The following is a 111,683-nucleotide window of genomic DNA, read 5'->3' on the forward strand; positions in this document are numbered from 1 at the left end:
GCTACACTGACAAAACGTAGTTTGGCATTTTCTTGCTGAAATAAGCAAGATACTTCCCTGTTCTTCTTCATGCATGCCTTCCTCGGTCCACAGATGGTACCCATGCATTGTACATTAATAAATTATGGGCTCTGGATTTTGATCTATACCGTGGTACAACCTTTCAGTCCTCTTTATCTCCTAATTTCCACAAAAGTATTTCAAAAAGTTTTATTTGTAAGACCATAGGGTGGTTTTATATATATGTCTAATAGACTCCAGTTTCTCTATGTGAATGGGGAGTTACTTAAGGAGTTCCACAGGGTTCTGTGCTAGTACCAGTTTTATTTACATCATACATGCTTATACAGGCACGGAAAACATGTTTATTGCTATGTGACATGATACTGAACTTTATCTATCTGTGAAGCCACATGAGACAGACCAATTAGTCAGACTACAAGTGTCACGGGTTGCCGGGGCAAGCCGTGTGTATTATTAAAGGACCCAAGATGCAGGTGGCTTCTGAAGTGAGCAAGCTTTATTGCGACAGTGATATACCAAACAAAGGAAAGGGTGGCAAGAAACAGAACTGAAAACACTCTAAACTGGGAAAACTAAAACTTAAAAAACAAAAAAAGAACATAAATGAGGGTACCTTGCAGGGAGAACAACGTGGGGAGAATGCACAGGAAGATGGAGGAAGATACACAGACGAACCAGCAAAGAAGACGAGGGAACTCGTCTGGGAAATCAGGGAATGGGAAACAGGAGGGAGGCACAGCTGGGAATAATTGGACATAACGAGACAGGGGGAGTGAAACTAGAATCACTGACGAGAGACACGAACCTTCAAAATAAAACAGGAAACACCAACTGAACACACCACACACAAGAAAAAAGGAGAGTACAAAAACCCAGAATAAACAAAACCACAGAATAATAATAAACTAAAACATAAACACGGAGTCACAGACAATGCATATAAGATAATGCATATAAGATGTTTCAGCTGGTGTAAATGAATACGCATATTTCAAATAAATATAGGCTCATTGAATTCTGGTTTTATTTAAATAAAACCTTTTTTGTTTCCTGTGTTTCTTTATTTGTTTTGCAACAAGATTTTTGCTGTAAATGGTTTAATCAAGAAAAACAGAAACAAAAAACACACAAGATACAGCAAGCATGCTTAGGTAAAGAAAGGGAGAAAAGACCACACACTTCTATACACTGACAGGTTTTATCTCATTAGCCCACCAGTTGACATAAATAGATGCTGCAGTTTTTGAAACTGATGGCATCTTCTCAGCAAATTCCAAAACACCGCCACAGACATTAAAAATATTACATAAGAAAAATATTACAGGGGTATACCAGCCGTTATAACCATTTGAATCCACTTACTGGGAACTAGCTCTGTCTGATAAACTTCCATTTGGTCATAACCCACATAAAGAGCCCTTATGTAAAAATACCTGAGGTAACCACTGATCGCTGTGAGACAGAGCAGCATGATGGACATTCACAAAGACAGGAAGAAACCTGTTCAACCATTTCAGCCTTTATGCCTCTGATTGCTACATGGTGTGCGGAGAGCTGTGTTGAAAGGAAGAAGAGTGCTTTTAAGGTTGTTAGCGCTCTGAGACAATCCAAGATTAGAATAAAGAAAGCTGTTTGAAATGTTTCTTGCCTGGCTGTTTTCTGTCACTTTGATCTGTATAACTGCCAGCATCAATGTATTTGATGTTTGTCAATCTTGAAAGGAGACGTGACTTTTTATTTTTTTTGAGAAATTCCTGCCACTGATCACACTTTATAGCAGCATAACGATTAGACAAAATTAATGAATTATAGATGATTCGCAGCTTAGCCATGAGGGTGCACAGCGAAGACAGCATCAGCATATATGTTCAGATTAAGTGGCCCCAAAGAGACAATTATGGTCAAAGTGTATTATCAAAGAGAAAACTGGGTTACAATTTTGCTAGAATGGCTTTGGCCTAGATTTCTCCAGAGACAGTTTTTTTCCTTTCTTTTTTTTATCACACTCTAGGATTGGAGATTTGCTGTCTCATGCCTTTGAGTGAAATGTTAGAACAGTATGTCACGTATCACTGAAATAAAGTTTCACTAATAATAACTTGAAATCATGCACAGAAGCAGAACATTTAGTATTTCCTGAAACGGAGACAGGCCCCTAAATATGTCTCATTTCACAGGATAAATCTGAGAAAACTGACTGAGCCAACATATTCAGTTCACATAATGTGACTGCTGGACAAATGACAGGAAATTACCAGTCAAATCAAAGTTTAGCAAAGAATGATGCGTCAACATCTCTGCAAGCATTGTACTAACCCATATGACATGTCTGTGAAAACATTTACAAAGCTGGACCCCCTTCAGAGCTGCTTCATGCTGTAGATTCAACAAGGTGCTGGAAACATTTCTCTGGGATTTTGGTCCACATTGACACACAGCATCACGCAGTTTCTGTGCATTTGTTAGCTGCACATCCATGATGTAACTCTCCCATTCCACCACATTCCAAAGTGCTATGTTGGATTGAGATCGGTGACTGTGTGGTTGTAATCAGTAAGTTACTGTTGCCTTCCTAGCAGCTTTGAAGCAGTCTGGTCATTCTCCTCTGACATCGGCAGGACATTTTCACCCAGAGAAGTGCTGCCCGCTGGATCTTTTCTCTTTTTCAAGTCATTCTCTGTAAACCCTAGAGATGATTGTGTGGGAAAATCCCAGTGGATCAGCAGTTTGTGAAATACTCGGACCAACAACAGCCATGTCACATTCACTTAAATCATCTTTCTATGCCATTCTGATGCTCATTTTGAACTTCAGCTGGTTGTCTTGACCCTGTCTACATGCCCGAATGTAATGATTTGCTACCATGTGACTGTATATAAAAAATATAATTTACAAACCTCCTCCTTGGTCGGCAGTCATATTTAACTGGTTTGTCACACTGAAAGTGACAGTATAGTATGTAGTGTCCAGATTAGAAGATAATCTGGATTGTAATCTACTGTACAGTCTCATCTTTTCCTACGTATAAACAATACAAAAGAATTAATGTTACTAATAAGCCTTAGGATTCTATAGGGCTCTTATTTAAAATGCGTGACCCTCGTGCTCACTATTGCACTGGTTTACACACTCCCTCCTCCTCTTTTACTGTTATTTGAGTGACCTTTGCTGAAAACCTTAGACCTCAGCTGTTCCAGGGAATCACTTAAAAAGAATAATGAAACTACGTATCAGTGACATCTTTAAATATTTTATACCTTTATGGGAGCAAACAGGGTCTCGTGGCAAAAGGCAATGGCAGCCAGCCAGGTGCACAGCTGATTTTGGTGTTTTTATGTGATTTATACAACAAAAAAAAGGCTTCAAACTCTCCAATCGATCCTTTTAATTACAGGTATTAAATATTGTCTATTTAATTTTTAATCAAAATATAAAATTAGCTTTTTAGACGAGCTCTGTGACAAACTGGCGAACTCACTTCTCGATCTATGACAGTGAGAATAAATGGACTAATGGATGGAGGCTTTTTAGATTAAAGAACTTAGTATAGTTTATGTCTTTCTTAACAAACAGAAAAGAGATTCTAAACTTAAAAAAGACTCAGTATCTTTACGATATCAGGACAGAGTAAGAACAAAGCTGGCAGAATTATCTCTTAAAATGACTATAAGCACAGAATATGAACTCAAACTTTTGGTTTCCCAAAAAGTAATCTGCAGGTATTCTGTAGTTACAAAAACACATACTGTAATTACCAATTTGTTACTTGCTTATTCAACTTAAACACTGGAGCTATTCTGGGCTCTGTTATGAGTTCCAGTATCATCCTTACAGGCATTATTTCCCTTTCACAACGTTTGTGTGACAAGACTGGCAACCACTATGTGAACGAGTAAAAGTGAAGCTTCTGGCCTGCACGTGCTAGATCGTTACAGACAGATGGCCCTCGGGGGGCTTCGCTGCATTACAGAGAACTTTGCGTCACACATTCTCATACGGGTTACCGTACACGGTCTTAGGAAGAGCCAGAGAAAGCCAGCCGTGTCACATTTAATTTTTCAAGATGTGATGACATTGAAACCTTCAAAAGATTGCTTTGTGTCAAATCCTGAAACATTCATCAAAACAGTTCTTTTCAAAAGCAGCTGGGGTTCACTGAAGAACACTTTAACATTAAGCCACCCTGTGGGGATACTGGCAGATCTCCTCTTGCATAGCAAATTAAACTTCTTAGCCTTAAATAGCCATGGTTGAAGCGTATATGTTTAACAATATAACTAGTTGGCTGATTGTATGAAAGCTTTGAGTAGTTTTGTGGTCAACTGTAAAACAAGAAATGCCATTTCTGTAAAATTGTCCATGTCTTTTTTCTTTGTAAAATGAAAGGCCAGGCTCTCACTTCTATTAGAGGTGTTTTTATAACAGGTTATATCACTGCACTATAAACCAGAAGGACACCTCAGCAACAAGACTGAGGTCAGGTGGTAGTCTAGCCCTGGGCTCTGCAGTCCCAGCGATCGCACTCACTTAAGCAGCGAGAGTGACTTTGATTATTAAAATTTTGTTTGTGAAAGTCAAGCATGCATTAGGAAAAACACGCTTCTATCCACTGGAGAAAGCTGTCCAATTATTCACAAAGGGAAAGTTCACCGAGAAGCACCGGAAAGGCAAATGATCAAATAATGAATCTGCTGCAGAGGAGAATTTGCTCTTCTGACAGTGATTCTGTAAAATACTTTTTCTTTGGCAATTTGCAGTTTGTGTGCTGTGGAAATCCAATTTCATCTATTCATTTTGAGTGTCTCACCAAAAGATGCCAGCGGGAAAGGTGGCAACATTCCAGTTTTCCAGGACAAATCATTTGGGTTTTATCTAATGTAATCATCTAAAAGACTCGCTCTAATTGAGCAAAGAGAGAGATAATAATTTAAGCCCAAGTCTTTTCCGGGGTTGCATCACAGAAGAGGATTTCTCTCCCAGTGATCTGTCCAGGGACGGTGATTTGAAAATGAGGTGATGTGAATTGACCACGAGCAGTCCCTCTCTCATGGCGGTGTTTTCTATTTGTGTCAGCCAACATGTGTTTCTCATGATGGGACCTGACACGTCCCTTTGAGCGGTAACGGAGCATGAAAAGTGACAAAGTCGAGAGGCTAGGGGAAACAAGGTTTTTGCATATTATCCTCTAATCCACTAAAACCAATATAGGTAATGCATGAATCTTGGAAGACAGGACTTTCTTTCTGAAGAAAAACCATCCTGCACTTCATGACTACATTTACACAATCAAATGTTCCCCCTCTGCTCTCTCTTCCTTTCTCTTTCCAGAGTGGTTGATTTTACTTGAGTGCACACTACCTGTTAGGTCACTTTGACCTCTACATATGTTTGAATCGTACTCTTTCCCGGTCTGAATATCTGAATGAAATGGATTTACTGTTAAGGATTAAATGGAAGGGTTGCCTTACAATTCATTCTAATTTTAGTTGCAAGTATGAAAGAGCCATCTTTTTATCAACATATTTTGCCATATGGGAATCCACATCCTCTGTCTCTGTCTTTGTGGAAGAATTAGTGCTCATTTAATGACAATGCAAACTAAAAGGCCTCTCTACCAATGCCAGTGTCCTAGCTCATCATTTAAAAGAAGGCCATCTGGATCCAACCAAAGTATAATAGCCAACTTTCCACCAAGTTTCATGAATTTCAGCCAGGTTGTTTTTACTTAAACTTGCTTACAGACAAACTAATAAACAAATGGAACTGAAAAGAAATCATCTGCCATTGTGGAGGAATTGCTTGTTTTAAGGTATTGCGCAAATGTTTGGGTAAATGTAAAGCAGGTAAAGCAGACAGAAACACAAAGTTAAAGATTTGAGCTTTTTAACATTCTAATCGCTTTTCTAATACTCGGATAAGCGCTTCATCTTGCAAGTGTGGCTTGGCGGTGGGCCCCTCTGGAGCAAGGTGGCCAAGGCACCGATTGGAAGAGGTGGTGACGTATATATGTGCAGCAGCAATGAATCACTGGGAGACAATACCTCTCTCTCTCTCCCAGCCTGATGTGTTTGCAAATGCACTTTCACTGAATGCAACACAGGGCAGATGGAAAACTGCTTTGGAATACTTGTGGTGTAAAATGCAGAGACAAAGTGAGTCCTGAAGATTGCACCAAAATGTCATACCTGAAACTACCGCACTTCCACAGTGTTACATAACTTTTGCAATTTTGTAGGCAATAGCAGTCACTGTATGGTGTCCTCAGATGAGGAAGGTTTTTTTTCCCTTTGTCTTTTATAAGACACATGATGAAAATGAGCAGTGACTGATAAGAAGAAAAAACATAGTTCCAGACTTATCTCGTCTAAATATTACTTTTTAACTTCTGATTATTTGCCACATGGAGTCCAAAACCCTTGGAATTATTTTTCAACTAACAAACTCAAGTGAAAATGCCGGCAGGTGTGTCACCTATAGGCCTATTCTGAAAGCGCCGAGGTAGACGCTCGTGCACGTGCGCGCGCACTCACATATGACTCATCTCATCTAAACTAAAGCACTTTGTCAGAGGCGTCCATTCACGTTACACCCATGCAAGAACGCGCAGACTCAATCTCAGCTTGGAGCGCGACACTTATAGTGAGGGTGGCTATATAAGTCCATTCAGCATCTATCCTTTAAGTAACTATATACTTGATTCCTCAAAGTGAAGTGAAGGAGGGCGGCATCTCGCCAACTACCTGGCAACCTACACGGCTGTAGCGGACCACCTCTAAAGCCTGAAGGTAAGAAAAGTTTCATTAATTTTACCCACATTTTGAATTCGTATTTTTCCCTCTTTTAGCATTTTAGTTATTCTTTTCCCAAGCACAGCTCAATGCGACTTTGCTTAATTAAAGACTTCTTTGTGCTTCACAGCAAACATTTAAAAACTGTATTTGTAGATGATAAAGTGGATTTGTAGATGATAAAGTGGATTTTTGGCTTTGCTGATACCTTTCTATTCTCATTTCTGATTTCATTTTTGGGGATGGACTAAGTATAATGATAGAAGACAATAATTCCTCATTCTAATCTTCGAGCTTCCTTTACGCGTAAATATTCCACATCGCTGATCAGTTGTACAATATATAGTCTCCTTACTAATAACAGGTGGCAACAGATCGCAAAATATCTTACAATAATAAAAATAAACTGCGGCAGCAATAGTTATAATTTGCCCGTTACATTATTGCAACGTCTCTTTTACGTGCGTAATTGCCTTTTTACGCGGCACATCTCGCGCCACAGCAAAAAAAAACGAGCGTGCCAAAATTAAATAACCCAATGTATTTCTTTTTCTTCCCAGATTCCTGTTGAAATCCTGACATGAAGCTCAATTTATTCGGTACCGCCGTGATTCTGCTAGTTGCCTTCTTACCGCGCTACGAATGTCGGGCTATTGAGAGCCCTGGCAGTACTCTGCGCGTCCCAGCTCTACAAACCCAAAACTCCCAGCAGCTGCAATCCGGCCCGATTCTGGAGAGGCTTGGGGAGGAGTATTTCATCCGACTGGGCAACGGGGACTCGAACTCTTTCCCATCAACGTCCATGTATCCCGGCGGATCACCTTCCATCTTCAACAGAGCTTTGCAACTCCAGCTGACGCGGCGTCTTTTACAGGGTAAAGTTGGGAACATCAGGGCGCTCATAAGCGGCTTCGGAGACCGCGGGGACGACTCGATGGAGAGGGGAAGAAGGTCCGAGGACCCGCCAATATCCCTGGATCTGACCTTCCATCTGCTCCGGGAGATGATGGAGATGTCCAGGGCGGAACAGCTGGCTCAGCAAGCGCAGAATAACAGAAGAATGATGGAGCTCTTCGGGAAATGATTTCCCAGCCCGCCAAAGATCTCCCTTCCCTTTCTTTTTCTTTTACTCCTTCTGTTGTGCATTTTTGCCATCAGCACAAAACATGCTCTGTACAATATAGTGCTGCTTTATCACTTTATTGTTTATAGCTTTAACCTCAAACTATGGAGCATAAACGGGCTTGACTTATAATGAGCCGATTGTACCTTGCCATTTCAATGTTGGTGTCAGATCTGTAGAGATATGTCGTTCTTCATATTTGAGATGAAATACTTTCGTCTAAGACATGAATTGCATTCACAAAATTGGCATTTTGTTTTAGATTATGAATCACTGTATTTATGAAATTTATGTTTGTTAATAAACTTATGTGCAACCAGTCATTTTCTGTTGTGCAACAGAACGTCTTATATCTATATTTTTAATAAAAAAAAAATAAAAGCAATGCTTACATTTCTCTGTGGATATCCTTACATATTAGTTAACACTAACGCCAATAAAAATAAATAAATAATCCCATTAACTTTGACTAGTAATCTGATTAAAACGCACTTTTCTAATGACTTTTAACACATGGATTTGTAGTCCCACATTAAAGAAACTTTGAAAAAAAAAGTAAATAACAACTTTAAGAGTGCACAAATGGCCACAGAATCTCGAGTCTTGCCTATAAATGCTGACTGGTAAAGGTTTGCCTAACTCAGTGCAAACAATTGCATAGGTCTAACCATGGCATTGCTCTGGAGCCAGTTCATGCCTTCTGTCTAACACAGACGCACACAAAAAAAGCTCTAACTGCAGTACTTTGCCAAAAATCTGAACAACCCTTCAGCGCAGTGAACATTCATACAGCGTTCTTCTTCCAAACCCTTAATCCTCAAGAGGCAATTCTCATTATACCAGCAAGAGGCAACCACGCTTAGCTCAAAGATGCACCACTGATAGCTAATTAGTGTCGAAGACACTGTGTGTGTGTGTGTGTGTGTGTGTTTATGTGTGAGCGTGTGTATGTGAACGCTGATTCTTGACCCCCAGTGTCAGGCTACGCTAAACAAGAGCCGTGGGTGTGAGTCATCCTATTCTTTTTGGCCCGCGAAGCATCTTGAGGCTTAGTGTGGGATTGAGCCCGTTTGTAAAGGATCCAACTCACCGAGACACGGTGTAAAATAACAGATGGTCGTTGAATGGTGGACTACCTGAGCGGTGGAGTTACAGCAACGTGAGGCCATCGCAGGGCAGCAAATTATTTGCTTTGGTCTAAAAATATGGGAGCACTCATATTTGCTCACTGTGGTCTCATATGTATATGCAGGAGTGTTATCCTGATCATGCAGTGGAGAAGGATGTTAAAAATGTCTGAACAAGCCAAAAAAAGGCACTCACGCATTGAGCTGGATTTCCTTCCACGGAAATATGCCAATAGGAGTGTGGAAAGACGAAGAGGGAGGGAGAGAGAAGGCATTACGAAGAAACAAAACTGTTTTTTTACATCTAGTGTCAAATAGCGATGTGAAAAAGTATGCTGATGGTATTTAGTCAAATCATTTTTAATGTATATAATATGCATGTATCATATATATCATCATGGGAAATAATACCTGTGCCACATTACAATGAAGAATATTAAACATAACGCAAGCAGCCCGATGTAGGAAATACTGAAATGTCACAGTGCTCATTTTATCACTCTGCTACATTACTCACAGAGTTATATCAGTCATCAAGAAGTATACAACAGGGAGGAGAACCAGCGGCTCTCCTATTATGTTTTTTTAATGATGGAGTTTAAGGAGCAAGTCTCAAAAGGTCAACCACATAAAAAAAATATTTGAGTACATCTGAATTCTGCAAAGAGCTGAATGACAGTCAAAGTCCCTCTGTCATTAAGCATGTTCAAAATGAAAAGGAGGAACTAAAGCATGTTTTTTTAATAAGAGAAAAAGAGATTAAATCAGTCCGAATGCTGTGATAGACCAATCACAACAAAAGAGGCAGAAGTAAAACATCTCTGCCTTCCTTAAGATCTACATACACAGATTAGGTTCCCCTCGTGGCTAAAAATGTATCACAGCTGACCTGAGGTCAACATTTAGGAGCAACAATCAATCCTGCTTCTGGTTTAGGTGTTGTCAGGGCCGATGGCTGACAGCTAAGTTGAGGGAGTGCTCGTGGGTGCGCTGGGGGAGGAGCTCATCTGCTGTGGGGGTGCAGAAGGCTGGGCAGAGGTGGCTGAAACAGCACCTCCAGGAACAGTTTGTGATCCTTCTCCTTCCTCAGCACCGGCTCCTGCAGCCTCATCTTCTTCATCCTCATCTTTGTCATCTGTGTGAGAATTAAGGCAAAAAAGGATGAAGGTTAGAGAACTACAACACTGAGGGGTGTGAAGCAAATTAAAGCCGCGATCTCTGTTCCTTTACCTTGGATGAAGTCGATGCTCCGCAGGGCCTTGCCCTCTTTCTTGAAGTCGACTTTGTAGTGATCCATACTCTCGTAGCCAAGCTCTACTTTATCCAGGTGCGCTGCACTGGATGCCTCTTCAATCCTGAGCACATAAGTCTCATTTAGGATATTCACAGGACTAAATGTTGCCTCACAAAGTCATGGTAACACGTCTTAAATATATTCAATCTGTGATGTTTAGCACGTTCGGCAAGTTATTTCAGGATGCCACAGCAGAAGATAGTGATTTGCAACATTTCACAGGATTATTTTCCACAGCTACCAGAGGGGAGGTGTGACCTTGCTCTATTAGAGTTCTGGTTTTATGTGTAAGTGCAGATGTACTCATTCATGAGAATGATTAAAAAACATTAGCTAGAAAGGATTTTGACTTTTACACTGGCGGTGTAGTCTCTCTCTTTTTTGCAAAACCCCTTCATCCTCTTACCAGTGCAATTATTATTATTGAAAAACAAACAGCATACTTACTTTTTGAGGAGAGGCTTTGTGTTCTGAAAGACACAAGGGAGAGTTCAACTGAACATGCACATAAAATACTGATAAACTTTTATGAATTGGCTAAAATTATGTCAAATTTAAACCCCATGTGGTAGCAGCTCTGACCTGCAGGAATAAAGCCATTTCTGGCTCATCCATAGTCTGGATCCCCATCTCCAAGATTTTACAGCTCTCCTCCAGATGGTCTCCATATTTCCTTGTCAGGCCCCGGATATAGTTTACCTTCTCTTCCTGTTCGCCTGTCACCTTCTGACTCATCTCCCTCTTTTTCTCCTCCAGGATAGAGTACAGGTGGTCAAACTTTTCACAAACCAGAGTCTTCTGTCTCCGACTGTTCTCCTGTACGTGCGTGAACAAGTGAAGAAAGCACACACCCACAGGGAAAGATTGTAAATTCTGCAGGTCCATTCTTTATTAATGAGTTCTGGGTGGGAAATGTAGGCAATTCAGTTTCGAAGTACATTAGAATTTCAAAATGAGAGAAAATGCGGTAACTAGTTGTTGTTTTCATTCTTCGGATGTCTAAACACTGCAAAATTCCTTCCGTTCAGTTGGTGCCATGTGCATGACGCCACAGCAGTGACACACAGGGGACTGGAGTCACTCCAGCTTCCTCTCTACTACATCCAACTGTGGCACGTGAACCATAAGAAAGCTGCCTGTTCTCGCCCTATCAATTACACTGCTCGTTTTATTGTCCGTGGAAGTGGGTCGAAGGCAGAATAGGGTGCTCTAACTAGTGTATGTGCACCCAGCGTAGGAGAAAATATGAAAAGGGGAGATTAAAGCAGTCCGTGGAACCAAAACATTTATTTTCCTCTTACTGCCTCTCTGTCTAAATCTCGCAGATGGATAAAAGCAGAAAGAGTGGCCGTGACAAGGACACATTACATCAGTTTGGTTGTCTGTGCAGGTGCATTAGTGTGTGCACGGAGTGAGGCTTGCTGCGTGAGTGAGCGGCCAGGCACTGCAGCAGTCGGACACTGACCTCTATGGCACGACAGGCTTCCTCTAGCTGACTAATGATGCCCTGCATCCTGTCGTTGTTACCAACCACCATGGCAATCCCGTCACTCAGCTCCGTCTAGGGGGCAAGGACACGACAGCATGACTACAGACTCAAATCTGGGGCAAATCTATGATTATACTACGACATACTTCATGATGAAACTGTAAAAAACACATCACCATGGCTGACAGTATTCGTAGCCTTTGTAAGCATCTCGGGCCTCACCTTCTTCGTCTGGTAGATGCTGCTGAGAGGAGCCACCTCGCACTCTTTGTGGGCTCCAAAGACCTTGCACATGGAGCATATGGGCACACCGTGGGTCACGCAGTAAATGTTGATCTTTTCGTCCTCGTGAATATCACACATGGGCGTTTCTTCCTTTTTCTCTGGTGCTGGTTTGCTGCTGTTGAGGTGCGATGAAAACAGCAGTAGTGTCCTGTGATGCTGCACATTTGACTGCATACTGATGTGACATGCAGTGTCAGTTTGATAATGTCACTGTTACACATCTCGGCATCTCAACAGCTTATCGATGACCCATCAGGTGTGCCCTGCCATTCACATGCACTGCCAGCACTGTAATCAATAGGTCATCATCATTGCTGAGTAGTGTGGGAGCAAGCATACATGATTCATGTTTATATAGCTTAAAAGTTTTCCCCCCTTCCTTATTTCTTAAGTTTATACGTCACACCATCAGACAAAGATAAAAAATGCAGTTTTTAAATAATGATTTCATTTTTTAAGTGAAAAGTTTATCCAAATGCACCTGCCCTGTGTGAAAAAGTAATCGTAAAGCTTTTGGCGATATCTGACAATGAGTCTTTCACATCACCGTAGAGGAATTTTGGCCTGCTCTTCTTTGCAGAATTGCTTTAATTCAAACACATTTAAAAGGGTTTTTTGAGCACGAACAACCTGTTTAAGGTCCTGACTTTGAGTAGGTGGTTCCAAAACCTTACATTTGCTTGTTTTTAAGGATAAAGGTAACTCTTTGGGGGATGCGAATGTTTACATTTTAGACCGAGGAGATGGTTTAAAAGACGATGACGGATCATTAACTACACCAACTGTCAACCACCTACAATGCAGTCTCGAGATCCGTTTCCCACGCGGCTCAACATCCACTCACACGTTGCATCGGGTGAACTCAACGGGTCACATAATGTGGTCTCACGCAAGATCTCACAGTGATTTCATCTGAAGCCTCAGGTGGTAACGACCCACTGCTTTCTTCCCAGTTTGGCTCGTGTGATGATGGACATGACTACTAGTCAGGCAACGATCTCCTCTTAAGGGGAAATCCCCATTAGGGTTTAAATACCTGGCACTCTCTACGTTTTGGTTTCAGAACTGAAGAAGCATCTCGGTCATCCTATAAACTCTACTCAGGATAATTGTAATGAAATAATGTCACAACAGCAAGAAGTGTTGTGGATATCATGTCATACAAGCCTTTCAGTCATCTGCTGGATAAAAAAATCTGTGTGGATGACTACTGCAAGTAGAAATGCCCTCTCACCCACTGCAGATCTCTGACTCAGAAGCCAGTGTTTCACTTCCTGCTATTATACTTTACTGCAGTTTCACAAATGAAAACATCCTCCTGTCAGACATGAAGAATTCTTTTCATTTTCTGTTATTTTGACAAATGTCTGATCTGTCTCACCTGCTGGATTCTTGTTTGAACATGTCAATGATATTCTCAACCAACAGGTTCCTCTGCAGGCCGTAAACACCATGCCTGTCCAGAATCACCTCGTGTCTGCAGGACGGGCATCGGAAACGGCCACCAGAGGTCAACGAGCCGCTTCTTGTTGGAAGGTACGGGTTTGAAGCCTGTAAACAACAAGTGAAGCTCTGAATAATTACATTGTTTCACTCGGCAGTTAGGAAATATTAATCCAGGGGATTAACAGTCCATAACACAAACTTCAAACCACCATCATTAACATTCAGTCCACATGCTTGTAAACAGAGCCTATGGGTGTTAAATTTATGTCACTATTTGGGTCTTTGATATGTGAAAATTCAGACCAACTTTATAAATAATTACCAATTTGAGCCATTCAATAGCTTACCTGGAAAACATCATTGGCACATTTTCTGCACAGGTTGTGCTGGCAGGGTAGGATGACCACAGGCTTTGTAAACATTTCCAGGCATATTGGACAAATCAGCTGTTTCTCCAAGTTGTCCATGGTGTCAACGATTTCAAACACAACTAAACAACTTAAAAAGTCTGAAAAGTTTAGTATGAAGTCCTTTCTAAAAGCAGTCTATCATAGGCCCAGCTTCAGGCTAAGTAGTAGGCCTGTTAGGAGTCTACACCCTCTAGGACAAACATATCTCCTCTGTGTCAGTTCTGTTTTTAGCAGCTACTGCTGTCACGTCTAAGGTTGCCATTTTTGCCTTGTCCATATTTGAAACTAAGTAGGGCAGTGCTGAACAGCAGCCCATCCCCAGCCTCTTCTACGCTGGGTGCAATGTAGCTATGCGTTTCATAGGGTGGGGGCGAGTGATTTAGCAAGAGATGCAATCATATGACCCATGTGACTTTTAGATCTAAAATTATTGATAGCATCTGAAAATCTCTACTGAAAACACGTAGTTCTCGACACCTTTTTACCATGTTGCCAATCAAGTGCCAGCTTTGCATTAATGTTAACTTAGCAGCAGGAAGCTATCGAATGTGACTTCCGTCAAAGTTTGGAACAGACCATTACGTTAGAGGGAAGATAACAGCGCACAGGAGAGGTTTGTTACAATAATAGGTTCGCTGGCTAAGTTCCTAATTAAAGGAGTGATCGTGATTATACCTAGCATTAAACAAACTATGGCATGTGTTAAGCGTTTTTTGCACATGGGTATTTACACTTAGAGAACAGCATAAGGACGACAACCATAACATTGGGTGTATTCACCGCATCCTTAAATGTAGGTGATAACTGCTACTATTTTAAAAAACAGAAAAGAACAATTCAGTTAAAACATTTTGGTGTTTGTTAGCATGTTAAAGGCCTTACATTGAATGAAAATGTTATTGGAGAATGCGGGCATCGATCCCGCTACCTCTCGCATGCTAAGCGAGCGCTCTACCATTTGAGCTAATTCCCCGGTACGGAAGTCACTCGTTGTTTGTGTATTTATTGCTCGTGAGATACGTAGTCGGTCCAATCTTGCGGTGTAGTGTTTGATATATTTCGCATATCATGCCGAAATACAGTGCGGTAAGGTAGCATTATTAAGCTGTCTAGGTTAGCTCTAACGAATATGAATAATAACAGGGTTTAATAGCTGCTAAGTTATTGAAAGGCTTGCAATGTTAAAGTTCCTTTGGGGGACACCAAGTTACTTGAGATATGTGGGGAAACTCTTACACACAACCATTTAGCTCAAGTGGAAAACAGTAGCGAATGCAAATTTCCCGAAAACACGTTAACCGAACAGGGCGTCCGCCATATTTGTGACTTTACGCAGAAGCAGAGCATAAAGCGTTTTACGAGCCGATCTTATAAATACCCATGGGTTAGCTGTAGTCGTCAGCTCCCTTCGATAGCTCAGTTGGTAGAGCGGAGGACTGTAGTGGTTTCCCAGACATCCTTAGGTCGCTGGTTCGACTCCGGCTCGAAGGAGAGAGTATTTTTTTCCCCTCCACCTGAAATTCTGAGCGCTTTTACAAATTTGCTAAGAATTGCTGTTCTATGAAGCTTCTCTAATCATTTCTTTTAATGAAAATGCATATTTCAGATGTTGAAAAAAATGGCTAGTATTGGCAGTTAATGTATTTTTCTAAAAATAAATGCTAATCCATAAAAACAGATTTGATGATTTTCTTAAACTTTCCCACAGAATCGAGTAGATTTTTTGGGTGGATGAAAGATAGAAGTGAGCTTGAAAATGTTTGGCACTGCACTGCCTGCAGTGATGGTCTAGTCAGCACAAATACACAGCATATCCTGCAAATCTGCTGTGCATGTTAAATAAGAAATGATCACACCTGCAAGCACTCTGTTCAAAAAGGGAATTTAAAAGTGATTGTTTAGTGTTTGATTATCTCTCCACTCATGATGAAAACAGACTTTATCACTTTGTTTGACTGTGAAATGACTTATAAAGGTGCTGCGAACACATTCAGATGGATGACTCAGAGACCGTAATTAACAGTTGTGTGGAGGACTGTGGCAAGCGATTGTTATTCCTCCGTCCACTGATTCTCATTATTTCAATTACAAATTAAAACCCCTGTCCTCTGCTAATGGAGTGCTCATCTTCATGAATCTGTATGAGTTCCTCACTTTATTTCCAAATATTTGTCACGTCTAAATGTCCCACGCAAACGAAGCAATTAAAGATGCACTTTTTCAAAACATTTGACCTATACAAAAAATATTTACATACTCTTTAATTAGAAACTCAATGTCAAAGCGAACGTAGCAGGATCCTCATAGTGGAAGCTTCTGACCCATTTAAGCATACCTCATCTTTTTCTTTTTTCTTTTCATCTGACTCATACAATATGACATCTGCCTTCCTCGCACCTCTTTTCCTTTTATATAAAGCCACATAGATGTGCACACAGTGCTTTTCATGCAGAATCAATGAGTCATATTTAAACATTTTAGACAGATGTCAATACTGAAAATGAATGAATGTCTCTCTCACACTCTCTAATTTGTCTCTTTGTTTCATTTAGTGTCCACTCCGGGGTTTGCAGGTTAGGAATCAACTTTAAGAAATGAGAAAAAAGGTGAAAAAAATAATAATAAAATGGGGGGAAAAGGATGAGAAATATACACATTCAAATAGTAAAGTTCCCATCTCTTGTGATTTGCAAGTCTATGTAAATGTAAAACACCGCTCTTACTAATTTTTGTCATTTAGCTTTTCATGTGTGTCTCACCCAGTTTTCCTTTCTGTTGATGTGTTTTTTCTCTGTGATGTACTACAACTGAAGTTTTTTGTCATTTTGTGATGCTGTGGGCACACCACTTTATTCAGTTTTAATCAGTAACCTCTAAAAAGGCTGAACTAGCATGATTACATATTCATTAGCGACAAGCACAGGCTGCTCAGATGCTCACCATTTAGATAAAAGTGAATTCAAATGAGATCAATTAAGAAGATGTTCTGGGTTATGTCTTTGTGATTGAAGTGAATTCATAATTTTTCAGCCATTACTATCTGACTCATAATATTGCAGCGCCTGTTAGTAAAAATCCAACAAAGATTGACAAATTAAGAGCAGTGTGGAGATTACTTGGAGATGAAAGGCCAATATGAATGCCAGACAGTGCTGCCTTTGAGGCTAAAAGCTGCCAATTTAAAGAGCACAGTGTGAAACTCCTGTTCCCCTCTTTCGCTCGGCGTTGGTAAGCGGTGCTTTGCGTGAATCGTGAAAAAGGTCTGCATGCACTGCCAAGGCCATGAAATACACCTGCGCTCACACATAACCCCACACATAAGATGTCTACAAACTCATAAGCAAGATGAAAGTGTATAAGGAACCAGAAAAGGGAGCAGAGCAAAGGGTGCCATCTGTTCACTTGTATGAATATTTCAGTTAGGTGGAAGTCATATTGTATTCACGCAGATGGCAAGCAGTCAGTGCCTGTGATTTAAAAACTCTCTGCGAGCAATTCCAGATAATGTCCATTTCTTCTTCATCTCCATATCTGTCCTAAATCATCCACTGAGCTGAGAGTCTTTGGGTCAGAAAAAGTATGATCATACCCTAGAATGAATAGTAATTTTAAAGGTAGCAGTAATTCACCGCGGATTCGCTTGGGATGAAGAAATATTAACGTCGAACAGTAATTAGCAAGACTTAAAAGGTATTCCATCTGAAATGAACACAGACACCATCAGCTAGGCTTCACATTATTTTTAAATGCCAAGGATGTAGTTAAATAAAAAAAAAGCAAGGTCAGATCTTTATCCATTTATGCAACTTCTGGATAGTTCAGGTCTGAACTAGTGATACTCTGGGCAGTTTCGAGGATTTGCCGTCACTGTGTTAATGTTGCAAAAGAACAAAATGATAACGCAGGCCTGTTTATGATACTGTGATACTATGAGCAGTACTGCTGAGGTCATACTGGGGTTACATACAAAGAGATACAGCAGCTGTACACCAAATATTTATAGTTGATTTAGCAGCAGCATTCACATTTATTTTCTCCAAGAAATAGAAGATCCAGTGCTCGGTGATTACCCTGATTACATTTTTAGTGAGTCCTCTTAGTTATCCCAGCTAATAGATCTTTTCTCTGGCGTTTCCAGATGCACAGTGATGATAAGTTATAAAAGAAAACTACATGTGGTCCTGTGTACTGTTACAGCCAAGAGTCTGGATAATATAAGAGGTACTTCATTGTAAAAGTAAGCAATCCCCTATCATATGAATAAATGAGCAGGAACCTTCAACATGCAGTGACCTTTAAGGTTAGCAGTGAGGAGGCGTGCCTCTACTTTTTGGTATTTTTTTTAAAGAATGCATGTCAGATTATCCTCTAAAATGCTTCCAGGTTCACCTGTGCCTGTCGGACTTTAATAGCTTCTGGTCTGCAGATCAAGAGCGCAGTACAGTACCTTATTCTGTTTCTTTTAAATGAACAATATCATGAAAATCTAATTGGGCATAATGGAATATTGTCACACTTTGTAGATATAGCTTACTTGTTTTAATCGTAATAAATAGAAACGTTTTCTAGTACTTCATTGCTGTGTATATATTTAGAAGTTATTTTTGACCATACCTTCAAAACACAAGTAGTAGTGTGTAAATGAATACAGATCATTTAAGCTATGAAAATGTTTTAATATTTCTCTATATTTTTTGTTTGTTAGAGGGATTAATGGAAAAATTACAGACTGGGATCCATGACAATATAAGTAAAGGTCAGGCTTGACTCAACTTAGACGCGATCTCATTATGTTGAGATCACGTCATTTGTGTCATTTGTGATCAAGACACAAACTCACCGAGTCACTTTCCAGCCATGATAAATTACTTAAAAATACTCAAAACAACCCACAAAACTCAAAGAGTGACTCTGAAAAAAAGGCTCAGTCAGCATTTTTCCAGTAGCCACATTATCTTTGGCTTTAGAGTCCGTCCCCTATACAGGCCACTAACATCTGTGTTAAGATCTCATTTAAAATGCACCTTTCATGCTGTTGTATAATATGGCTCAAAATTGCACAACTTGGCTCAGTTGTGTAACAAAACATGTCAACCTACAATGTTTTAGAGCGGAAAAATCCCAATCTTGTCATCCACAAATTGATTGAGCTGGACCGGGTGATCCTGAATCCTTCCTTAGTTATGCTTAGTGTTTGTTCTTCACACTCTTTGTGTCCTCACACACACACGCACCACTCCTCATTTTACTACTTATTATTACTCCCCTGCTCTCTTCCACAGTGTGTCTTTTGTCCCGTCTTCTTCTGCTCACACCCAACGCGTGGCAGATAGCTGGCCCTCCCTGAGCCTGGTACTGCTGGAGGTTTCTTCCTGTTAAAAGGGAGTTTTTTCTTTCCACTATTGCCAAGTGTTTGCTCTAAAGGAGTGTTTGATTGTTGGGATTTTAACTCTGTTATTCTACATTACAATATAAAGCTTCTTGAAGCGACTGCTGTTGTGATCAGTTCAATAAAACTGAACTGAACTAAATGAAAATGAAAATGGAGTTAGAGTAAAAGTGTGCCACACTCTTTCTGGGAGATGGATAAACAGATGAACGAGATGCGATAACTCTCACTCACATATAAATGTCTAACATCCTATTCGATAAAGTCACTTGATTAGAGGAAAGATGAAATCAATCAGCCTGATTTTCACTCCTAACTTTATGTAACATCCTCTGCCGTGCGGTGACGTAAAAGAGACGTCAGCCTGTTTTAACAAGCACCGCTGCACCGCATGGTCATGGGAAACTGAAATGCACTCAGCATTCAAGTGCTTGTCTCAGCCTGGTTTAAACCTCACAGCCTGTAAACCATGAACAGTGCAGTCCTTTAAAGCTTTGTTTCATAGGATAGTGAAGCAGGGTGATTTTAACAGCTGGTAGCTGATTGTTCAAATATCAGGAGGTATCTGGTTTAGACGAAGGGTAAAGCATGAACACAGTATAGTGGGATTATTGTGAATATTCATTCTGTCATTGAGGTAATTATTCATGCATCGTTACAGGAGCTTGATCAATAAACTGTTTCTTAACTTCTGTGCTGAGATCTTAATGAGGGGGAAACAGAGGTGCAAGGTGCAAAGATCATTTTGTAGTTTTTAATGCAGAGGCAGACACAGTATTAAAGTATTTGAGACTACCCACTCGCCAGTTAACAAATCAAGTTTTTGTTATGCAAAATACCAGCCTTATGGCCAAATAACTTACGAGGTAATTTCTTAGATAGCACAGTTACAGAGGGGAGAAGCAGAGAACCTTGCAGTTGTTGGCTAATATTTTATCTCCACCTGTGCCAGACAATGAATGTCAGTGTTACATCTAATCTGTTAATTGTTGAGTTTTGATCCAATTGCTTAATAACATTTGTATAATAAATCAGTTTTTACACATTTAAATAAATAAACAATTCAACTCTTAATGGTTACCAAAAAAGGATAATACTGTATCGTACTGTACTTGTACTACGGAGCTGTCACTGTAACTTGTGCAGGCCTTCAACACAATAAAAGGGTGCTATCTAGTGGCAGAAAGAAAACAGGGTATGTCCAGCATGTTTCACAGCTGCATATTGACATCATTGCAGACGTCAGCACAGCACAGACACTGCAGTCACAATTATGCTGTTACACCTTGTGATTCACACTCTTTTTTTAATTAGATATATTGTGCACAGCGTAGATGGAAACGAGAGATGAGGCGATTGGGAAACATTCGGGCCTCGGTTTAAAACAATTGAAATGATCGTTTTATGTAGTTTGTAGTATTTATCTCGACATATTCTTTTCCACATAAAGCATAAATGTTTAATTAGGTGAGCTATGTTTGTGTGATCTTTGTATTAGCTTGTCATACTGAAAGATTTTGCGGTATTTGTAGAAGATATGCAACATTCAGAAAGCTGGTAGCAGTAACCAGATATTCTATTTTATATTTTTATATTATGTTTGAGATGCTCTTTCGTTTAAATGAACATCATTTTTATTTTTTTGTTTTAAATCTAAAAGCACACTGTCATTGTAATGGCCCTTTTTTACCACAAGATGGCTCCAGATACATACAGTGATACATTTTCAAAAGCATGCTGTTCATTTCTTCAGTTTTAACCTGATCATAAATACAATCCAGAGGATGAGCATTAAAATTACATATGAGCATCATAAGCATCTATCAGAAATCCGCAGTTTCTTTATGTTTTTGTGTTTGTGTGTGCACATAATGAACCTGCTTTTCAAAGAGACCTATAGAGGAAAGAAAAACTGCCAGTAAAGGAAAATAAAATAACTCCAGTGATTCTTGCAGTGTAGTAGAAGATTATTAATTAGGGATACCGTGGTACATTGTCCTCAGGGAGTGGAGTGTTGGGGGTTCTCAGAAGCAGACACTGCACTTGTGGCACCGAAGGGAATTTGCAGGTTTGCACCTTACCTGTTTTATTAAAACTCCTGAGACTGATGCTCAGTGCTAGTATATAACACCATGCATGGTGTGTGGTAGTTTTTGTGTGAGTGTGGCAAAAAAAAAGATGGCTGAGGAGCGAATTAATGAATGAAAAAGCTTTCCAAGATGTATATTTAAAGCAGTAGGGGTAAAGCGTGTGCCGTCGTGTGCTTGCATGTGTGATGTGCCACTGACACCGTCACATGCTAGATTAAGCAGTTTCAGAAACGTGCACTTAAAAACAGTACAGCCTATTTGTGGCTGGCCATCTCTGTAGTGTTTGCAGCGGCGGGTATTTTTTTTAAAAAGCAAGGAGTGTTATTTTAGACATTTACACGTGAAACGTCACATTAAAAACTTTTGTGAATGTATTCTCAGCCACGAGGTGTTCCATGAACTCTTCACAATATTACTTTGTTAATCATCTGCCTGGGTTTGCAAAGGCCAAATTTGCTTTGAAAACAAAAGCCCAGAATATTTAAATAGAAATTTCACTTATTTTCTTATTCCTCCAAACAAATCCTCTGAAAACAAGCACATTTGTGTTTCCTACCTTTTTTGTGTTATTTCCCAGAGGTACCTGCACTATCAGATCAGCTCCAGTACCACCATGAATACTAGCGGTATGGGGATACTGCAGTATCCATCCGATACTAAGTAAATATTGTATTGCCAGTATTGCCAATAGCAATACCGATACTGATGCTTTTAACATATAAAGGCAGTGTATGTAGGGGTGAGCAGTGTATCGAGATTTATGGCATGAGTCAGCATAAGTTTGCAAATTCTAAACACATTTTAATGATCCCTGCGATTCTACAATAATCATTTAATAGAATAAAAACACACCTTTCAGCTTTTGATGGGTTTTGAAACTGGGTTTTTGGAGACCTGGAATTTAAATGTGCCTGCCTCTAGAGCACAACTTCTGTTGTTTAAATGAGCTATAAACTATAAATAAATAGGCTCAAGTCCACCCACTGAACTGGATACGCAGCTAATAAGATGGATGTCTTTTTCAACTTTTTAAAATCCATTTCCATATTTATATTAAAAAAGATATCCCCTTGCTTTTATCATTTAGCCAACAAGTAGCTACAGATATTTTACCATTTAATTGAATGCTGAATATCTGATACTTTTAGGCCAGCCTTTCACTATAGTGAGTCTTTTCTAATCTTGACATATCCCCTGGAAAACACAAATGTACCCTGGTGTATGATGACTCTTTTAGATGAACATATATAAAATTTAAGAGTAACTCTTATTGTGTATTGCTACTGAGCCCTATAGTTTCCTTTAGTAGTGTTAAACACAAAGGAAATGATCTGAAAATAAAACCCCAACCCTTAGATAATGGGATAGCTGTGCTTGAGTTAGGTATTCTGGTACTCCGTCGTCTCCTGCTACTGTCTATGACACATTTGTTGTTGTGTTTTTGCAGTGTTGCCTTAGTTGCCTGGAAAAGATGCCAGGACCTCTCTTTGTGGGGGGTACGGCTGTGGGGAACTGCATTCAGACCATTCAGGAGCGTGAAAATGGGGGATGGAGGGGATTATACATACACTGGCACTGGGCCTGGCTGTTACCATGGCACACCCATTGTCCCCGAGCACACGGGCATGGCGGAGAAACCTCGAGTGAAAATGTGAATGTAGTAATTTTTCACTTAGGGGTTGATTTGAGTAATTGCAGCTACACTGTATAGTGAAAGATAATGAATTGCCAAGTGTGTTAGAGATATCTGGGGTAGACGGAAGGTCCAAACAATGCACGCGGACAGTAAAACACTCAACTCAAAGTCATCCTTTTGTACTGAATTTCCTTTTGTCTCGCAGTCAACACATGCACTCATATATGGCCACTCTTTAACAAAAGATGAAGGTTTTGCAGCTGTTCTTAGGCTGCATTTTAAACTCCCGGTAAGTCTCAGCTCCAGAGTAGTATGACTCATGAGAGGAAGGTAATCACAGGCAATGATGTCGACCGCTGCAGGGCAAGCCCCGTTGTGGAGGAATACCCTTGAGAAAGTCCACGCCGTCTGCAAACGACTGCTCATATAGGTCTTGGGATTGCCCTGGCCTCACAGCTAATCATAGCTGTCCTTCTATACCGTCTAAGCGTCACTGTCCAATCGACGTGTAGCTTGGAGCAGCTGCTTTCACACCATTGGTCGAGCTAAAACAAGGGCGGTTTTTTTCCCCTCTGCTCGCTCCAACAGCACCATCTCTGGCAGGTGGTGTGCGCTCTTAAAGCGTAAAGTAGGCTAATGTGTAGGACGATAGGTAGGTAGTCGTAGTGAAAAAAAAAAACGCCGCGTAGGGTATTAATTTTTTTTGTTTTTTATTATTATTATTTTTTGAGAGGGTTGCCAGATTTGCAGTGCGCGTCGCTACGTTTCCTTTACACCCAGCGGAGTCGCAGTGAGTGAAATGAGCATCGGGGTTCCCCTCTCTGAGCCAGACACTTAGTGCTTTACGGTCAGCGGCGAATTTAGACAATTGCTCCTTCATCATGCAGCTCCAGATAAAAAGACGGAGAAGCCCTACGTGTTGATAAAATCTCGCCGGCGGTATAAAGTGTGAATGAGAGAAAGCCTCCCCCCCTTCCTCCTTCTCCTCCACCTCCTCCTCGTCCTCCGGGCCAACGACCGACGAGCTCTCACATCCTGGAGCTGCCTCACTTCGTCCGCCGGCGTAGCATACAACATGATATGTTGATGACATTTTTTGGAAGTGGTCGTGCCTTTTGTTTACACGCCGGGATACGTGATATGCGGATCTGCGAGCGCCACGAAAGCCGAGCGAGCGGGCGGTTTTTTCTGCTTTGAAAATGAGGAAGCAATTTCATAAAGACCCAGAAAATGGCAAGAAGGTCTCGTCGTCCGTGGGCCCGGATTTGAGTAAAATGAGAAGGAAAGAGGCAAATGCAACAGCAGCATGATTTATTACTGTTATCATTATTTTTTAAATCTGACAGAATGACACCAAAGGGGGTAAAACTGGAGGTAGATGAGACACAGCATCAATGAAGGCGATCTGCACAAGTTTTAAGTCGCTCATGATGAACAGAAATACTTTGCAGCTCGATATCAGATCGTTTCCACAATAGTGAAAGATTTTTTTTTCTTTTTCTTTTATTTCTTGCCCCGGCAGATTTTCTAGTTAATCACTCATCTGCTTTTTTCCGCATTGCATCTGCTGTCTTTTTTCCCATTAAATATTTCATTTTTTTTCCTATATTTTTGATCCGGATTCAGCCCTGACTATTCAATGGAAGTATGTTATCAGCTGCCGGTTTTGCCTCTAGACAGGCCGGTTCCCAAGCATGTCCTCAGCCGAAGGGGAGCCATTAGTTTCAGCTCCAGCTCTTCTCTCTTCGGGGCTCCTGATCCAAGACAGCTGTCACAGGTAAAACACGTATCATTTCCTATCATCTGATCACAGTGGGCTCGATTATTTTATTTTACTTTTATTTATTTTTTGGGGGAGGGGGGGGCACATGCGTCTTAAAACCCACATCATTTTCAGAAACCATATAAATAATCCACAGGAATCTTGCAGGTGGTTGCTGGATATTTAGGCCCCATTTCTCTCACACACACACACACACACACACACACACACACACACACACACACACACACACACACACACACACACTGCGAGAGCTCTCCACCAGAGGCATACTGTATATTCTTATCTTCAAGAGCCTAAGACACACACCAAGTCATCACCCAAAGCCAACTTTACATTTGTGTATGTTTCCCCCTGATAAAGGCCTCTTCAGCTTAAACTTTGTAGCCTTCCTCAGAACCATGATGCTGAGGTGTACCAGCTCACTCCTGGGAGTCAGAGGGAACGTGCCACACAGTTATTTATGTTAACATGCTGGGAGGAGAGCTTAAATCATTGAGTCATGCTTGAACTTCCTACTTTCTCAGAGTGTTGAATTCTTGAAAATGTCCCTCTGGTGAGCCTACCTTTGTTTATTCCTCTTGCTTCTCAAAACAGCCTGTGTGTGTGTGTGTGTGTGTGTGTGTGTGTGTGTGTGTGTGTGTGTGTGTGTGTGTGGGGCAGCAGGGGTCATGTTCTGCTTGACTGCCATGTACACACAGACACTGGCAGGCAGCACAGTGCATTTTGAATACATTAGCCAATCGCTGAACCACATTTGAGCACGTGTCTGAGGTAATGGTACCATCTCTTTGGCCTTTGTCCAGCGCACTAGTTTAATCAAGGCATGTGCCTGCGATGCCAGCTCACAACACCAGTCAATGAAGTCCCTTCTCCACGGTGTCGCTCCTTTTAAAAAGGGAAGCATCGTTACTATTGATTCAGTGTTTCTTGACAAAAGTAGCAGCGGGGTGTATTCTCGTGCCGTTGGGGTCACATCCTGCTAGTTGCTTGTGAACAGAAACTCCCACGGTGTTGCACGGCACCTCTCAGCCCATTAACTGAGCATTAAGCAACTGTCTATGACTACGTGAGCGTCCTCTTCAATGGGCCATCCATTAGTTCTTTGTACAGGACCCTGCTCCACATATCCACCCATGTGTGTCTCTGCTTTGAGCCTACATCCATCCTCACAGGCAGCCCCTTCAAAGACCGATTCATAGGCCTGTTGTCAGCACTCTTTTTCTTTTTTTTTCTCACTGGGTCATTAGTGTTTGTCCTTTGGTGACCAGTATCATGCAATCTTGGATAAGTTGGCTGGACCATGTGGTCACTCAATAACACTCTCTGAACACACTGTGCAAACATCTCTCTCTGAGTCAGTCAGGAGGCTTTTCATAAAACCAATTCAACATCCTCAAACTGTCCTTGCACAATGGTGGTTTCTGGACCATAGTCCAAAGGAGGATTCCTTGGGGGAAATCCTAAATCCTTATAAGGAAATCAATATAAGTATAATGCTGCATTGTTCCTTTTATGTACAAACAGAATCCGTGAAGCCGTTCTGTCTCCTGCTCACGTTGATCTCTCAGTTCGGCCGGTCTGCCTTCACAGCCTTTGCTTCTTTGTCATAAAAAGTGCACTGTTTAGTGTTAAAATCATTTCCCATGAAACTGGACTGGAGAAGGCTTACAAACACTGCAGACAACATTGAGACCAGCCTACGTTGTAGTCATTTGTCTTTATCCCTTGTGAACATCGGCAGAATTGGTGAACCTGCTTGCATACGGCAGTGTCACTCAGCCTTTGTCACCAAGCAATTACACTTCTACAAATATTGTTTTTTGGGCCCTATTTATGACCATAAGGGTGCATTTGTCCTTGGTGGCTGCTGTGTTTTTGTGTGTGGTTCCACAGGCCTGTTGTTTGTGGAAGCGGGGCTGGACTACCATTGCAGAAAGAGGCAGTTAGGCATGGGCCTCAGCTCTGTGGGCAGTGGTTTGGCTTGCTGCCAGGCTCACAGATGGTCGAAGTCTCAGTCCCTTTTCTTTTCTCTGGCTATCTTGTTCCGCTCGCTCACAAGCTCCCTCTTTTTCTTTCTCCGATGCACCCCTCCCCTTCCCTCGCCGATGAAGACATTTCCTCTCGTAAACAGTGGACGAAAGAGTAGGGTCGGAGTCTCTGAAGAATATGTCACTCTGTGACTGTGGAATTGTTATGATTGGGTGTAAATATGCCGTTGAAGAGGCGTTGAAAACAGCAACGGCATTAAATAAACGGGGCCCATTTATCCATTACAATGCCTCCATTGTCTTTAGCACAATGGGTGTTGTAAGTTGATCAAATCCCAAAAGTGGGGTGAAAGATGAATTAGAATTTTCCTGGAATATGGCGTCGCATTGGCTTCTCTTGGAAAAAGAGAGAACCAAAGACACGAATAAGTCAGATTAGGTTGATGCAAAATGAAAGGACCAAGAGGAGGACGCTGCAAAGAGTCATGTGGTTCTCATCTAAACTACAAAGCACAAATGCATTTGCACACAGCTTGACAGTATGTTACTTGTGTTATTACATACATCTCATATTAAGAGATGATGCACAGGGTGGGAACGAGAGTTTCTCATCTTTTTGTTTGGCTGTCGTGAGCTGCTGCCAGTAACGCACGGTCACACGGTTGCGATAAGGCTTTAAACTTTCAGAAAGAAAGATCCTGCAGAGATAAAAGGGGGTCAATAAACAAATACGGAGTATTGATGAAGCCTGAGCAGTGCGATGATTTTTGGTGATAAAGGGAGGAACGCAGCTTTAGACTGGGAGAACTGATCTGCTATCAGTTCGTCATATCACAGTGAGAGATATCATCAGTGCTGTAGTGGCTGCTGACCCGAGATTGGCTCCTCATTTGAGATGTTTACGCACAAGAGGAGATGATGATGATGATGATGAGAAGCCCGTGCATAAGGGTGGAGGCTGGCACTGCTTGTTTCATTGCTGCTGTGGGTGTTTCTGTGGAGAGGTCGATAAGGGAATACAGTGCCGTGCTTTTTTTTTTTTTTTTTTTTTTTTTTTTTTTTTTTTGTGGGAGTTACTTTGTTGATTTTAACTGAACCGATAAGGTTTTTTTTGTTTTTTTTTTTTTTTTCCTCCTGTGCAGTGCCATCAGATTGACGTCGTTTCAGGATGTGGTAAGAATGCTGAAGGAGCCGTTCAGACTCTGAGCCTGGTGTTTCACAACCTTTCACAAAAACATTTAACCCCTGCGCCGCCAAAACTTTTCACGCTGAATTCACACAGTTGAGCTGGAATGCACTGTGCTGCTTGCCGATAAGAAGGCGGGGGATTGCGGGTGTTTATTAACCCGCTGATTAATAAAGAGGAGCCAAATATTGCACCCTGTCTTCATTCAACCATACACGCTCCTCACCCTTTCTGTTTGCCTCCCTGTCTCTGCAAGGGGCCCCCTCTTATCACGTGACTGATCTGTTTTTGTGCTGCAGCGTCGAGTGCTGTCGGCCACGAGAGTGTGGCTACGCACTTCGACAGCCACAACATCAGCGCTGCTTGATTTTTATTCTTATTTACTGTGGCTTTATTGACGTATGAGCCTATACAGGAAGGGAGTCTATTTCTCAGTGCTACTGGTTTCAAACCTCAGACAGATCGCGCTGGTTGGTGACCTGGGTTTCGTTTGTTTTCCTCAGAAGGCTCTAAGGAGGGACGGGGCATGAAGTTGGCCCCGAGAGGCAATTAGAGCCTGGGGATGATGTTTGAGATGAATGAAATTCCTGTGCAGCGTAGACTTACAGTATGTGTGTATATAAGGCCCTTTTAAGCACTCGGTGTAAAAAAAAAAAAAAGAATTTATGACACACTTGGCGACTAGTTAAAAGTTAAATAACAATAAAAAATCACTGATTGTGGATATATGACTGCTTGACAGGCAGGCCGCCTTGTAACACTGCTCACTGCTACACTCGTCATCATTTGCTGGCCAAGATATCAGTCCAATTCACCCCAGGCCTCTCCTCCAAAGCAGCGGGCGTCTCGCAAAAACTAACTGCAGCTGCAAAAACTAACAGTGGACACAGTACTCATAAAACACTCTTCCAGCAGGTAGACTCTATCCAGGGTTTTAGTGTATGTAGTGGCTAAAATATATATTATACGCACATGCGCACACACACTCCAGATCTGCTTTTGTTTATAGGTTAGCACTCAGTTTCTGGAATTTGGCGTCCCACACAGCAGAGCGCTGCAAGAGGCCATAAGTCAGAAGGAAGCTTTTGGTTTATGAAAAACCCGTCCACCTGCTTTTTATCTCGAGCATTTACATATATGTGTGTGTGTGTGTGTGTGTGTGTGTGTGTGTGTGTGTAGGGTTTATGTGTGCACTGCTTTGTTTTTTGATATGTCAGTTTATTGGAATACTGCTGGCTTCCTCATTTGCTTGGCCCCAGCTGACTTGCTTACTGGAATAGGCAGGTCCTCAGTTTAAGTCAAATTCTAAGATCTTTATAACCTAGTAAAAGCCAGTTTTAGGCCTGTGTTTCAAATCAGGAAGTGTGAGAATATTTCATTCGATTGTGCCATTGAAAGGGCATCAGGCATCTGTATCTGCTCTTTCACGGTGCTCTGGTGAAAGTGCTTTTTGAGCAATGATTTTGAATTTCTGAGTGTTTTGAAATGAGTGTTTTTGGGTTAATTCTGCATGCATTAATCATACTGCATGTTTTCTGATATTTGTTTGTGTCTGTTTAACTATACGGGTGAGAAAATGACAAACAACGAAGCCCTGGGGGTCAGCCACATAGTGAGGAGTTTTCACATTAGGTCCTGACCTCAGAAACCTGAGTGTTGTGCCCCAAGGCAGTGGCGCTAAGCCGAGATAAGAAACAGAGCTGTATGTAAACGAGCTTAGATGGAATTGCAGGGAGAACAATGGTTGCGCTGTTAGGCCTAGTGGTTAAAACGCCAAACAGAACTAAAGCTAGCTTGTTGTCAGACTGCTACAATCAAAAACCAACAGACTGCAACTCATTTAAAGGCACTGAAAGCAATAGAAGTTTTGTTAAATTTTTAAAGCTATGTTGAAGTAAATTGAAAAAACCTTCAGAATGAGTCATTGTTACTCATTTAAGTTTTAATAAAGTGTATAATTCAGAAGATTTGGTGCAAATTAAAGGGAAAAACCAACATGCGTGTTAGTAAGATGTTAGGCTCACATGTGCCTCAAGAACAGCTTTGGTGCATCTTTGCTACGATGTCCCAAGTCTCTTTAGTCACTGGAGGGATGACTCTTCCGAAAAATATTCCCTCAGCTAGTGTTTTGATGGAATGGAGTGGAGATACCGATCCCTTTGGTATAAAAATTGATAAATTGACCTAAAAGTTACCGAAAATATTTCTGCAAAAGGCATTGTAGAGTTTGTTTTTCCTTTATTTTCTCTTTTGTTTTGCTTAGTTTTTTAACTGGTAAATATCTCTATATATACTCATCTGACACTTTATTAGTTACATCTTGCTAGTACTGGGCTAGACCCTTTTTGCCTTTAAAGCTGGCTCGACACATTGATACAGCGAGGCGCTGTGGTGGAATGTCCCATTCCACCACATGCCAAAGGTGCTCTATCTGATTGAGATCAGGTGACAGTGGAGGCTGTTGTGAACCTGTTGTCATGTTCGAGAACACTACGCTGTGGTCATAACAGGATGGACATGATCAGCAAAAACAATTCTCAGTTGAGGCCCAACATGTGCTAAGAAAATATCCCCACACCGTTATAGAGCATCACCACCAGCTTGGACCATTGACGTCAGCTGGGACGCATCCATGCTTACATGTTGTTTACACCAAATTCCCAGTAATTCAGCAGTTTATGAAAAAATAAAAAAAGCCTAGTTCAAAGTCACTCACATCACCCTTTACCCCATTCTGATTCTCAGTTTGAACTACACCAGGTCATCTTAACCATGTCTGCATTCCTGATTGCACTGTGTAGCTGCCATGTGATTGGCTAAAGAGATACTTATGTTACTGAGTAGTTGAGCAAGTGAACCTAACGAAGTGACCAGTGATCGAAGTGATATGTACTTCTGTAACAACCAGCCACGTTGATACCAAATACTGATACTAGCTGATGAAATCTACCTTTTGACATGCAGACTTGCGTAACTTTCCATGTTCTCATTCCTCAGTGTTTTTGGGCAAGAGTAGCCTGGGGACCTGAGCAACTGTCATTACTTACAGGTTCTTTAACAGCAAGTGGGAACTGGGTAGAAGGGGGTTCATTTTTTGCTGTTAAAATATAATGATTTGTTTTGTTTCATAGGGGCTCTGTGATTGACATGTGCCAGCTAGTCTTTAAACTAGATGTCTATATACCGAAGATGTGGCCAGCCCTGTTGTTTGTGTGGTGATTTGTTAACGTAAATGTTTGCTCACTCACATGCCATCTGGACTTGTAACTGTCCTCATTTTGCCTCCTTATGCAAAGCTAACAACTTCACACTGTGTTTACTCACTCCATTTGCAGTTATTACAAGTTATTAGAAAATCTAGATGGCAAGATTAGCATATCCTGTACACACGTATCTCTGGTTTTTGGTAGCTATAATGCTCGGGGTGATCAGGAGAGAGTACAAAAGTGTTGTGTAAAACTATCTTGAACACACCAGAAATGGCTGGATGGTGACTTCATGGCTTTCCAGCCCAGTGAGTCACGTTTCACCCATCACACCCCTGTTTTGCTTTAACCTAATGTTTAAAGAAAATGCTAAAGAGGAACAGAAACTTGCAAGAAATTTTAATCTGGGCTCTGCCTTGTTTCATCCCTGAGGCTGTTGGTCAAATGCAAACTGGCACTGCTCCAGAGTGAAGTCAGAGTTTGTAAAGCTGCAGTTTCTTGGAGGACAGCTCGAAGCAGCTTGGAGTAACTTTAACTGTATTAAAGTCATTGGGAAACAAATCAAGCAAGTTTTGGTCATGACATGAAAAAGGGCATTCACTAGTATCTACCTGCCACTCTAAGGCTTGTATTGTTACGTGCAAGAAAATCAAGACCTCTTGTTTTTCTTGTGTGCACCATATACAGTGGGGCAAAAAAGTATTTAGTCAGCCACCGATTGTGCAAGTTCCCCCACCTAAAATGATGTCAGAGGTCAGTAATTTGCACCAGAGGTACACTTCAACTGTGAGAGACAGAATGTGAAAAAAAAAATCCATGAATCCACATGGTAGGATTTGTAAAGAATTTATTCGTAAATCAGGGTGGAAAATAAGTATTTGGTCAATAACAAAAATACAACTCAATACTTTGTAACATAACCTTTGTTGGCAATAACAGAGGTCAAACGTTTACCATAGGTCTTTACCAGGTTTGCACACACAGTAGCTGGTATTTTGGCCCATTCCTCCATGCAGATCTTCTCGAGAGCAGTGATGTTTTGGGGCTGTCGCCGAGCAACACGGACTTTCAACTCCCGCCACAGATTTTCTATGGGGTTGAGGTCTGGAGACTGGCTAGGCCACTCCAGGACTTTCAAATGCTTCTTACGGAGCCACTCCTTTGTTGCCCGGGCGGTGTGTTTTGGATCATTGTCATGTTGGAAGACCCAGCCTCGTTTCATCTTCAAAGTTCTCACTGATGGAAGGAGGTTTTGGCTCAAAATCTCACGATACATGGCCCCATTCATTCTGTCCTTAACACGGATCAGTCGTCCTGTCCCCTTGGCAGAAAAACAGCCCCATAGCATGATGTTTCCACCCCCATGCTTCACAGTAGGTATGGTGTTCTTGGGATGCAACTCAGTATTCTTCTTCCTCCAAACACGACGAGTTGAGTTTATACCAAAAAGTTCTACTTTGGTTTCATCTGACCACATGACATTCTCCCAATCCTCTGCTGTGTCATCCATGTGCTCTCTGGCAAACTTCAGACGGACCTGGACATGCACTGGCTTCAGCAGCGGAACACGTCTGGCACTGCGGGATTTGATTCCCTGCCGTTGTAGTGTGTTACTGATGGTGACCTTTGTTACTTTGGTCCCAGCTCTCTGCAGGTCATTCACCAGGTCCCCCCGTGTGGTTCTGGGATCTTTGCTCACCGTTCTCATGATCATTTTGACCCCACGGGATGAGATCTTGCGTGGAGCCCCAGATCGAGGGAGATTATCAGTGGTCTTGTATGTCTTCCATTTTCTGATGATTGCTCCCACAGTTGATTTTTTTCACACCAAGCTGCTTGCCTATTGTAGATTCACTCTTCCCAGTCTGATGCAGGTCTACAATACTTTTCCTGGTGTCCTTCGAAAGCTCTTTGGTCTTGGCCATGGCGGAGTTTGGAGTCTGACTGTTTGAGGCTGTGGACAGGTGTCTTTTATACAGATGATGAGTTCAAACAGGTGCCATTCATACAGGTAACGAGTGGGGGACAGAAAAGCTTCTTACAGAAGACGTTACAGGTCTGTGAGAGCCAGAGATTTTCCTTGTTTGAGGTGACCAAATACTTATTTTCCACCCTAATTTACGAATAAATTCTTTACAAATCCTACCATGTGAATTCATGGATTTTTTTTTCACATTCTGTCTCTCACAGTTGAAGTGTACCTCTGGTGCAAATTACTGACCTCTGTCATCATTTTAAGTGGGGGAACTTGCACAATCGGTGGCTGACTAAATACTTTTTTGCCCCACTGTAGTTTGCATAATGTGCACTAATGCTTTTTCAGTCTCTAAAGCCCTAAAAAACCCTCAAACTACCGTAAGAAATAAAACAAAACTTTAATTACCAATTAAAAAAAAAAAAAGAAGCTCAGTGCTGGATGTCTTTTTATATGTTGTAATTTCAATTTTGTAGTTAATTAAAGTGAATAAACACTGTTCTTTAAACTTTAATAAATCTGTGTAGGTTCTCAGTCATCCAGGTCATAGTAATCTAATAGTAGTTTAATAAATTAAGTGTGCATGTGACATTTAGCTCAAGTTCTTCAGTTGATATCTTGCATCTGTCTTCGTATCTCAGTCACAGCTGTGAAGCATAAATGCCAGAAGCGCAAAGCTTAAAAAAGTGACTTAACTTCTTGTTGGACCATGACAGGCCCATGGTTGTCTGGCTTTGTGTGTTGGTGCAGCAAGGCGTGTCAAGGGTATGTGAGGGTGTGTGTGTCTCTGTGTGTGGGTGTGTTGTGGGCTGGCCATTTCAAGGGTAAAATTTGACTTTCCCTTCTGTTCACAGTGAGAATGTGATATACACAAAGTGCAGCTCTTGCCAACTTGTTGTACAAGGGAGGTCATGGCAGTAAGTGCCAACTGGCTGCTGGACGTGTGTGTGTGTGTGTGTGTGTGTGTGTGTGTGTGTGTGTGTGTGTGTGTGTGTGTGTGTGGTCAGGCAAAAGGTTTTGTTGGTGCTAGCTGTGTTAGCAGGGCTGGTCACTCTTCATACCCACTCTTAGCCAGCATTATACAGTTCCCACACGTGTTGCAGCCTATTCCAACCCCCATCTTACACACACACACACACACACACACACACACACACACACACACACACACAAGCTCCGTGGATAACATACCCACAATCTATAATGCTCACACTAAACACTGCACCATGTGTAAACACAGAGGCCTGTTGACACTAAAATACAGCTTTGCACATTACCCACCCTGAGTCAAGCTGTTTGCTAGGCAGTAAAATATTAGCTTTGGATTGGTGGCTGTCATGAGCTTAGAGTACAGACATTGTTAGGTGTATATCTGTGTGTGTGAAAGATTCACAGTAATCCTAATTATATGAGGTAATGAGTGTACAAGCCAGAGCATTTGTGTTTTTGCATGCGTTTGTGTTTGGTGTGACCTGCCGGCTGTCGTTAAATGGCCACAGATTAGACATATTTATCAAGCCCATTGCTGTACTCTGTAGTTGTGGACCATAATACAGAGCTTCCTAGTTTTGCCTTTTTAAATCTATTTTTACTATAACTTTCCTTTATATAAAAATATGCTCTCTTTTCATTAGAGTGCTTTGAGTGAAGGGTGCCCTGTGTTAACCTGGAGGGTTAAGGATCCAGTAAGGCCCTTTTGTTCTTTAGAGTTGTATACAGTGAACAGGTTGGTTGTCAGTGGACCAAAACATCTTCCTTTTAAAAACAGTTTGTCCTAGTAGAGAGCTGTAAGTCTGGCACCGAGTCAATCAGTGATGTAATCTTCCAGTTATGCAGGATCTCTGTGAAAGGGGTAACTCTAGACAAGGGTAGCCCCATTAGGGTGAGTGAAGAGTTGACCTGGAGGGGGGCCAGGATGTGTAAAGTGCACAGAGAGGTGAGCCAGCACCTTACTGTAGCCTTGGGCAGCTGTCTGTCAACAGAGCAAATATGTAGTTACGGCAGTCGTGCCTGCTACAGCTACTGCTGTGCAAGTAACACTATTGTCGCAGCTGCCTTCATGCACTGGAATACTAGTTAGGACTGGATTTTGTTTTTTGTGCAGAGAATAAAAGTAAAAATTTTATCCTCTAATGGATTGTTATCCCAGCCCAGAGTGTACCCTGGGATAGACTGCTGACCTCCTGCAACCCTAAGTTGTATAAGCAATTAAGATGAATGGATGGATGCATGGATAAAGAAGTAAACAGGGTTTGCTGGAACATTTTTCAATGTTTCTTCAACTCATTTGCTTCCTCTCTCGAAACCTGAATAACCTAAATGGTTTATTTCCTGGTTTATTCTTCTTTTCTTTTTTCCCCAATGCATTAAAAATGTATCTGCAGCCCGCGTACCAAAGCCGTTTGCTGCACTGCTGACGAATATTGAGGAAGTATTTACATATTTTAAAACATGATGCGTCAAGTGCATTACTTTACAGGAAATGGTATTGTGATTTGTTTGGATGTGATGCTGAACCCAGTGTTGACTGAGAGAAGTATTTCAGGAAGTTACAGCATTTACGTGGTATTTCATGTTCGTGGGTTACAGTAAGCAGTAAAAGTGATATTCCAGAAGAGTTTTGTGCAGTGAAGTTAATTTTGCTTTTGAAATTGCTACTAAATTGCATTTCAGTAAATTTCATGAAACTCTTTCTCTGTCTCTGTGTGCAAGGAACAATAATATGAATAAAGTTCCCTGATGTGCTTTTTATTTTATGGGGAGGGGTATCTGTGTTTGTGTGGGATCTCCCCCGAGTCCTCCTGCTTCCTCCCACAGTCCTAAGATACTCACGTTTGGTTAACTGGGGATTCTGAACTGGCTGTAGGTGTGAATGTGGGTGCGATTGGTTGTTTGCCTCTTGTGATGGACTGGCAACCTGTTCAGGGTGTATCACAATGCTTGCTCGTTGACAGCTGGGATAGGCTCCATCCTGAACTGAATGACGGTTAAGTAAACGAATGGGCGTCGTTCAATGCACGTTAAAGATTTATTCATCATAGTGCAAGTCTGGTTGTGGCCTGTCTTAGTCCACTGCTTTAAAGTGTGCTTTTTGGATTATGGAAGGCATAGACCGAATCCTAACACAGGGGTACTATTTAGAAAGGACTGAGTGTTGTTTAATGTTATTTACGCATAATGCTCCCTCTGCTTTTGTCTTGCATTGAAAAGGTTTTTCATCATTTTATTTTTCCTTGGCACACTCTGACATGGAATAAAAAGTCTAAATTAAATGTCCAAATCTAGATTTAGCTCAGACTTTATTGAATAAACAGTTAGCAGATGGCCACTAAACACTTCCTGTAACTGCTTTTAAGAAGACAAAGCAAAAAAAGTCTTTTATGAAGCAGCTGCCAGAAGCTCTGAGTTTAGACTCTTAAGCTGATAAGTTGACTTGTTGCAAGCTGGTCCGTCACATCTGTACAAGCTGTCAATTCCACCATAGTCACTTTTACTAAATCAAAGTGCATTCACGTGCTGACATCAGAATAAATAACTTTAGAAAATATATCTATACTTTTAATACTTCTGCATTTTCAAACTATGCTTTGAGGCAAATCTTTAAGTTGCATAAGAACCTCACACATCAAAAAAATACTATTGGTGTCTGTGTGTGCGTGTGTCCCCAAATAGCACATGTGTTTCTCACATGCCTGATAGCAGTGCCGAATCAGGCTGATGACACGGTGCTAGAGCATGTTTATCAGTATAACACCAGAGTATACAGAGTACACACTGGAGATTAGAACCTGCAGCAGAAGCATTACACCACCCTCCTCTTATCAAGTCCTGCATATGCATTAAAATGTAAAAAAAAATAAAAATAATAAGGCACATGTTTCAGAAGAAGTGTTTTGGGGTGCGCCTGTTGTTGCACTGTGATTGTTATAGTAAGAAAACAGCTGCAGGGCTCAGGTTTACAATTATTTATTGAACCAATAAAAAGAAGTGATGTTTCGAGCACCACTGGTCTTTATTGGTGATCAGGGACTGTTATATTTCACACATGGTTTTGGACAGGCGGGACCTCTTTGTTGTTCGGCAGTATTTGTAATTGCGTTGCACTGTATCGGTTGAACAATAGCTGATGTTTTCTTTTCGTTTCTTCTGTTTTTTTTTCTCCTGCTCAGAGACGAGGGGCCATCTCCTACGACAGCTCTGACCAGACAGCGCTGTATATTCGTATGCTAGGTAAGTGTTAACCTGCTCTTTCTACATACACACAGTAGAGACACAGTCACACTACTTCGAGACCTCGGAAGGTTTACCTTCTCTGTGATCGTCTAAAATAAAAGCACTGAGATGCGCATTTAAGGGCATGTCCAGAATCCTTTCAATCCCTGGCCTTTTTTAATCTTTTAAGTCACGATAGGGTTCAGGGTGTGTGTGTGTGTGTGTGCGTGCATGCATGTGTATCGGTAGTCTTCAGTCTTAAAAGTTCAATCTGATATGTGATGAGCATACGGTTTTTATTTTAACTGTAAATAAACTAAAGCATCTTTGGCTGAGGTTATTTTTTTGTGTACATATGCGTGCATTCGTGCATGTCCATTCGCACTCAGTGATAAGCAGCTTAGAAAATGGATGTGAGGATGAAGGTTCATAGCTCTGCCAGGCAGATGGAGTCAAATGCATCTAGGAAGCAGCCAGTTCAGCTCCGTAATCAATAAGGTTACTGGGGATAATGGTGCGATTAGAGGCTGGTTATACCCCTGAGGTATGTGTACTAAACAAGGATGCTGTTTTGCATGGAACTTTTGGCACCTCATATCATACTTGTTGGCTGGGAGGTAGCAGCAAAGAAGAAGAGTAGAATTGCTTGAAGTGTTATCCTGTCTGTATTCTTCTTGGATATTTTAGATTGCTGCTATGAAATGTAGTGAGCGGGCAGGGAGCTATCAGTATTAGACGCAGTTCAGCGTGAAAAAAAAAATGTGAAAAAAACCAAAAACAACATATTATTGTCATACTTTGTTTCTTTCCAGCACGATCATGAGTCGACTGCTGCCTAGTCTAGTCATAATAACAGCATTTCATTGAGCTGAGTGAAGGAGCTTTAGCTTTTTAATCATTTTACTTAGCTAAGTATGATGGCAGTCTCATATGTCACAGGCATAAAGCATCTGTGTGTGTAGATTTTCAGATTAAATTAAGTGTAAGGAGAGGCACGCTAATGCAGACGGGTGCTGGCCTGGTCCTGGGTTCAGTCTGCCAAGTTAATGCTGATGTGCTTTCAAATAGCAGGACTCAGAGCTTTTGCCTCATCAGTTATAATGACATGACCTACATTCACCCCAGAGCTCCAGCACTAATGCACCATAGGGAGACGTGGACCCTTTGACACTCAAAACGCACTAATCACGCAAACTCGCGCAGACAGACGCGCTCTGGGCCCGAGCACGTGTGTTTGCATCTGCAGATGTGACAGATGTGCATACATATGGGCATATGACGACTGCCTAAAAGTGCATGAATTGTGGTGTTTTTTTGTTTATTTTTGCAGAATTCATATTGTGCAATCGAAACTAAACATTCATGAATAGCTTTTCAAAGTAATGTTTAGCGCCGCTATGCCGTGAATAGTAATTCTTAGTTTTTGGTATTTTGATAGGAACTTGTGTAGTATTCAAACAGCTGTTTGCAAGTAAGTAACAAGGTGGTTGTGGGAACACACTGGTGTGACTGCTTTTTTTTTTTTGTTGTTGTTGTTGTTGATAAACTGATGCACACGTGACACAATTTAAGTGCTATGCTGGAAGCATACCATCTCACCTTTAATCAGTATACTGCAGTATAGAGTCTTGCTGTACATACAGTGTTGCCTGGAACAACACACTAGCATTTGCTGCATCAGTCATAGCACCATCCTGTCACCTCACTGTGCTCTCACTGCTCTCGACTGCAGCCTACAAGCAAGCAAGCAAGCAGGCCGGCCGCCGTCTGTTAGGTCTGAGTTTGGAGCCTGTCTCTGTTTCTCTGCCTGACTACTAAAACCAGTCACAGATCGGCTATAGATCCTTCTCAGTGGCTCGGAGTACTAATAGTAGAGCAGACATGGCATTGCATGCTCAGCTGTTTGACTTGTCTGTCCGTTGAGTTTCCTCTTCTGGAACATGGGAGTGTGTGCTTGTGTGTGACTGTGCCCGCACATGGATAGTCCACACTGGGTCTTGGTCAAATAGTATTTTCCACAATCTCTTGCTTGTTTTAGCTTGCTGGGGAGTACAGAGATGATGGGTTTTACCACAGCGTCCTGTCACACGTCATGATTTAGTTCCAAAGCTTCACATAAGAAGGATTATTTCCTTGTTTAGAAAAGCTGAGACATGATTGGGGAGGGGGTGGGGTAGGTTTTCTGTCAACACTCTGAGGTATAATAAATGGTTTTCTGTAGGTTTTCTAGAAAAAAGCAAATTTGAAAGATTTTGTTGATTATTTTGTTAGGATTCAGTGCTATGAGGCTATGACAGTGAAGTAAAAGTGTTTGACATTAAAGCAATTTAAGCACAAGCTACTAAAAAGGGCAGGTAGCAAGAAACACGGGGAGAAATAACAGTTTATAATAACAGAAATCGCAAAAATAGCAACTAGTAAGATATAAATATTTGCTCTGTCTTTGGATGTTGCCAGAAAACCAGAGTAAGTTTCAGCTTCTTAAAAATCCAAATGAAAGAAGATTTACTACATTGTCATGTGGTAAAGCCCATCTTTGTGTCACTAAAGCAAGATAAACTCCAGGATATAGCGCCAAAAGATTACTAATTGGATGCACTTCTGGACTTCTTTTCACGCTGTATGAATCTTGAGGAAATAAGTGTTGATTTCTTCTAGGAGATGTGAGAGTGAGAAGTCAGGTTGGATTTGAACCGGAACGTAGAAGCTCCCACCCGTACCTGTGCATCGACTTCCGAACGCTTCACAGTGAGTACAGCCTGAGCATCTTGACTAAAAAAACCAGCCTCCCCGGTAGGAGTCACAGACTAGTCCTGTCCTGCGTGACTGAAAGACGCCTGTGTTCTTGTCTCTGAGGTGTGCCTTACTATAAACCTTGTTTGAGGCTTACAGGTGCACGATAAAGCACCACTTTCATTTTTCAATGAAAACGTTTGAGTGTACTTGTTGACATTTTTGACCCAAGATTAATCCTACCTCACGCTGACGTGTTTCTGGATTGCAGCGACAGTTTACTCAGACACAGTGCCTTTTGTGGGGTGTGTGCGTGTGTGAGAGAGAGGGAGGGAGAGAGACCACTGACAAAGCATGTCTGCTGTGTGATCCCAGACGAAAGGCTTATGAGTGGGCGGCTGTGTCAGCAGCAACTGTTTGTGTATTGCTGTGTTGGTGTCAGATCCCCACCAAGCTTGTCCGAGCCAAGTAATTCTCCGGGCCTAACGAGGTTTAGAAATGAACATGCCCCAACGTTGTCGTCTGTTTTAGATGTTGTATCCTTTGTAAAATATCGTGTGCGTCTGTGTGTTTGTGTGCGCAGCACGGCTGGGCTGCGGCTCCACGTCGGCCAGCTATGATCCTGAAAGGCGGGTCCACAGGCTGCTCAGCTTCCAGAGATACCTGCATTCATCCCGTCTGCTGCGAGGAGTCCCCCAGCAGATACCCCTCCACATCCTCGATGAAGATTACACTGGACAGGCTAGAGTATGGGACTATTTGTAATATTTGGCACCACAATAAAACAGAAGTGCACATTTTCTTTTTATAATTTATTTTTTCCAAACCTCACGTAAAACTCTCTCTTTTCTCTATCGTAGTGCATGCTGGAAAAAGTCGGGAATTGGAATTTTGACATTTTCCTCTTCGATAGGTTGACAAATGGTAGGTAAAATATAATCTGTAGGACTTCTGAGACGTTGTTCTAAATGCCATGATGCCTTAACTGACATCAATCAGCCACAACGTTAAAACCACAGTTCCTACCTTGTGACCCAAAAACAGCCATCAGGGAACGGACACAAGACGTGCAAAGTGAAGATTTTACTCTGTTGTGGACACAGACGGCACAATGTCGCGCGTGCGCTGTTGTTGCAATGTAATGGCCACTCTACATCCACATGGAGCCTCACGCTTGCAGTCTGATTACAAAATTTGCGTGACTTTAGATGCCAAGAACTAGAGTGAAGGTGGATGACAAAAAGACAGGAGACCGAGCAGGAGGTGGCAGAGCTGAAAATGCTTCTGTTGGGAATGAGGCAGATTTCAGATCAGATTGAGCAGTTTGGATACAAAGTTAGAGAGGGAAGTCTGAGATTGTTTGGACATGCAAATAGAAGGGATGATGGATATACTGAAAAAGGATTTTGTGACAGTCGGACGAAAAAGAAGCAACCTGGCAGGAGGAAAAGACTGAGACCACAGATGCAGTGAAGGAGGACCTGCAGAGGTTTGGTGTGACACATGAGGATAGATATGGATAGAGTAAGATGGAGGCAGATGATCCTCAGTGGCTATCCTTAAAGGGACCAAGTAAAAAGAAGAAAAGGTGTGCGTGTTCTGACTCTGAAACAATGTTTCACGAGTGGCATTTATCAAAGTAACACCCGCATGAATGAGAGCACTAAAGGTGTTGTAACAAAATGATCAATATTCACTCCACCTGTCGGCGGTTTTAATGTTGTGGCTGATTGTCGTGCACACTGACTGGTGAATCCTGACCTCTGGTTGAGATTTAAAGTGTTGGCGCTGGTGCCATCTATCTGATACCTGGCACAGTTTTAGGATTAGCTCTGCAGCTATGTCACTGTTTTACTTTAAATATACATCAGCTGTTTTATGTCTAAGCAAAGCCCAGGCTTGACAGAAAATGAATATACAGTGCTGTATTATTTAGATTTGTATTAAACTAAACTCAAATTATTTTAAGTGTATTGGTGTGGAGGCCCTATATTTATTTATCTGTGTAATAGGATAGAAGTGCATACTCTTCTGAATTAGCCCCTCCTCCTTTCTGTGTGTACTCCTGTAACCTCTAAAATCCTCAAGAATATTTTTCCATAAGCTGTTTTCACACATGCACTGTAGCCCTAAATTTCTCTAAACCTCACAGACTGGTGCGCTGTCCATACTCCAGCACTCGGCAGTGGTGCGTGGGAGAAATGTCAGTCATTTCTCCATTAGCAGGTCTTTTCATCTGCGTGCTGCATAGTACAGTGTCCATGTGATGTCTGATTGCACCAGTGTGCAAATAGCGCAGCTAATACTCTGGCGTATTGTGCGCTGCCTCCTCCCCTCTGCGTCCAGTAAGATCCCTCGCTCAAACCACCAGGAGTACTTCCTGTAGTGAGAGCATGTCTGAAGCAGACAATTTCCTGCTGTGTACGACATGCGAGAAAGGATAACGGGGGAAAATATTCCAACTCTCTTAAGCTGACGTGTGAAAGGAGCCTCAGAGATTGTGCTTTGTATTTTCATCATACTCCTTTTTTTTGGGGGGGGGGGCAGCTGGTCTGTGTGAAAGCCAGACTGCAGCAGTGGAGTTCAGGAAGTCAGTGGTAAACAAAAGTAATTCGTTTTTTCTACATTCTCTTATTTTTGAACCACTAAGTGCGACTCTCGTAATGAGGATGAAAAGGAATCTTATCATGTATATAATTGCACATCCTGCACTGTATAATTGAGGTAACCTCAATCCAATCATCAAAACAGCTTTAAGACATGTTCTTGACCCGTCTCTGACTTGACCCGAGTTAAACTTCAAAAGCAGGAGTTAAGGATTGCAGTGGTGAGAATCACAACTATTAAAAATTAGACCGAGAAGGAGGAGGTGGTGTAGTGGAGGCAGAATTAGGAAAGATGGATGCATCCATAAAAAAAGACTGGCAATAGAAGTGATTATTGTTGAGTTCAGCAGCATTCAGTTGCAGCTTTTATAGGTGAACTTAAGGGATGAATGCAGAGTGATCATTCTGATTTGATTTCTTGCTCAGGAAACAGCCTGATCACCCTGACTTTCCACCTGCTGAACCAGTATGGGCTGGTGGAGCTCTTCCAGCTGGACATGGTCAAACTCTGGAGGTTTTTGGTCATGGTTCAGGAGGACTACCACAGTGACAACCCGTACCACAACGCTGTCCATGCTGCAGATGTCACACAGGCCATGTACTGCTACCTGCGAGAGCCCATGGTGAGACAAAACACTTGAGCTCTTTTGGGTTTAAGTAGCTAACTCTCACCCAGTCCTTTGCTAGCCACAACAAGGTCTTCTTAAAAAAAAATCTTGCATAGCCAAGGTTTCTTGCTTCAACAGTATTCAACTCACAGTACAGGCTTTCCTCATCAGCTTCTTTCAGTCTAACCAGTGAATGCTACCATTAAGATGTGCGTTTGATAATGCATCCAAATAAGTGCTCTTACAGACAGATTTTGAATAAAAGTATGCTATTTGCAGAGCTGAGAGTTCTTCGGAGAAGGCATTCTTGTATTTTAAACCCTTCTTGCATTATTTTTTGTGCAGCTTGCCAAGTCTCTGACCTCCAAAGACATCTTACTGGGACTCTTAGCAGCTGCCACCCATGACCTGGACCATCCTGGGGTCAACCAGCCTTTCCTCATCAAGACTGACCACTATCTTGCCACACTCTATAGAGTAAGGCAACAAAGCAGTCACTCTTTAGCCTGCCTAACTTATTAGAAGACTTCAGTGAAGGATGTTGTACGATGTATTAAATTAACGTGCACACACAATTTCTCACCTAGAATACCTCAGTTCTGGAAAACCACCACTGGAAGTCAGCAGTGGGTCTGCTCAGAGAGACTGGGCTGTTCTCCCATTTGCCTGCTGAGGACAGGTCAGTCTGACACTGAGAAACACAAAGAGAACTCAAACTGTGCCACTTACAAGGCTGTGCAGAAACGGAGTTCTTTCATAAGACTGCTCTTTGCTTTAAAATGTGTTTTCTTAAACAAACATGCTTTGTAATACCTCAGGCTGAACATGGAGAGGGATTTGGGTTCCTTAATCTTGGCCACGGACATCAGCAGGCAGAATGACTACCTGTCCAGGTTTCGCTTGCACCTGGACCAGGAGAACCTGTGCATGAGCACCGCCAGCCATCGTCATTTCGTCCTGCAGGTCAGTGTTGGTTTAAAAAAAAGCTCCTGCATCTCAGCAAACAGCAGGTTCATATTTATCTTTGCTTTTCCAATGCAGATGGCCCTGAAGTGTGCAGATATCTGTAACCCCTGCAGACCATGGGAGCTGAGCAAACAGTGGAGTGAGAAAGTGACAGAGGAGTTCTTCCAACAAGGTTATCTGTCCATATTTTTCCCTTATTTGTTTTGCTCTTTCTTCTCCAGATTGGAGGTCCTTTCTTTCTTCTTGTTTATTAAAGTCTTTGTTACACTCTTGCAGGAGACATTGAGAAGAAGCACAAACTTGAAGTCAGCCCACTTTGCGACAGAGAGATGAACACAGTCGGCAACATTCAAATAGGCAAGGATTTTGGCTCTGTTTTTATTCCCCCGTTATCAATGGCTTGCGTGTAATGCAAATACTCGTCCTAATCAGCACCTGCCGCCCTTTCTCCTCCCTCAGGCTTTATGACATATGTGGCTGAGCCGCTGTTTGCAGAGTGGGCCCGTTTCTGTGACACACGTCTGTCCCAGACCATGCTGGGTCACATGGGGCTAAACAAAGCCAGCTGGGGAGGCTTACAGCAGGAGCCGGCTCCGGTCTCCGAGGAGGCAGAGCCCAGCACGGCCTGCGCAGACACAGGAGACGCTGCCACCGCGCCGAGTGACGGCAGCACAGCTACGACCGCAGGAGGAACCAGCTCCAAAGAAATACCTCAGGGAAGCAGAGAATCCTGACACACTCCTTCTGTGCCATTTCACCTCAACCTCGTGACCCCTGGGGGCCTCAGGGCCTCACAATACACTGAGGGGGTCGGGTGGGGCACCCAGCGGTTTGCGGCCACGCCGCTGCCCCACCCGTTCCGAACACCTAGTTTATGTTTTGTTGCTTTGGCCTCCCATCTTGATAAACCACTGATTTTACTTAATTTATTTAATTTTAATTCCTCTTTTTTTTGGCATAGAGCAATACATAGATACCTCATTTGGCTACTGCTGTATTTTTTCTTTTTATTTGCTTTATTTATTTGTCCTCTGTAGTTTTGGCATTACTGACTGAACGCACCACCTTTTTTTTTTTTTTTTTTTTTTTGAAGTTTGTGAACTTTAAGGGGAAAGCAGTATAAGAACTGAAGAAGACCTTTTTTCTGGTATTTTTTTTAAGTGCCATTTGAAAACAAAGATTTGAAGAATGATCTGAACTGTATTGACTGAGACAACTGGAGTGTTCAGACCTTTCAAAGACTTTGGAGTAATGCCGTTGTTGCATTGGTATTGAAGATTCTTCCTCATGTAAAAAAAAAAACAACAGAAAAAAAAAAATGTGACAAGCCCAGTCCTTTTGCTGCCTCTACGAAGACTGTTTACGCGTCTTGTTTGTTTTGTATCTTTCCGTCGAACTGAAACGAATCACGTCGGCCCCACATTTGCCTTCAAAGCACAGATGTGAAGAAACCACTCATTTTGAACTGTTACCCCCACCCCCCACCCCCTGTCAAAGCCATGAGCAGAACCTTATTCAGACACACCAGATGCCATAAATGACTCCACCTGTTCTACCATGTGTTCCTGCACTCCCGAATAACAGCGGCGTTCGATGAGCAGCTTTGTTTCCAAGACATCCTGTGAAGGTATTATAGGAAATAGTCTCTTTCTGATGTTTCCACATCATCCAGTCCTGGTTAAACTTGGGGCAGTGGGGTGAGGGTGGGTGGGAACCTTCCCTGCCAGACTGGAGGGTGGTTAGTCACCGCACATGCATCTCACCTGGAAGTCAACTCCACGCAACTCGACTTGCTCAGGGTTTGCAGACGTTTTTTTGGTTTTTTTTGTTTTAAAAATTTATTTCTTTTTTGTAAAAGGGGAGGAGGATAATGCAAGTTTTTATTATTATTATTATTGGGTGGTTAGGATCTAACTAAGGAGTCTCCCTCTCCTCAGAATGTCTCACAGCCACATGAAACCTAAAGGACTGCTCGACTGATGCCTTACAACTATGCACAAACTATGCTAAGTGACCAAACCAACTCCTGTTCCCATCAACTGCATGGCGTGCTTGTCTTTTGATGCACTGTCCGATCCCTTTGCCTTTTTGTTGCGAGGAACAACTCCAGCTATCTTTTCTTTTCTTCTTCTTTTGTGCGGAAACAAAATTGTCGAGTGAATTTGAACATTCCATTTCTTCGTGTTTGGTTTGTCTACTTTGATTCTGTATAGTGCCACAAGTTGTGTTTGTGTTTATACATTTTGAAAGATAACAGGTGCTTTTTTTCTTACTTTAGCTGATTTGTATTTTGCTGTTAAGTGCTGTAAGACTGTTGACAAAAACTGTTTACAATTTGTTGCGACAGCCATTTTTTGGGAAGACTTCAGTGTCAAGCCAGATTTTGTAAAGGCTTTGCTGTATTGACCTTTTTGATACATGCCTGTTGCAGTTACAATTTGAATAATAAAACCCGTTGTTGACAAATGCTTGAGTTTTACACCAGTTAATAATCACGTCGATACTGGCAAACTGTGAAACCAGTAGGCCCACTCGAGCTCTTTTTAGAGGTACAACTTGCTGCTACTGGGTTACGACCCCTTTTTGCCTTCATATTCTTCATAGCATATATTCAACAAGGTACTGGAAAGATTCCTCAGACATTTTGGTCCACGTTGACCTCATGTCGTCACACTGTAGCTGTGAATCTGCTGCTTCACTATCCCAAAGCTGCTCTGTTGCATTGAGATCTAGTGACTATGGGAGCGATTCGAGGACAGTAAACTCATTGTCATGTTCAAGAAGGCAGTTTATGATATGAGCTTTGTACATGGTGTGTTATCCTGCTGGAAGCCAACACAAGACGATGGGTACACTGTGGTCGTAGAGGGACGTGGTCAGCAATGATACTTGGGTAGGATGTGCTGTTTAAACAATGCTCAGAAAGTGTACCAAGAAATTATCCCCCACATCATTACACCACTAGCAGCAGCCTGGACCTTTGATACAAGGCATGGTGGATCCACGCTTTCATGTTGTTTAAACCCAGTTCTGACCCCTGAATGCATCACAAAGACCAGGCAACATTTTCCCAATCTTCTACTGACCAATTTTTTTTACACAAATTTATCCTTAGTTTCCTGTTCCGACAGGAGTGAAACCCGGTGTGGTCTTCTGCCGCTGTAGCCCATGTGCTTCAAGGGTCAACAAGTCGAATATTCAGAGACGCTTTTCTGCATACCTTGGTTGTGCCGAGTGGCTACTTGAGTTACTGTTGCCTTCGTATCAGCTTGCAGCAGTCTGCACATTCTCCTCTGACAACTGCTGATAGATATTTCCTTATTTTCTAACCATTCATTCTAAACCCTAGAGATGGCTTTGTGAGAAAATCCCAGTGGATCAGCAGTTTCAGTCGTGCCATATTACAAATAATTTATATCATCTTTCTTCCTCATTCTGAACTTCAGCAGGTCATCTCGCCTATCTCTACGAGTGCACTAAATTTTTGGCAGGTGTTTGGCTTTTCTGTAGATTTGCATTAGCAAGAAGTTGAACAGGTTTTTCTACTGAAGCGGTTAGTGAGTGCGCAATATCAGTTAAATATGTAAAATGCATGTAAAAATTACCTATAAGTTACATCAAAAACAGTTTGAATGGAAGCTGATATTTATAGAAGGGCAGGCTGTTTAAGGGTACACTGCATGCAGAGATGCAAGTTTTAGAGGAAGTAAATGGGATTTTGTGGTTTCGTCCATGTGAACAGCTGATTAGATATTTGTTAAGCAGCTGAACAATAATAGGTTTATAAAATGTTCAGTCGGTTTCCAGGTTGACTGTTTGTTTTAAGTCTATTATTTAATCTGAAATCACACAATGATGGATTTTCAGATAAAAACCTCAAAATGACCAAAACATCATATAATTTCTTCAACTCACAACTTCAGCAAAAATGACAACAAAACAGGTCAGGATAGACATTTTATTTATTAGTTTGATAAATTAACTTTTATGTAAGACAACTTCAACAAAAACAATTACTACTGACGTATCCACTCCACTTTCCCCATGAAAGACAATCCAGCTGATGTTCAGCAGCAATTACATGGCATACATAATAGTCACAAATAGTAACAATGTGCATTCCTTAATTAAACAAAACACTTCCTAAAAACCTCGAATGCCTCTGAATCCAATCCAGACTTGGAAATGTGATGAACCTCTACATGAAAGCAGGATTTATGCAATACTAATGACTTTGGGTACATTTGTTAAAACATGCTGTCAATACAGAGCTTCGCAGTATCGTGTCAGCGTAGTGTTTCTTTAGTGTTGTTGCTGAACTTTGAATCTACGAGAGTGTTTCCTAGCAGAGGTAGAAACAAAACGCTGCATGTGTCCCAGTACCTTTAAGTATCCAGCAGCAGTTAATTTCAAAAAGACAAAAAAAAAGGGACATGAAATGCAAAATTTGGTATTGAAAGGCGAAATCCTGAAGGGCTTCAGTGAAATATCTTTGGTTCTTAAAGGCGAATCACACAGAAAAACATATGCATAATTGTGAACCAGCTAAAAGCAAAACTGGCAACTTGGGAAGAAGATGAAATATTATCCAGCGTCACTGAAACCTGACTGATAACACATTAATTTACACTGAGACGAATCTAAGCCATAATTAAGTGTTAAAAACTAAATTATTCACTTAAACCAAAATATAAACAGATCCTAATCATAAAGTAGTCTAAACGTCAGGCAACAAAGTGCACAAGTCATAAAATCTTCCTTTTCTATGAACTCTTCAGCTTTTATGCAGCCTTAAAAGATAGGAAGCTGATCAGCCCTGCTGAGGCGCAGGTTTAACAAAACCCAAAGTTTCAATAATAAAATCAACTTTCACTCGAGACAGACTGAACACAAAAATTAAGACCTTCAGTTCAACGACAACAAATTACAATAAAACGTCTTTAAAAGAAAGAGGTTAATATAAGTTAGAAAAGTGCAAAATCAGTCAGGATGACTGGTGAGACTTGAGGTCGTATTCCGGCAAAAATCCCTTGTCCTTCCAAAGAAACAGATTAGATAAAAAGGAATTTCAATGCATCTACAGAACATCTGGACCTTAGGCTTACATTGTCTGTTCAGACCAACTTTCTTTTTCCAGTTGCTTTCAACATGTGCTGCCCAAACTGTGGAAAAACAGAACACAGCAGAATTAAGTGCATGAGAAATCTGCAGAGCACTTAAACAACTGCATGACAAAAGAATGAATTAAGATCCTGAAATGCTTCTTAAAAATTATATCTGTGCCATCTGAACTGACATCTACAAACACGGAGTTTTAAATATTTTACTCATCTTTTTTGTAAACCGCTAAGTTTTTTTTTGCCCTTTTATAAAAATCAGCTTGTGGTTCTGCTTCAAATTGTTCACTTGTAGCTGAACCAATTAGTGTTGACCGATCAGCATCCTTTAGAGAAACATCAGGTCAGTATGGTTGAAGTTAAAGGATGTTTCAGGTTTGATGAAACTTTTTTTTTCCATTCATACTTATAAAAACAGCAGGAGTGGTTTTCCAACACGCTAACTACACAGGCTGGTAAACATTATCATAGTTAACTGAAAGTAAACTAAAGACTAAAACTGAATATAATTTTTATTTTTTTTTAAATTGCAATTTACTAAAATAAAAATGAGAAAAATTCTAAACAAATAAAAAAAAAAAATGATGTGATTTTGTCAACTTGGAAAACATAGTTGCCAAATACAGTAACATTTCAAAAGACTAACAGTGAAAATAACAAGCAAACCCACTGTGGACACAACTGAACTCATTTAAAAACAAAAAGTTAAAAGCTAATTCCAAAATACAAAACTTTGAGAACTCCACAGCGAGTTACACGTTTTCTGAGATTTGTTTTCTCCTCACCACTCTGTTCTGTAATTTACAGATTTGATTTACTGACGTCAGCCTGTGATAGATGGTTCATCCAAACACCTGCCAAATATTCTCTGACAAGGCAGGCCTTTTACAAACTGTTCTGAAGAACAACTTCATGCATGGTTCTGAGTAACAGACCATCTGGGGTGTTGAGTTCACTTATTCTCGATAATAAAAGTTGTTTTTTTGTTTGTTTTGTTTTTTTCAATTAATATAAGCCTCCTTATAATACATCAACATTTCTCACCGGAATGGTTTCTTTTTGAGGCTTCGCTTCTATGACAGGAATTTTGAATTCTTCCGTGTCATCTCGTTCACTGTCGTTTCGATGACGATGAGCAAACTTGCGCTTCAAGGCTTCGGCGATGAGAGATGCAGCATCTGCCGGCTCCTTGGACTTTGTTTTGGCATCATCTTCTACCAGACGACTGTAAACACACACAGGTGATGGGGCATTTACCAATGTTACTGTAACGCACCAAATCACTGAGTGTTTGATTCTTTCTCTGTGAACTCCTCCAAAAATTATCAACAAGCAAACCTGGCAGACAGGTACGCCATCATACATTTTATTGTGCCATATCGTTCTCATCTGACATTCCACTCTGCTCTACAGTGGGACATTCCACTCTGCTCTACAGTGGGACATTCCACTCTGCTCTACAGTGGGACATTCCGTTCGGTCCTCAACTGAACTCTCAAATGCACAAATATGTACGACTGTGGGATTTGTATAAAATATTTGTGTACGTCACACAGGTGCTCTAGGCAATGTTTATGCAAAACCTCATCAAGATTAGTCCACTGATCTAGGATGAAATAGGGAACATATAAACATGGGCGCTACTATCACTATAGTACAATGAGAACGTCATCACGTTGCCTAGCAACATGCTAAGAGGATCTTAACATTTACGGCCCTACAACACCTTGCATTATTTTCATGATAACATCATCTAATTTGATTGAATTAGTTGAATTATGCTTTCTGTATTATGAAGCCTGGAAACCGCCTAGCAACAGTGACGTGTTTTTAGCCTTTATGCACCTAAAAACACCTGAGGAAAGCATCCCATTGTTTTAATTTCACTACAATAGCCTAGCCACTACATGCCTAGCAACCACCTAGCAACGGGCAAAAATGACCCATTTTTTGGCAAACAACATCTACCACCCCTATTTTTTTTTTCTTTTTTAACTTTTCTCAATGTGATTACACATATCAGTTTTCCAACAGCCTGACCAAAGCACACAATACTGTAATATGGGCATGCAGTAGCTCTGGCACTACATAGGAATGTAGCGTGATAAAAAAAATCTTGAGTAGCAGCGGCTTAATAAAACAGAAGACGACACTATGTGTCTGATAACATGAAGTTGAATTTGAAGTAATGCATGAAGTCAATGACTTAATGGAGATTCATCTTGAATTAGCTTATACTTAGCAAGGAGGTGTCAGATTCAGATGAATGTCTTTGTGTCAGACTCTAAAAGCCGTTACACACTGAGCGCAATGCATAAAAATGACAGGAAATTCCAAATTTTATGGATCCGAACTTCACGTGTCTCACACACACACACACACACACACACACACACACACACACACACACACACACACACACACACAGACACCGTTTTTTGCAGAAAATTTGTCCTCAGAAAACAACTGTAAAAACAAACAAAATAAATAAATCAAGTTTTCTAAATGAGAAAAGTGAAATTATATTGCCGGTGTGAACTGTTGCATTAACAAAAGGTGAATCCGAACAATATTTTTAATGCACAAAAGATACGCCTGGATTTTGTGCGTCTGGTGTGAAAGGCCCTTAGCACTTGCATTCACTAATGAGATTTCAAACACCTCAGAAACACTTCACTGGCCACTTTTCATCACTTCCAAATGTATCTCATTCATGTCTTAAGCAGAGGCCTACCTTTTCACTGATCGCAGCTTGACTTTGTTCATGTCCTTTAGGACATCGAGCATGCTGGGGATTTCGGCAGGTCTTGACTCCAAAACTGTCTGGCCGCATGTCTTCTTCCCTCTACGCTCTTTTATTAGTTCAATGGCCGAAAATGTCCGCTGCAGACTTGCGGGTGGGGGTGGAAGAGGGGGAGGTGGTGGAGGAGGTGGCAGGTTGCCACAGGGTAGAGGGGGAGGAGGTGCCCCTGTGGTAGTAGCAAATGTAACACAAAAGAAAGAGGAAAAAAGAAAGAAAATAGAGTATACGCCATGTGACACTCTGCTGCCATCTAGAGGGACATTTCCATTATTACAGTTAAATATGAAGAGAAAAATAAGAGACTATACAGTCATTTAGTATGTTGCAAAAAATTTAAATACAATTTAAAAAAAATTTGTAACAGAATTGTTAAGCAGTACCTGGCTGTGCACTCTTTTCTTGAGCCAGAACAATTTGTGCAATTTGAGCCCTGAGTTTTGCAAGCTCAGTCTCCAGCGCACTGATCTTCTGAATGGCTTCGTTGTTGGCAGCAGCTGACGCCTGTGAATCCAAAGCTCCATGATGCATACTGGGTAGAGAGTTCTGGCGGTTTAGGCGACTTCTGCGAGGGTGAGGCCGCTGGGCTCGAAACATGAGTCCTGGTGGGATCCCCGACCTGTTTCCATTGCAGATTTGAAATAAAACTGTCTGCTTCTAGTAACTCTTTACAAGCGCTTAAGTCTTCAGCCTGATTCAGAGATATCTTTCTACAGACTATAGTCTTACCTCGGCCTGCTAAAGTAGTCGTCTTCATCATCCTCATCCCTGTCGATCCATGCAACATCAGCCAGAGTGGCCACCAGGCAGTTCTGCCTCCTGCTGCCAATCAAGACACCAGCTTCATCATGGTATGGATAAAGCTATCAGAGGAGGAGGATTTAAAAAAAATGCTTAGAGGGGAAAAAAAAAAAAAAAAAAAAAAGCCTGATGATAGCACACCAAGCACACATACAACAACTAATGTTAGAAAATCATTCAGTAAAAATAAGGTTAGTTTAGAGGAAAAGCATCTACACATTGTTAATCAAAGGTTCAGGTAGCTCAGTAGGAATTAGTCAGCTCAAGGTTGTTGAAGGTTGCTGAACCAACTGACCTACAGCAGACATACTGCATTCCTCATAGCTACGGAGGGTAGCTGGAGACAGAAGAAAAGAAGAGAAAAGCACAGAGTTGAAGGAAAGTGAAGAACAGCGAGCCAGTTTTTAACATTTTTAAAATGGTAATCAAATTCTTAAAGGTTAAAGTCAGTGTTCGAGCGGTAATCAAATATCCCTTCACCCAAACTGTTTATGGTTCTAAAATGAAAACAGTCAGATGAGCAGAGGTAAACAAAAGTTGAAGAGGACATGTGATTTTGTCACATGGCAGTGACTCCAGCAGGTAGGAGAGACGTGCGTGAAAACAGATGAAGAGAAAGGAATGACTCATAAGAGAGACAACATGTCATTGTCTTAAAAGAAAAAGAAAAAAAACTTTCAATTCTAATTTGCCTTAAATAAGACAAAACTAAAAAGCTCTAATGAGAGTAACTTGGCCTCACCTGAAAATTTACCCTGGGACAGGGTTTAATCGGGAGACTTGTACCAATTCTCCTCACAATACTTCTCGAGGACCCATAAGGCTTCACTGATCCAAAAGCCTGAAACAGAAAAAGCAATAATAATTCAATTCAAAGCAATTGAATAATAACTTAACTGGGTACAGCCAAGTTATTATTCAACTAAATACAGCTCAGTCAATGTGGAACCGTCACCTGACTAACAACAAATATCTGTGTTTAATCTAATTTTTCACATACCAGGTCCATTTCCATCCTTGCATACTCTTTGCTCATTCTTGTCGGTGCGTTTCAAGGGTACACTGGCACACGTGCCAACATCAACATCATCATCACCAACCAGTCATCTAGAAGAAATACAAAACAAGAGTGAGAAAGTCAGTTTCAACCAGCATCAAACACAACACTTTAAACCAACAACCGCACTGGAAGAACTTTGTGGATCTACAGTATAACAGCGTTAAGATGCTCTGGAACAAAAATTAAATAAATCTCTGCTATGTTAAAAATTAGAAACGATCTTCTTTTTTTCCCTAAAATTTACAATGTGTTTTTTCTTTTTGCAATTTGGCTGCTCTTACATTGTAAATCCTCACTGATATGAATATTTATATGTTTCCCTTTCTATATAACATTAATAAGCCACAAATTTTCCTTCTCTTATTACCGAAACAGGATAAGCGTGGGAACAAGCGCTCTGAGCTTAACACAGACCAACGTTTTTATAGAGTGTATGATTAAGCTAAATGAGTGAGTCTCAACTTTAGCGGGCATTTATGCTAACCGGCTAATGATAGCAGCTGGCTAGCTAATACAATCCGATGAATTTTATAAGGATTTGACCTAGAAACACACATTTATAATAATTTATAACTTACCCGAGACAGTTATCACCACGTGTTTTATATTGTATTCACATCCAAAGATCAGTATGTGCCTTACTTCCATTCCAACTTACCGGACTTGCGCTTGTAGAATAACTTTCTCAATTTTTCCACCTTGTCAACACGACGGACATGGACAGCAGATAGTGGCTAACATAGTAGGACCTATGGAATGCATTTTGAGCCAATTGAAAAAAACGATTACGTAGATTAACCTCACGATTGGTTATTATAATTGATTGGCAAAGAAAGTCACCAATTAGCATTGAACTCTAAAACATATCTGTCTCGTGATTTGCTATCACGACAGTCCATTCTACCAGACCATCCAACCACATGCTAGCAAATATGTGGACGTTCGTTATAGTTCCCTACATTTCCCGACGGAGCTATGTCACAGTTAAACTGTTGGGATCCTGGTGGAAAAATGGGATGTCCTTTATGAAGAAACAGCTGTACCCCATTTGCTCGCCACAAAACACAAACACAGTGCAGTGCACAGCTGCTAGCTAAACAGGCAAAGGGGAGATAGAGGCGCAGGCCTGGCGTTACTGAAATAATTTCGTTTCTCTTGTTTTGGGGTTAGCTGTTTGTAACGTAGGATTTTTGTGGTTGCGCAGTCTTTGAATCCGTCGTAGCCGAAGTCACGGGGAATTGTCTCTTGGTTTCCACGAAAACTGACAGGAAGGTATGCTCCAATTGTCAAGTAATGCCTGCTAGCCTAGCTAGCATAGCCCGGACCGTCTCACAGGGCGTGATTTGAGGTGAGGTTAGGGGTCGTAGAAAGTGTCTTTTCACTGAAAGGAGCATCTGTATTTGGGTTAGCGCAAATTAAAGTACTGGTTCAAGTGCCTCATACAACGCTAAACTACTCGATCTTCAGATAGTATGACAACTATCATACATGTCTAGCTGTGTAGTTATAATCCACTTCTCAGTCAGATTGCACTGTACGTTTTACACATATTATTGCTGATATAGTGTTTAGTAGTTAGAACTTGCCGCCAACGCATAACATTATTAGAAATTGTACCATTAACATAGGTTTGCAGCAAGTTAGTTTAAACGTTGTAAGATTTACAATCAACCCAACTTTGTTTTCTAAAGACATCAAGTTATAAATATTTACAAGTGACTTGGATGCAAAAAAATAAAGCTGTATAGACTTTTATACACTTTAAAATAAAAACGTGAACGAAGAGATCAACGAAATATGACATGTGATTCTTCTGTTGTCCAGACTTACCTGTGTAATATAGATGTTTTTAGCTGTAAGTCTGGAAAGAGCATCACCAAATGTTTTTTGTTGTTCTCTGTGCAACAACAGAAGAATCACATGATCTAAGGTCCCTCCCTAGTTAATGGGCAAGAAATTATTCAGAGAGTTAGTCTAGTGCAAGGCCACACTGTCAACAACATTCACTGCTTTGAGCTTGGCTTTAAATGATCCCAAACCGAATATCTTTGAGCATGTTACCAAATTGTAAAAGATGTGAAAATTAGATTTCAATTAGAAAAGGTCTTTTAAAAACTAAAATTAGCTGCTTCTCTGAGTTGTTCAACATACGCTTTCTAAAATATTCTATCGTTTTATTTTAGGAAGAGACTGTTTTAATGTGTGTGGCATCGAGACAAGAAGCACCATGAGTGCAGAGATGGATGCACTGACTGTGGTGAACCAGTTGCGGGATCTTGCCGCAGACCCCTTGAACCGAAGAGCCATAGTAGAAGACCAAGGCTGTCTGCCAGGTCTTATCCTCTTTTTGGACCATCCAAATCCACAGGTTGTCTACTCTGCACTATTGGTAAGTATGTGGTCACATAAAACACAAAGCACTTGGTTTGTAAGGGAAAACCTCCCCTGCTGTCCTGCAGTGTCAGAACAGGTTTCAGTGACAGTTTAAAGGGCATGTTTTCCACCTGTGTGTAACATTCAGTCACAAGCTTGCACATGGCGCAATATCAAAGAAAAAAAGAAAAAAGGTCCATATTTGGAAACACTGCACAATAGGGACATCTGCTGTTTGATGTGGTGTAAACACTATGCTTTACATAGCCACCCTTCACGACTTCCTCTATAGCCATTCGTTCACATTGTGTGCACACATTTGAAGTGGCTTTATATAACTACTTTTTTCGGTTACCCGGTAAACACAAAGGCAGTACATTTGTATTTATATCGGTTATGTAACATTTAATGTTTGCACATGCATGCCCCTTTTAAAGTCGTGCCTTTTTTTCTTTTTCTTTCTTTTAATATCACAAAGCGTCTTTCAGCTTTTATGGCCAAATAGATAACAGCTGCCCTTGTCCTTGCAGGCCGTGCGCTACCTGGCAGAATGTCGAGCCAACAGAGAGAAGATGAAGGGCGAACTGGGCATGATGCTGAGTTTGCAGAATGTCATGCAGAAGCAAGTCCATGTTCCCATCACACACACACACACACACACACACACATGCAAACACACACACAGAGCACGGACACACATGCTCACAGTGCATTTTCTTTACATGAAACCTTTAACATGTTTTTTTTGTTTTTTTTTTATTGTTTTGCATGGACAGTGTTTGCCACGCTGCAGAATTTTCCAGGCAGGCTGATGTCCTTCTGTTTGCCATGTCAGGATGAATGTGTGATGAAAGTTGAACTAGAATAGGGTGACAAAGGCTTAAAATGCAGTTTTGCACGTTACAGATTTAAATCCATTTTGTCGTCTCTGAAAGTTCTCTTTGTGCATGTGCTAATTGATGTAGGCGTATATTAGCACTTGTTTTGTTTTGCAGTAAGTAGAATATCTTGCAGACATGGTAATTTTAATTTTTTGTGTTGACTGTCCTTTAAAAGCTTTAGAAGAACATTGCATATAATGAGATCTGCTTTTAAAAACATGATCATAAACATGTCATTTTTAAGAGAGACAACTGCTTTTATCTGATTGAGTGTCTAGAAGCACCTGTGGCAATAGCTCATGCTAACCGTAAAGTAAGCCAGTCACTCCAGCTTGTAGGTGTTGGCATGAACAGTAGCCCTGCAGGAACAGCAGCAAGGTTCTGAGCTTACAGCCCAGTCATGCTGACTTTGAGTGGAGGTCGATCGTAGCTGGACAGAGTGGGAACACATGGCTAAAGGGAAGTGTCTAGCATTGTTGTACAAAACGGGTGTGAATGTGATTTTTAAACCCTTAAGTCATTAAGCTCTCAGGTAGCCTCATTTTCTTCAGTGATTATTATTAAGTATTAAGTATATTTAATGAATTTACTCATAAGAGTGTTTTGTTTGCTGGAAGGCTTCTGCAGAGCTGCGTTAGGAATGTGTGGCACAGCTCTGTGGACCGTCAGGCTCCCAGAGGGTGGCAGTGCCAGACAGCTAATGTCATATGCGGTTAATATGGAAGGAGTGATGACTTGGTGACACATGAAGCAATATAGCCTGCGGGAGTAACCCAGGATCCCTCATAAAATATAAATTCTGGCACAACAATGGCTCCTGACCTCACATGAATTTCTTGCAAAAAGCTGCTGCCCGTGAAATATTATGCTTTGCTGTGAGATTTTTGCAAAATGGACAGTAGCAAATCTGACGGCAGTGCAGAATAGGCATAATTAACTTGTGTTTCAGTTGTTGTGTCTATAATGGCAACATTGTCTTTAGTTACACTAAATAGCTGCACAAACAATTTTGGAATAGAGCGATGCAAAGAGGAGTTACCTTTAAAGGCTTCCTGTGAATGTGGGTGCCTGTTAATTTCCAGAATCAGGACAATGGGGATGCTTACAAAGCTTAGAATTAAACCTGCGTAACATAGTTTTGGCATTACCAAAAAAAAAAAAACCCAAAAAAACAATAACAACTAGTGACTTCAGCATATTTCTATCTGACTGTTATTAGTGGACTTTAGACTCAGACTATTAAAAACATCAAACATGTAATGAAAGACTTCAGCTACACATAGATCTTGATGTGATGATTATTAAGCAGTGCATGAAACCCACCGTATATACTTTGCTTGTTAGAGGCTTTCATACCGAATTTGGATACCTGCAAGGGGCTACTTACTTTCAAATGTTTAATTCTCTAGATTTCTGTCTGTTGCAGCTCTTAATTAATTTCAGTTTTATGAGTCAGTTCACACTTCCTACAGAGTCATGCAGGCTTTGGCAATACCGTTTCTACTTTCATTCACGTTAATTGTCATTTTCACAAGCCTAAATTAGCTGATTTATTCTTTGCATCAGAATTACTTCATCTTTTGCACCTTTATTTTCAGTACAGATGTACTTAAAAAGACATCCAGAGACTTATCAGGTAGTTTCAGCTCTGCTCTGCTGGGTGACGCTGACCACTTGCTTGGACATCAACAACATTTCACGGTTCTTTGATGGTCTCCTTGCACTGACTTTGGTCTTTAGTTCACTCCACAGATTTTCAGTGGTATTCAAGTCAAAACTGTTTGCAGGCCAGTCAACAACATTCAGTTTGGTCTTCTGGAGGTGGGTCTTTACCAGGGGCGACGTATGCTTTGGGTTCTTGTTGTGTCGGAAGCGACGGCACTGAGCCATTTTGCTGCTGATTGCTTGAGGTTTTCTGTTAAAACCTTCCCATATCCTTCTTTCCTCATAATTCCTTCCATCTTGATGAGATTCACAGCTCCAGTCACAATGAAACATCCCCACAGCATACTTCTACCACAGCAATTTAATGTGTGGGGATGGTGTTCTTTGGGTTGTATGCCTCTCCCTTCTTCAAACATGAGCAGGATCTCTTTAGCCAAGAGCTTCAGTTTCATCTCTTCTGAGTAACGTATGTGCTTCCAATATATATAATCTTTTTCCTGGTTATCCTTAGTAAGTCAGGTCTCTATTTTGCAGTATTGGCGTTTTTGTTGGTCTACAACCTCGCAGTCCATTGCTGTGCAGGTTGTCTCCTTTAAGACTAAAATTCCTAACTTGGCGAAGTCATTTACTAATGTCTTGACAGTTGTTCTGGGGTTAATAGACGCTTCTCACTCAACGTGTCTGTCTCCTGCTTTTTGAGCGTCAACAATTCTTTTCTCAATTCTGAGCTGGCAACATTTACCTTGATTTTATACGCTTTGAGTCTTGAGTGCTATGGCTAAAACAAAACAAAGCTCAGTTTTTTAGGTAGGTAATAATAATGAACCTGGTAATTTAAAGAAAATAGAAATAATTTATGCTTTCTAAAATTAATATAATTGGAAACTATGTTGGAAATCCTTTTTGCACTATTAAAATGCACTTGGGAATTTTTTGACAAAAACTTCACAGGTGGGCTAGTAACTCATCTGTACATGTACTTTTTGTCACTGAAGGAGCACCTCACCTGGGGAGACCAAACTGCTGGCCTCAGAGATCTATGAGATTTTGCAGTCAGCTGGTAAAGAAGAGGCTGAGAAGGCCGAGGCAGCTGCCGCCTCCTGCCGGCGCAAAGCCCATTTCTTCCTGGGCTCCAACAACAAGAGGGCCAAAACTGTCGTGCTGCACATCGATGGACTGGACGATTCTGTAAGTCCATTGAAGTCTTAACACAGCGTATCGTCAGGCTTCTGTCAGGTCCAGACACATACCAAATGTCCACAGTGCACAAGAGTCTCATGTTTGCTGCTGCCATAATCACAGTGTTTGCCAAACATCATAAGGGTGTCTATCTGGCACATGATAAGAGGGCAGAGGGGTCAGGTTGTAAATGTCAGCCTCTGAACAGCAGGACATTGAGCCTGAAGCTGAATGCTGCTCCCCAGGAAGCTTTCACCTAGCCCGATTACATTACAGCAGACAGACGGCCTCTGATGGGCTGCTTCTCTGTCTCCTTAGCAGAAACACACAACGCTGTTGAAGCTAGAGACTAAAAATCTATAATTTGTTTCCCAAAAGTGAGTTTTAAATAGCAGTTTATTATTTTATCATTAAAATATTTAGTTAAAATTGAACAAAATCACATTTTCAAGCTTATAAATGTATATCTAAGAGAGAATTTCTTCTTCTTTCTGTTCCTAATGGTCACTGTGTCCCTTCCTGCTTTCAGACTCGAAGGAGCCTGTGTGAGGAGGCCTTGCTGAAGATTCGAGGAGTCATTAGTTTTACCTTCCAGATGGCTGTTAAGAGATGTGTGGTCAGGATCCGCTCTGACCTTAAAGCTGAGGTAAAATGTCTGTCCGGACACAGAAAATCTCTTTTAGAGTTCAGGGACACATATTTTGACTTTAAGGCTAATACCAGTTTCATTTGGAAAGCATGTATTAATTTATGGATGATTCGTGTTTTATCATTAACAGTCTTGGAAGTGGTTTTTAAAATTGGTATTTTAAATATAAAATAGTTGTCATTCCTAGCATATTAAATCAGAACATATCTTAACAAGTCACATATAAGTAATCACATTTGTTGGATGGCAAATATTTCATGTTGATACTGGTACCAGATGCACTTGTGCACAGGTTAGCTGACCCAGTAGTATCATCACGTTGCATACTGTTTTTGAAATGAAATGCATTTTCTTCTCCTAGGCGTTGGGAACGGCCATTAACTCCACCAAAGTACTGATGGCTCAGCAGGTGGTGAAGACAGAGGATGGAGGAGAGGTAAAGAGGACCGGAGTGCTTAGATGTGGGAATCAAAGCAATGTTAGACTCGCACTGTTTACATTAAACTCCTTTATATAAAACTGATTTCCCCCTTGAAGCCTCCAGCTGATAGGTCAGTGTGCTCGATGTATGTTGTGTTTATCTGTGTACAGGGAGTCTATCCCCCTGCCTGTGGCTGAGACTTATTCACACTGACATGATTAGCTAGTCACATCTCTGCCTCAGCCTGTAGGCTAGTTTGCTTTTTGCCAAAGACATGACTAGTCCTTGTTGCACCTTTTACAGCAAATAGTCCCCATTCTTCAGTGGCCCACATTCAAAGAGCATAAATTTACCAACTCTATAAAAAATAAGCTATTACCCTATAAATATTTTGAGTGATTATTGCTTTAGTAATTACAAGAAAGTAGCAGTTTACCGTGCAGCCAGCAGGGGTCAGACCTGTCTCACTGCTGTATTTGAACCTAAACTGTGGTTTTAGACTCTGTTGCCAAACAGTTGAGCTTTATGCTAACCCACCTAATCTTATGTATTTGCTTAAAAAAGCACTTTATTCACTTTTTTTGATTCCCACCCCTGACTGTGTGCAGCTGGTGGTGCCATTCCAGGAGGATTCAGCGGTGGTGGTCGAGGAAAACACAGACATCCCAGACTACCTGCCTGAGGACGAGAGTCCCTCCCAGGAGCAGGACAAAGCTGTCACACGTGTAGGATCTATCACTGACGGCATGGGCTGGCTCAGTACGGCTGCCAACTTCCTGTCACGCTCTTTCTACTGGTGACAGCTTCGCGTGATCTGCTCTTTGTTCCCTATTTTGTCAAAGGTACCATCCAGCTGCAGACTTAGCATCTCTCAGCCTCCTTCCAGGCTCCAGCCTGCCTCACAGCCCTACACTAGTCTAGACTCCCAGCTCCAAAGCACATAGAGCCCAGCCACACGTGTGCAGCAAGAGCTGGACTGTCAGGTGAAGCCTGCAATAATTTGCGTACATCTATTACGAGCTACACATCCCACTACTGGCTGTATGTGCACAACTATATACTAGCTGCATATGTAATTAAAAGACATAGCCAGAGGACTGAATGAAACCAAATAGCTTTCTGGGAGTGTGTCTCTCTGCGTCGACTGGGTTGCAGCAGGTTTATTTTAATTTTTTGAGGCGATTTTTGTGTATCTTGAAAATAGTGATCTCTTTTTTTGTGCATGATTTTTTTCCCCCTGATGTCTAATTCCAGTCATAGTCCCATTAACACATATTTTTCATATTTTTATCCTGTAATTTCCTAATAATGTAATTTCTGCCTCTCCCTCCATTTTTCTTTTGTTTTTAAAGCATGTTTTTACACTTCTGTGCCAATTTGCCTGATGCTGACCTCCTTGGTTATTGTGTGTGCCTTCTTTGACATTTCACTGTAATTATTATTTATTCATCACTCATTCAAACTATTTGAGAGCTCCGAGCATGTTTAATGTTTGTTGTTTGCTGGCAGCAGCTGCCCCCTCCCCCGGCTTTCTGCCCACTAAGGGACGTCACTTCAGTAGAAATAGTAAATAGACACCAGCAAGAGGACACATTGACTCAGATGTATTAGACTGCATTGCACTCTGGAGGAACAACTAACCGGCCTGTTGGCTGATTAACGAACAAGCCCTCGATGTCTTTGTTTGTGTCTGAAACCAGGACTTTTCTGGTCTTCTAATCAGAAGGAGTGTTCAACCGCGAGCCCTGCAGTGACTGTCGACTTTAGGCTACGTTTGCTTTCAGCTTTTAGTGGAACCGTGTATCAGCACGGTGAAGACAAACCCATTAGCTGTGTGTTTGTCAAATGCTTCCAGTGTTACCTGTACTTCCACTGACATTTTTTACAGTATTTTAGCGGCTCCTGATGATAAGGTTAGTTTTCAGTTTAGCCAGCAGTGTCCTTAAAGCAAGGATCATGCTGGTGCATGCTCAACAAAACATGCGCGCGCGCGCACACACACACACACACACACATCCATATAGAGGATTTAGTAACGCTGGCATAGGAGCAGTAGTGTAAGAAAGGTATGGTTATGTATGTGTTGTAAATGGCGACTGATTCCCTAAAATCCGATACATGTGAAGGATTTTTTGAGTTTTAGTAATAATGGTTTTAAGTTGGATTATGAGGTTCAGACGGTTAACACTAATCCTCTTAGTGAGCTTTAAAAGAGAAATTAACCCTTAAAACTAAATCACTCTGTTTTGATATATTCGAGCATCCTGTCTTTTATTCTTTTGATGGAGCGTAGGTGGCAAAGAGATGAACGGCAAGGATTCGAACTGAATAACCTCAACTGATGAACCGTAAACCCTCTGGAAAAGCAATAATCACTTATGTGTTTAATGTAGTTCAACAACAGCCTATAAATCAACATTTTTGAACAAGAAGGTGTGAGCTAAAAAACAAGACTTGTGAGCAGTATTAAAGTCGCATCATTAACGTGTCCGTTTTCACAAACCTCCATGTGCGGTTTTGTTCTAACGTTTTCTGTCTGGGCTCATACTGGGAAGAAATACTTGAACAATGTTCAGAATTGTCCGTATGTGTTGATCGAAGTGTAAATTCTTTTTAATTTTAGAGTTGCCACAGCTGTACAGTTGACAGAGAACCACTGAGTCCTCAGACATGTAACTTCATGTGTACAGACATCCACTGTCAGCAGATGTAGTACCGTATAATGTATGCAGATCTTCAAAATGTAGAATTCCACACACTGTTAATGCAAATAATGATAAAGGTACAAATCAAATTTTGTCTGCTGAGTTTTTATTTATTTATTCATTTTGTAACAGATTTCGTTGACCTATCATCTGCACTCCTCTTCTTGCCATGTGCAGTGCTCACACCAGCGCTCCAGCAAGCATTCCTAGCACAGAATTTCAGTTTTCTTTACTGGTGCATGAGCGACGTGCCCCAGGGCAATCCTGCCCACAACTCTACCCCCCCCCCCCCCAAAAGCCTCAGTGCTGGTAGGCAGGCAGAGGCAGCAGCCAACCCCAGCTGGAGGCCCTGAAGCCGCTGCTGCTGCTACTACTGCTGATGTGGCTACTGCTGAGCCTCCAATGAAATGCTGTGCCAAGCTGTAGAGAAGGCCTTCACTTATCTGCTGTATCATCTGGATGAACAGTGACCTAAAATAACATTTTTATGTTAATGTTGACAGAAAACTTTAGTCTTCTGAGGCTATAATTTATACTAATGCTTTGTTTTTTTATTGGAAAATATCCTGAAAATGAAAGAAATGTGAAATGAAATGATAAAAACCAGTATTAACACAGCTTGTAAATTCAGCATTATTTGACTTTGTTATTCAGGTATGATCTTTGACAGGCAAACAAACAGTATGGTAGTGAAGAACAGAAAGCAAATCAATATATTAGCCAAAAAAAGAGAAACAAATACTTAATGTGGCTGATTTTAAAGGAGGTCAGACTTGTTTATGAACAAATAACCTTCCTGCCTTCGCTGACTACTTAACTAGCTGTTGTTTCTTCCCCATTATGAGGATATTAAAATTGAGACATTTGTACAAATGTGAGTTGGAGCTTTTTTCTGAGCACATTAAAAGCTTGCACATTCTCACTATTTTAATAGAGGCAACAGTTCGGCATGTTACCCTGATTATTTCAAAAGCGAATCTCTTGTATTTTATGCAGACAGCAGTTCACAGGATGGTAGACTTTTGTTATGAAAGGCCTACAAGTCCCTATTTCTCACGCATCACCACTAGAGAGAGACAGCAGCCTGGGGAAGACGACAAACAAGAAAGTGAGTGGTCCCGAGTATAAATCTCATCACCTGATGAAAACGTTGTTTGTAATTAGATGACCTAAGATGATTATTGAAAGCCATTGCTGAAACTCCCTTTCCATCTGGTAGGTTTGAACCTGAGCAAGAATCATCATGACCATTAAGAGACCACAGCCATTAATGCGCTTTATTCACCTCTAATATCTGCGAGGCTAACGTAACTAATGCAGCCATAAGGTTGTTTTTTGTAGTTAAGTGCACACCTTTCTCTTCAGTGCCCTTAGTGCTAATGATAAGCCATTTTCAGCTTTACTTTTTTTTTTTTTTTCCAAGAGCTGATATGCTTGTCTAACAATGACCTTACCACTCTTAGTTTTTTTCTCTTTAATATAAGGAGATATGCTTTGATATCCTCCAGAGAAAATGGGCGGCACTCACCTCTCATTTTCCAATTAAAGCTTTAGATAATTCACTCTCCTTTAGGTTTTTTTCTCTTCTTCTTCCAATTCCCTCCTTTCTAATCTCCCCCATCAGATAAAACCCAATCAGCCTGTCTTGTGCGCACTCCTTCCCTCATATCAGCCCAGTTGCATAAATGTGCATAAATGTTTTGTCGGTATCACCCTCCCACCTGTGTGTATTTGCATGGTTAATCTGCAAGCAGGGAAGAGGGGTCTGATGAAGGGTAGATAGGTGCATCTCATGGCCCCACGGGCTCTTGAGAAATTTTATTGGAGGTTCAGCTCCCAGTCAATGGGATCAGCTGTAAATCCTGCTCAGAGTGTGGCAGGAAATGATGTGACTCTGGCAATTTATGTCAAATAACTTTTGAGGATGTGTGAGTGTAGCGATCAGCGCTACCGGGGCAGCGATAACTCTTCGGCAGGGGGCCCCAGTGAAGATTTAATTGAGACATTTTTCTTTATCTGGAGCGAAGCGCCTGAGCCGTGTTGTTGTGTAACGAGATGTAATGTCTCTCTTTATACGGGGGTCAACATCCAGGATGAGGGAAGGTCACGGACTGACTGTTTGAGCATCCAATTTGCTCACATAATACCCGCTCTTCAGGGAGCTGGGTAAAGACACAGAGTATTAAGTTACACAGTCCACATATCACATTAAGACCTGAGGCCCTGTGAATGTAATGCTGTGTGAGTTTAAACTGGATGTAGCTTTTGTTAGCGTGTGAGGACAACACATATATAAAAAATATGTTTGATTGATTTTAATTGTTTAGAGTACTGATGATCTTTTAAAAAAGTATCTTTATATGTATTAATGTGGAATACATCATCTATTACTTTAAATGTTGTTTATAAACCTGAGGACTGCAATACAGCACATTAGTTTCTAACTTTACAACTAAGCCATTATAGTTACATAATACAACCTGGCAAGCCTTGGCAAAAGCTGTGTTAACAATTAATAGACTCTTATAGCTCACGCTGGCGTTGTGGAGCAGCTTTATCAGAAAATTTTACAAATTTTTATTTCAGTTAAAGAGTTTGTGTTACAAGCACATTTTCTGCATTTCCTAGGTTACATATTAAAAATAAGAGCTGCCCAAACGGGGTACAGTCTTGAAAGTGGAATAGCTCCTGTCAGTGTTATATAATACTGGTTAACTATTATGTAAGAACCATATGATGTTAGTGGTGGGACAGCAATGTGCAGGCACATTTTGCAAAATGCATCATAAGCTGCTTTTATGTTTTGTGTGCATCCACATGCAGAATGGAAGACTGCGATGGAAATATAAAACTGAAGCGCATTACAATGTTTCAATCTTTACTACAGAAATATTAGCATATATATATCTATATATATCTATATCTATATATATCTATATCTATCTATCTATCTATCTATCTATCTATCTATCTATATATATATATATATATATATATATATATATATATATATATATATATATATATATATATATATATATCTATAAAGTAGAATGGCTGCCAGAACTTTTTGTAGTATTAAACTGTAAAAGTTACTTTTTAAGTTGGGATAGACTGTAAATAGGTTTGTGCGTTGCAATAGACGCAAAAACCTATTTACAGCTGATATAATCAAAAACTAACAGTAAAAAGTTGTGATTACAAACACAGTTACTAGGAGCATAATTTTGACATTCTTAAATGGGTGGTATATCATGTTATTACATTAATCATCCAGCAAAAGTACAAAATTCTTTGCACAAAATCAAATAATAAAACCGAACTAATAACAGCAATTTTCTTTTAAGACTAGTTAATTGCATTGTTAGGTCATTTCATTGCTTTTACACGTGTAAATATCTTTTGTTTAATATAGAAAATCAGTTAAAATACAAAAGAATTTCTGTCAATTCAATGTTAAAATAACTATTTTTAATTTAATGTCTTGTAAAAAGACAGGAAATTTCTGTATTTTTACATAAAATATCCGTTATTTATTGAAATATTACCTTTTTTTAAATTTTTTTTGCAGATTTTCTTGTTCTCTGTCCACTCGCTCAAATGCAGTGTTGCGGAAGTTTAAACCAGCATTTTAACCCTTTCTCTTGCACTTTAAGTATTTAATGAAAACAATCGCAAAGCAGCGATTAAGTTATTTCCATTACTGACTGAGCAACTAGTTGAGTATAAGCCCATCCTATAGTGCGTTTTTTAAGATGTGCTATATGTATTTATTTTTTTTACATTGTGCACCTCTGCGTGCTTCCCTCCCTGTAGCAGCTTGCATGGAGTCCTTGATGAGATGCATGCACACACAGGCAACTCGTAATTGTGGCCATAGCTCATTATTGTTCCCCGGATGATTTGGATCCGCCGGGGGGAGTCTCGTCCTCTGACACCGCCGCGTCCGCCCGGCGACAACCACTCCAGGCGCTGATTGGTGGGATGAAATATTGCCGGCGAAAATTAAAAGGTCCCAGTGTCAAAATAATTCATGACATGCATATCTTCCCGGCTTGATGAAATCGCTGATATCTGGATTAGTCGGATAATAAAAGCGATCAGGCTACAGTGAAACTCTTTCAGCACTAGCTCTGTGGAGGAGGGAGAGCAGCTTCCTCGTGGTTTTGCTGGGTCGAGAAAGCCCACAACAAGTGTGTGCGTGCGTGAGCGCGTGCACGTGCACGCACAACGTTGGTCAAACCCCTGTCAGGTCGTGCGTACTGCAGTTCACCACACAGCCAGACCAGTGATTTGAATATCCGCTGTAATTGTCCCAAAACGGCTCATCAGTGGATCTGCCTGCTGCCATTAGGGCCCAACAAAATGGTGTGACATTCAAATTCCCGTCAATGACAGGTTATTAGAAGCCCCAAGCAGCCGGCACATAATTAAGCGCCGTAACGTTGACCTGTGATATGAAGTGATGGCACGCTCGTATAGTGGGCAAGAATGAAATAGGTGCTTTGTTAAAATAGAAGGAGAATTGTATGATTTTTCACACTGGAGCAAAGTAATCATAAAAAAGAAGGCAGCTGTCAATGCATTAAAAAAGCCCACTCAAAATTATAGAGGCAAATAACACAGAGGAGGATTTTACAATGGGGGGAAACTGCATGCCAAATGCCATGGCAACTGCTGTCACACAGCAGAGATTGACACATTAGTCATGAACACCGTTCAAGAAAAAGTGATGAATTCTGATATTATTATTCCTAAATTTGTCCTCCTCTCTCCGGCAGTCCTGGTTTATGTTATACAGTTTGCTTATAAGTCCATATTTATCCCTGAGATAATCTCTCAGTCCAAAGAGAAAGAAAAGAAAAAAAAATCAACCTGATAAAAAAAAGCAAACGTGTGACTTTCATTTGTGACACTAAAAGCCTATTACACAACTTAAGACATGCTGTCTTAGGCCCCCGCTTTCCCCTTTAGAACAAGTGGACGTTGTGATGAGCAATGGACCCATCTGCTGTGCCCTCTCCTCCAACTGGTGTGTGAATATGATGTAGTCTGTAGGTCCCATTTCCAAGACAGAATATAATACCACTGGTACCTGGGAAGTATTACAAAGATAATAAAGTTTGATTTTATGCATACCCGACTGTGCCCCTGGGGTTGAGCAGTTATCACCTCTCTGCATTTAACATCATGTATTCTTTCAGAGTGCTGTTCATGTAAAAGAAATACAAGTGCACAAGTTTTATGACCCACTTCTGCTTCTTTTATTAGACAAAAAAAACTCACCTTCACGTTACTGGGACAAACCAAGGCTTCATGTTAAACTGTAGGCCAGAGGCCTGTGTAATGGTGGGTCTGTGGCAGGGTTGCCGAACAGAAGGTCTGCACTTCCCTCCCTCCTCCCTCCCTCCATGTCTCTCTCTCTCTATCTCTCTGCTAGCCCCCCCTTCATAACGATGGCAGATGGCTGCAGATGAATCCCTCATAATCATGTCAGGACGGCTCCTCCGATCCCAATTCATCTCTTTAAACACATTTCATCAGATGGAGAATTACACAAAGATAAAGGCGGCCGGCAGACAACAAAAGCACACAAAGATTGTCCTTGCAAACAAGTGTTCCTAGTCCCTAACACCACTTAATCATTCGTGCTCCTGTTATTGCTCCTCACCCTGTGTGCAATCAACTCTGCCCCATTTACCTCCACTGTTTCTCACTCTTTCACTCTGTATTCATGCTTTTTCTCTACTGTTAATTGTCTCCATCCCCAGCTACTGTCTGTCCTCACTAACCATAAATCTTTCCTCTCATCCCTGCTTCTGTCTGTCGTTCTTTCTTTCTTTTTCTTTAAAAAAAGGACAGGTGTGTAAAATCCTTTCCTCTCCTCACTAAGCCCCCCCTCTCCCGTTTTCTTCTGGGTGCCCCTTTTAGAGGGGTGATAATTTGCCACAAAAGTGAATTGTGCTTTCCCACCCCACCTCCTCCCATCCATCCCTCCCCTGCTGTGTCTCCGTGCCACCCATCCGCATGATGCCGTTAATTGTGGATCAGGTGAAGTTTGTCTCACCTCATTTCAGGGCCATGCTCTGCTAGGGCCATTCTCCCCACTCAAAGGCCACATAATTTCACAGCCTCCTACTTCTCATTAATCCCTCCTGAGTGGCTGCTCTCTGAGTTCCAGTTCACAGATTTGTTTTGCTCTTGTTTTCTGACTCGCTGCCCTTCCTGCCCCACCCACTCCTCTCCTCCGCCTTTATATTAACCCGTTTAGGGAGACCCCCCTCCCCCTTCCGTCCAGCCTGCCTGGATCTTCATTCTTCACACTATATTTCATCCATAAAAAGCTTTGTAAAAAATGTGACAGCTGACACTACAATACTCACCAGTTTACCCACATTCCCCACAACTCTCCTCTTCTCTACCTTTGGAATAGAGGCTACTGTATTATAAAGTGGGCATGAAGAGGCGTTTGCTCGTGATGCCAGTATCACCTCTTCTTCCAAAACAACTCCACACCCGGCCGCATTGTACATTCAACTTGCGCAACCTGCCATCTCCATCCTAACAAATACCCAGAGACAAATTGAACACAACAATGGGAACTGAAGGGAAAGCTGCGTGTTTGCTCGTCTCCACACACGTGTGCGTGTGTCTGATCAACACGGCAGTCAGACTTCCTCATTCCTTTCCTGCTAAACTTTTTTTTTTTTTTGTTGATTCATAAATTATTCATAAGGCAAAAAGCTGAAGATCTCTCATTAACATAAAATAACAATTTGCTAATTTATGGAAACTCCTAATTACTTGCCTTATTTGCCATGACCATATTAAATATTCATAAATATGCGATTATTTCTCTGATTTGACTGTCGTTCAGTTTAATCTACTATTTTTCCTCAACAATAGCGGTGTGCCGGCTTGTGCCGCGTCTACCAAGCAAAGCAAAAACCCAGGAGAGAGCAGTGAACAATACTGCACATTCATAGTAGAGGTCTCTTTTATTTCAATACACCTGTTTTTTGGGGGTTTTTTTTGACATTATCTATTATGTAAATTTCACATCTTCATAGTTGCTGATTTGAAACCCTTTTTATAGGTGGAAAGGTTTTCTGGCTGCATTTTGTGTCACGATCTGGTACAGGGATTCAACGCAGAGCGGTAAGGTATCTCCAAGGTGTGGTTTATTTACAGTGCAGTGCAATATATGTACAGTGAAGGGATCCAAAAACTCCGGGGGGAATCACAGGGTAACTCGCTCACGTCTTCTCCGCTCACACTCACACACTTTCCCGTAGCAGGGAGGTCGCAGGTCCGGGGGGGGGGGAGATCTGAAGCAGACGAGAAGGCAGGTCACCAACAAATCACAAGTCACGGATATGAAGCACAAGAGCTGTGAGAACACTAACGTTAGGGGTACAATCATCCAGCGACGAGAGGATCTGTGTTCCAGCCTCAAATAGTGCTCCCGGTGATGATGGGTGAGTGTTGTCAGGTGTGTGTGTGGGCCAAGGGCGGGAGCCCACAGTGAGCTCCGCCCAGGCAGAGAGGGAGAAAACAGCAACAGCAATTGTAGCCTTGTGGGGCCGACCGGGCAGGCACGGAGACCATGACATTTTGTGAATTGATCTTTATGGCAATGAATTTGCAAAACTAAAAATAAGATCCTGACATATTTAAAAAAAAAACCAAACAAACCTGTATCTACCAAGCTATCTGTGCAACAGGGTGTACGAACTGAAAAGCTCAGTAACGCATGACACATAAAGTAAAATCACACAGAAATGCCTTCAGACTGCAGGAGCTTGTAAAATGTCTCGTGGTTGCAGCTTCATTTCAGTCAAAAATCAAAAATGCATTCATTCATTTGGCTTCCATCCAAAACTAATCACATCATTTTCCATTCTGTAGCCTGCAAGACAACCTTTGCTTCACTCCCATTTATTCAAAGCTGAAAAAGACCGAAAGGGAATACAAGAAAACGGAATATCTCCTCTTTGATGCAGCAAGCAGTTGTCAGAAGAGTTCTTGGCCAAATTCTCGGGAGAAAGCAGAGTCTTGGATCCCATCTGGGACGACTAGATGAGGTCTCTTGCTGTCATCGCGTCTGTTGTCAAGGTTGCATTTAACCTCAAATTTATGGCTTTGTTATATCAGAATTAATTACAGATATTTCCCCCCAAAGTGAGTGACGTTGACGAAAACGCTAAGCGCAGGCAATTTAGCTCTATTTGCAGATTAATTTGGGCCCACCTGTGATGCTTGGTGTGCTAAGTAGGTACATCAGTTTTAATTACAGACCTCACAGAGTGGGTTTAGTTAAATTACAGTATTAATTATCACATTTACCAGATATCAGAGTGACAAACGGTTGTGGAGAAGCACTTCCCTCGAACCTCCTGTTTCTCCAGACAGTGGCTTCGCTTGTGTCCTTCAAGCAACCTTCAGGAGAACAGATATGATGGAGGGCTTTGTTTCTGAAAGACAAGTGTTTACCTTGATTTACCACATAGGAGTAGCTGTCAAAGCAGGAAGTCACACCTGAAACGCACTTCTAAATGTGAAGTTTTATGGCCATATGGTGAAATTGGTTGATTATGTGGAAAATGGGGTTTGGGGGGTAGCTGATAGAAAACAGTAGAAAAAAAGTAGTTAATCCCAGTCTAAAAAGAAAATATGTGGCCTTTATCTACACCATTACCCCCTTCATTCACTCAGATACATTAATCTCCTCAAGGATAATATGATTCATGCTTGACTGCCACTTCACGCCTCACGCCACATCTCCATCAGAAAGAGAAAATAGTGATCTTTGACCTATAGGATCATTACAAACAGAAGATATATGGAATGGGTGATCGGTGTGAGACCCTGTGTGTTTATAGTAGGGCTGCATTATTGTTCACACATGAATAAAGGATACCGGAGCAGCTTTATGTAGCGGATCCCTAAAAATCTGGTTACATTTAATTGATGAGGATAAAGAGTTACACGCTCACGATTTAAAGTAAGGATAATTGTAGAAAATGTGCTTCTTTGTGTTCTTCCAGAGAGTTAGGTGACAACCACTCTCATCTCGGCACACTTAATACGAAGCCACAACCGAAGCTTATCTCAGGGAAAAAAAATCTAGCCTGACTCTTTCCAAACATAACACACTTGTGGCGAGACTCCACATTTGGCCAAGAAATAGTTGTTATCATAAGCTCAGTGTTTTATTTTCTTTTACTTCTGGTACAGATTAGGCAAACGAGAGATTTTGTTAAAATTACTATTATTACATTAAGTATGAATCAATTGTCTGCTAATATTTGACACACTGTACATACGGAGTGTCTGAAGCTCTTTTCATCCCCACAGAGCTCCTTTTATATATGCTTCTCTTGTTCCAACATTATTGTTTTTTTGTGATCCTTTTATCACTCTCATGATGTCATTTTCTGCCACAGCAGGTACTTGAAGGTAAGAAGAAGGAAAAAACAAACAGTTCATTATCTTCCTAACACAACATGTCATATAGAATTAAGCAATGGCTGCACCAGCACATTTTCAGTACCTGAAAGGTAAAATAGTATCCTCTTGAATTGCTGCAAGCCAACATATTAATAAAAGAAGCAGGAATATTGGATTTACATTTATCGGTGACATGTCAATGCAGACTCTATGTTTAAATACACAGTGTTATTTTGAGGCTAGTCAGGTGGTGCAAACCTCAAAGTTCCTGACTTTGACAAAAAAGTTGGGAAGTTTTAACTTTTTAATTTCTAAGTGATTTCTACAAATGATTTTTACATTGTCTATAAAAAACTGTAAAAATCAGTCTACAGCACAGATTTTTTTTTTAAAATATATGCAGTTTTAATACATGCTCCAAAGCTCATTCTAGTCCCTTGGCACCTTATGCCACGATGTCATCATCAGCCAACAAACCAAATTTTGGGTTGTTACGTTGTCCCTTAAAACTTGCTTATTTTTTCCTTTTTGTTTAATGACATGTCACATGTCTTGTGTGTTCAACGCAACGTCCACATCAACAGAATCAACTTCCTGGGAAAACACGTCACAGTTCAATAAAATGAAGGTTAGCAGAAGGTTTGACCTTTGACCCATGGGGGCGGAGCAATCCTTTTAGGAACCACATCTGTGTAGGAGGCATTACCAGCTACTACTAAGACTAATAATTTTTTTTACATGTTCATATTGAAATGAATGTATTAAAACTAAGAGCATTACTAAGAGCATTTGGTGTTGCCTCAGGACAACATCAAATAATGATCTATTATCAGGTAACTGTAACAGTTAAAACCCAGCTTATCATCTGAATCCGGTGTGTTGGAGCAGGAATTGGATTCACTGTGTTAACATTGTGAGAAGTGGGGTACGTGGGTCATGCACAAATCATCATTAACATAACATAAACCTGTACTAACTTACATGAAATGGGCAGAAGAGCTTTTTATGGGAGATAAAAATGGGATTGGACAGTTGGGGGTCACTTCCTCAGTGATGAAAGTGACAGTGGACCCCAGAATCAGATTCGAGGAACAGCTGGGAGATCAGGGATCAGTTAAAGGCCATACATAACTGATGGGTGTGAATTAGCAATAGTATGTGTATTTAAAGGATGATGTGTGCGTGTGAGTGAGTCAGAGAGGACATTATGAAAAACACTTATTTCAAAGGTTGATGCTTTGCTTGGGCCAGGAAAAAGAGACTTCCATCAAATCTGCAAACATCTACAATTAGAAAAACGTTTTGAGTTTGAATGTGATTAAACAAATGTCTGCACACTTGATTTGTAACCACCACATGTGGAACTATAACTTTTTATAAGCAATGCCAGCTTGTGCAGACTAAACCTGTTTTCATGACTGACTGTCCTGTTCTATAGATGCTTCCACTGATGATAAAATATATATATATATATGTGTAGAACTGTACTTTAACTTTGTTATATGTAAGTGTGTATGTAATTTCTGGAGCACTTAAATCACATGAATAACACTTACTTGCTTTTTTTAAGGCAATAGGTTTGCATGGTTTTAATAAGTAAGTGAGATTCCTGTTCAAGTAAATAGAATTTGTCACATTAGTTGTTTAAAATAGTAAAATAGTAATCCTGAGTAGTCTTACTTAAAATATCAAGTACTCGGTACAATTTTATCTTGTTAGTTAGACAGAAGTGTAAGTAAACGAAACTAAAAAAATCTTTGTTAGCACTTCATACTTTTTCTATTCCACTATACTTTTTTCCAAGGCCCTTAGTGGTTTGCAGGCTTTTTCTTAGAAATGTTAGAATTTGCACTGTGATGTTACAGAAGTCCTCACAGAGCTGAAACGCTTCCAGGACTGGAGCCAGGGACAGAGAGGGGTGCCTCATTTAGCCGTTGGCTGATGCTTTCTCCCACCAAAGTACTATATTAATCATAATCACACAACACCATTAGACTATGTCATTCTATTAAAGAAATCACATTATCATACATTTCATTAATTAAACTCAAACACAGTCCACAGTCTGCAGACAGAGAAGGACGTGTGGGGTGGGGAGCTGAGGTCAGAGGGCAGGACACTTCACCACTCCACTCAGCATCTCTCCAAAGGGAAATCAAGGGGACAGATTTGCATGTCATAGGATCCTGGGACTGGGAGCGAGTGGAGGCTTTAGACAATAGCATCTGATGTTAGAGGTGGAGTGGAGAGTCTGGGATGAGGCAAAAATCCTTCTGATAAGTGTCTGCACAATGGAGAGAAACAAGAGGAGGAGATGGAGAGGAGAAGAGGTAGGGCCATCTTCATCCTTAAATGCTCATCACACGCCGGGTCATATCATCCGGGGTGATCCTGGATGATATGATGAGGATGCAAGGGATTCGATTCCTCCACCCTGACATACACACACTCTTCCAGTGGCTGTGAAGAGACACGAGTGCTACTGATACCTCTTGGACAAAGAAAAGGTGCACCTGTTTGTGCTTAGAAGCTGGCACAAGGCCCTGTTTATCAGGGTGTTTTGCACTCTTAGCTAGTTATGTGTCTATGGTATAGCCTTATGGGCGAGTGATAAGCAATTTGTTTTGCAAATAATTGAGGTTTAAAAAAATGATGCCAAATGTGAGGTGAAAATCATCTAAAAATTGTGTGTTTTTTGCAAAAACACAAGCAGCCAATCCTCTGTGGATATTTTCTTTATTTGGTTTAGAGATCTCCACTCTCTTTTATTTTGCTCCATTTCTTTATCCCTGCCTCCATCTGCCCATCTCTGCTTCTCCCTCTTGCCGTCTCTCTGGGTCTGATTAGCATGTGTAGTGTATGTTCCGTCACGCTGTAGTGTTGACCTGTGCTGTCATCTCCCTGATTACCTCCCTGATTCACTTTCCTTGTTTAGTAATGTGCAATCAATCATAATCAATTAGCCAAAATGTAGAATCATTAAAACCATTATCATTAATTAAAATAATTATCACTTTCTGCCAATGCTTCATTACCACTGTTGTCTAACGTGTCTGCCACACACCACACTTTCCTGCAACACTATTTTTCTTTCTTTCTGAGGAAAGAAGATTTCAGAAGATTTTAAAAAGTTTGCTTTAAAGCTCTGAAGTTATTTGCATGCAAACGATTGCTGATTGCTTTCCTTTTGTTAATAATAATTGTGGAGTTTCTCTAATATAGCCATTTGAAAGTAAACTGTTAATAGTAAAAAAGCTGCAGCAAAAGTTTAGGCTTAGCAACACTGACGTTATTTTACAGAAACTGATTTATTTCAAAGTCTGAATATCAAACATGTCCAAAAGGTTCCTAGCAGAGCACAAGCAGTGCTTCTTGACATGACCTGAAATGTTTTCTCACTGTCTATCCCACTGCCTGTTTTGTTTCCCTCACACTTGATCAGAAACTGTCTTCTCTTCTACCTCAGACCTACTGCAGCCCTGCTCTTTAAAGGACAGAGATGAGACAAGAGAACCTTAATGATGTGTAAACATCCAGGGAGAGCAGAGCCCTCGTCTAAAAAAAGCCCAGAGGGGGAAAAAGAGAGGCAGACAGACATGCAGCTCACTTAGTTTAGCACACTGCCTCAACCCGAGTGGTAATTCCACATGACTGTCAGCCCGCTTCTCCTCTGTGTGTCTGCTGGAACCTGGAATAGACCTGTCACTCCCCTAACCCCCAATAATTGCTTACATTGAAATTTCCTTGAAAGTGGGCTGGAAGCCCCGAGGGTGCAAAGGGTTCAACTGAGTGTATGCATGCATAAGAGATGTGCGAGCCCGTGGGCGTCTGTTTTTCCAGCCCAACCCATGGGGCAAAGAAGGGTCTCCTCGCTCCCCTGCCCCGACACTGCAGAGGAGCATCGCTCACTGCCACCTGGGGAAAGCAGGCGTCTCATTGGGGTCATGCCATCCCCAGTGGAATGTGAGTCAAAAGGAAATGGGCCTGAACATTGCACAGTATCCCCAGTCTGAGCTCCATTAAGCCAGGCATCCTCACTGTGGGATGGATGTCCATTATTACGCAGAACACAAGGGCTATCCATTGAGTCTAGAGACACACTGCCTCATGTCCTACATCACCACATTAAAGGAGAGGATAATGAACTTATAAGGGGCATTAAAGGGGACTTTTTAAAAGTCCTTGGCATATTAAAGTGGCTAAACAAATAAAACATCTCAGTTCTCAGTACTTTGCTCCCCCCCCTTTATTAACCAGTGCCACTCTCAGTGAAGAAGTCTGTCTGTGCGGTTCCATCTCTCTCGGCTCATGCCCACGGCACTGCCTGGCATGAAGGGGGGTCCTGCAGAGAGGAACCGCACAGAACAGGCTGTGAGACAGGAGGGGTCTCAGAACATGTGGCATCCCTCTTTCCCTCCATCAAGCGGTTTCCTGAGCCTTCAGTGGAGCCCATCAAGCCCACCTGATTACATTATTTGCAAATGGTCTCCAGGAATAAAAGTAATTGTGTCTCATTAAATTCTATGAAGTGTAACAGGAAGTGACTGAAAGTGTTTTTCCAAAAATATCTTCAAAAGCAACAAAATGTTCTACATCATTTTGGAACCTATAGCTTTATTTTTTATTTTTAGCAAACATTAAAATTATCCATAATGTTATTTACTTGGTGGTTAATAGTTGTCTTTTACAGCCTCTATGAACACTGCTTCCATGGTTTTTGTAAAGTTGGAACTGATGTTTCTGAAAGTTTGCTCATAGTGCACCAATGAACAAATATTGTATGGTTACTACAAGGTTGAAAAATTAGGTTTAAGGGTGTTTGAATGTGATGCCAAGGGTTCCTGCCCCCAAGAGGGTCCAGTGCATCTACTGGGTCCTCCTTCTAACAGATGCTTCTTAAAGGACACCTTGTGCATGTCAGTGCGACCAGCGGCTTTAACTAAACAGCTTTGACGCCCAAATACAAGGTCACTGATCAGTAATGAAAGCTTTATTACTAAACCACAATAAACACTCACCAGCCATTTTATTAGGTACACCTGTCCGACTGCTCATTAATGCATATATCAAATCTGCAAACCACATGGCAAAACTGAATGGATTTAACCACGCAGACATGGTCAAGACAATCCGCTGAAGTTCAAACTGAGCATCGGAATGAGTATGAAATGTGATTCTGACTGTGGAGTGGTTATTGGTGCCAGACAGGTTCCTCTGAGTATTTTAGAAATTTTTGAAAATACCTTTTTGATGCCAAAGATTAAAACAATTAAGCTAAAAAGGAAGTAAACAGTGAGTCAAGTAATCACATGTTATATACACGATATGCAGAAGAGCGTCTCTGTATGCAAAGCACATTGAATCTTCAGATAGATGGGACACAGCAGCGGAAGACCACACTGGGAAGCCACTCATGTCAGCTAAGAACTACAGGTTGATGCTACAATTCTATAAATGATCTTATATCACATAGACTAAAAAATGCTAATGTTTATATGTTTAATACTTTTTTATTAGGGAATATATTTATTTTATTTTTATTAAAAAGTGCTAAAGCTTAATTTGATATCAATATACAATTTATTATCATTATTATTATAATTACTATTACTTTTATTACTACTACTACCACTAATAATAACAGTAATAACCATAATAATAATATTCTCAGTGCAGTTGAATAGAATGAAGCTCTGTGCTTGTGATTTTGTGGTAGAAGGATGCACTGGACACAGCATCTGATGAAACAGTTTAATAAGAACAAGCACCCAGAAAAAGACAAAAAGACATCCTGTTCCGTCCTGGTTGTCTCCATCTCTGCCTGTTTGTGATGAAGGGCTCTTTTTGGTGTGAGAGTGAAAGAGACAGGCTGGGCTGCCTGTCATGTCATAAAGGATGCAGTCAGAGAGAGCAGACATGATTTCATGGATAATGATTCCTGCACTAATATCAGTGTGGGCTGCAGAGGGGATAACCAAGTTGAGCTGTCTTAGCTCAAATGATTCAATTAGGCCAGCTGTCCCTATTTGTCATGGCTCAACTGGCTTCTAGATTACCTTTCCAGAGTGCATACGTGCCTCTGCATTGAACTTACCAGCTCAACAGTTTCACAGAAAAAAAGCAAAAAAAAAAAAGCAAGAGAAACAGAGGGCGACAGCGCCGTGGAGGGGAAGGAATGAAACAAAGAATGCAGTAATAACCACATTATCCACTTAAACATTAGGGCCAATTATCGAGATAAATGTGACTTTTTTGTTTCGAGGACGATCCTCGTGAAATCAGAAGAGAGCCTGGGAGCACGCTAGAGTGACGGGAGAGATGCTAGACATGGAAATCTGATCCACTAAAAGAGGATAGCAGAGACGATGTGAAGGTCAAGAGCTAGAAATAAGGAAGATAAAACGTGAAGCATGATCTTCTGCTGTTTTTTTTTTCATTCTAATCTGTTTGTTCTTCATTATATGTCCAATCATTTAAATGCTGAATGACCCAAACACTGCAGAGGTGTTGCCTCATCTTTCCCTCTCTGCTTTTATGTAGGCTGAGCCTCAATTAAGTGTGTGATAAGTATAAAATTCAAAGAAGCATTAGAGTCATTACTGCTGATTGAGTTGATGACTCCAAGGGCGATGTCCTCTTCCTTTCACTTTAACGTTGTTAAACATAAATTTCCATCAACTAACCTCATCAGGTGTAATTAACACAATTGTCAGTTTTGGGTCAAGGAATAGGAGACGAGGATCGGCATACTAAAATGGTCAAATATTTCATTTATTAGAGGTAATTAGTTATGTTAGCATTATTAGTGCTGTCACTTTTCCCTTAATAAGGCACCTACAGCACGAGTCTGTGTCTGTGCAGCACACGCGGTGACGATGTGAGGAAGAGCTCGATTAGACATGGCTTTTTGCAATTCAAAATAAATAACAAGCCATTAAAAGCAGGGACATTACATGCTTTGTGGGTAGTGTGCTCGATGCTTACATGACCATGAAAGCACAAATGATGTTTCATTTTTCACTTCTTTGTGGCTAAACAACATCACATTATCGCTCTCCATAGAAGCAATATTAATACAAGAAATAAAGGGTTTTTATCCTTAGCAGCCTAATGGGATGATATCCCTTAAAGATGCTCATGCACTTCCACTGTACTGCTTATGGCCTGCGAACAATGCAAGTGGTGATAATGAGATAACACTGCTGTGTACATCAGTGCAGCTTCTTAACTCTATATGAATGAGCTTTTGTGTGAGGAGGAATATAGACTCATATTTACATCTGCTGGGTAAGATTTAAAGGGATTTGAATTGAATGTATTTCACAAAAGGTACATGTTTTTTATGCTGCTTTGATTGAAAGTGACCATCAATTCTTATTTTTCAAATTAAATAAGTATACAGTAGTTTATCAAACTGCCTTAAGGGACGATATTGATGACTCGTTGATGTCTAGAAAACTTAAATCATTAAAAATAGGATGGCTGATTTTAAGGTCTTGTCTTTTTTTTTTGACTGTAAGAGATAAATGAAATGTGCTGCTGTATGCAGTTTGTTGAGCGCTCCTAGATAGGCTGCAGTTTGTTACTCCAATCATTTTGCCAGCTCTTGTGCTGTATAGAAACAGGGCAGCCTCATCTCTGAGCTGTCACAGCTCTGACTGGGATCAGCCTTATTACAATGATTGAGAGAACAGCCCTTTGCAGCAGAAATACCATCCAAGGGGACTAGCATGACCACATTCATACAACCGAGTTCACATATTTGTCTTCGTTAATCCAATTCGCTTCTCTTTTGTCAGGTTTTCAACCGAACAGCTACACAGTTATGCAGTTGGTGAAGACATAAAAGGACCAGATATTGCCAGAGGTTGCAGAATTGATGCAGTAAATGAGAATGCTTCATGTTGTTAGTGATGAAGGTCCCTCAGGTGCTTTTGAGCCTTTAAAGAATGTGATGATGGTGTCATTTAATGTAATGAATCGCTGACTGATTGACTGCTGATGGATTTATGTCAGCACACATTTAATCCGAACACTTTTTATATTATCTTCATGGGAATAATCATCCTTCATTTTCTCTTCTGACCTTCCTGATAATACTTTTATAATAAAAAGAGGGACGCTCAGGAATAAACAATTTTAGATGAATTCAGCATATGTTGTCTGCAGGCTAATTTGCTCTTGGGATCTTTACCACTTTGGCCAAATAGTGACTAACACCCAGGCTCGACAAGCCCAGGAATACAGAACGTCATTACTGCCTTATCTTTAGAGATGGAGCGAGGTGTCAATGACACTTCTGCTGCATGCAGGCAGCAGCTGAGCTGCGAGATGTCCTGGCACACAACGCAGACTTCTTGGCCAGAGCTTTGCAGCCCAACACCCAGAATCTTTACCTTATAATTACAGGAATAATTACTGCATATATGGGTTTCAAACTGTACTAAGCCTGTTTTTAACCAGTTTCATTTGCATGTTGTTTTTATAGCTAAACATTTTTTCTTTGTCTCTTTTTCTAAGAGGTCTTTAAATGAAACCTTCCTATTTCTTGCAGAATAGAAAAATGAAATATTTGTGGTACAAAAATTATATACTTAAATACTCTATTTCTGTCCTGCTAGGCAACATAAACACAAAGCAGTGTGAGAAATGTCTGATAGGCTAAAGACAGGAATAATGAAGGAAATAGTCAGTCTGACTATGAGGTTCTTCAAAGAAAATATAAGAAATGAAGAAACGAAACAGCACCACAAACCACAGCTTGCTATTTTGGTAAGCTTCATTATTGTTTGGCTCAACAAACTACCTCTTATGTTGCAGGTTTTGTCACATTTGACAGAGCCAAGCTGGCCATTTCCCCTGTTACCAGGCTCTATGCTTAATCTACCTGAATCCTACTGAAGCTTTAAATTTAACTGATAGATGAAAGCGTGGTAACAGGATCTCATCCACAACTTCAGACATGAAGTTAAATCATATTTTGCCGGGTACCATTTCTGTGATTTTAGCTGCCCGACCATTTGTAATTTGTATTGATCCATGCCAAACTGGACTTACTGTAGATTTTTTTTGTGTGAATTCAAACCTCCCCGAGCAAATCTGAGTCAACTCTGTGTGCAGTGGCAGTGCCATTAAAAATCTCAAGGTCTATGAGTAGAAAGAAAGAAAATAAGATCTCCAAAAGTCAAACAATTTAAACAAGTTCGTTGTCTTAATTACTTTAAAATTACAAATATTTAAAATGTCAAAACTTCTTGATTAGCAGATTTTATTTATCAATCTTTTTTTCTGTTTTTAACTTGATGTTAATATGTGTCCATTCTTTGGATTGTTGTGGTTCAGTAACATTTAATGCAGGGCAAAATTGTCTATTGTTTATTTGCAGTTTATGCATCAGAAACTGTTCGATAAACAACATTTTTCAGAGGTGTTGCAATTAAATTTAGTTCTTTTCAGTGTTATTTATATATTACCAAATCACAACAGCAGTTACCTCAAGGCCTTTGCAGAGAATAAAGATAAGATAAGAAACACTGGAAAATTGTCCGATTGCATCATTTGTGTTTCTTTGGCTGACTTTTGCCTATGTTGGGTCACATATAGTATTCATTTAAACTCAGCCTGATTTTTTTTTTTTTTTTACCAATTATCCAAATCAGTGTTAAACTAAGGTATCAATTATGTCCTTTTGCCACCAAACTCATCAAATTCTAGGAAGAAAGCAACTTCTAGCTAACATAGCTACTAGCTAATTACCCTCTAGTAGCAGCTTCCTGGCTAACTACAATCTTCATATGTGGAGTTTTTAGCCCTGTGTTTGTCGTGCTGGGATTTGGTTTTTGTTAAGGTGAGGGATTAGTGGAGTACCTCTGAGCTAACATTTGCTACTGTTAAAGCGTAGTGTCAAAGCAACCATCTTTTAAAAAGTTATCCTACAATCATCAGGCAGTGTTAGAGTATTCAGCTCTCGTCTTTGTTTCTGCGCTGTATCTGCCATATCTGAAATTATCCACTATCCGATGCCCCTCTCGGCTAGAGATCAGAGAGACAGAGGATTCATAGAAAACCTCTTCACCTTCTCCCTTCACCCCTCCTTTTTTCCTCCATGTGTACCTGCAGTACTGGGCTGCACTGCATCACGGGTGCAGCTGAGGCCATGCCAAAACCCAATTTGGAACGTATCCAACACTTCATTGGAAAGTAATGGTTTTCACTGAACTGAGTTATGACCAGCTGTTTGCAGACAGTCTGTGACATACTGATGGAGCAGAACACCGTATGTTGCTTTCCAAATCAAATGATACAAGGAGTGTGACAGTGTGGAGAAACATCTGTCATTAGCAATTTTCAGCACGCTCCACTAATTCTGGACAAAATACGCCTAATGAAGTTACTGCAGGAAACTTCAAATATTGTCAGTGAAACAAGGCCATAAGAAGCCAGTGCTCACCAAGGCCTGTAATCTGATTCATTTGCTGTGAGAAAAATACAGAAGGAGGAGGGTAATTGTTTTTGATCACGATGTTTTTAAATGCAAATCACAAAGATTCTTCTTTAATCCCGGAACAAAAACCCAAGAAATCAAGGACGAGAGGGTGGCTGGCTCGCCTTCACTGATGTCCTCTCCCTTGTAGTGCGGCTTTATACATGCCGTTTCCGTATGGGAGAACACAAAGGCTTTGATGAGCCTGGTTATCAAGTCGCCATATATACAGTACATGAAACTGATGATCGCTTGTGTTCTGTCATCTGCAGAATGAAAGGCTTGGTTCACGGTAAAGAGGACTGTGTTTCTGTCCAAGTTATCCCACAGGTTGTTCCTTCAGTGAATTTAAAATGTGTGAATAAGAAAATTAAATCACTAGGAAATAAGCATATACATATATGTGTACTTTATTTAACTTATTTTAATTATATGTTAATATTTGGGCCACGACAAACCACAAATAGGGTTTCTTCCTCAGTGAATGACAGCTTGATACTGACTTGAAATGTATACTATAAGTCTAGCACTAACAATATTCATTTGGCTTCCCCGTGTTTGCCAGTTTCCAAGAACTGTTCTCAATTTATTCAGACTTTGCTGCAAGGATGAGAGGGTTTGTGACAGGCAGCTCTGCTGAAAGTGGTCCGCTCCTCCAGAACAGTTGTTGTAGTGAGAAGTGTTAGAGACGGGTGGGCGTCTGGACCCAAGTATGCTGCTCAAACACGAGGCCTGTGTCTATCTGGCAGCAATCTCCTGGCGGCAGAAGGGCTATAAACCCGCCTGTGTTAATTCTGCCGTAATTATCATGGGTGCCACATGTTATGCAGGATGTCCTACCACTGCAGAGCCACTCAAAAGTTTGCAGTGAAATCCTTCCACACTGCTGCTTAAAGCTGTGGCAGACGAGCGGATGCAGAAGGTGACAGTTGGCCATTGTGATTAGAAAGGGCTGCTCCTGGAGCCCTGCCCCATATCTCATTTCCTGTCGTGGCCCTTTGTAATGATGTGTTTTATGCGGTGCATGTTGGTGAATAACTGGCTGCATTGAGATGACAATAATCACCCATAATGCCCCCAGGGAGGGGGAGGCCTCTCTCGGGGACAACATTAGTCATAAATATGCAAAACGGCTGCTGTCCTTTATCGCACGCTACCTCACAAACACACTTTGTTTCAGTTCAAGGTTGATCTAACTGTATTCTTCTATTTGAAAAAAAAAACAACAACCCTGAAACATATAAGTTACCATTAACAGAAGTTGATAAAATCTGATAGCAAATGTGACAGTTTTCGTGTTACTGAAAATCAGAGGATTTTATGCAAGGATGCATAAAGCCCCACTGAGTTCAACCAGAATAAGAATTTTCACTTGGCTGAGCACTTAAATAGTCCACCGCTGATCAGTTGCTATTATTACCATTACCCATCACTCTCAGCTTCAGTGGGAGCTCCTCTCCACTACTTCATCTTGAGTCCCTGTATCCCCCAAGAGAGGCACAAGCAGCCCCTCTCAGCCTGCCTTGGCCGTGCTTTGGCAGGACTACATGGTTTAGCACCCTGAGAAATCACCCCCCCCCCCCCCCCCCCCCCCCATCGCGATAGAAGGCTTTGTGTCTCTCCCATCGTGACCTTCTCCCACTCCTGCACTGCCGACATCCATCTGTCAGAGAATTCTTTCGTCCTGTTGTCCTGTGATTCTGACAAGATCACCCACGTGTTCCCATCTTGTTACCCGTTTACAGGGAGACAAGCGGCTCATGCAGCCTTTGTTTCTTAAACCACGCAGTAAACTGAAGAGCAACGCTCTCTAAAATATTTGCATGAGCATGCGCATAATCAAACTGCATAGAGTCCTGTCTGGACAGTAATAGCATCCACTCCGTAATATCACAGATAGTAAAATGAAGCCCTCTGTTTTATCCTCTCAGCACTCTAATGAGTATTAACATACCCTCCTGTTTCCAGGAGGAGTTAGAGCAGGGCAGTGACATCTAGACATGTCTGTCAGGTTAGCGGACGTCTCCCCTCCCTAAATCTGCTGACGTTGATTTGTGAGCATAATGCCTGATTATAGGATGGCTGACAGATAAATTTTATCAAAATTAAGGCACAATTAAACATTTCATCTTTGCTAATTGCTGGCTGTAGATTTGGCAAGATGACCATGTGCTGTAGGAAATCAGCAACCATAACACATTTTAATGGGGCACAGCTGTCTTACAGCTTGGTAATATTTGCACAGTGCACCAGAACTGTAATTTATGAGACAGAAAGAGGGGGAAAATCTGCAATGGATTGAGTGCCAGAATAGATTTTGAATTTATATTCTTTAATGAGGTTTGGATTTGTTGCTGATGGTTGTTCTGCATTTAAGATCTATGCAGATGCCGTGGCGTCTTGGACGACACTGTCGCTGTTTGTATTTCCTAAAATAACGTTAATGTTGTATCTTGCAACTTTGCACCCGCGCCTTTCAGATTTCTTTTGAGAAGCTCACCGCAAGAGAGGAAGGTGGCTGGTTTTTGAGCATGCAGCCTGGGCAGACTTGATGGGTTCACGCTAAAGTAATCAGCCCCAGTATTCACTTCTGCCAACAAATAAGCCTGGGAAATTCACCAAAATGTGGGAACAGCTTGGGAACAGATTGATGCAGAAGGGTGAAAAAGGCTGAGACTGAGTGTGTGCTGAAATGGGTGTGTACGTGTGTATATGCTCTCAGTGCTAATTCCAACGCAAACAAGAGGAAGCTTCTTCTAAGTAACTCAGCTCTGGTGTGCTCCAATGGTATGTCTCCAGTGGGGTCTACCAATGCCTCTTCAATTACATGGAAGTTTGGCCACCAAATCCCCTATAAAACAACCAGCGCATTGTGAGGAATATGAATTTTACGATTTCCACACTAAAATCATCGGTTTTTATCTGAAAGTAGCTGCTTTGTGTAAGAATTTTCACTTCAGCAGGGCCTGGATGTTAACAATGCTCCATCAGTATGTTTGTCTCATACAGAGGCGCAGTCCTTACTAGGAAAATAGCACCATTCTTTAAATGTATTTGACTGGATTGTGGCCTGCCATAGCAAAATGACTGATTGACTTTAAAATATATTCATCTGACTTAACTGATATCATCCCATCACATGGACTGGGCAAAAACTGACGAGGGTTGGGGTGGACTGCGCTGGCATGCTGCGGGCTTTGTTTGGTTGGAGCCCGCGGAGGTTAATTTAACTGCTGTTTCCCGGGTGACACCTTCAGTCTGTGACAGGCCTGCAAGGGCTGGGTGCTTGTGGCACTTTTCATGATACCCCACTGATCTGCAGTTGGGTCCAGTTCAGGTGCATCTCACCACAGTAAACTCCCTGAAGGCCCTGGTGACCTTCTTTTATGAGTGATTATGCTCATATTTACTGTAGTGATATTAAATAGTGACACGTGGTCGTTTAGCTTGTCAGCTGATGATTTTATATGTGAAATTTCAATAGGAAACAGACATAAGCTTGAGGTGTCGTGCCTATGTGTCTAAAAGCATTCCAGGAGCTATTTCCTTTTAATTAATACACATTAAGATGGGCTTACAGTAATTTTTAAAGTTGTCTTGCTTTGATATGATCAAAGTCATATTGCAGGGTCTGGCTGCGGAGAGTTTCTGCTTTGCTCTAAGCTGAAATATGACCACAGGCTGGCATACAGTATGTCAGTTTGTGCACCGTGCTGGAGACTGACGAGGGGGCTCACCCTCACAGATAGCCGGCTGTTGTCCTAAAACTGCAGCACATTGCCATTATTGCTCCAGGACAGAAAATCAGGGACAGCAAAGGACAATGAAGTACATTTGTCTACTGACAGCAACCCACTCTTAACAAACAAGCGCTGAAATTCAGAGGACTTCAGTCACACAAAGGAATTATGCATGGTGATACGCTACAGTGAAGGTTTTGAAGCATTACTTATGCAGGGGAGTGTTTCTACAGTCATTAGGTCAGCTATGCGCTTCAATAGTGCATCTTTGCTGAGGGAATCCAAACATTAGATTAGATGTAATTGAGAGAAATGAAGCCATGCTTCAAGCAGTTAAGCCTTTTGCATTAAAGCATACACTGAAATGCTCTTTGTTAATCTCTGATCAAGTGGGATACTACCTCTCATGAAGAGCTTAGTAATGCTCATTAAGGCATTACACAGTAAATGCCTGAATAATTATGAATTCCATTTTGCCTCCCTATATAATCACACAGTTTACCAAACAATGAATGGCATTAAAGTGAATGAACTTTTGGCTTCTAAAGGAGCATGACAAATGAGTGGTGACGTTACACATGTCAGTTTTTAATCCTGAACATACTCTTCACCCTCCTGGTCATGCAGTACATATGTCAGGGATAGGGACAACAGCCTCCTGCCAATGTCTCATACCAGGCTGAATCTGTTTGAATCAGACTCATGCATGAATGGACATTTGTGCACGCAGACTCTATTGCGCAGCATAGTGCTCTGATTATTTTTTAATATGACAATTTCCAGGCGCACACACGGATGCCTCTTTATAGGCACTTATTAGTGTTGATCACCGGCCCATGTGGTCACACAGCTTTTTTCCACGATCCTGCAGGATACTGTTGCTGTATTTTATAAAGGTGTGACATTGACACCATATGTCAGTGCTCCTAGAAGTCACACATTAAATGACAATGTCTATTACATGACAATGAATACCACCAACAGCCATCCCACCTAACATTTTGCCACATGCCATATTTTCCTATTATTCAGGATTAGAAACAGGTGTTTGTGTGTGCATGCATGTGTGTGTGTGTGTGAGTGTGCAGATGTATTAACACAGCCATCGAATGCCCTGAGTAGATCTGTATTTGTTTTTTTGACAAGTGGTCCTGTGTGCTATGTGTGTGCTTATGCGGGTATGTGTGCGTGTCAGCTGAAGAAGAGGACTGTATTTGTGGAGGAACAGCATGGCTGCAGAGAGGAGTGGAGATCCTGAGGGAGGCCTAATGGTTCCACTCCTTCCTGCACAGAGATAAAGACTCATAATAAGCGTGTATGCTCACCATCTGGCCCTGTGCATGTGGCCCTTATGGAGGCGAAAGCAGCACAATCTGTAAACGATCAGGAGCCATGGCGCTCCCCCTAGAGAGGCCGCCATGCAATCAAGGTGACAGATGGCAGCACCACTGCTGTGGCCTCATGGAGGAGATCAAAATCACCTTCAATAAACTCTGACTGGAATGGGCACAAGCCCCTCAAAAAGTCAGTTTGTCAGTCAAACTGTGGCAGCTTGCTGAAACAGGGGGAACACACAGCGGTCCGTCCGTGCACCGCCTGATTTCCATATTTTCCATGTGACTGAGCCTGAACTGTGATCTTTCTCCAGTTGTCCTCTCGACTCGTGCCGGCGTGGGCAAGCTGGCTGCCAGGATGAGCAATGCTACTGGGGGAAAATTGAGAACATGATGCTGCTAATGTGGGACAATATCAGCCGATGGTGGTAGTAAGACATTAAATAACTGACTCGTAATCTATTTTTGACACGACAGGACCCCCTGTGATTTGCCTCTATGTGCTTATCTAACTATAGATTTACTCACACACAGGCAACCACACAAAGCCTGACACAACTGTGCAGCATATAATACAACTCATTGTTGTAAAATAGCCTTACAGTGCGAGGAGCATTTGTCCTGAATTTCTTCCCTCTGATATTTTTTTTGTTTAAGCATCCGATGAAGCAGCATGGTCCGGCCTCCGCACCTTGCCTGCATGTGCGTGTTTGTGTCCTGAGCATGGAGACAGAAAATGCTTGGGAATGCTATTTCACACATCCCCTTCATCTGATGTGCAGCTTCTGTCAGTGATGTGAGAAAAACAGCCTGACTCTCCAAGCTTTTTTTGCACCAGTGCAAAAGTTCAAAATTGAAAGCCATCTGTTCAAAAAAAAAAAAAAAAAAAAAACTAATCTAGGCAGGGAGAGCTGCTTCCAAGGCGGCCCTGATTGGATACGTTTCTTGTCTTTGAACTCCCTGCCACACGGTTCACAATCAGCTCAGGATATTGTCATTTGCAAAAATGTTGGGCAAAAACAAACCCAGTAAGTCTTTCCATTAGTACTAAATTTTTCTGCTATGCTTTTTGAACTTTGCTTTTAAACATTGCTCTGCCTTTATCTTATAAATTCAGCTGTGGGCATTTTTATTGTACATAGTATATCTGGATTCGGGGTCCTAACCATCTTCACTCTTTAGTTCTAATAAAATGTGAGGCCTTAAGTACTTTCACAGAAAATCAATTGTCCTCTCTTCCACTGCTGCCCCTAAGCACTCACTTAGTTAATTGCCGCACTTATTTGATTAATTGGATGTGTTCCATTGTAGTCTCTCTTTACCTCCTATGTTTTATAGAGGTGTTTCAGAGTACTCTTAATCATCCACTTTTAAACATCTTACCAATGTTAAATATGTGCACTTTAACTAATAATTAGATCAATTACACTAATTAGTTTCATAAGTTGAACTGTAAAACACTGAAGTGGCTTTTATGTCTCATATATAGAGTGTGCTATCTTTGTGACTACAGTTTTAAATCTGCGACCTGTGGCTGGTTTGGACGTTGTATGAGAACATCAGAGCTCTCATCAGGTCATCACGCTTTAGGTTAAAATAATAGTACTTAAAATTAAGCTAATCTCAGTTGGTTTTATTTTGCTGATAAATATCAGATGTAAGATTATAGTCCATAAAGCAGAATTATGTCTGATACTGTTGATGTGCTTCAAACTGACTCCTACGTAGCTAAGTTCTAACTATGGCTCTGTATAGTAACCAGTTATCGATCCCTTATTTATTCCATAATTTATTCCAACATCTCTGCACCATTGCAGAGATGTTGCTATTGTCTGTACTGAAAAAGAAAAAGACTGAAAAAGACAGCCTTAAAATAGGTACACTTTTTAGTTTTGCAATTAATTGTAAGTGACAAACTTTTTAATTTATTTACTCGTTTTTCAGATATAGAAATCAGTAAGTTTAAAAGTAAACACCACCTACTGGCTATTTGTTTAAAATGTGAATTTGAACAAGTGAAAGTTATTGTGACTTATGAGCAGAAAATTAGGAGATTTACAGCGTTTTAATAACGTAGCCTTTAATAAAGCCACATAAAAGGCCGAGAACAGATTCCACACTCCTCTGACTCTATTTTAAACTGAAGTATCATTGATATCGTTAAATAAGACCAGATGTTCCCTGTATCTTTAAAAAATTAACAATCTTTATGTGCAATATTTTCCAACAGGTAATTTGCATAATAGTGAGCAAATGAAACATCGGTATCAAACTGACTGTAAACTTCTCTCCATTCTAAGTCTAGATGCATGCTTTATTATTCAGGTGAGGACAGTTTGTTGCTAGTTCTGATCTAACAACTCTGTGCCTCACTCAGAGTCATAGGAATCAATGATCATGACAAAGGTATATCTTTGGACTGCCAGGACTACAGTGTTTCTGAGATTAATTTTAGCAGACAACACACTGAAGCCATAATTCCTTGGGATGGCTGTTGGTGTATGGCATAACACAAACCATTTAGCCAACAAAGACACAAAAATTATCTCTGCCTTTACATGCCAAGCTGCAAAAACATATCTCATACTCAGGGGTTCTTTTTAAGGACCAGTGAGATAACAATCACCTCTTGATAAACATTTGGCTTTAACTTGCTAGTAAAATCAAAGCTATTACCTTTAGCTTTTTAATAAGTGTCCTTTTTTAATGACTAATATTGTGTGAACTTTTAATACAAAAACAACAACATTAAAAATAACTCTGACCTATGAAAATAGCAGACAGATGATAAAAAACCAAAAATAGCAAGATTAAATTTGACCAATCCTTCCACGTTTTCTTTTGCGGGTCTGGGAGTGGGCGGGGCTTGTCAATTAGCTCACCGTTTAGCCAGAGCAGAGCCGTTTTAATCTTTTAATTTTCTGAACTTCTGGTTGGAATAAGTTTAGAAAAATGTCCCTTAACAGCACACGTTTTTATTTTTGTGTTTTTCTGTTTTTTCTGCAACATGATAAAGTCCCGCTTAGTTACAGCAAATACCAGGCAGTCCAGGTAAGCCAAGTTTCGACTATACACCGCTGTCGTTCTCACGCCTGCTTCAAACGTGTATCTCAGATAAACACTCTTCTTTTTTGTCAAGACTAATACACATTTAGATTTTTTTCCTATTAAATACAACCTCCCGTTCTTCTCGCCTCTTTTTACGCATATGTCTCATTTAAAGTGGAGCCCATATTGTATAAAAACATTACTGTACTGTCCTTGAGCTTCTGGCAAGTCATGCGACGCCACGTGTTTATCGTTGTAAACGAAGGGTTGCTCTTTTGATGCTGTAAGCATTTTACTTGACATTTCTCAGAGTTCTCGTTTATTCTGCAGTGTTTCTGCTATACTTTAGTTTCATGAAATAATGCATTTTGCACAAGGAGTACAGTTATGTGCATGTCTATTACCTTCTTCTGTAGGTACTGCTGAGTATTTTGCATGATGACAAGAGGCTGTAAAACATAAAGAAGCTCATGTTTCCTAAGGCCTTGGTTGATCAGAGGCTCATGCCTCACATCCTGTAAGCCCCCCTATGAAAATGCAAGTGTTTTGTGTTGGATCTAACAATATGCAAAATAGTCTTCCACCTCCTTCTTCACTTGCTTGCCTGAAGTCCACTCCCACAATGCCTTTGGGCACAACCCCCTCTCACTTATATGTTTTCTTGTTACATGGAGGGAGCAACTCTGCTGGTTGCAGGTCCACACTGCTGAAATTTGTGTGTTTTGTGACTCACAGTTTTTTGTGAATCAGGAGGATTGGACAGGGAACTGTCTTCAAGAAGTCATAAAAGAAAAAGTCAGAGCACTTTGAAAAAATCCACAGTGCCTGGAGCACATTGGACACTGGCAGGTGCTTTCTGTTAAAACTAAACAAAACTAAACACAACATTTAGATTAATACTTGTTTGGGAGTTTTGTTTGTACTTGAAATAGTAGAACGAGTGAAGTTAATATGATCATTGTGGGTCTGCTTCACTCTGTGTGTGTGTCTCACAGTGAGCTCTGCAGATGAGCAGAGGATTAACAGGCACGCGTGCACACAGTGAAACAGAGTCAATGAGAGCAGCAAACCAGCAGCAAAGACTCTCACGCTGATCTGAAGTGAAAAGATAGAGCAAAGACAACATCCTTTGATTTGACTGGTGTTGTCAGCAGCTAATAATGTGTTGCCCATGTTAGATGAACCTTGTTCTGTAATTGCCAGCTCTGACAAGTTGGCCTTGCCCCTCATGTTGTCAGGATTTGATCCACTAGTTTGATACTGTGAAACCCTATCTGTCTTTTTAAGTGTTTTTTGGGGGGGGCTGTCTTTGGTGCAGCCTTGACTGTAGTGTTCACTGCTTGTTTCTCTCAGGATGTGTCATTAAAAACCCCCAACAACAACAAAAAAGCATGAGAATATGTTAACATGTTAAGAGTGTGGAGGCAATCCTTAAGAGAAATGTTCAGTAACTGCCAGCTGGGTTTGTTTCAGCAGGCGATCCACTTGACCTCAGAGCAGGAGCAGTGTTGGTGCTAGCAGATTAATAAAGCAAAGTATCATCAGCTGCAGCGGTAGCTAATAGACCTTTCTCAAACCAGACATTTTGTCTGCTTTGGGGAGACCATAGGTGGGATTAATGATGGCTCAGTTGCATTAAGTGTCCCTGTCAGCCATGACAGTTAACCAGCATGCGCAAAAGCATGACCTCCTCTAAGTAGAACGCAGCCCTCATTAATAGACCCGAGGTTTCCCTACTGTGACAAAATGTCTGGCATGAAATAGATCAGCGCAACCCCTAGACGGTACATAAGGCTACAGTGCAACACAGCCACTGATACATGCGCTAACGATGAAGCCAGGACTTGTTTTCCTTTGCGATTGTGTCTGAACCCTGTCTGGCTTTCAGAACCACACATTCCCTTCAAGATTTAGTGACAGAATGTAAAGAAGGGGCAACTGGGTTAAACCTTAGTGTGAGTTTTGGCTTTGAGGCCGTCTTATGATTGGCTTAAATCACACTGATTCATGAGTGAGCTCGCACATTTCCCATCGCTTTGTCAGATGAGGATTTTAATTTGAGCCTCACCTGATGGATGCTAGTAATTTATGCTGATTAGAAATAAAGCGTCATATTTTCCTTTATCTTCCCCCACCCATCTCAACAGAAGAAGACTTTTTTTTTTTCCAGAACGGTACAGGGAGAGCACTTGATTAGTTGTAATGTGACCGCTGTACCCCACAGGCTGAAATTTATGTCCTCCATTTGAAGTGTGGCTGCGCGTTCTGTATACATCAGGTTTGTTAATGAAATTTGTCGCCAGGAGGGAGTCGGTGGTGGCGGTCGTTGGGCGCTTTGGCACATAATCGTGTGAAATCTAACCTTTCAAACATCAAGTCAGCACAACTTTAATTGTAGCATTAATATTATCCACATCAAAACATTACACAGTGTATTACTTTATGGATTATTGCTGTCAGACTGTTGCAGAAGGAATTAAATTATCAGTGTTTTATTTAATAATTTCCCTGTTTGCTTTAAATGCTACACAGCCACGTTAGGAAAAACAGTTTGTTTCACAGGGGCCACATCAGGAGTGCCAGTGTGGCAGCACTACCTGTGCACTGTGTGTGTGTGGATGAGTGGTAAAGTGAGGTCAGTACTACTCTGCTCTAACATGTGGACCTGTGTATGCTGCTGTCCTCTCCATCCTGTCTGTGAGTGCATGACTGACAGGTGTCAGGCTTGTCATAGCAATCCAGGCTGCTGTGGGTGAGATGTTTGGGGAGAGTGAGAGATGGAGGCAGTGGAGGAGAGGGATGGCGAGAGAGTCTGTCATTTCACTCAGGCTTTTCTCTTTTATGACACGCATCCTCAACCCCGTATTGTCTATCAGTATCAGCAGATGACTGACAAAGGAACTGCTCAGCTACAGACAGATACACATCGTGACTGTGTTTATGCCTGCGTGTGTGTGTGTGTGTGTGTCTTTGAACTTTCATGGATGAATGCAGGAGTTGACGCATTAAAAACAATGGCATGCCCTCACTTTGCGAGATCAGCATATCCTCACATTCTCGCAGTTATGATGAGACCTTGCAGTATGTGCACAAAACACCAAACAACTGTCCCTGCTGCCTTTCTGCTGCCTTCACCCCTTTGCACTTGCTTCAGCCTGACCATCAAAATGCTGACTGCTTTCCAAAAACTTGATTTCACAAATGGAAAAACAGCATCTGCTTTCCTACAGCTTCACATATGGCAGCCATAGCTTGCTCATATTAACTGAAGCAGGTAAGCAGGGTAGGGGGTTGGCCCCTGGGGACCTTGAATAGAGGGCCTGGCCCTGGAGACTGTAGGGCCACTCTGCAGCAAGGACCCACGCTTGTCCAGAGCCAGATGAACCTGCATATGAAATGAGGCCACAGAGAGCTGGCGACCATGAACATGGAGAAAAGTGGAGGTTGTGCATCTGCTATGGTTATTTTAGTAAATAACCAGAGAATATAGATTCACTCATTAGCAAATTTAATTTAGATTTGCACACCTATCATTCCCACATAAAGATTGTTTGCACAGAAGTAAAGCCACTAATATTTATGAAAATATTAGTGGCTAGGATAGATTGTAAAATCACTCCTCAAAGAATCCTGTGCTTTATTTATGGAGCCATAATCTTCAAGCTCATGCTATATTAAAAAGATTTGAAGCTAGCTGCTGAAACATAAAGTGATCAGGAAACTGTTTACTGAGGTCATAAAACAGATAAACATTAGAGTCATTCTCTCCTAGACAGTCGAACTTATTTTTACAACTAGAGGAATAGCATCCTCCACTCGTGAGTTTGAGGAATTTCTGCATTGGCTTCTCTTTTCAGCTCCAGAAGCAGCATCCATCTTTAATATACAGTCTGTTGTTTGAAGGTTTTTCATGTCATTGTAAGATCAGGGCTTTTAAAAAAACATGTTGTCCTTGTAGTATAGTGCCCTTGCAGACATTTCATAATAAAACAACTAACATATTTTGAAAAATTAGCATGTTGGCTGTGTTTGTGCTCTGACTGATGTTATGGTTCGGTCAGTTAGGTTAGATGCAGATGTTTATAAAGGTGCTGTCAAACTGGACCTATGAAATCATCCAAATTTAATCAGATTAAATTAAATTTGATTCAGGAAGTCTTCTTTGTTTCTTTTCCGTTTTTATTTATTTATTTTTGCGTGGTGAAATCATGCCAGCTGCACAGAGGAAGGTTTGGCTGTATTGAGTGCAAGGACGTTGACAGAGGTCAGTAACAGTGTTTGAAGCTGTTTAATTAACAGCTAGCTTTGTGAAAAGCTGCTTCCAACCTGCTAGCCACACTAAATGCTCGTAGTTTATGGCTATGTTTACAACCTGGGCTGGTTTCTGGCGTCCGCTGCTTTTTTGCCAAGCCACATGACTAAAGTTGTTAGGCAAATTTTAACTGTTGCACTTGCTCTAATGTAACCAATTCTGTTTTATGTGTAGTTGTCATTTAGTTGTCAGGAGTCTCGTCTCCCTTCCCTCTGGTCTGCTCTGGTCTCCCGGTGGCCTTACCGGTGATTGCAGTGTGACAGATCGTCCTTGGGGAGTAGGGAGCACCGTTTATAACCCTTTTTGGTGTCAGTGCCTCCTGTCTGCTGTAATTTCCACCTAACTGCTTAACCTGAAACACTTGCCCCGCGCTCACCTAAACTATGCAGATATTGGAGATCTATTATGCACATAGGGTTAATAAGATATGGCAGAGGGAGTGGTGGCAGAAAAATAAATTTTTAGCCCAGGATTCAGGATTCCAACTTTTATGCATATCTTATTGTCTTACATGTGCTCTCAGACCCATTAATTGTAGATTAAATAATGTGGTGAAATCATTACCAGTATCTGCCTGTAGGCCACCCAGAGTAGAAATTTGTAATGATTGCTAATTGCCTTGTTAGTATGAAAACAAAGCAGCATTTTTTTTCTCATGCTGAAGGGCTAAATTACCAGGAAACAAACAAGTGGAGGGGAACATGTGAATAAGGATGTTTTTACATGAGCATCTGTGGATACAGCTGCTGCTTGCTCTGACCATCCTGCCTTCTCCTCTCTGCTTCTCTCAGGCTCAAACAAACAAAGCCAAACAAGACAGCATCCTCATGTGCCTGTTTTTGGGTAAGTGTTGTAATCTACTGGCTGAGTTTTTTATGACATCAGTTCGTGGCTTTTTTCTTCTTCTGGTGAGCAGATAAAATCCGTCACAATGTACCAGGGTAGCAAGTCTCCTCTGTTTTATGGGTTTGCTTTTATGTTTAGAGCAAGTATAGTGCAATGTTACCACTACTGTATCTTCTGCTAATGATTGAGGTAAACAGCACCCTGGGTGTTTCTTTCCTCTTCAGTGAATCACAATTTCTGCTCTGATTAAACACACTTGCTTGTTTCCACTGTGTATTACCCCAAATCTTCCCTGTGCCTTTCTTCATCCCAAGAGAACTGTGTTTACCTCGGCAGTCACCTGCTACTGCGGGAGGCAGAATGAGATTCAGGGGCCTTTTGTCCCAATCAGCTTTTCCTATCAGACTAAATGCTCCCCAGAGACCGGGCTTATTACCTGACACAATTCCCAGAGTAGATAAATAGCTGCCCATGTCACGAGTCGAACCCTGCTTGTGGGGGCTGGGGGTGTGAGTAGTAGACAGACAGCTTGGGGCCCCAAGAGATGAAAGGAGCCCACAGCCTTATTGACATTTTAATCAAAAACAGTTAGCACTGAATCAGACTGTTTGCAGGCAGCGAAGCAGGGAGGCTTTTCATCCGGGCCTATTGAAAATATGCAAGGATTGAAATGCAGACCTTGCTGACATACAATTTACCTGCTGTCAGTCTGTATGGGCCTGTTTTATCATGAGGGCTTGTTGTGATGTCTCCCACACCAACTCTCCCTACTCACCCACCCCTTGCATCTCCTGCCACCTGTTTTAACCTCAGCTACGTAAAGCTGCACGCTTGAGTGTTAAATCTGCGTGCAGTTGTCTTTCAGGCTGATGAGTCTGTGGAGAAGTATTCTGAGGCCATCATTTTTTAACTATAGCGAAATCCCGTGATCACAGTCTCTGAGGACAGCATCATTTGAAGGCTCTGCTTTGCAAAGAGATCACAGAGGTTCTTGGAGTTATTTGGCTGATTATGTCTGAGTGCTTGGACGCCTGCTATAACCTTTTTCACACATTTGACATATTACTGATAGCATTAATAATGGCTCGGTTGTACTCAAGCGGTACTCTAAGCCATGAAAATGTGATAGTGACTCAGCGTCAACTTATAATAACCTATGAAAATTGTTTTTGCATACTTGAGTTGGTAACGGGGTGTAATTCTCATATCTTTAAAATATCGGGCTGAGCACAGGTCTGATAAGAATGAGTGTGACATTTGTGTGCACATATATGAGTCACTTCATTAACAACAGCAGTGTTTGTTGTAACATGAACTCTGTATTGGTCCTGCACTCTGTATCATCTGTATTTTCTTGTTTATTGGTTCCATGGTCAAAAGTAGCCTTCTGACTGGAACATCCACAGTACTGAGCTAGAGTGAAACGTGGGCTTTATCTTTGACTTGTAGTTTGTCTATTGTTTATTAGTAAAAAAGTAACAAAGTTTCATGCCATCTCCTCCTTTCCATTAATCCTGATGTGCATAATAGAGAAATTTACACTGGGACAGGTTAACATTAGTAATAGTGCGCTTGTGGTAATGAGGCTGCAACAGAAGGCCAAAGGAATGAAAAGCGCGTTCAGTTAGAGATTTGACTTGAACTACTTCCAGATAAAACCTGGTTCAATATAATTCAGTGCATTGGAGTCACATGTCTCCTCATTTATTGGTTCTTTATATCAGTGCTGACAAATTGCAAAACAAAAGATGACAGATGAAGCCGACATAATAGATGAAGTTAATTCAAAATGTTAAATTTCTATTTAATATCTTTCCACTAGAATGTTAAATACATGTCCCCAAGAGATATCAGTGTAAGTCTGGGAAGCAATTATTAGGCTAAAAAAACCAAAAAAACTCAGAGAGCAAAGATTTGAACAATCTGGTGCATTGCTGCCAGCTCAGGACATTCAAAATTTCTGAAAGACAACAGAAAAAAACTAAAGCGCATGATGACAGAATTATTTCCATGGTTAAGAAAAACAACCTCACAAAAATATGACCAAGTGAAGAAGACCCTCAAGGAGGAAGGCATACTGTTGTGATGCTCTGCAATCAAACAATGTTTTCCTGAATATAAATACAGAGCTTTTACAACAAGGTGCAAACCACTAGCTACACTCAAGACGAGGAAGGCCAAATTAGACTTTACCAGAAAACATCTAAAAAAAGTCTCCATGGTACTGAAAATCTTTTTGAATAGACGAAACCAAGATCAACTCGTACGAGAATAACGGGAGGAGAAAAGTGGGGAGAAGGAGAGAAACACTTCATGATACCATATACCACATTATCCTTTAAACATGCTGGACGCAATGTTGTGACATAGGTATAAAGGGCTGCCAGTGGAGCCAGGTCTCTGATTGGTCAAAGCTTCAGAGTGCCAGTGGATAATTACCTAAAGCATACTGCAGAAGCAACTCACCTGCTCTCAACTCATTGAAGAAGCATCAGGTTTTGTCCATAGGCTCTATGCTTCAAGCAGTCATTGACTGCTTATATAAAAAAAGATGTGCGATTAAGTTTGAGTATAAAATGACTGCAATTCGCAAATAGTTGTTCTTCTGTCATATCTTGAATGATTTAAAATCCAGAGATTTTGGTGTATAGAGATGAAACAACAAAAATTGTTTATATCCAACAAATCGTGAGCCTTAAGCTGAAGTTGATAGGCAAGTGGAGGGGAAGTAAGTTTAGCAGAGATGTAATTTCCAAGTTTCATGTGATTTTGTTTTTTTAGTTGTTTTTTTTTACCTTAAACTGTTTTGAGAGTATGAAACATTTATACAGTCAATAAATTAAGAATGCAGCCTTATAGAAATGTATTTCTCTTGGGATAATGTGTGAGCATATTTTCTGTGTATGTCCATTTTTACTTTATAGTTTACATCACCATATGAAATATTTATCATAAAATCCTGCTGTTTACCGAGTGGACACCTTCCAGCAGTTCCCCTCAGTCATGTCGGATCTCTCCCTCAGTATTAGAACATTAAAGGCCAGCAATCTCAAACATTTGCATTTCTGTTATTTTTCATTTTGCACGCTTTAGTCCGACTCTGAAATTGCAGCGAACAATTTTCCACAGTCAGAGCTACACAACTAATTGTTAAAGACACTCCACTGAGTTTTAAAGATGTTGTCACAGACTTTTCATCAGACATTAACACGTGGCACTGATGATTTCATGCAACGCGCTCTTAACATCGAGCTTTTAATGATGCTCAAAAAAAAAAAACCTTTAAAACTAATCATGAATTACTGAATGATAATGGGAGGAGGGAGAGCAGGAAAAGGCTCTGCTCCCCGACCGGTCATAAGTTGATCATCTTAAGCTCCGAGCTGCAGGTAGGCGGTGACAGCTGCTTAATTTGGTTTTGTCACCAGGGTGACTTAATCCTGTAGCGGGCCCCGGTGACAACGGCCTCACAGACGGCTGAGAGACGGAACGGCACTCTGGTTGCCCGTTTACAGATGCAGCAATAGACACCAAGGTCACTTTAATTAACTGCCAAATTACAATTTAAACGATAATACTAATCACTCACTTTTGCAGTAGCAAGAAGCCACTGGCTGTCACGATAATTTAAGGCTGTGGGGGAAAATGGACATTTCCACCTCTGCCTCTCAGTAGGCCTGAGTCTGTGCTGCCATGTTTTCATTTGCTCTCTGTGTGGCTTTCAGATCACGAGCAGGGTGACCTAACTTGTCTCTGCGGCTTTTTATTACTTTTGAGTCTTCATCATTTTCTGTGTCTGTCTTAGTTTTTCTCTCCTGCTGAATTTGCCGTCTTTCTCTTTCTATCTACATAAAAATCTTTTTGCTTCTCTCTTCCTCAAAATTCTCAAACTGAAATAGGTGGTACTCGGCGACGTCCTCCCCTGTGTTTATAGTTTTAACTAATTACATCAAATCAAAATGCTTAATCACTCAGTGCCTCAGATGGACACCTAACACTGCCTCCATCTCTGTTCATCCACTTAAAGATAAACTTATCTATTTTTTAACACTGTTTTCTTAACAGGGCGTTTGAATTTTATGACTATCTAGACATCTACTAGTACTAGGTCCTTCTTAATTTTTAAGGTACTATGTTTCTGTTAATATGGACGCTCGGGGTCTAAAGAATGATGCTTAAAGATGAGAGAGCGCACCATCACAAATTTTGATGAAACTGGATTTTTCTAAAAAGCCCTAGCTCTCCTCCTGCATGTCTGCTTTTCTCTGCTGCACTAATAACCCTGTGAGGTTTAAATCATCATATGTGCAAACCCTAACCCTACTCCTACCCTGCACTTTGGGAAAGTTGCACCAACTATTGCTAGCAAATGGTGCTTTGCAATATCAAAGTAAAACAAATACCTGAATCCCAAATATCTAAAGTTAGTATGATCTAAAATATCATACTAAATGTGATTCAGAGCATTTTTATGTATCATGATTGTTATTTTGTTGAACGCAATCCACATAATGGCACTGTTAGTTTGAAGTCCACACTTTTGACACAAGTTAAAATTAAGAGTCAGTGAGGCTGCATCTTGCTGCTAGGTCACTTTAAATCCTTGTCCCCCTCCACTGATTTTCTCTAATCAGCAAATCAACCCAGATACTCCTTGTTTTGTAGTCTTAACCTTTCTTTTGGCATAGGCTCATCATGAAGCCTCCATGGGCAGTGTATATACTAGGTAAGCTCCAGACTATGGGATATTTATTCAGGCCAACCTCCACCCCATTACAGTTACTGCCCATCTGCCACAGCTGCCACTCAGAGCCCTCCTAAAGGTTACTCATTTACATATGGGGAGGAAAAAGCCTCCACTGATAACAGAGTTTCAATCAATCAATGATTCATGATTAGTCCCATGTAAAATCTCAGCAGTGGGTTAAAACTCTGCCTGCTTGCCTCGTTGCCACTTTTCAAATGAGCTCCTGGAATGCCATGACAAGTAACTGGAAACAACTGAATGGAAAAATTCATAATATCTTAGATAAATTATGACGGGGTGCCTAAAATTGATTTATTATTGTGATCGTTAGCCATATGGCACAGACTGCTTTGCTCCCCCCCAGCACCCAAAAATCGGTGATTACAGGGCTAGGTCAGTTCAACCTTTACCATTCTGCAAATGAATCTCAGTCTAGTCAGAAACAAAGGACAACAGAAATGTGAGAGTTTGGGGAGTCACAATGAGAAGTGCACAGATACAGATATAAAATATATTTCATCAAATTGCAAATAGTAGTTCACAAAATAATGTCACCTTCATTCAAGAGCCATTTTTGGCTGGAAAACCTAATCTTACTAACTTGCATAGTTACATCTCTTACTTACCTACCAGGCCTACACTTCCTTACATCCAGATTATAAAGATAGACAATTATGCAAAATTATAGATTTTATTTTTGAACATGATTGTCATGTGCATTTTGCATCTGTTGCATTTTTGCAAATATTTACAGGTTGTCAATCCTCTCTTCCACACTGAAGGCAAAGGATTAACAAACTAAAACACCAAAAAAAAGGTTGCGGTGGTCAGACTGCACCCACAGGCAGTTTAAACCTTCTGAGGAACATTTCTGCCATTGGCTACAAAACCAGATATGATGAGGAGGAGCGGCTCATTGGCTAAAGACTTGAGCCACACTTAAGTCACTCGTTAGTCACCCATTAGCCAATGGGTGTCCGCTTTCACGACACAGATAATTCTCCATTTTGAAGCACAGGTTGACCAAATTTCATAAAATATTCATAGTTTGAATTCTGTATGACCCAAATGAGTTACTGTGCCCATAAAGCCAACAGGAAAGTGTTTACAAAGGTCAGGACAGAAAGATGTTTCCCACTGACATCTGTTGGGACCAAAAGGTTTTTAGCCATCGCTATCTGGTGGTCTTTATGTAGAATGCAGGTCAAAGGTGTTTCCATTCTGTCTTTGTTTTTATGCTTTGGAATCTATATCCATATTTTAATACTGTCTCTGGACTTACCAAGCAATCCTTCAGTTGGTAGTTACTTTTTTTCCATTTTGTAGCCAAGATGGTGAACATTGAGGGTAAGAAGTGTACAGCATCAATTTTTTGATACCCGCTTTTGTTTTTAAGCGTGAATGCACTCAAATTAGCAAGTTTAAATATGGATCAGTGAGATTTAAGACACAGCAGTTACACTGAATTAACAAAATTGTTTTCAGGTAATGAACAGATACTGGGATATATTAGCATTCACTAGGAGTCATACTTCAAGTCACTCTGAATGTAGATGTTAAAATATTCACCCTACTTTTATTTTAGAATTTGTCTTAGAGGTTTTTGGTGCTTTCCAAATTATTTATATGGTTGACATACTAACACACCAATTACTGATCAATTTTCTTTCAGTTAATTAAATTATAAGTCAATTATTATTGTACCAACAGGGATATAGTTTGATGTTTTGTTATGCGTGAAAGTCTTGAACCGCCCCTAATGTTTTTATGTGTTGCTAGGAAAATGGGAAATAGGTGGAGCGACTTTTGAAATGGGAAATAAATGGAATAAATGGAAATATAATATATTAGGCAAAAGTTGGTGCAGTTCTAATTAGCTTGAAAGTAGATGTGTAGGCACGAGTCTGGTTGAGTTGGGTATCTTTTTATGCTTGAATGATTCAGGTCACGATAAAGTGGCTTTTTAAACAAACAAAGACCACTCCTATGAAAACGGTAAGGCACAAGGACTGAACGGAAAATGAGTGAAAAAAGCCAGAAAGTCTGGCTACATGGAAGCAAAGTATGAAGCATGAAGATGATATTTGAATAACGTCCGTCTTTGTCTTTATCTTTGTGTTGAATCTTTTATGTTCTTATGAATTTGCCCTCTTGAATCATCACCCCTCATACTGCACAGACAAAAGTCAAACCTTTAGGAAGAAATGTCCTGTTTGTAATTATTTTCATGTGACCTGCCAACATTTACATTACCATCGCCGTGTCATAATAATTGCCTGCCCCTCCCATTTGCTCAGGGCAGTGTTGTATTAGATTGTAATCTTCAACACTGTTTCCTGACACAAACTTGATGTGTCACCGTGATTGGCATGGAGGAGATGACATGACAGAGCTGGTTTTGGGAAACTGACAGATAGTTGGCAGGTTAAGGCTCCCCTGTTGGGCGCTGCGCTGCCTCAGGACAGTCACCTGTCAACTCAGGTGAAGGCTCGTCATAGCTGATGACTGGGAGCAGCAGAGTGGATATAATGGGATGAGCAGACTGACACAGACGTAGTGAAGGACTCCCTTTGTCTGTTGGCGAAGGAGGAGACCTTGCTTCAGCCAAGTGTGCCGCCATGCTGAATTAAGAGTATGAAGAGTTTTAGCACTGTATGTGATGTGTTGGCAATTATGTTCTGAGTGCACAATCGATCCAAGTTATGCTCAGACCCGTGAGGTAGAGTGTTTATAGTCTGCTGCACATCTATTTGTTACACTAACTGAATAACACTGCAGTTATTTTGATAGATACAGCAGCAGTTTGTTTTCTGTCAGGTATTTATCATTGTATATGTTCACCTAACTTTTTATATGATAGATATAAATACAAATAACTTTTACCAATGTTGTCAAGGTGATTGTAAGTTGAAGTGCTCGGGTCTTTCTTCACGAACCATCACCTAGTGAAAAAACGGTGTGCAATTTTCTTTTTTTCTTTTCTTTTCTTTTGTGTAAGGGGGCGGGGAAGAGTGTCGACCCGATCACTGTTGCCATTTTTGTTCAAGTTCCTCAAAAGACCGTCCTGCCAAGCACAGGGGGACCATGTGTCCATCAAAGTCAGGCTGATATGAGACGTGAGGGTGAGGCCTCCACGAGAGATGGAAGGATGGGACTGACTCATGCAGAAGCTCAGGAATCAGGATGTCACTCTCAGCACAGCACACTGCCATAGTGCATCAGCCCACACTGATCCTATGGAGAAACTCCTGGATCAAGTGCAGTATTTACCAGTGTCAGGTGCTGACAGGTTACCATTTATTCAGGAGGTATTTCAAACAGTTCTTAATTAAGACACCCCAGAGATGATTTAAAACACTGTTAAATCTGCATTTCATAGCATAGCATCAACTACAATTTCTTATAGAAATAGACTATTAGAATCTGAGTTTGAAATACAAAATAAAACGAATAAAATGTAAGTAACTTCAACTGTAAAAAATAAACATAAATCATCCCATTTGTCCTAAAGAACCTTTACTGTAAAAATGATCCTTGTCAAAGAAAATTATCGCATGTCGTTTTTTGCAAGTTGCATTTATAAATTGGGCAATTAATAGTAAATCCTGTATGAGCTAAACAAACTAATGAGCTAGAAAAATAGCTTTTCAGTGTAACTTAAACTTGTGTGGTGTTGATGACCTTTTGTAGTTCTTTTAAAGATATTTTTTGATTTTTTTGATGATGTGTGTTGCAGGTCTCACATTTCCCCCTCATTGACAGCACAGCATACTAAACCAGCTGGCGCTCACGTGCCCACCGTCCACCTTTTCTGTATTAGCAGCTCGAGCAGTTCTATATCTCGCTATCCGATGATTTCAGTCCCAGAGGCCCTGAGTGTCCATAAGTGTGTCCTCCGAGCCGCTGTGAAGACGATCAGCGGCAGGAGCAGTGTTTAGTAATCTGGATATAATCTGTGTAACCTGCTCAGATTATCCATCTTAATGGGTAGATACAGACCTGCATCACTGGACTGCTGCTTCACTGTACCCTTTGTGAAGGTGTCTAGATCTAAAAAGTCATGAGTCACACTAACCCCAAGCTTTCAGGTCTAACCTTGCTTCCTCTTACTGATTGATCAGTATATCATAAATTACGAATTAAGTCATATTAAGTCATTTAGTAACCAAGACAGTTGTACATCAGTGACCCTTTATTTACCTGGTGGGCCTATTTTACAAGCACTCTTTAAATGGCTGTTACTCCACTGCCGTTTGTGCTAGAGGCCAAATTCAAACAGTTTGGGAAAGAAGGCGACCTTTACGGGCATTTTCAGTGTGTCACAGCAGCACAAGGTATTTGTAAGGTATTGCTATGTGTACACAGACAGAAAGAATTGGCTCTGGATAGATTTTACCATGTGTGCTTCACATTACTTTGTTCCTCAACCAGTTTTGGGCTGGAGGAAAAAAAATCAAATGGTTCCTGAAAGATGAGAATTACATGTTTTCCTTTTACAGTCAAAATTACAGAGTAAGTCCATCAGGTCTGTGGGAAACTTGGCCGATGGAGGGTTAAGGGATTTCTCAAAAACAAATTAATTGTGGATTAATTTGTGCGACTCCTTGCTAGCTTTTTTAGCATTGTGCCCTCCAGGTAGCAAAACAATAATATATGCAGCAGGCAGAAAATACAGCAGTAATCAGAGGTAATTGTGTGGTAATTATTACAGATCGCGTTGTGAAAAGTATGTTTTCATCTGTTCTCTGTCATCCCGTATTGCTGCAGGTGATTTTTCATTCCTAGGTCCTTTGGTCAGGGGCAAGCTTCAAAGAGGACACCTGCATTGTAAATATTGAGATAGGCACTTTTTCTATTGTTTGTAGGAGCTCCTGAACAAATGTAGCTAAACCCAGCCAAAGGGAATCACGGTTCTCATTAGAGCGCATAAAGGTGTGGCCATATTTTGCTTTTCCCTCTGAGGGAATCAGTGTGCCGTCAGAAACCTCTTAATTAATGAGACCTCCATGAGAGATTAAACAGGCCAGAGCAGATTTAGACCTTCAAAACAAAATAGTTTGCAGGAGACAGGTCAACAGTGGCAACAGCGGACGCCTCAAGGCTGTGCTGGGCACTTATTTGCTGTTTTATTTAGCGTGGTGTTTTCGCCCGATTGGGGGCATCTTAATTCTCTAAATGACTTTTTAAGTAGTGCCCCTGCACTGCGTGACCCTGATGAGTGACAGGCCATTCTAATCCTTTTCACCAGGGAAAACAGGCTTTGTTGCAGCCTCTGGTCAGTTTGTTTTGCCTTTACAGCATTTAACACACTCGTAATTAAAAGGGTGAAACCAAAACGCTCTGTTCAGTCTGCGGCTTTGGGCTCGCGTTGGCGGACATCAGCGGGGGATCGCTGAGGCCCTGCAAACATCATAAAATCCTTTTTTTAATATTACATTGATAATAAACAGACATGAAATGATGCAGAATGACTCAAAATAAATAACTGCGTGCTATTACAGTGTTGATTGTTGCATTAGCAGGTCAGTTTTCATCAAACAGAGCGAAATTAACAGAACTTAAGCACTCAGACACAAAATTACATGTAATGTTGGGGATTCTTGACGGTGTCCCGGCTTGCCGTTTATCCTAGTCTTTTCTAGCCAACTGGGTGAAGGATACTCTGCCTGTTTCCCCACCCAAACTCTAGGTCCCATCTGCTCACAGAAAGGCACAGCATTTGTCAAAGTAGACTGGATAATGGCTTTGGCATCCTTATTATAATCTCAGCATAATCTTCATTTGTCCACTTTTGGCACCAGGACACTTCTGGGTTTGAGAAATTGGTCAGGACTCTTAAGTGTCCTCGTTTCGTTTTCATTAGCTCAAATCTAGGCATGAAAGCTCATTTAATTCCAATTTAAAACATGGTGGTTTCTGTATTATTTGGAGGCACAGAGAGCTGAGGTTGTTTTCCATCCTGCTGTGATTAGCCTGAATAAAACTCCCCAAATTAAAGCGGTCATAGAAACAAACTCTCATCAATCTGTGAGTCTGATTTTGACCTGATCGAGGCTTCTTCCTGACACATTTCAGGCATCTACTGTAACGTCACGATTGAGGCATTAGATTAAAATCAGATCCTTTCATCTCTAGGTTACCACTACAGCTACAATTAGAGTGCAGCAGTCATCAAGTTGCTTGGATAGTATTCATGCTATCAGGGAGTAATTAACAGCAGAAAAAGCAATAGAATACAAGCTAAAAACAGCTAAACTGGCTTTATTTTCAACTTCATGCTTGTAAAGACAACAGAGGGACAAACTTCATATTATGTCTCGCTATTCTCCATTAAGGTTGTGGCTCTCAGTTGACTACTGCTCCCCCTGTATGTGGGTCACATACACTGTTTCCAGCTGCGTAGCCCAGTCAGCTGTGCCTTTTGCCATGCCCGCCAACATCTGCTCCACAAAAACAATATCCAGCTTTTAGCACTCAAATGGAGGTTACACCATATGCCAGCAAGCCACTTAGGTTCTGCCAGGGGAGCTGGGGCCTGGCCGCAATCGTCGAGGTAACAATGAAGGAGAGCGGTGCTGGAATATGAAGGAGAGCTCATTTTCCTCTTCTTTTTATTTTATTTTTTTGCTTTATCCCAATTCGTCATTTTGGTTTCTTTACTCAGTCTTTTGTTTTAATTGAATTTTTTTCCTTTTGTTTTATTTTTGAATTATCTATCCTTTTCCTTTTGCATTGTTCCCTCTTCAGCTGCTCACTCAGACCATCAGTGTGTGCCAGTGTGCATCTGCTCAAGGTGCTTTGGCAACATCACCTTCTGAATATTAATGCATCACCTAAAAACAGTTTGCCTGCAAGGTCTGCCACAAGGTCTGTTGCGGTGTGTGTCTACACTCTAATACCTGAGAATCATTTGTTGTAACACTGGTGCACTTTTGCCAAGGGGGGTTATTTTTTAAAAACGAGTCCAAGCTACTTGCAATAGTTTGACTTCCCCTTTAAGAAAACTTGAAGTCCGGTTGCATGAAAATAAATTTAGCCATTTAAGGCCAATTAGGAGTGCAGATCTGTATAGTATAGGCTGAAGTGCTGCTCGCTATGCTAAGAGGTGATAATGGATTTTTAATTAAATGTGGGAACCAAAGGTCCCAAAATGGAGCTTGCAGCTAACCAAGCAGTAGCCATTTGGTGACTGTACAGACAAGGTCCATTATTGTCTCTGAAGCCTTGAGTCTCTTTTATTTTCTGTGGTCTAGCCAGGGTGCAATCCTTCAGGACTTCCACAACTGCTCCTTTTGTGAGGAGAAGTATGGAGTAAAGAAATAATCAAAAAAATTAAAGAACTTCAGTTGTTTTTAATTTGCTTAACAAACAAATCAGCGATCTTTTATCACGCACGCCTACGCTTTATAGTACCGTGCCAGCGATTACCTTATTCATCTCTTGCAAGCTCTTGTCCTTGCTCAGTCTTTGGGGGTGGGTGGGAGAGTAGGGGAAGACAGACAGAGCCACGTGCTCAGGGGGTGGATCCACTGAGTCGCTCCGGGACGGCGGGTCGGGGCTGCCTTCTGCAGGTCACGGTTTCACTTGTGGGTATTAATTTGGGAGGGACAAGCACACAACAGCTGTGTGTGTGTGTGTGTGTGTGTGTGTGTGTGTGTGTGATGGCCATGGTGAGAGCTGTTGGAGGAAATGGTGAGAGGTGAGAAATCACCTTGACAGGGGCTGTACTGTATATCATACTTAGAGCCGATGCCACTCATGAATGCTGATTAGAGTCTACTGGGAGTTTAATTACTTTCTGCTTAAATGCTGAAGAGCAGTTTGTACAGGCTTGAAAAAAAAGATGGAAAATGTATCCGTTTTTGGCCACTAAACAACTTTGAGTATCATCAAGTTACCAGCTGGTTGAGCTTAAAATAACAACACCACCAGTCAGAATCTAACCAAAGGGCTACGCTGGCAAATAAGATATATTTTTCCTGTTGAAAGATACTTTTTTTTTGTTTGCAGCATAGCAACATACTGTGAGTTATTTTTCAGGTTGTTTATGCCCACCTCTAGCTTGTATTTATTCAATCTGATTGCTATTTTTTGTCCAAATTCACACGTTTTTATCACGTCTATTTGATCGGATCACATCCGTCTGAGAGTCACTGCTTGTGTCGTGGAAATGCCAGCGCTTTTGGCAACGGCAGCAGATTTCTGTCAGCGTCTATCTTTGAACACCTCCCACATCATGTTCTGAGGAAGTGATTCCTGTCTGGTGCCAAAGGGGTGCAGTCCAACAACAAATGGCACTGGATGTGGTGGTGATGGGGGGATGAGAATGGGGTGGGGAGGACTCCGCTCATCCACCTTCTGCAGGCTCTTTACCAGCAATAAAATTAATCTTGAAATCATCTTTGCTTTAAAGAGTGTAATGACTCGGAGCAGCGCTGATGAGTAGCTGTATGGACTGTATGCACTTCCTTGGACAGTCAGAGGAGGGCAGTGCTTAAGTGCAAACAAAGCTGTCAGGGTGCAATCGGCTTCATGTGTTTGAAGTGTGTGTAACTGTGTTTATGCAAAGGTGTATCTGTGTTTGTATCATAGTGTGTGGCTCTCTCACAGCTCAGTGAGAGTCTGTGGTTTGCTGTTATCTGCAGCTTGTAGCATTCTGCTGGGTGTCTCTATTGTGCTATACGTTACAGTAAGCAACACAGACAAACTAGCACAGAAATTATGCTAATGAAGACAATGATTATGTTAATTTGCCTCTACCAGTCCAGTGCAATGATGCTGAGCCTGCATGATTATTAATAGGATCACAACATGTTAGATCACAAAGCGGTTAAGTTATGCTTCCAGTTCTCCGGTCACTTTTCTTTGACACCAAAATTTTAACCATTTTATCACTTCATAAAACAAAGCTAATATTTTAGCGTGTCTATTTCTTAAAATATAGCAAATTTTACATCTAATGAAATTACTTTAACATGATGGTTTTGTAGGTTAGCGGCTCTCATCTCTGCTCCAGCTGTGACTTCTCAAACAGACAACTTCTGTAAAGGCCGTCGCATGACTACCTCAAGAACGAGAGTGATACCTCGACAAATGTGTTCAGTCAGCAACCACGAATGGGCATCACGGGGACACGTCAAAGAACTGTGATCCTGATCAGTGTGAAAAGTGTAGACGAGGATGTAATATTGAACGTCCAGATGGTTTCGAGGCAGAGACAGACGTGCTGTGGCTTGGCATTATCTTTAATTCATATCTGCTCAGCCGTTCTCCCTGCGTTGTTAGGCGCTGGGAGACGTGAAACTAATTTTATACGGAGGACCAAACAAAGTAAGTTTAGTCAGTGTCACTTTGGCTGGCACTTCAGCTAATTTGTGTAAACAGTGTTGTGTATGATATAGTTCAACATGGTGAATGCTTTCTCTCGCAATTGGACATGACTTTTTTGGGGTGTCTTGCCAACAGCTTGATGATGATGCTCAGAAGCCCCACTATGGTTCACGCCTCAGTGCTTTAAAGCAATTGTTAAGCTCTCTTTAATGACATGACATACACCATTATTGTGGTTGTCTCAGTCTCATATACTTGTTTATGTATTGTCTAAAGTTGTGAAATGTCAAATATTACACATGCTATCCTTGCCTGTTTGAATTTCATTCTTTAAGGGTTGAAATTCATATGAACTCCATATTGTATACTTTAAAT

The 111,683-nt window shown here is 41.0% G+C and overlaps 5 protein-coding genes and 2 non-coding genes across 12 annotated transcripts; 4 read left to right on the forward strand and 3 right to left on the reverse strand.

Annotated features, from left to right (window-relative positions):
- Positions 1-6,628: 6,628 nt before the first annotated feature.
- On the forward strand, positions 6,629-8,314 carry crhb (corticotropin releasing hormone b). The gene is made up of 2 exons (XM_085417783.1): positions 6,629-6,809; positions 7,373-8,314. The coding sequence occupies exon 2, from the start codon at positions 7,393-7,395 to the stop codon at positions 7,894-7,896; it is 504 nt and encodes a 167-aa protein (XP_085273909.1). The 5' UTR covers positions 6,629-6,809; positions 7,373-7,392; the 3' UTR covers positions 7,897-8,314.
- A 1,099-nt stretch (positions 8,315-9,413) lies between these two features.
- trim55b (tripartite motif containing 55b) lies at positions 9,414-14,507 on the reverse strand. Its single transcript, XM_085418674.1, has 8 exons — positions 13,924-14,507; positions 13,512-13,681; positions 12,068-12,245; positions 11,822-11,917; positions 10,939-11,172; positions 10,804-10,826; positions 10,293-10,417; positions 9,414-10,197 (listed from the first exon to the last, which is right to left on the reverse strand). Exons 1-8 carry the CDS (start codon positions 14,041-14,043, stop codon positions 10,025-10,027), a joined length of 1,119 nt encoding a protein of 372 aa, XP_085274800.1. The 5' UTR covers positions 14,044-14,507; the 3' UTR covers positions 9,414-10,024.
- Positions 14,508-14,886: 379 nt separating this feature from the next.
- On the reverse strand, positions 14,887-14,959 carry trnaa-agc (transfer RNA alanine (anticodon AGC)). Its single transcript has one exon. It is a non-coding gene; the product is annotated as a tRNA-Ala (tRNA).
- Positions 14,960-15,391: 432 nt separating this feature from the next.
- trnay-gua (transfer RNA tyrosine (anticodon GUA)) lies at positions 15,392-15,477 on the forward strand. Its single transcript is given in 2 exon segments — positions 15,392-15,428; positions 15,442-15,477. It is a non-coding gene; the product is annotated as a tRNA-Tyr (tRNA).
- An 8,211-nt stretch (positions 15,478-23,688) lies between these two features.
- Positions 23,689-45,574, forward strand: pde7a (phosphodiesterase 7A). Of its 5 annotated transcripts, none has more exons than XM_085418675.1 (13): positions 23,689-24,878; positions 37,412-37,472; positions 38,893-38,925; positions 40,113-40,202; positions 40,771-40,934; positions 41,048-41,111; positions 43,220-43,416; positions 43,747-43,878; positions 43,989-44,080; positions 44,220-44,364; positions 44,443-44,539; positions 44,644-44,724; positions 44,827-45,574. In XM_085418675.1, exons 1-13 carry the CDS (start codon positions 24,741-24,743, stop codon positions 45,099-45,101), a joined length of 1,569 nt encoding a protein of 522 aa, XP_085274801.1. In that variant the 5' UTR covers positions 23,689-24,740; the 3' UTR covers positions 45,102-45,574. The 5 variants fall into 5 exon arrangements, with proteins under 5 accessions (XP_085274801.1, XP_085274802.1, XP_085274803.1 ...); XM_085418676.1 differs by having other exon boundaries at positions 40,116-40,202; XM_085418677.1 differs by lacking the exon at positions 38,893-38,925.
- Positions 45,575-48,311: 2,737 nt separating this feature from the next.
- Positions 48,312-54,948, reverse strand: mtfr1 (mitochondrial fission regulator 1). Its single transcript, XM_085418680.1, has 8 exons — positions 54,804-54,948; positions 54,086-54,192; positions 53,828-53,926; positions 53,014-53,147; positions 52,668-52,903; positions 52,219-52,453; positions 50,529-50,709; positions 48,312-49,529 (listed from the first exon to the last, which is right to left on the reverse strand). The coding sequence occupies exons 2-8, from the start codon at positions 54,119-54,121 to the stop codon at positions 49,482-49,484; spliced, it is 969 nt and encodes a 322-aa protein (XP_085274806.1). The 5' UTR covers positions 54,122-54,192; positions 54,804-54,948; the 3' UTR covers positions 48,312-49,481.
- Positions 54,949-55,230: 282 nt separating this feature from the next.
- Positions 55,231-64,107, forward strand: armc1 (armadillo repeat containing 1). Of its 2 annotated transcripts, none has more exons than XM_085418682.1 (7): positions 55,231-55,493; positions 56,329-56,534; positions 57,049-57,140; positions 60,060-60,252; positions 60,773-60,889; positions 61,254-61,328; positions 61,922-64,107. In XM_085418682.1, the coding sequence occupies exons 2-7, from the start codon at positions 56,373-56,375 to the stop codon at positions 62,111-62,113; spliced, it is 831 nt and encodes a 276-aa protein (XP_085274808.1). In that variant the 5' UTR covers positions 55,231-55,493; positions 56,329-56,372; the 3' UTR covers positions 62,114-64,107. The 2 variants fall into 2 exon arrangements, with proteins under 2 accessions (XP_085274808.1, XP_085274807.1); XM_085418681.1 differs by having other exon boundaries at positions 55,232-55,417.
- The last annotated feature ends 47,576 nt before the right edge of the window (positions 64,108-111,683 follow it).

Source organism: Rhamphochromis longiceps, linkage group LG9, assembly GCF_057381845.1.
Source record: "Rhamphochromis longiceps isolate RC_006_pf linkage group LG9, R_longiceps_female_GT1.1, whole genome shotgun sequence".
In the NCBI taxonomy this organism is placed as follows: domain Eukaryota; kingdom Metazoa; phylum Chordata; class Actinopteri; order Cichliformes; family Cichlidae; genus Rhamphochromis; species Rhamphochromis longiceps.

Excerpts from the sequence above, each read along its gene's own strand:
- pde7a (XM_085418675.1), top strand. The coding sequence starts at position 24,741 with ATGGAAGTATGTTATCAGCTGCCGGTTTTGCCTCTAGACAGGCCGGTT. Across the intron at positions 44,365-44,442 it reads ATCGTCATTTCGTCCTGCAG|ATGGCCCTGAAGTGTGCAGA; the intron begins GTCAGTGTTGGT and ends TTTCCAATGCAG. Across the intron at positions 44,540-44,643 it reads AGAGGAGTTCTTCCAACAAG|GAGACATTGAGAAGAAGCAC; the intron begins GTTATCTGTCCA and ends ACACTCTTGCAG.
- mtfr1 (XM_085418680.1), bottom strand. The coding sequence starts at position 54,121 with ATGAGCAAAGAGTATGCAAGGATGGAAATGGACCTG. Across the intron at positions 52,904-53,013 it reads GACTACTTTAGCAGGCCGAG|GTCGGGGATCCCACCAGGAC; the intron begins GTAAGACTATAG and ends CAATGGAAACAG. Across the intron at positions 50,710-52,218 it reads AAGCTGCGATCAGTGAAAAG|TCGTCTGGTAGAAGATGATG; the intron begins GTAGGCCTCTGC and ends GTGTGTTTACAG.
- armc1 (XM_085418682.1), top strand. The coding sequence starts at position 56,373 with ATGAGTGCAGAGATGGATGCACTGACTGTGGTGAACCAGTTGCGGGAT. Across the intron at positions 56,535-57,048 it reads TTGTCTACTCTGCACTATTG|GCCGTGCGCTACCTGGCAGA; the intron begins GTAAGTATGTGG and ends TTGTCCTTGCAG. Across the intron at positions 60,890-61,253 it reads GCTCTGACCTTAAAGCTGAG|GCGTTGGGAACGGCCATTAA; the intron begins GTAAAATGTCTG and ends TTCTTCTCCTAG.
- crhb (XM_085417783.1), top strand. The coding sequence starts at position 7,393 with ATGAAGCTCAATTTATTCGGTACCGCCGTGATTCTGCTAGTTGCCTTC.
- trim55b (XM_085418674.1), bottom strand. The coding sequence starts at position 14,043 with ATGGACAACTTGGAGAAACAGCTGATTTGTCCAATATGCCTGGAAATG. Across the intron at positions 11,173-11,821 it reads AAGCCTGTCGTGCCATAGAG|GAGAACAGTCGGAGACAGAA; the intron begins GTCAGTGTCCGA and ends ACGCACGTACAG. Across the intron at positions 10,827-10,938 it reads AAATGGCTTTATTCCTGCAG|AACACAAAGCCTCTCCTCAA; the intron begins GTCAGAGCTGCT and ends TGTGTCTTTCAG.